Source organism: Entelurus aequoreus, linkage group LG22 (assembly GCF_033978785.1).
Source record: "Entelurus aequoreus isolate RoL-2023_Sb linkage group LG22, RoL_Eaeq_v1.1, whole genome shotgun sequence".
NCBI lineage: Eukaryota > Metazoa > Chordata > Actinopteri > Syngnathiformes > Syngnathidae > Entelurus > Entelurus aequoreus.
Window position 1 is genome coordinate 16232343 of NC_084752.1, and position 144179 is coordinate 16376521.

General features: G+C 39.9%; 1 protein-coding gene across 1 annotated transcript; it reads left to right on the plus strand.

Annotated features, from left to right (window-relative positions):
- The first annotated feature begins 13762 nt into the window (after positions 1–13762).
- LOC133639179 (B-cell lymphoma/leukemia 11A-like) lies at positions 13763–87127 on the plus strand. Its single transcript, XM_062032269.1, has 3 exons — positions 13763–14099; positions 16493–16879; positions 82098–87127. The coding sequence occupies exons 1-3, from the start codon at positions 14045–14047 to the stop codon at positions 84077–84079; spliced, it is 2424 nt and encodes an 807-aa protein (XP_061888253.1). The 5' UTR covers positions 13763–14044; the 3' UTR covers positions 84080–87127.
- Positions 87128–144179: the final 57052 nt, after the last annotated feature.

The window sequence follows — 144179 nt, forward strand, 5'->3', positions numbered from 1 at the left end:
GAAATGCTCCGTGGGACATCACAAGAAATGACGCCACGTAGCTCAGTCATTAGGCGCAGATAGCGAAAGCAGGAAAACAATGGACGGGAAAAAGCGCTCCGAGGTGTAATAAAGTTTAAAACAAAAGCTATAATCCATCGAATAACTTTACTAAGAGATTTTAGCAGGGTAAAACACATGACGAACACTTTTACGACCAACCGGAAACATAGCAACCAGGCTAGCAACGCACCTCCTTTACGGCAGCTGTCGCAACGTTCTTAAAACAACCGCAGCACATACATAAATATACAACATATCTCCCTTTTTTAACTTTTGTTTTTCTTTCCTTGTAAACAAAACAAAATCACACTGTAGATGTGTTGTTTGTCTAATTATAAATAATGCAGACGAGGCGTGTTGGCTGAGATCTTGACGTTTACTTTCACAGCGTGGCAACATGCAACACTTTTCGGGGCTACCGCGCATGCTCGTAACTCCCGTTGCATGCTGGGTAGTGTAGTTGTTATATTCTCTAGCTCATAACATTTTTCCCCCTATAAATAAATAATGTTAACTCAATAAAGTGTATTTCTTTTTTTAGCTTTAACTTTTCATTTGTTAGCATTGTAACCACATTTGCAAAGAACTTTTCTCTTCATAGAATTTTCTTTCAATAAAGAAATAAAGTGCAAAAATGTCAAAGCATCATAACAAACAGTTATGTCAAATAGCAGCAGAAGTGCACTTTTTGGAGAGCTGTATTATTTTCAGTTTTGTGCCCAAGGGACTGATTTTATTTAACACTATATTATTATTTATACACCTATAGTGATCACAGAGACAGGTTGTTTTTGTGTTACTGTATATATTTGTTTCTCTGAAAAATCCCACTTAATATACTTTGGGTAACAACAGTCAATATTTATTTATTTTATGTAATTTTTTTAGGTAGGTAACAGTCAATATTTATTTATTTATTAGATTTTATTTTTTTTATTATATAATAAAAGTGAGCTTTTGTTAAACCAAATATTGTGTGTTTTTTTCCATATACAACAACCTATCTGGACTCGATAAGAGAATCGATAAGGAATCGGTTCGATAAGAGGATTCGATAATAGGCTCGAACTTGATAATTCCTTATCAAACATCATCCCTACTCCTCACTCATCATCTTTGCCTTGACATATGCTTTGAACTGATCACTGGCCGAATTACAACCTTAAATTGCGTGATTAATTTGCGTATATGCACAATTAACGCAATCATTTTTTGTGATTAATCACATATGTTTACTTGTTACATTTTAACAGCCCTAATATATATGTAAATATATATATATATATATATATATATATATATATATATATATATATATATAAATATATATATATATATATATATATATATATATATATATATATATATATATATATATATATATATATATATATATATATATATATATGTGTGTAATTTTTTTCCCCCAATAGCTGGGTTGCAATCACGTGACCGAGAGGCACATCAGGGCACTTCCGGGTTTCAGGCGATGGTCTAGAGTTCCATTAGGCTACTGTTTATTTACCAAAACAGTGCATATTTGGGCATATTTTGAAAGTTTTAGAGACAAATATATAAGCGATCTTGAAAACAATATTTAAAAAGGGATGGGGTGGATTTGTTTAGTCTTAAGACAAATATTTTTTGTAATGATTTAATTAATTTATCATCACCAAGACTCTCGCTACAACCTCACTTCATATGAAGTGAGGTTGTAGCGAGAGTCATTTGACACTCAAGGTATTAAGAGAAGAAAAGATTGGAGGCACATCATGTCTTTACATCTGGAGGGGTCCACAAATTAAGCATTAAAGACAATGTTGGACTTATTCGTGCATCGCTAAGTGACGTATTTGATTTACATAACGAGTGGCGTGCTGCTGTGATCGTGACGCTAATGGGAAAAAGGATACGTTTGTTTGCAGTTGATTTCCTGCTACAAATATTAATCTTATCTACAATTCATGTGTGCAGTTGTTTTTATGGTGTAAAGTTCATATTTTGTTTCATTAGTTCACTATAATTGTCCCTGTTGTCCAGCAATGATTCCTCGCATTATCAACATTCGGTATATGTTGAGCCTCCCAGAGATTTATTCATCTAGTTTATTAATACTATTAAGGATATTTTCTCGATGCTAACAAATATCACCAAATACGCTATAATGTGGTCATCCGTGTCGAATAAAGCCCTTGGCTTTCCTGCACAACAACAACAACAACTAAGCTTTTCGTTCCTGTTATGAAAGTCAACAACTAAAATACGGTGAATTGGACCAACAATCCCAATATTTATTAGGATTAGATTTATTAGGACTTAGGAGCTTTGTAAGGCTGAAATCATCTGTATCCCAGCACCATATAAAGCAGGGGTCCCCAAACTCCGGACCGCCAGCGTCCAAAATTCGGCCCGCGGAAAGTCCCAAGTTTAAAAAAAATAAAAAAATAAATTTTTTATTTTTTAAATATTATTCTTTTAAATTAGTCCTTTTTAATCCATTGTCTAAAAAAAATCTTTTTTTTAACCGATAACATGACACCAAGTGCGCACTCTTTCAGTCAATTAGTGCACAAGGAATTTATATATACAGTACATATATATATAAATATATATATATATATATATATATATATATATATATATATATATATATATATATATATATATATATATATATATATATATATATATATATATATATATATATATATATATATATATATATATATATATATCCATTTTCTACCGGCTTGTCCCGTTCGGCGTTGCGGGGGTTGCTGGAGCCTATCTCAGCTGCATTCGGGCGGAAGGCAGGGTACACCCTGGACAAGTCGCCACCTCATCACAGGGCCAACACAGATAGACAGATAACATTCACACTCACATTCACACACTAACGACAATTTAGTGTTGCCAATCAACCTATCCCCAGGTGCATGTGGGGAGGAAGCCGGAGTACCCGGAGAGAACCCATGTAGTCAGATATATATATATATATATATATATATATATATATATATATATATATATATATATATATATATATATATATATATATATATATATATATATATATACACTACCGTTCAAAAGTTTGGGGTCACATTAAAATGTCCTTATTTTTCAATGAAGATAACTTTAAACTAGTCTTAACTTTAAAGAAGTACACTCTATACATTGCTAATGTGGTAAATGACTATTCTAGCTGCAAATGTCTGGTTTTTGGTGCAATATTTACATAGGTGTATAGAGGCCCATTTCCAGCAACTATCACTCCAGTGTTCTAATGGTACAATGTGTTTGCTCATTGGCTCAGAAGGCTAATTGATGATTAGAAAACCCTTGTGCAATCATGTTCACACATCTGAAAACAGTTTAGCTCGTTACAGAAGCTACAAAACTGACCTTCCTTTGAGCAGATTGAGTTTCTGGAGCATCACATTTGTGGGGTCAATTAAACGCTCAAAATGGCCAGAAAAAGAGAACTTTCATCTGAAACTCGACAGTATATTCTTGTTCTTAGAAATGACGGCTATTCCACAAAATTGTTTGGGTGACCCCAAACTTTTGAACGGTAGTGTATATATATATATATATACTGTATATATATATATACTGTATATATATATATATGTATATATATATATATATATATATATATATATATATATATATATATATATATATATATATATATATATATATATACATATATATATATATATATATATATATATATATATATATATATATATATATATATATATATATATATATATATATATATACAGCTCGGCCCACGGCCAAAATGTTTTAACCCAATGCGGCCCCCGAGTCAAAAAGTTTGGGGACCCCTGCTATAAAGAATATTACCTTGAGCAACAAAATGACTTTCCAGAATAACAAAAACTTTCAGTTGAGGTTGAACTATAACGTGTTACATTATCTAACATCTGATCTGACAATCAGCATGATGTTGTAACTGTCGACGTTTTTATTAATATGCTGACATTTTGCATATTAAACAATTTTAACATAATTAAAACATAAATTCTATCCTAGTTTCAACTACGACCCCCCCCCCACAGATCACAAAGACCTAGGTACAGCTAAGTTTAGGGCGGGCGGGCTTGATCTCTGTGAACAGACCCTGGCTGACATAACAACTGTATTTTCCCAACAGCGTTTTACATCAATTTCATTCAGATGAAACCAAAATTAGGTACGTCAGTATAATTTCATCTTAATGTTATGTTGACACCACATTTCGGATGGGATGATGTTTATAGTAAAAGTGGATGTCATTGTGTTACGTTGCTGGAGTTGCAGCCGGCAGTCCATGACCAAAGATGGATATTGTGAGAAGATGATCGCATGGTGCAGTACAGGCTTGATACAGTGCAGCACGCATGATGTCCTACACAAAGTACATTTTGCATCAGTCATATCATCTTCTTTTTGTCACTTAAAAAAATATGACCTCTGTGTCCTCAATGGTAGTTATGGCCATGATAGAGACCCCAAAAGAACACAAACTAATGCGATCCCTTGTCCTTTTCTTACTTTTTATTCTGCCATCAAACACTACTAGAAGAGAATAAACTCGATTGCATCACAGAAAGTTTCCCAAACACATTAAATGTTTCAACAAACATTTTACAAAGTGATCACTGCAGACACAAGCGGTCCGATTGTATTCCTCAAGATGATGAAAGGGATATTTCGACGCGCTTTCGTTTTTTCCATGACTTTATGACCTTTATGAACCACTTATTTCGGGACTTTATGAAAGTTATTTCCTATTTGTCTCTGTTTAATCGACTTGAACAGAACAGCAATATGGCATTTTCTGCTTAAACTCTACACTCTCACTTGTTGTAATGCCACGCTCAAGCTGCTTGACCATTGTGTGAATTAAGCCCAAAGAAGAAAAACAGCTATGACGTCATATGCAACCCAGCAACCATTATATTCTATTATTCTGGATACTGCATGCAAGTATCCTCCAATAAGCCACTTTACACTAGACTTAATATAATAACAGTATATTGTGCATTAACCATATATGCAATAGACATAAACATCATGTATTTTTATTCAACACCAAGCTCATTCGTAGTGAATTTGCGTAATAACGTGCAATAGTCTACACAGCACGGATGTCAAACTCAAGGCCCGCCACATCATTTTATTGTGGACCACAAATTCATTTTCTTGTGGCCCGTCCCATAATTTTAATTTCATTTAAAGTGGACCGTCTCTTCATCTTATTGTGGCCCGTCACATCCTTTTATTTAGTCCACCACATCATTTATGTGGTCTGCGAAAGGTTGGAAATAATCAAGCACTTTCTGGCTGAATGTATTTGCGCTTTCAATTCAGACAGGAAATTGTTGCAGATGTTCTACACTATAATATTATATGATGCTCCAAGCAATTTTTGGGTTATCAAAACTAAACACTTAAATATGTTGACTTACAATTTCAAAGTAAGTTGTCTATCAATCTGTAAAAAATATAATCATCAAAAGCAGTTGCTTGTGCAAATTTGGTGAGAAGGCTATTGTACGTTTATATTCATACATTTACACGGTTAAATCACTTCATATTTTTTACTGCTCGCTAGTGTTACCATATCTGAGTTACTGTTTTGTGTAGAAATATGGGGGAAACAACTACAAATGTGTGCTTCATTCAATCACTGTGTTACAAAAAAGATCAATTAGAATAATAAATAATGTTGGATATAGAAAACATTCAAACCTTTTATTTTTTAAAAATCACAAATATTGAAATTCAACGATTTGCTGCACTTGCAAACATCTAAAATGATGTACAAAGCAAACTATAACCTGCTACCCAAGAATGTACAACAACTCTTCTTGAGGAGAAATATAACCTTAGAGGAAAATCTAATTTAAAACATTTACATGCTCGTACAACACTTTAGTATATCTGTATCTGGAATTAAATTATGGAATGGATTAAGCAAATAAATGAAACAAAGCACCAATATGATTCAGTTTAAGAGACTGTTGAAACTACAAGTCTTCACAAAGTACACAGAACGAGAATTATCATGAACATCTTGAACCCTTTTTTTTTCATTGAGACAAACATTATTTATGTATTTAATATTTGTTTACTTACTATGGTATATTTTTTATTTATTATTTATTTGTTCACTGTTCTGTTACAGAAAACAAGGAAATGTGGATAAAATTGCAATGGTATGAAAAGGGGTAGGATTAAACAAGCTCTGCTTCTTCCTACTCCTTTTCGGACGTGCTGTAATAAAACGTGATGAATCACATTGTATCGTATGCATGTTCCAAATAAACTGAAACTGAACATGTGGCCCTCTGATGGCAGCCATATTTTGAGACGTGGCCCCCCCATCACAAATGATTTGTACGCCCCTCATTTTCAGTACGTATGCAAGGCTTCGCACACAATCACAACATGTATTTTTTTTTTTACTATAATTAACTCTCTCCTCTCTAAGGCCATGTCCACACGAACACGGATACTTATTAAACACATACTTATCTCTGCGTTTAGGCCTCTTGTCCACATGCAGACCCATACTTTTGTCTTTAAAAACGCAGACTTTTGCAAACGCTGACCAAAGTGTAGAGTTCCAAAGCTTAGCGTATGCGTGTACACTGCACAAACGGAGACTTGTGATGACGTCACGGTTGTGCGCTGTCCTTTTCAAAGCTCAACAACACTACCTTGCTGGCTTTAAACACACTATAAGATGATTTAAAGCAGTGTTTTTCAACCACTGGGCCGTGAGATACAGTAACTAATTTCACCTATTTGGGTTAAAAATATTTTTTGCAAACCAGTAATTATAGTCTGGAAATTATGTGTTGTTGTTGAGTGTCTGTGCTGTTCAGAGCTCGGCAGAGTAACCGTGTAATACTCTTCCATATCAGTAGGTGGCAGCAGGTAGCTATTTGCTTTGTAGATGTCGGGACCATGGTTTGTCGTGATCACAATATGCAGACAACAGCGGGAGACAGCGTGCAGGTAAAAAGGTATCTAATGCTTAAATAAAAAATAAACAAAAGGCGAGTGCCGCTAAGAAAATGCATTGAAGCTTAGGGAAGGCTATGCAAAACGAAACTAAAACTGAACTGGCTGCAAAGTAAACAAAAACAGAATGCTGGACAACAGCAAAGACTTACAGCGTGTGGAGCAGCAGACGGCGTCCACAAAGTACATCCGTACATGACATGACAATCAACAACAAAATAGGAGCGCAAGACAAGAACTAAAACACTACACAAGGAAAACACAAAAAAACTCAAAATAAATCACGGTCTGATGTCACAGGTCGTGACAGTACACCTACTTTGAGACAAGAGCTATAGTGATCCATGGTTGGTTATGGTTTGAATTTATATCCAACAATTGCTTGAACGACTTTTTACTGTCAAAACCTCAGCTTAGCTGCTGAGTTTAATTTTTTTTTAAATATTTTCTGCTAGTGGTGTGCCTCAATGAAAACAATGTGCCTTGGCTCAGAAAAGGTTGAAAAACACTGGTCTACTGCTCACTAGTGTTACCATATCTGAGTTATTGTGTTTAAATACGGGGAAAGAACTACAAAAGTAAACTTCATTCATTAACAGTGTTACAAAGAAGATCAGTTAGAATAATACATAAAGTTGGATATAGAGAACATGCAAACCCCTTATTTATTGAATCAAAAATACTGAAATTCCACGACATAGTGAATTTGCAAACAGCTAAAATTATACACAAAGCAAACTATAATCTGCTACCCAAGAATATACAACAATTCTTCTCAACAAAAGAGGAGACATATAATCTTAGAGAAACATTTCATTTAAAACATTTGTACGCACGTACAACACTTAAGACCTTCAGTATATCAGTATGTGGAATTCAATTATGGAATGGATTAAGCAAAACATCAAACAATGTACTAATATGATTCACTTCAAGAAACTTTTCAAACTTAAAGTGTTTACAAAGTATAAAGAAGAAGAACCATGATAAACATTCTGAATTTATCTCATCCATCCATTCATTTTCAAGATAATCTTACTCATCTCACTATATGAAATATAACTAATTTACTTCACCAATTATTCTTTATTTATTTATTTATTTTTATTGTTATTACTTATGGAGTATATTGTGAATAAAGTGAGAACAGGAAGTGAACAAAAGTTTTAGCAACTGCTACGTAAAGGAAAAGGGGTAGGATTAAATACGATTTGCTTCTTCCTACTCCTTTTTGAACATGTGATTTTTTTGTATTTGTATTTATTCTTTTTTATTTTTTTATTTTATAAACCTTTATTTATAATCTGCAACATTTACAATCGAGAAATAATAAGAATCAAAACAAGTACAAACACAGTACAAAAACAGTAGAAAACAGCGCCAGGGGGTTGTAAACTCAATAAATTAACTAAAATAGAATGCTAAATATATATATATATATATATATATATATATATATATATATATATATATATATATATATATATATATATATATATATATATATATATATATATATATATATATATATAACAAAAAGTAAAGCCATAGGCTCTCACACAAGTTCTGTAAATCATTTAAATTTGGAACACAGCTTCATAGTTTTCACAGCTTTTTGGTTGTTAGAGGTAGAGAGTGTTTTCAAGTAGTGAAGTGAAGTGAATTATATTTTATATAGCGCTTTTCTCGAAGTGACTCAAAGTGCTTTACATAGTGAACCCCATTATCTAAGTTACATATAAACCAGTGTAGAATTTTAATTCTTTTTTAAAGGCACAAAAAACAGGTCGGGTATTGAGAAACTTACATTTATGAATATAAAACTTAGCCAATAGTATAATGAGGTTGCAAAGGCCTTTTCGAACATATTGAATAGAGAAACTGGAAATTGTGATGCATCATGTTGTATGCAATTTATGCATACATGTTCCAAATAAACTCAAACTCTACTCAACTCAACTCAAATATGTTTTTAAAACTCTCCGTGTTCGTGTGGACATGGCCTAAGTCCCGCCCCCTCCGTTCTCTGTGCACTACTGTGACATCCGGGTGCCCCCACCCCAATTCCAATAGGTAGCCTATAGTAGATAATCTTACTCATCTCACCATATGAAATATAACTAACTTACTTCACCAATTATTATTTATTTATTCATTTTTTCATTTTTGTTAAATTTTTTCGTTTATTTCAGGCAATGACATAAAAAAAAAGTACAAAGTTGACAACACATAATAATATAAATTAATATAGAACAAAAGGAAGGCCCGCAACCCCAAAGGGAATAAGCGGTAGAAAATGGATGGATAGATTGATAGGGAGTGGGAAGAAGATCATTTAATTAATCCCACTGCCAGTTCTCCATTCAGTGATTATTCCATTGAGTTTCACTGTTACTTTGTTTAAGGATTATACAAATGTTGTATCATAATGTCATGATCCGTGGTCCGGATCATGTTTTGTTTAGTTATGTTTTGTTAGTTTTGGACTCCCTTAGTTCCTGTTTTGTGCACCCTTATTTATTTTAGTTACCATGGCGACCTATTATTTTCACCTGCCTTTTACGCTCACCTGTTGCTCATCAGAGACTCTATTTAAGCATGCCTTTTCCGGTCATTCGTCGTGGCTTCATTGTTTGCATACGCAACAGGTTACGTTGGTATTTCTTGGCTCCTAGTTTTGATTCCTGCGCTAAGTGATTATCTTAGCTTCACGTGTTTTAGGCACGCTTGCCTTTTTGTTGTTTTGCCTGTAGGTTGGTAGTTTGGATGATTTGCAAAGATTAAATCATATCCTACCTTCACACGGTTGTCCGGAGCCATCGGTATTGCATTCCAGGAGAACGAACCGCAGCAAGCTACACCCCCGATCGCAACACATAGTGGCATTACCACAGGTAACAATAATTATTACACTGTAACAATAATTTGTATCAACAATGTAGGAAGAATGAATATACCAACAATGGTAATAGATAAAATACCAACAATGGTAATAGACAACATAGTAATAATGGTAAGGAAACATTAACATTTACTTTTATTGTTATTACTTATGGATTATATTGTGAATACATTGAGAACAGCAATTGAACAAAAGTTTTCGCAATTGCTATGTAAAGGAAAAGTGGTAGGATTAAATAAGCTCCTCTTCTTCCTACTCCTTTTCGAACATGTTGAATACAGAAACTGGAAATTGTGATGCATCATGTTGTATGCATGCATGGTCCAAATAAACTGAAACTCAACTCAACTCAACTCAAATATGTTTTTGAAACCCTCCGTGTTCGTGTGGACATGGCCTAAGTCCCGCCCCTTCCATTCTCTGTGCACTACTGTGCCATCCGGGTACCCCCTCCCCAATTCCAATAGGTAGCTTATAGTAGATTATCGTATTCATCTCCATCCATCCATCCATCCATCCATCCATCCATCCATCTTCTTCCGCTTATCCGAGGTCGGGTCGCGGGGGCAGCAGCCTAAGCAGGAAATCCCAGACTTCCCTCTCCCCAGCCACTTCGTCCAGCTCTTCCCGGGGGATCCCGAGGCGTTCCCAGGCCAGCCGGGAGACATAGTCTCCCCAATGTGTCCTGGGTCTTCCCCGTGGCCTCCTAACTTACTTCACCAATTATTATTTATTTTTAATGTTATTACTTATGGAGTATATTGTGAACAAATTGAGAACAGGAAGTGAACAAAAGTTTTCGCAACTGCTATGTAAAGGAAAAGTGGTAGGATTAAATAAGCTCCGCTTCTTCCTACTCCTTTTCGAACATGTTGAATAGAGGAACTGGAAATTGTGATCCATCATGTTGTATGCATGCATGTTCCAAATAAACTCAAACTCAACTCAACTCAAATATGTTTTTGAAACTCTCCGTGTTCGTGTGGACATGGCCTAAGTCCCGCACCTTCCATTCTCTGTGCACTACCGTGCCATCCGGGTGCCCCCCACCCCAATTCCAATAGTTAGCCTATAGTAGATAATCTTACTCATCTCACCATATGAAATCTAACTAACTTACTTCACCAATTATTATTTATCTATTTATGTATTTTTATTGTTATTACTTAGGGAGTATATTGTGAATAAATTGAGAACAGGAAGTGAACACAAGTTTTAGCAACTGCTATGTAAAAGAAAAGGGGTAGGATTAAATAAGCTCTGCTTCTTCCTACTCCTTTTCGAACCTGTTGAATAGAGGAACTGGAAATTGTGATGCATCATGTTGTATGCATGCATGGTCCAAATAAACTCAAACTCAACTCAACTCAAATATGTTTTTGAAACTCTCCGTGTTCGTGTGGACATGGCCTAAGTCCTGCACCTTCCATTCTCTGTGCACTACCGTGCCATCCGGTTGCCCCCCACCCCAATTCCAATAGTTAGCCTACAGTAGATAATCTTACTCATCTCACCATATGAAATCTAACTAACTTACTTCACCAATTATTATTTATCTATTTATGTATTTTTATTGTTATTACTTAGGGAGTATATTGTGAATAAATTGAGAACAGGAAGTGAACACAAGTTTTAGCAACTGCTATGTAAAATAAAAGGGGTAGGATTAAATAAGCTCTGCTTCTTCCTACTCCTTTTCGAACATGTTGAATAGAGGAACTGGAAATTGTGATGCATCATGTTGTATGCATGCATGTTCCAAATAAACTCAAACTCAACTCAACTCAAATATGTTTTTGAAACTCTCCATGTTCGTGTGGACATGGCCTAAGTCCCGCACCTTCCATTCTCTGTGTACTACTGTGCCATCCGGGTGCCCCCCACCCCAATTCCAATAGTTAGCCTACAGTAGATAATCTTACTCATCTCACCATATGAAATCTAACTAACTTACTTCACCAATTATTATTTATCTTATTATGTATTTTTATTGTTATTACTTAGGGAGTATATTGTGAATAAATTGAGAACAGGAAGTGAACACAAGTTTTAGCAACTGCTATGTAAAAGAAAAGGGGTAGGATTAAATAAGCTCTGCTTCTTCCTACTCCTTTTCGAACATGTTGAATAGAGGAACTGGAAATTGTGATGCATCATGTTGTATGCATGCATGGTCCAAATAAACTCAAACTCAACTCAACTCAACTCAAATATGTTTTTGAAACTCTCTGTGTTCGTGTGGACATGGCCTAAGTCCCGCACCTTCCATTCTCTGTGCACTACCGTGCCATCCGGGTGCCCCCCACCCCAATTCCAATAGTTAGCCTATAGTAGATAATCTTATTCATCTCACCATATGAAATCTAACTAACTTACTTCACCAATTATTATTTATCTTATTATGTATTTTTATTGTTATTACTTAGGGAGTATATTGTGAATAAATTGAGAACAGGAAGTGAACACAAGTTTTAGCAACTGCTATGTAAAAGAAAAGGGGTAGGATTAAATAAGCTCTGCTTCTTCCTACTCCTTTTCGAACATGTTGAATAGAGGAACTGGAAATTGTGATGCATCATGTTGTATGCATGCATGGTCCAAATAAACTCAAACTCAACTCAACTCAACTCAAATATGTTTTTGAAACTCTCCGTGTTCGTGTGGACATGGCCTAAGTCCCGCACCTTCCATTCTCTGTGCACTACCGTGCCATCCGGGTGCCCCCCACCCCAATTCCAATAGTTAGCCTATAGTAGATAATCTTACTCATCTCACCATATGAAATCTAACTAACTTACTTCACCAATTATTATTTATCTTATTATGTATTTTTATTGTTATTACTTAGGGAGTATATTGTGAATAAATTGAGAACAGGAAGTGAACACAAGTTTTAGCAACTGCTATGTAAAAGAAAAGGGGTAGGATTAAATAAGCTCTGCTTCTTCCTACTCCTTTTCGAACATGTTGAATAGAGGAACTGGAAATTGTGATGCATCATGTTGTATGCATGCATGGTCCAAATAAACTCAAACTCAACTCAACTCAAATATGTTTTTGAAACTCTCCGTGTTCGTGTGGACATGGCCTAAGTCCCGCACCTTCCATTCTCTGTGCACTACCGTGCCATCCGGGTGCCCCCCACCCCAATTCCAATAGTTAGCCTATAGTAGATAATCTTATTCATCTCACCATATGAAATCTAACTAACTTACTTCACCAATTATTATTTATCTATTTATGTATTTTTATTGTTATTACTTAGGGAGTATATTGTGAATAAATTGAGAACAGGAAGTGAACACAAGTTTAGCAACTGCTATGTAAAAGAAAAGGGGTAGGATTAAATAAGCTCTGCTTCTTCCTACTCCTTTTCGAACATGTTGAATAGAGGAACTGGAAATTGTGATGCATCATGTTGTATGCATGCATGGTCCAAATAAACTCAAACTCATCTCAACTCAACTCAAATATGTTTTTGAAACTCTCTGTGTTCGTGTGGACAAGGCCTAAGTCCCGCCCCCTCCGTTCTCTATGCACTACTGTGCCATCCGGGTACTCCCTCCCCAACTCCAATAGGTAGCCTATAGTCAATGTCCATTGGTGCATGCTTTGGCCGTTCCCGCCCACCGACCGCCTCGGCCACGCCCACATTCCCCCCCTCAAGTCTCACTTTTGCCCATCTCCTGACGTTCAAGTTCGCGGGAACGTGACGTCCGCACTTGAACTTGCAGCTCGGGGGTTTGGAGAGGGGAGGAGGTGAAGGAGGTAGGACGAGGGCGGAGGAGGGGGTCTTCTCTCACTGAAACCCCCCATCATCATCATCACCATCATCATCACCAACCAGTCTCTCCGTGCGCAAAAAGTCATGAGGATCTCCTCCACGCAGCCCGCCGCGCGCTACTCCGCCTCGGCCGTGTTCGGTGCGTGATAGAGCCGCCGCCGCTTCGTGTTCCTGCCGCCGGACCCCGCCGGACGCGTCCATGAGGAGCTTTTCACTTGGAGTCTACCTGGATTTCCCGATGTGATATCCGCCGAGAAGCCGCCACTTGATCCAACATGTCTCGCCGCAAGCAAGGCAAACCGCAGCACTTGAGCAAACGGGACTTTTCGCGTAAGTGTTTTATTTGTTGTTGTTTTTTTTACTGCTTTATTTTAGCAGCGAAAGAGAGAGAAAGAGAGAGAGGGTGGGGGGGGGCCGGGGTGGTACTTTCTTCAGACATGTTTTTTTTAATGCGTGAAATAACTCTTATCCAAAGTGTCAAGACAACGTGACAACTTTCATTTAGTTCACATGGATTGTGTTTTAAAAGATGAATGAACAGGTTGTAACGTTTATTCGGCACAAACGCAGCGGTGTCACAATTATTCCTGTTTCGTTCGCTGTTTGGAACCAGGAAGTACACAACGCGGTACTTACAACTATATGACGCCTTTTAGACGTCACAAAGTCCACGTGTTGACCTTTTCTTTTTACGTCGGAAAAGAAGTTAACATTTATTATTGTTTTTTATTTTAATGGTCACGCCATGTAGTGTTTCGGTGATTGAGTGTTGACACCGCGCATGTGCAAGTAAACACATATCATACGTTCACTTAATGTGACATTTTGCAAATATACATTTATAATTATATAGATTTTTTCCTCTTAAATGTTTTTGACATACATGTGCCCCCGTTCCTTCCGGGTCGGCTGAAACCAATTATGCTTTTGCAGAGCGAATGCTTTCATTTGGGAAGTGGCCGTCACTGTTTTGGCCAGTAGGGGGCGCGCTATGCTTGCAGCTCTTGCAGAAGCTTCTATGAACTTGAACTTGATCCACTTTTTTTTCTCTCCTATATTGTCTTACTAAACCGATGCAGATGACCATTTGTATAGGGAAGCCATATGTTTTGTTTGTAGAGATATGGGGATAATAATAGGGGATCATATAGTAAACAAGAGAGGTACATTTTCATTTCATTTGATGTATTTTACACAAGCATAACGTGAATAAAGATAATCATCCTCTCCATAAATAGGATTACTTCAGTTTGCATATTGGATTAAATGAAATTCAGGAAATCATGTTGACACTGTTAACTTATTTGTGCACTCCCTGGTTAAATTACTAACCGAGAGCCTTACTTTGAATTTATTTTACATTGTTATATTTATATTTTGCACAGCAAGGGTGCCTCTATATATTAATAAATACATCAAAGGCTAGAAGAACTAATTATATATTAAAGTAGCATGGGCATTATTTTTGTTTATCCATCCGTCCATCCATTTTCTTCCGCTTATCCGAGGTCGGGTCGCGGGGACAGCAGCCTAAGCAGAGATGCCCAGACTTCCCTCTCCCCAGCCACTTTGTCCAGCTCCTCCCGGGGGATCCCGAGGCGTTCCCAGGCCAGCCGGGAGACATAGTCTTCCCAACGTGTCCTGGGTCTTCCCCGTGCCCTAAACACCTCCCTAGGGGGGCGTTCGGGTGGCATCCTGACCAGATGCCCAAACCGCCTCATCTGGCTCCTTTCGATGTGAAGGAGCAGCGGCTTTACTTTGAGCTCCTCCCGGATGACGGAGCTTCTCATCCTATCTAGAGCCCCGCCACCCGGCGGAAGAAAACTCATTTCGGCCGCTTGTATCCGTGATCTTGTCCTTTCGGTCATAACCCAAAGCTCATGACCATAGGTGAGGATGGGAACGTAAATAGACCAGTAAATTAGGAGGTTTGCGTTAAACACTATTCAAAACCACTTTCAATTCCGGCCTTGAAAATAAACAATACATTTTAGTGTTCAAACGTATTCACATCACTCCGGCTTTCCATCAAAAATGTGATTATTTGGTTTTGAAGGAAATCGTTCTCCTTAACCCAACCTCACACACCTCGCTGATGTCCGTGGCGTAAGCTGGTTAAGATAAGCTTCAGCAAAAGCGTGGCAAATTCCCTCATCTTTAATGCAGCTGAACATACAGGTAGCAGGCCCTATCTTGCATAGTCCCCCAACACCTTCTCGTCTGACCTGACATGGAATTAAAGTTTGAACCGGTGGCAAGAATTCATCACATCTTATCTCAACATCCCAGTTGGCGGGTCCAATGTCATTTACCATGTGGCTAGATGAATTTTCTCTCTCTCTACTCTCTGTTGGTACTTCAGGGACCTACTCTACATCCAACCCTGAATGTCTAACCATGGTTCACAGGATCCCAGCACTTTCCACAAAATGGGGTCCAATCATCCTGAACTCAAATTAGAATCTATTTTTTGATTCTCTGAGGTGTTAGGTTCATTAAAACGTGAGATTGGCAGCACAATAAAGAGGGTCAAGCGTCTTAATCGCTTGCTGAGCATGTCAGCCCTTATCGAAGTTCTTTCTTTTCTTTTTGTCCTCTTTCTCAGCAGTGTTCGTACGTGCTACTCTCAGCGGTCTGTGTAGACCATGTAATTTACACATTTGTTTACAACTCCCTGCACAGCATCTCACATTCTGTTTACTTGTTTGCCCCCCTCCTTCCAGCTGAGCCACTATCAGGCGTTGTTCCAGAAGACAACTGTCAGGACTCCCCCAGACTGGGAGTTGCTCAGGGCGAGCCCCTAAAAGGGGACCAGGACCTGCTGACCTGTGGCCAGTGCCAGTCCCGCTTCCCCTTGGCTGACATCCTGCTGTTCATTGAACACAAACGGAGGCAGTGCCATGGGAGCCTTTGCATGGACAAACCTCTAGACAGACCGCCGTCCTCGCCGCTCTCCTCGCCCCTCTCCACGTCATCCACGCACTCAAGAACCCACTACCCACGAAGGGTGTGTCACCCTGTCGAGGTGGCCGTTCAGGTCTCGCCGCAGGACGAGGATTGTTTATCTGCACCCTTGCAAGGAATAATCCCCAAGCAGGAGAATATCACAGGTAAACACGTCTTGGAAGAGTTAAACACGGAAGGTTTGGGCTATTGGTTAGAAGTGTTTAAGGCCGTTGAATGTCCTTCAGCTTGAGCCCTGAACTCACTTAAAGAGCAGCCATCCCGACAATTATTGTGAGGAACGGAAACATTTTCAGTGAGAAACGACAGTCAGAGAAAGAAACAGATTATGTGAAGAAAGAATGGATTACAGATGTGCATAGATCCTGTGTCCTCATGTGGTGCAGAGACATGCATCTCTCCCTGCCAGCATTATTCCACTGTCTTGTCTCCTGTTCCATAAAACATATGCAGACAAAAAACTTACCAGTACAAAACATAAACAGAATTGTGGAAATGGTGGCATTTTCGGATCTCATATTGCCTTGTGACCTGAGTAATTAAGGGCTTGTTAATGCTGCTATTTGGTTTATTGGCGGTCTACCGGGACTCAATCGGCCTGTAGTGATAACAAGCGTGGGTGTCTTATGGCAGGTTTTACATGCCAGGGTTTGATTTTGCTCAGCAAAGCCTATTCAGATGTTTATTCATTTCCTTACCATGTGCCAGTTTGGCCTGGTTGACTTGGATGAGGTGGTTTAATTTGAAGCCAATTCAGGCTAAATGCGCAGAGAGCAGCACTCAACAATGTGCACTACTGTCCTGCATTAGTGAGGGCCGCAGTTCCGCAGATGGTAAGGCTGTTAGCAGTTGTTAGCTAGTTAGCTCTCTGCCGCGCTGAATGACCACTGTTCATTAGTGTGCAGTTTGCTAAACATCTGCCCTCTGTGTGAGTGCACACGGGCACACACACACACACACAAACACACATACAGACACATCCTCATATAGCCCACTTGCCTCTTGGCCTTGTCAGCTGCTTGAACATGCTTTTCTTTGCTCATTTAGATCCTCATGCAACAAAATTCACATGATGTCGTAGGGTCAGGAGCTCGCATTGGGGGCAGAGATTTATTTATAGGCCTCATGGAGCTGGATATTGTGAAATAGAGACACCGCTTGGTTGGATAATGGATAGTTCTATTAGGTCCAGGCTGTGTCCTGTTAAATAGAAGCATGTTTGTAAGATGGGAAATATCATACATTAAAAAGAAGATGCAGTCATGGTGTGAGTCGTGTGCAGTTAAACCCGTCTCCTCCCACCTCTGTTGTGCTGCTTCCGAGATAATGGATCCTGACTGGCAGTGCCAGTGCGCCACCTCGAACCACATATGGTCGCTGCCATGTTCTCTCTCCCTGCTCTGCTAGAGCATCACACAGATATGAGACATTTCTATGCACTCTCTCCCCACTCAATTCCAGTGGATTGTGTTATATGTACAGGCCACTGTATCTTCAGGTGATGCAAATAATACTCTGTTATAGGAGCGATTGGAATTAGTGAAGAGAATGCTTGAAGTTGGGAGGGGTAAGAGGGGGACGGTCCAAAAGACCCAGCCCTAGAGCTGAAGCTGTGCCTCAATGGGACAGCTGAGGCTGTCTGGGAAGTCTCATGGATGCAGCTGGGGCTGCGGTCTGCAGTCTGGAGCCCTGGGCCGTTAGGAGAGGGCAGCGCAGCCTGCGTGCCATCATTTGCATGATAAACAATTTAAGATATGCATAGGGACAACATAGCTTGTCTCCAGATTATGGATGGCCCAGAAACCGAGCAGATGACCGTTTCTCACACACAACTACATTGCTACAGTTTCGTGCAAAACGGGATTCTATTACACGCAACGCAATCCAGAAGAAACTGGCATTTTTGTTTTTCCAATTATGTAAATGCTTATTGTCGTGAATTAATAAACACGACCACACAATAGCAGATTTAGTCACATAACAGTCTAAGCCAGAGGTTGGCAATCTTGACTATTAAAAGAGCTGTTTTTTTTTACCACCTAATGAAAAATAATATGGAGATTATACGCTTTTTTAAATTTCACCTGAATTTACGGCAGAATTAGGCTATTCGTCCCCCTCGGTCATCAATGACGCAAATATGTCGACTTACGAGCCTTGCAAGGGGGAAAGATGGCAGCCAAAGCGAGCCTTTTGAGTGGGAAAAAGGTCATAGTCGACTAGTGTCATAATCATAGAACAAAAACACACAAACCAACATGTTGCTCTCTGTGCAAATTATAAATGGCCTTTTACAGCAGCAATGTCTGAGCACTTAAAAAGGGGCCATTCTCCTGGATAAGAGAGGAAGTGAAGCAACATGCATTTGAAGTTTCTAGACATTTTATTCAGTCATAGAATTTGAATGACAGTTTGAAACAATAGGACATTTAATACACATACATTGATTAATATAATAAATATTCTGTAGAGTCATTGTTTAAGGAATCATTTTTATGGGTGACCTTAAACGGAAATCAAAAAATGCAGTGTGCATGTTAGGCCTGCTTTGAAATAAATGACTACTTTTCAGAAACTGCTGAGTGCTTGAAAATGTTACATAATTTCTTGTCGCTAATTACAAGCGCACAGTTAAAAAGCCAGCGTCGTTGGCAGTGAAGATAAAGGAATCTGTCTATGCAGAATTAAACTCTCTATCTTTCTTTTTTGGGGACATATTCATGGTTAGCTCACCGCGAGCGTCGCACGTTCAAGAAGCTGACATCTCTCTCACAGTACACACACACACCCACACCCACACACTCATCCAATCACCTGTCAGGTTCATGTACATATTCACGGCCTCACAGACGATCAGAAACTATAGGACTCTTTTTAAAAATGCTCAGCTGTTTACAGTCAGTTTCTTCATTCTTTCTACCGGTTCCCAAGTTTATCAAGGCCACATTGCTCATGTCAAAATGCATTTATCCACACTGACACTGCTTGCATCCTCACTAGTGTGTTAATGAGGACAAGGGAGCCCAATCGAACAACTTCTGCATCCTTCCATTATTGAAACCTTGACTTTCAATCAATACGAAGTTAATTATGGCTGTCCTTGTTTTTCTACTGTGCTGAGGAAGACCGCACTCCTTGCAACATCTCTCTGAGGCTGTCGTGTGTCTTCATGCGGCAGCTTGCCTGTCCTGTTTGTTGTCGAGACAAAGGTATTTAGCAGGGTCAAAATTGGCACCGTGCCACTTTTCTCCAAACCACCAGTCCCCCTGTCCTTCACCAGCGTACACATATACTCAATGGGTGTCTGTCAGGGGGCCGGGGGGTGAGTAATATGTAGTGTTTGTGTGTGTGTGTGTGTGTGTGTGTGTGTGTGTGTGTGTGTGTGTGTGTGTGTGTGTGTGGGCGTGTGTGTGTTTGTGTGTGTGTGTGTGTGTGTTTGTGAGAGAGTGGTGGGACGTCTTTTGCCTGTGGCCTATGTGTGTGCATATGGTTCGCTTTGTAAGTTCACATACAGTGCTTTGTTTGGGTGATCACTTTAATTGATACTGAAAAGACCCAGATGCACACTATTTTAATTACTGGACACCAGCTAATATTTTCAGCATACACACTCCATTGTCTGCAAAAAATGACTGTAATTGGATCCTACAGTTGCTCTGAGCTCTGATAAATTTGGTTCTATTTTTAGCTGTGGGCTCTTACAATTTTTAATAAAGGTAAACAGCAGGGGCGGCGAGAGGCACAAATCTTGGGAGAGGGGCTAATTACAGCAGGATGAAGAGGGCTTTTCTTAGAATTAAACGAAGAAAATGATGGCACAATTATCTGCAAGTTACAACATGCAAGGAGATTTCTGAAAGTATTTTCACTTTCAACAAGCTGTGTAATCCAGCAGTTTATATGATGTGTGGTCTTTTCAGACCTATGTTTTTATATTTAAAATGTGTTGTAATTGTATGCTTACACTATTTTTAAAGGGGCTCACACAACGTTATGATTGAATAAATACATTGAAGCTGTATAATTAATCTATACATACTGTAAAGCGATAATAACAACATAGATCCTGTTGTTTTTAATACTAGGGAAATGCATGAGTGCAGTTAAGATATCATTATGACAATCATTGGTACTTTTAACTTTATTTCTTTAAAGTGTTTGTTTACCTGGAGAACACTACTTTCTAACATGCTTCCAACTTGATATCCTACTTGTTGGCGTATCACCCATACACACACTGGAGATCAGTGAGAATATAACATTATGCTACAAAAGAATAGTTTGGAAAAGCGTATGATTTTACTCAGCAATATAGCAACCATAGCAAGCGTTTTTAAATCTTTCTGTGTGGAGTTATCATGTTCTCCCTGTGACTGCGTGGGTTCCCTCCGGGTACTCCGGCTTCCCACACCTCCAAAGACATGCACCTGGGGATATGTTGATTGGCAACACTAAATTGGCCCTAGTGTGTGAATGTGAGTGTGAATGTTGTCTGTCTATCTGTGTTGGCCCTGCGATGAGGTGGCGACTTGTCCAGGGTGTACCCCGCCTTCCGCCCATGTGCAGCTGAGATAGGCTCCAGCAACCCCCGCGACCCCGAACGGGACAAGCGGTAGAAAATGGATGGATGGATGGATGATTAATCACAATTAATTATTGTTTCTCAGCTGTTTTTAAATGTTGCAGTTTATAAATAAAGGTTTAAAAAAAAAAAGTAGCCTCTGCGCATGCGCATAGCATAGATCCAACGAATCGATGACTAAATTAATCGCCAACTATTTTTATAATCGATTTTAATCGATTTAATTGATTAGTTGTTGCAGCCCTACTTGCAACTTTACCATAAGAAATGTGTGTGTGTGTGTGTGTGTGTGTTCTTGTATTTCTACCCTTCTTGAGATAATCAACAAGGAAAAGTACCTTCCATATAAGGACCGGTGAACAAGTTAGGACATAAATCATGGTCCCAATACGGAAAACCATTGCATCTAATAGAGAATGTATCATTTGCACCCCTGGTGGTGAAATCTATCACACTTAGGGTGGTCCCAAAAAGGAGGGATTTTTCATATTGACTGTGTGTCGGTTTTAAAAGTGCTCCCCCTCTGGGCAACATATGAAATAACAAGTGTGTGTAAAAATTTGAAGTCCCTTAGGCGAAAATTGATAAAATAAATATGTATATAGAGACATATTGTAATAACTTGAAGAAAATATTGAAGAATAAAAACCGATTACAAACAAAAAATTCAAACAAAAGATAAATGAACTAAAAGCAGTCTTTTTACCACAATGTATCGGCTTTTTTCTTATAAAATTGGGAACAATTTCTCATATTCTTTCTGTTTCTGTAATATTGCAATATTTTCTCATAAAATTATTACTTTTTAATGTAAAATTATTACTTTTTAATACAAAATGGTGACATTTATCATATAAAATTCTGACTTTTATCACAACATTGCCAAATTTTTTGTTGTTCTTGTAAAATAGTGACATTTGAGTAAAATTTGAGTTTTGTCATCATTTTGCCAAGTAACATTCCGATTGTTATTATATTATTGCCAACATTTTAAAGTTTTCTTAAAAAATTGTGACTTTTGTCGAGTAAAATTACAACGCTTTTCATAAAATTGCCAACATTTTAAGATTTTCTTCTAAAATTGTGACTGTTATTGAGTAAAATTCCTACTTTTATCATAATATTGCACAAATATTCAGTTTTTCTTCTAAAAATGTGACTTGCATTGAGTTAAATAAACATTTTTTTTATAATACTGCCACAATTCTTCTTTTTTTTTTGTGGAAATTGTGACCTTTTTCTTGTGAAATTCCAAATATTTTTTCACAACAAGCTTTTTTATATATGCATCATTTGTATATATTATTAATGTTGTGAATACAAATCTTTATATATCTAGAAAGGGTGGTCCGAAAGAGGTAGGCATTTTTCGGAGTTGTCAAGAAGGTAAAAAAATACAAGAATGTGTGCGTGTGTGTGTGTGTGTGTGTGTGTGTATGTGTGTGTGTGTGTGTTTGTGTGAGACAAGAATAATACATTTGACTTCAGCTATAAAATTATTGTAATGGCACATAAATTTGACCTCAGCCATTGCCCACCATAGTTTGCGTTGCATCAAGTTTTAGCAGCTTTGGCTGCATGCGAGTGCCAATGTGAAGTGTATGTTAACATCTTGGGTGTGAATCTGCTGTCTTAATAAAACTTGTGCATATGTGTGCAAGTTTGTGTGCAAGTGCGGTTTTGACCACTTAAACTGTTTATAGCTCTGTGTGCATGTGTGTGAGGGCTGTTTGTTAAAGCTTTACTACCCTGAGCATGCAGGCTGAACATGAAAGGGTCTTTGACTTGGCAAGCTGTGCCTGAGGACACCCCTCTGTGGACCATGCCAGCCCAGACTTGGCACAGAGCACCGGTCCTGAGGGACGGGCCGGGCCTAAATACTTGCGTGCGAGAAGGAGGGGAGAGAAGGTGTGTGCGCGCGTGTTTAAGTGATGTTTTGTGGGCTTAGGAAGCAGAACCTATGGTGAGATGGCAGGTGTGTGTGTGTGTGGCAGACAACGGGAGAGTGCGTGGTAGGTATGCAATAATGTGTGTGTGTGTGTGTGTGTGTGTTGTCCTCAGGGCTGCTGGCTTGGGCTTCCTGTGTCTCTGTTTGTCTTCTGACAACCTTAGTACCACAGCCTCAGGCCATTCAGGTGGAGGCTAGTTGAAGTATGCACTCACTCACACACACACGTGCAGGGCATGCACACTAAAAAGCTCAAATACATGCATTTACCAATGAACGTGCACGGACACACACCTGTTTTATAGGCGTAACAATGCTCCCTTCTCCTGGAAAGATGTCACACACACCTAGGGCTGAATCTGGCCTTTTATTAATATCTCAATATTTTTGGGCCATGTCACGATACACAATATACAGTATATATCTTGATATTTTGCCTTAACCTTGAATTAACACTTGATGCATATTATCACACCAGTATGATAATTCTATGTGTCTACATTAAAATATTCTTGTTCACACTGCATTAATATATGCTAATTTTAAACGTTCATGTAGAGAGGGAAATCACAACTAAGTCAATTTACCAAAACTGTATTTATTAAACAGTTATTAAGCAGTGGCACAAACATTCATGTCATTTCAAAACAGAAAGTGCAACATTGTCAGACATTTGAAAACAAGCTATTAGTGCACTTTTGTGCATGATGTCACTAAGACGTCATATCAAAACAACACTAAATTAAAGTGCACTTTTTGTGCAGAACGCCTCTACAATAGTTTAAAACAAAGTGCACGTTTGTGCATGATGTCACACAAGATATTTCAAAAATTGTAAAATAAAAATTAGCTGCATAATGGGAAATCAAATTGTGTATGTCCTTCGCTATGTGGTAGTTTACTGTGGATGTTATCTCCTTCTGATTTTGACTAGTTTTTGTTGATGTGGAAATGGAAGACGCCAGGCTCAATCGGGTCAGTGCTGGTTGCTTGGGCATTTTGTTAGGTGTGGCACCGGCCAGAGATGTTGACATGCAGAGTTTCAAGCACTCTTCATTCTCTAGTGGGTGACTTTTCAAATGAGTAGTGCCGCTACTTTTTGTAGCAACACTTTTGCCGCATACTTGACATATTACGGTTGTCTGTTCAACATCTTCCCGCTTGAAGCCAAACCACCACCAGATGATGGACCCCGTGTTGTTTTTCTTGGGAATTCATTATTCTTCCTCCATTTGTTACCAGATTAGCACCGTCTCTCTCTCATATTACCACTCGCACAGCTCCGCTTGCACCACCTGCCACCGCTAACTTTACCCATACGGCAAGGGCGTATGACGTTGCACGCGCGACTGTATGTGACGTATGTAAGAAGGTGCGCTTGTTTTATGTCTCTGTGAGAAGGAGAGACAAGAAAGAGTGAGAAAAGCCTGTAGTGTAATGCCCGCAGCTAAAAGCAACTGCGTGAGAATGTATTCTTGAATACTCATGATATAGTCATTTTCTACATTGCACAGAGACAAACCCACGATATATCGAGCATATTCGATATATCGCCCTGTCCTACACACACCACACACAATGTAAACCCCCTTCTGTGAAGCAGTGTTTTGTCAGTAATAAATGCGTTGTGGCAGAGGCCCCATGATGTGTAGTGAGTTGATAAGATCTGTCAGAAACATATGATCCTTATTTCAACCGTCTTACTCTCTTCTCCCTCCCTCGCGCTTTTTCTGTTCACTCGCTCTCTTTCTCTTGTTTTAAAGGACTGCAAGCTGTTGAAGATTGTGTTACGTTAGCATGTCTGCACTTCCTTAAAACATCCAACTTCAACTCTCGAGCTCATTAACACTGCAGCAGATTTGGCAAAGGCACACACGTGCATGTCTTCTGCACAGTCATCTTGTCCATCGAGTGTCAAACAAAGGTATACAACAAAACCCTCCCGTGTTGGATGACAGTCGTGTCACACGGGATAAAAATGTATCCTTAGAAAAAGCCCTGTCCTTCGTCTGTCCTGTCAATAGCGTGGCAGACATCTCAAGGTCGGGGGTCATCTGACAGCGTCAGGGCCTGTCACGCCAGCCGCCAACTTCTCCACCTGCAGGTTAATTACTTTATTTTTAGATGGAACAGAAAAAGAACACTAACACACAAAAAAAAAGACTTAGATACAGCTCTACCTCCGGAAGTGGCAGGTGAAAGCAAAAAAGGAAGTGGTGGGTTTCGCTTTACCGTTCGAGAAAGAAACAGACTTTGTCGAAATAATTGTCAACATGATCATTCGAGGTAGACATGGCAAAACTTGTTGTTTTAGTGTGCCTCGCAGCATGTCAGGTCATCCTCTTCCGTTCCTATTGTGACATGTCACGTTTAATGCTTTAAGGCTAAGGCACCCTTTGCTTTGTCTTCCTTTGTCGCCATGATGATAATGAAAGTCACACACACCAGGGCGTTGTGATAATGTGAACCCGCTGATCCTGGTCACTATTGGCCTTTAGTCTTTCTTCCACCACTATCTTCTTCACGGCAAGTCCCAGGGCGAGGTTTGGCCTGTGACTGTATTTGAATGGGTGGTCGTCTGTACAGCTGTGTCTTGCCACTCTTATCGCACACAGATATGAGACATAGAGGGCCCCTGCCTGTGTCTGACTTTACACTTGTGAAAACTCACAGCCCCCTCTCTAAATGTGTGCATTAAAGCAGTGTTTTTCAACCACTGTGCCGCGGCACAATAGTGTGCCGTGAGATACAGTCTGGTGTGCCGTGGGAGATTATCTAATTTTACCTATTTGGATTAAACATATTTTTTGCAAACCAGTAATTATACTCTGAAAATTATTTGTTGTTGTTGAGTGTCCATGCTTTCTAGAGCTCGGCAGAGTAACCGTATAGTACTCTTCCATATCAGTAGGTGGCAGCAGAGAGCTAACTGATTTGTAGATGTTGGAAAAAGCTGGATGCAGTGTGCAGGTAAAAAGGTGTCTAAAGGTGTCTAATGTTTAAACCAAAAATAAACAAAAGGTCAGTGCCCCTAAGGAAAGGCATTGAAGCTTAGGGAAGGCTATGCAGAAGGAAACTAAAACTGAACTGGTTACAAAGTAAACAAAAACAGAATGCTGGACGACAGCAAAGACTTACTGTGGAGCAAAGACGGCGTCCACAATGTACATCCAAACATGACATGACATTCAACAATGTCCCCACAAAGAAGGGTAAAAACATCTGAAATATTCGTGATTGCTATAACAAAGTACATGCGGTAAATATCGCTCAAAGGAAGACATGAAAAAAAGAGAAAAAGCCACCAAAATAGGAGTGCAAGACAATAACTAAAACACTACACTCAGGAAAAGAGCAAATAACTCAAAATAAGTCACGGCGTGATGTGACAGGTCGTGACAGTACACCTACTTTGAGACAAGATCTATAGTGATGCATGCTTGGTTATGGTTTAAAGTCATATCCAACAATTGAGAGAATTACTTTTTACTGTCAACTGAGTTTAGTTTTTTAATGATTTTTGCTGGTGGTGTGCTTCCGGATTTTTTCAACGCAAAAAATGTGCCTTGGCTCAAAAAAGGTTGAAAAACACTACATTAGAGACCCCAAAGTGTGTGCGCTGCTGCACGTATACTAATAGTTGCTCTTTTCATCGGGGAAGGTTGTGTTCAGAAGTTTTGTAACAACTTAAAGGGGTAATTGTATGTTTATGGTGGTGGTTTAGTCATAATTTTGCATAGATTTTGTTTTAGAGACCATCTTCAAGCCACTTTCTGAATGTTTCTTCAAAATGCTCAGTTTTGCGGACGGTCTTATTTAGGTGCCAAAGCCCTCTCCTCCAGGCCAAACCCCCTTAGACTGTGTGTCCACCCCGTCAGCTTGTGTTAGTTTCCTATATAGAGTGTAGTGTTGTCCCGATACCAATATTTTAGTACCGGTACCAAAATATTTTTCAATACTTTTTGGTACTTTTCTAAATAAGGGGAACCACAAAAAATGGCATTATTGGCTTTATTTTAACAAAAAAATGTTACGGTACATTGAACATATGTTTCTTATTGCGATCGAAGAACAATTTTGTCCTTAAATAAAATAGTGAACGTACTAGACAACTTGTCTTTTAGTATTAAGTAAGCAAAGAAAGGTTCCTAATTAGTTTGCTGACATATGCAGTAACATATTGTGTAATTTCTCATTTTATTATTTTGTCAACATTATGAGGGACAAGCTGTAAAAATTGATTATTAATCCACTTGTTCATTTACTGTTAAGATCTGCTTACTTTCTCTTTTAACATGTTCTATCTACACTTCTTTTAAAATGTAATAATCTTACACTTCTTCTGCTGTTTGATACTTTACATTAGTTTTGGATGATACCACACATTTCGGTATTGATCCGATACCAAGTTGTTACAAGATCATACATTGATCATATTCAAAGTCCTCATGTGTCCAGGGATTTATTTCCTGAGTTTATAAACATAATATGAATTTTTAAAAAAGGAAAAAAGATTTTGCGGCGATAAAAAATATCAATGTAACTAGATACACTATTGTTCTTGGTATCATTATATTGGATGTCAGGTGTAGATCCACCCATGCATTTGTTTACATTCAGGGTGCTAGCTTGCTGTTAGCGGTGAGCTATCGTATCCTCCTAGGGTGTGTAGTGAAGCATGTTTAGCTATTTCTCGTCCTGCAGGGATGCTACTTGTAAGAAACGTACTTTATTTGTTGCCATGGAGTTGAGGATTAGTGATTTAGAAGTAACTAAAACACTGCCAACTGCTAATGGACGTTAGCCATGTCTTAAAGCACCTCTTCCTGAGGGCGTTTCAGTGTTACAGTACATCTTCACATTTATCTTTAGTTTTTAGGCCATCATACGTCCGTTCTCCCTTTTCTGTCTACACACTGTGTCTGCTTGTAAGTACTCCGTGATTGTGCGCTGCCGAACATGCTCCTCTGCTCTCAAAACCAACAATGTCACGACGTGACGACGCACCGTCATGCCCCGGAACCGGTACTTTTCAAATAGAGTATCGTACTGTTTTTGATTCATTAGTATCGGGATACTACACCAGTACCGGTATACCGTACAACCCTAATAGAGTGTACTGACAGCTATGAGTTAGAACTGTTTGCTACTTTTTACTACAAATGGCAACAGCAGACGATTTTTAAGGTGCATGTGCATGTAAGAGTCAGTCTGCCCCACAACAAGAGGATAGAGAAAAACAAGGAACTTATTGACTACAACTTTGGCCTACAACTGAATAAAAATGGCGGAGTCGCACAAAGCTCTTCAGGTAAACCTCTACCATACATGGAGATATTTGCTGACGTAACTAAGGTCAAAATAGATCATTAGAGTCTCAAATTCCAAAGGGCTCATTCTGAGCATGTAGGCCTAGGCAATATATCTGTTTTATTGATTAATATGAGTTTTTTGTTGCAGACGATTAAAAACTAAAAAATCGATGGTTTTCCTCTCTTGTTCCGGCATATTTTCTGCCCCTATGAGCTTCCGTAGTTCTCGCCCACCCCTTTACTTCCTTAGCGAAATTTCCACAAGCCAAGCAAAAATGCCTAAGGCTAATGCTAACAAGATCGAGACGTTTGTTCCAAAGAAAAGAAAAGTGTTGTCAGTGTTTTAGGCTTGCGGCAACAGGCGTGGAACAAATGACTGAACACTGCAAAGTTTCTTTAAAAAAGGCAGCAGCACAACAAACTTTTTCCAGCATCTGAAAGAGCATTGAGCCACTAAAGCTGTCGCTCTGCACATCAAAACCGGACAGATCATACACGCTATACTGCTGCAAAACTTTAGTGAAATTATAACACATTTATTAATTAATATAAGGATGTATTACATGTACAATGAAGTGTACATAATCTTTAACATCAGTACACACTGACAATAAGTGCAGGATTTCTCAGGGAAAAGCCTGTGTTTATCCACTTACTAAAACTATATAGTTATCTCAATGTTTTACGTGATTATTTATTTGCATACAATGAACAATACTACATTTACATAATTATTTTATTGATTTTATACTACTTAATGATTATTGGTATCTTTATTGATTTCTTATAGTTTATTAATTTGCATGCAATGTGCAATGCAACATTTTTATTTACAGAAGTATTTTCTTCAAGACAGAAGTTTTGAATTTGCACTTTATTAATCTCAATATTGGAGATTATTATTTATTCGCATGCAATGTACAATGCTACATTTTGTTTACATACATATTTTATTCAAGCAAAAGTATTGCCTTCCAGAAGAAACTCTCAATATAGTTCTTTGAAAATTATTGCATAAAAGTATAATGTATATTTGGTCTAAAAATAACATTATACTAATTTGAGTTTTGTTAAGAGCAAGATGCACTGTATGCAGTGTCATTTCAAACGACTATTTTCTATCAAATAAAAGCAAAAATTGTTTTGAATTACCCGTCGTTGGTTTCTTTAAAAAGTAGGGAAATAATACATTGTTTTTAGGCCATAGGCCAGGCCTATGAGCATGTTTTGAAGAAGGCAAGATTGTTTTATAAATATCTCCCCCATGTCTCCATGGTTTGATTTCACATTTTCGGGACTTATGGGGATCCCAAATACACAAAAACAGGTAACAACATGGTAAGAAACGTTGGTTTTGCATAATAGGACTTAGAGGTGGGAATCTTTGGGCACCTCACAATTCAATTACGACTCAGGAGCTACAGTTAAATTATATATCGATTATTTTTACCTTTTTAATGATCATATTAGACATTATTATGTACAATAATGATATATTAATATCTAAATGTGTTACATTTAATAACTAATAATGTTTATATGTCCACCATGTTCCTCCAGTGGCTACTAACATGCAGATAAATACATGTTCCGAATCTTCGATTTAATTTGTGTGCCTTGTAAAACCACATAATGTTTAGACATTTTGCCCCCAGTCGCTAAAAACTTGCGTCCCAAAAAACATCTGTCATCTAGTCATTTATATCTACGGCTAAAAAGGTTGTAGACCAGCGACTGCAAATCTTGCCTGATTTATTATTCTGCTTGCTAATTTCCCGTTTTTTTAGCTGGTTACTCTCTGCAGTAACACGGTCCTTTTTTTTTGAAGTGTCCAAAGCATTTATTCTTTTCCTGTTTAACTACTTCTCTTTCAAGGTAGTTTAGCACCACGGCTAACATAGCTTGTCCTCTCCTCCCTCCTCCGTGTGTCCATGTTAACCCAGCTAACACATAACGTTAAAAGAATGCTATCCATTAGCAACATTAAATTGGCCCTAGTGTGTGAATATGAGTGTGAATGTTGTCTGTATAGGCAAAGACTATAAAATGGGACCCGTTTCCCTCCCTGCTTGGCACTCAGCATCAAGGGTTGGAGTTGGGGTTAAATCACCAAAATGATTCCCGGGCGCGGCGCCGCTGCTGCCCACTGCTCCCCAAGGGGATGGGTCAAATGCAGAGGACAAATTTCACCACATCTAGTGTGTGTGTGACAATCATTGGTACTTTAATCTTTAATCTTTAAACAATATTTAGACATTTGTCTACCGATTCATGAATCATTCACGTTTTCTTCGTGATCCATCGGAGAATCGAGCATTTTTCCCACCTCTTATAGGATTACGTTTAAGTTAGCATCTTTTAAAGACTTGTTTTGTCGAAATTTGTATTTCATTCACAATTCTTATGTGAGACAAGCACAAACATGTTTTTTTTAATGCATTCTAACTCATAAATAAATGCTAGCAAGTCAACTACAGAGATAATAGCGACTACTTTGGGACAAATAAAGATCCAGAACATTATATTTTTTCATCCTGAATATAAGGAGGGTGAGCTACAATGTTTAGAAGCTGAGTGGTACGCAGATCCAGCAAGTAGCACTATTGCTAAGTGCTAAACAAACTACGAACATAATGAAACAATCACTTACTGTACAGTGTCTGCTCTGACTGCTATGCCGACTAATGGGATGTTCATATCTTCTTCATTTAATTAATCTGAATTAGGGATGTCCGATAATGGCTTTTTGCCGATATCCGATATTCCGATATTGTCCAACTCTTAATTACCGATACCGATATCAACCGATACCGATATCAACCGATACCGCTATACATACAGTCCTGTAATTAACACATTATTATGCCTAATTTGGACAACCAGGTATGGTGAAGATAAGATCCTTTTTTTTTAAATTAATAAAATAAAATAAGATAAATAAATTAAAAACATTTTCTTGAATAAAAAAGAAAGTAAAACAATATAAAAACAGTTACATAAAACTAGTAATTAATGAAAATGAGTAAAATTAACTGTTAAAGGTTAGTACTATTAGTGGACCAGCAGCACGCACAATCATGTGTGCTTACGGACTGTATCCCTCGCAGACTGTATTGATATACATTGATATATAATGTAGGAACCAGAATATTAATAACAGAAAGAAACAACCCTTTTGTGTGAATGAGTGTAGATGGGGGAGGGAGGTTTTTTGGGTTGGTGTACTAATTGTAAGTGTATCTTGTGTTTTTTATGTTGATTTAATTTTAAAAAAACAACAAAAAAAAACGATACCGATAATAAAAAAAACGATACCGATAATTTACGATATTACATTATAAAGCATTTATCGGTCGATAATATCGACAGGCCGATATTATCGGACATCTCTAATCTGAATCATAATCCTCACATAAAAAGTTTGGCACGAAAGAGTGTCTTTTAATGTCTTCCTCTCGATCTCTGGGTCTAAATCAAATGTCAAAGTTGACCATTTTCTCGGTTTATGGCCACAGCCTTCCTCACAATCGAGAGGCATTATTTATACGGTAACTTTCACCAACTCAGAGTCGATGCAACGTTAGCGCTTATATTAACAATATCGCTAATGTGTTTCCCCGGCGCCACAGTCCAGGATAAGCATCGACTTCAGCGCATCGTACGTGCTGCTGAGAAGGTGATTGGCTGCAAGCTCCCATCCCTCCAGGACCTGTTCTCCTCCAGGACCAGGAGGCGTGTGGGTCGAATCACAGCTGACTCTTCTCACCCTGGACACAAACTATTCTCCCCTCTCCCCTCAGGCAGGACACTACGGTCCATCCAGACCCACACCTCCCGCCACCTGAATAGTTTCTTCCCCTCCGCCATCAGGCACATGAACAATAACTCCTAACAGTAGCTCCTTTGAATTCCTTCTAAGTCTATAACAAGATCTGATAGCTCAGTTACAGCTCTTGTTATTACCAAATCTGTGTTATGTGTTTTTATGTTGCACGATTGCACCAAGAAAAATTCCTAGTTTGTGAACCCGTTCTCAAACAATGGCAATAAAACTATTCTGATTCTGATTGTGATATGCAGGTCACGACATGTACATGGAGTATTGTTGGCGTTTAGGGCTTTATGGGCACAGGAGATGACTCCCATTAGCTTCATTGTTAGCCGCCTCATCCTTCCCGTATATTACAAATTAGAATGCATAAAAAATTAAAGACATATGTGTTCTTGTCTTGCACAAGGATTGTGAATGATTGGCAACATAAAAAGTGCATTTCCATATATTTTAAATTAGAATGCATAAAAAATTTAAGACATGTGTTCTTGTCTTACACAATGATGGGGAATCATTGGCAACATTTAAAAAAAAAAGTGCAGTTCCCCGTTAAATGGTCATCACAAGACTGTGCTCGTATTGATTTAGGAGTGTAATATATTTTTCAGTGTCAACGTTTTGGCTATTCGATTTCTATCCTTGCAAAGATGTATGTAGGCACGAACACGCTCGTACTTAAACGTCCACCACATCACCGAGCTCACTATGATCCCCGACCTTTGTTGCACACTGACACACAAACGCTCATAAATGCACACTCCTGTCCTAGGCACCCTTTACTTTAGCAGGCTGAATCTCACTGATAACATGCTGGTGCCCTCATTTAAATTTGAAGCGCTTCTTTAATCTTCAAAGGCCTGATTGCTTTATGAATATGCATGGGCTGAGCTGACTCTCAGTTCATTACCTTGTTGTAAATTCTAATGACCATTAGGGCCCTGCGCGGTAATTGCCAATTGTTTTGCATTTTTGATTAGGCCATTACTGGAGCGCATTCTGAACATGTCTGCCCTGCCAGCCTGTCAGGCCACGTAGAGGCTGAGATGAGTTGAAAAGAAAAGTGCACGGGGTACTGGCAGCCCGCGAAACAAAGTTAGGTGCATTAACGTTTTTAGAAGCTTTGCTTAAATTTAAGGTATGTTTTGCAGGGTAACATTGATGACGGATGAGAGACACAAGACAAGAAATGTTGGCCTTTAAGTTCTCTAAATAAGCTTCACCCTGCTTGTTTCTGCAGCACTTAAGTGGAAGAACGTGTACCTGTCCGCATTTATGTCAGCATGTGCAATTGTTGATTGTGTGCAAGGATGCCGGTCCGACTGTGCGTACATATCTAAGTTTGCGTGCAAGCGGGCGAGTTGAGCGGGGTCGCTGGTGTGCTGGGAAGTTCTGGTGGTATATCCCAATGCTCGGCGTGCCTGGGACTTATGAAAGATTGATGCATCCTAGCAGAATGGCACGGCCCTGCTACAACTTGATAACATCTAATGGATAATTTAACGCTCTAAAACCGGCAGGCTGGTCCCCTTCTCCGGCGGGATGGAGCGGGCAGCAGCTGCTGGGCTTTTGGGGGAGATGCTGCTTTGACTGTGGTGTCAGAGGGAGATTTGAGGACAAGCAGAAAGGGGGGAAAAGAGAGGGAGCGAAGGAAATGTGTGTCCATGGCGTGACTGGAAACCCCACTCATGTGCCCAGAGTGAGCTTAAGTTCATAGTGTCAAGAGTTGATTAGGCAGCTCTTGTCACAGTTGTTAAGCTGCCAAAAAAATATTTTACTCTTTAACTTAAATGCACTCCAACCTAAAATATTATGCATTTTTCCTTCCTGACATTACGACATTGGTGATGTTTCATGGTATACAATACATTACCATACATGCACCATTATTAGTGTACTGTTCATCTAATACGATGCTCTCATTATCTTCATCATTTGATGTTGAACAATCAAAGAGTCGCTCTTGTCTTCTAAGGAGTGTTAGGGAGTGTGCATAATTATGGTTAGCATCCAGAATACTTTTCATTTTGCCGGACAATAACCCCTTTTAAATCTGTCTTAAGGGGTTTGTGGCACACTGAGACTTGAAAGTCGTCAGTGTTGGTTATGTTTCAGCCATCTTCGAGAGTGTCCGCCCTGAGATCGGTAGGTTGTGAGTTCAAACCCCGGCCGAGTCATACCAAAGACTGTAAAAATGGGACCCATTACCTCCCTGCTTGGCACTCAGCATCAAGGGTTGGAATTGGGGGTTAAATCACCAAAAATGATTCCCGGGCGCGGCCACCGCTGCTGCCCACTGCTCCCCTCACCTCCCGGGAGGTGATCAAGGGTGATGGGTCAAATGCAGAGAATAATTTCAAATGCAGAGAATAATTTCGCCACACCTAGTGTGTGTTTGACAATCATTGGTACTTTAACCTTTAACTTGAACTTTACCAGGTCTTTCAGCACTTGGCATTTTGGACTTATGGGCACTTGGTGAACCTTTGCAGTAAATACAGAAAATTATTGACACTGAACTATATTTGGAGTTCCTGGTAGCTTATGTTTAATATATTTCAAATATTTTGCGGTCATTTTGTATCTTTTACTGCCTTGTTAATTGCAAGGATCGTCTCTAAATTGTCTAAATGCATTGAAACCTCGACATATGAACTCGATTAGTTCTTGAACAGGGTTTGTAAATAGAAAAGTTTGTACATTGAAGCAAATTTCTCCATAAGAAACAATGTGAACATGGATAATGTGTTAATGATTGTCACACACACACTAAGTGTGGTGAAATTTGTCCTCTGCATTTGATCCATCCCCTTGTTCACTCCCTGGAAGGTGAGGGGAGCAGTGAGCAGCAGCGGTGATTTTGGTGATTTAACCCCCAATTCCAACCCTTGGTGCTGAGTGCCAAGCATTGAGGTAATGGGTCCCATTTTTAGAGTCGTGGGTATGACTCGGCCGGGGATTGATCTCACGACCTACCGATCTCCGGGCGGACACTCTAACCACAAGGCCAGTCCATATTTTATTAAAAGTTTTTACACTTTCAACACAATATAAAACTCTATCCAGTGCTGTATATCAAACAAACACAACAATGGGGGTAATGGATCAACTTTCTATTTAATAACAAAGCCATAATATCAAGGTGAACGGTCCTGTTCGTATGCAGCCACCCTGTCAACACGCACACACACAATCACTAGTACTGTGGTGCACTCACAGTTTGAAATCAAAAAACCTCTTAACCCGCTACAATCAGAAGGAATAAAAAATAGAATCCACTTTATTGGCGCGCAGCAAAAGGGAGAAAGGTTTTGACAATGCTGTGAATAGTTCCTCGAATGTTTCAAACCACACATCACTTGTCCATTGCTTTCTTTGGACTCATATTAAGCTAGGAAAACTAGAAGAAATGTTGTAAAAAGGCTAAAAAAGCACACAACTAATGAGAGGTTGGAATCTTTGGGCACTTCAAGATTCAATTACAATTACGATTCAGGGGCTACGATTCGATTATAACAAAATCATCTATACATCAATAATTAACATATTGTATATTATTATTACCGTATATTGTTCAGTGTGAGTATACTGTATATTATTATTATATATTCTAAACTAAACATATTACATTTAATTATTAATTATATTATTAATAAGTCTACAAGGCTCCTTTGGCTACTGATATATATTTTTATATATATACGCAATAATAACACGTTAACTATACATTTCAATAACGGCAGGGGCAATTAACGTGAACACTTCCCTTCCATGTCGTAGCGGGGGAACAAGGCTGCAGTTCACTTGCTACTGATAAACCACAAGCGAGCAGAAATGGACAAAAGAAAGTGTACCTTATGGAAATATCAGTTTGAAAGTCATTGCAAGACAAGAAAGGACTATTTTTCGCCGCAAGAACAATTACCTGCTGCGCGCGTCCAAAGAGGTGGGTGGTGCTTCACTTCCGTGTTCAGATTCCTATTACGGTGCAGTACTAACTTAACATTTAGATTGTTGCTGTGACTGCTTTAGAAAGTGAACGTGGGTGTGAAAGTGTGTGTGAATGGGTAAATGTGGAAAAAGTGTCAAAGCGCTTTGAGTACCTTGAAGGTGGAAAAGCGCTATAAAAGTATAACCCATTTAAGATGACATAACAGCTCAACATAAATGAAAGACAGTCTGCAGGATATCAAAAGGAGACTTTTTTTTATTGCAAACAGTCGAACCGACATTGAATCATGTTAAGACACTTTCTCCAAACAATGTTTGCTGAAAATATTGTGTAAATGATTTTGTTCTGGTCAAGTACTGAATTACAGAATGATTAGCAGGCTCAGTATTACATTGTATTTATTAATAGAGAATAGATGAAGACCATTAACTTGTACAACATGTAATGTACAGAATATCAGAAGCCTTTATTCAGGTAGAAATATCACAGATTACAACTAGGATAGAAAATTATCTGTCTAGGGTACACTTATTAATGATGAAAAATTATACTTATCCGCGATATTGTGATTAAATGTGAGTTAACTATGAACAAAATGCGTTTAATCGCCATTAAATATTTTAATTGTTTGACAGCCCTTATATATATATATATATATATATATATATATATATATATATATATATATATATATATATATATATATATATATATATATATATATATATATATGTATATATAGTTGAAGCAGAGTTCTTTATAAGAATCAATGTAAACATGAATAATTTGTTTTAGTCTCGACAAAAGTCCCTACTTTAGTAAAAAACTGCTCTGAAGACAGTATAATATATATATATATATATATATATATATATATATATATATATATATATATATATATATATATATATATATATATATATATATATATATATATACTGTATATATATTAGAGATGTCGGCCTGCCGATATTATCGGCCGATATATGCGTTAAAATGTAATATCGGAAATTATCGGTATCGTTTTTTTTTGGTTTTTTTAATTAAATCAACATAAAAAACACAAGATACACTTACAATTAGTGCACCAACCCAAACAACCTCCCTCCCCCATTTACACTCATTCACACAAAAGGGTTGTTTCTTTCTGTTATTAATATTCTGGTTCCTACATTATATATCAATATATATCAATACAGTCTGCAAGGGATACAGTCCGTAAGCACACATGATTGTGCGTGCTGCTGGTCCACTAATAGTACTAACCTTTAACAGTTAATTTGACTAATTTTCATTCATTACTAGTTTCTATGTAACTGTTTTTATATTGTTGTACTTTCTTTTTTATTCAAGAAAATGTTTTTAATTTATTTATCTTATTTTACTAATTTTTAAAAAAAGTACCTTATCTTCACCATACCTGGTTGTCCAAATTAGGCATAATAATGTGTTAATTCCACGACTGCATATATCGGTTGACATCGGTATCGGTTGATATCGGTATCGGCAATTAAAGAGTTGGACAATATCGGATATCGGCAAAAAGCCATTATCGGACGTCCCTAATATATATATATATATATATATATATATATATATATATATATATATATATATATATATATATATATATATATATATATATATATATATATATATATATATACTGTATTGTATAGATATAGCAAACCAACATAACAAGGGGGTAATGCCTCAACAATCAATTTTTTATCCAAACAACATTACAGTAAGCTGAAATGTCAACACACACACACGCACAAACGCACACACACACACACACAAAACAAAGGAAAATCATTTTACCTTGTGTCTGGGAATATTTGTAGCACTGTTGAACACTCTGGGAGTTTTGGAATGATAAACGAGCAGTGGCTTCAAGTATTCGCCGCTAGCGTTAGCACATACGTATTAGCAGTGTGAGGTGATCCTTCACTGGCTTGTGCCTTCTCCTTCAATGCAACAAAAGTCTGCTCCTTTTATGTCTAATCACAATTTTAAGAGTTATTAGCTGATATTAGCGAGTTCTTCTCCGATGTTAGTTTGAACCAAACCTAGTACTAACGTTTGGAGAATATTAGCATTATTGCCGCATTTTAGAACCGTCTGTATTACTTTATTTAATAATCAATGTTTGGACATTTGTTCATCGATTCATGAATCACCCACGTTTTAATCGTGATGCATTAGAAAATCAATCATCTTTCCCCACCTCTAGTTGACATCATTACTATATGTATAGGACTTTCTATATATTTTTGGGAAGACTATAACGCTGCACAAAATAAGATATATTGTACAGCTGGTTAGTTGGTTGATTAAGTAAAGCTTGAAGGTTCAAGTTTATCATTTTACACTGTTTTTTGTTAATAATCCGTTCCAAAATCTTTGACGAAAATGCAGTCTTACAGAAACTGAAGCAATTAGTCTGTTCCTAACAACTAAAAGTATTAACACAAAACAGAGAGAAAAAAAGTAGTGAAGAGCCACACAGACACCACTTTTATGCCTTTCTATGAGTTCTTTCTTGAATTCAAGAGTGTTCCTTACCTTTTATGACAAAGTGCTGGCACTCACAACTTTTTTTTGGCCTCATGGTACCTTATTTTGCAGTCATACTCATTAAAAAAAAACACAGACTGAGTCACAAACACGTTTTTCGAGACTACACAAAGATGAGTGGCCTTAAATTATTGGAAAAGTGAGGCATTAGTTTAATCTGTAACGGTGATTGACTACATTTTTTGGTAGTCCCAAGTTCGAAACCTTAACAATGCCAAAGTTATCTAGATTGATTGGTCCGTGCACTGTATGATACAGGTGCTTTTTGTTAGGGTCTATTCTTCCCTCTCTCCTTCTGTCCCATTCTCTTATGTAGGTTTCATAATCTCTGCTGTGTGTATACGCAGCTCCATGGTCTTCAGTTCGTCTCTTATTCCCAGACTATTAAACCGTTGACAGTTTGGTTAATCGGCCCGCAGTTGGACTTGAGGGGGGATTGCAAAGGGGTCAGCAGAGTCTTTTTCAGAGGTGCGGTGAGAAAGTGGCAACATAAAACCAGGTACTGTACTGTTCTTTGTTCAATGGTATACTTCAAGAAGGCAAATTTGGTCTTGGTTTAACAGCTCTGATGATATACAGGAGGTATGCGCTGTCTGTCTTTTCTCTGGTCGTAGGGAGGGCAGAAAAAAGTAGGACATTTTTACAAATAAGGAACTCCCTAAGCAAGTAGCAGGCCGGGGCGGCTGGACTATGTCTGTCTGTGTCCGGCCTGCTTGTGCCCCCGTTCGCAATGGCTCAGAGAGGAAGGTAGCAGGGTCTGCTTTAAGGCGTCTCATGAAGACAGCATGATAGATGGCTTTGTTATAGGGTCCCAGGGTGTCCCCTGAACTTGAAGCACTGTGTTTATCTTGAATAGGAGACGCACAGAGAGTTGGGGGGCAGTGAGCAGGAGGAGAAAGGGAATGATATAGCTTTCAGGGGAAAGGAGAGAAAGGGAGTGGAGGAGGAGGGTGAAGAACGGTCTGTATCTGGGCAGCCCTGGCTGAGGGGGTTGGGGAGGTTAAGGGGAGGGTCGTGAGCAGCCATGGCTCCAGGAGGGTAGGGCAGCTTTCCTGTAGCTGTCCATTAACAGATGAACTTGGCAATGGTCCAGGCCTCAAAGGTCTTGAGAGACAGGCGTACACACATTCACATGGATGCACACTTCCCTGGTACCTGCCGACTCAGGCCGGAATGCCACCGGAGTTCTTTTTTGTCCACGTCTCCGGTTCACCTATGTCGAAACCAGTTCAGACCGGTTAGCTAGCTCAGTCCGAAAGAAAGCAGACGGACAGGCCTGGTCGCCCTGCCCTTCTCTCGTTCTTCTTTCCATACTCATCTGCTCTGTTTTTTAGACCCGAAGGAGTAAACCGAGAGACCCTCTAACCTGAGGCCACAGGATAATGCAGAGGGGAGAGGAAAAGAAACGAGGGAGCGTGAGAACAAAGTGAGAAAGGAACGGACCCGGTTATAAACAGGGTGGGGAGAGGGGTTGAGTTGTTTGCGCCTCTTGATGGGGCAACAACACAACTTCTGCTGTTGTGTACTGAAAACATTGCAGCAAAAGTGTGTGTGGGGTAGTTTGGATGGTGATTGAGAATTCCTATCGAGGGAAGAATTAATTGTAGGGTTAATGTTTTATTTACAGCATCTATCTCTTTTCCTTATTTCCTTATTCATGTCTGTGTTTGTGCTCGCCATACAATATAGATGTAGCTCTGCTGCTAATTACAACTTGAACGTGTCCCATGAGTTTTGAGTGCAGGCTGTTTACCATTCCACTTCAAATGCTTTCAGCTCACACACAACACAAATGCGACCTTAAGATGTCAGATCACAAAGCCCCGACAAGCCATCAACGTCCACGGAATTCAAGGAACGGAAAACTTACTGCTTATAATATGGAGTTAACGTCCGTGTGTAAGCACTTTGGTATGGAATTGTATGGATATTTTTTTTGTTTGAAAAGGAAGAAGGACAGCGTGTGTGATCCTACCCCTTCTTCTCCATGTTTATTACTAAATATACTTTTACATGTTGACACAGATGATATATTTATATATACAATTTAATTTGTCATTTAAAGTTTTTTCACTTTCTGTTTTTAAATTGTTACCATTTTTCCAATCAAAGAGAAACGAATAGAGAATGTGTAGGAATGGAAAGTGTGTGAAATGAAATAAAATACTAATAAGCTAATACTGTATGAGTAAAACATATTTTTTAAACTGACCGTTAATATTAACATTAAAAGTAAATAACATAAGAATAACATTGTGATAATGTAATGTTTCAATTGTAAATGATCTTAGTGTTTGTGTACTAAATATTTTTGTCAGTACAGTGGTAATTTTTTTTTTTTACAGGATTTGGTTTTTGGTGAAGCTTTTCACCAAAAATTTGTCCTGGCTTTTGTAATTGTCTCGGGTATTGCACGACCAAACATTGTGCATATCAAACTAGTAGGTCTTTTCATTTATCATTCCGTAAAATTGGACTGCCCAAACAAATAATCCCATGCTTTGGTTACTCAGTTTCTGTGCTTTTTTTAATTGAATATGACGGCAAAATAAGCCACCATGGGGTCAAAGAGAGTTGCGAGTACCAGCACTTTGATTAAGAAGGTGACAAACACAATTGAATTCAAGAAATAACTCATATCCCAGCACAACAGTAGAGATAACAAGTCCGGCTGTCAAATTATTAAAATATTTAATTGTGATTAATTACATTTTGTCCATAGTTAACTCGAAATTAATCGCACAAATATATACATTTTTAATTAGTGTACCATAGACAGATACAACTATCACCGGGCAATTTGTTTGCTTTAATGGGATGTGTATTAAACATGTTTTAAAAGAAATTACATTTACCCATACCGATCACATTTGTTAAAAGGGCTGCTTAGATGGTGCTAACTTTTTGAAAGTTGTGTCAGCATAATGTCCTGCCCTCTTCTGGCTTTAAGCACGTATCTACACCCCATGTGAACACACTCACACACATTAGTTATGTGTGTTGTCAGCTAATGATAGAGGTGTATCAAAGTGTAGCTACTAACGTTAGCTATCATTGAATGCATAGCCTATCAATAATATAACTGCAAATTGTTAGTTGCTTCTCTTTGACTGTGTTTGTGTATGTTAGTAAGTTTACTAAGTACCTACTAGGGGTCAATCGATTATTGGCCAGGCTGCTTATCTGTCCTTATATTTGGTATCATGACTGATATCGGCCTTTTTTTAATGGTACCAGCTTTTTTTTAATTGATGAAAATATTAATATTTACTTCTAATTGCCTCTATTATCACCATTATTAGCATTTTAAATATAAAAATAATGGAACAAGCGTCTGCCTTTTTAAATGCGCCGGGCCTATTTAAAACTGGTTATTTGCTCCATCTGGTTACACAAACCATGCACGAGTAAGAGGCAGAGCCAATCAGAAACCGGGGTCTTTTTGCAGAGAGAAATGTGTAGACAGAATGGTGGGTGTACGGATTTGTCGAAGGTATAAGTCAACAAAGAAAACTCTCTTCAAAATTGTAATAAACATCCCAGTTTGGTACATGTCACAACTAGTAATGTTACTATGAGCAGAATACCCTAAAAACATAATAATTATAATAAAAATCTGTTTTTTTTAAGCACCTACTGTAAAAAAGCTACTGACAATCTACAGTATATGACAGCTTTATGAATCTGATGCAAAATGTTAGTCTTTTCCAAGTTTTTATGTTTTTTGTCTTTATCAGCTTTTGTGATCGGTATTGAAAGTTATTAATCGTCATTAACCTGTCAAATACTTTTTCACGGAAATTGTCCAATACTGAATTTTGGGTGTCTCAATTGTATTAATTATATTTACATTACTTCTTATGGAACATTGCTTTGGGTTTAACAAGATTTGGTTTTTGTCCAACCTTTGGAATGGTACAGTAAAACATGATGGTACAGTATGATGAAAATCAGGCATCACCAGAAACCTACTTTGCCCAATCAGATTGATGATGTCGTCTAGGGCTGCAACTAACAACTAATTTGATAATCGATTAATCTGTTGATTATTACTTCGATTAATCGATTAATAATCGGATAAAAGAGACAAACTACATTTCTATCCTTTCCAGTATTTTATTGGAAAAAAAACCCAGCATACTGGCACCATGTTCTTTCAACTTGCCAAATAAATGGACATTGGTGTTGCAGCATACACCAATAATAACACAGAAATGTAACTCATCAGATCAGTACTGAATCAGATATTGTATACGTTTCTGTTGTGAATAATAAATGATTCATTTTAGGCTGCCTCTGAATAATAGCATGAAGTATTCCAGCACCTACATAACGTTTAGTTATACTAAAGCGTCACTCAAATCTAAATATATTTATATAGCTTTATCGGGCCTGGCTACATTGATCTATTATGAAACCAACCTGAGATATTTCTGTCCATTACGTTTATTTCGAAATTGGTAACCGTGCGTTTTCTCTCTCAAAACGGAGTCAAATGTTCCGGAGACACATTATCAGCCCCGTGTTGCAACAATGGGATAACGTTAACATTACTCACAAAAAAGATGAACTCATGAATGCCTGTTGCGACTCAAAACAACACAGAAAATGCACTCTCCAAGAAGTTCCTAACGCTCTGAAAGTTAATACACAACAGTTGCTGCTTCGCTTCCTTAAAAAAATCTCCTCGTTAACAAAATATTAAAAACACAGAAAGACGGACACAACGGATCAATGTACCCGGACTATAGACTTAAAAAGTTACGTACCGTGAGTTCTTCCCTTCATCCATGGCTCCAACATGATTCCTCTTCAGGTGCTCCAGAAGCACGGTTGTACTTCTGTGCCATTTTGCAGGAAACTGTCTTCTTTGAAGTCTTTAAAGTAAAGTGTTCCCACACTTTTGACGACTTAGGTCGTACACTTTTCTCCATTGAAGCAATAACCTCAAGATGTTTCTCCGCTGAACTGTTTTCCTCCGCCATTTTTCGAATGTTTAGGCAAAGGAGACGGCGTCGTCACGTGAGCTGCACATGACACATCATTGGCTGGCTTACTGGCACCTCATGAGACGTAGCCTCAGCGCCACCTTGTCGCTGTTTTGTACTGTTTTTGTACTTATTTTGATTATTGTTTTTATAGCTGCTTGTAAATGTTGCAGTTTATAAATAAAGGTTTATAAAAACAAAAAAAACATAGCCTCAGCGCATGCGCATAGCATAGATCCAACGAATCGATGACTAAATTAATCGCCAACTATTTTTATAATCGATTTTAATCGATTTAATCGATTAGTTGTTGCAGCCCTAATGTCGTCCCTGTTTCTCAATGGGCAGTTGCTACCTGGTTGGTATCAGAGAATTGCTATGATCATTTTTGAACTACAGTATTAAGCATCTGTATAGTTTGCAATTCATGCGTTAAAATAATTTAATGGACTTTTCAGCTCAGCGACAACATCTCTCATTGACTTTAAAATCCTTGACTGACATGTATCGGCATTATTATCTCACAATTGTTGTAAATTTTCCATTGAAATGCTTGGTCAGGATTTTTTTTTTTTAAACAATTCATTGTGTGCCGGGACGTTTACCTGCCGTGTCGGTCTGGATTGAAACACATGTGCATTATCGTGCTTGTTGTCCAAGAACGCCTCCTGCTTCCATGCCATGCAGAATCCAAAGGCTGCAAGGGGGTGTCAAAAGCCACCACTGACTGATGGAGCGAGTCCTTATGAATTCATCATAGGCACGCTGTAGGGCTTACATCGATGATGTATGTTTGCGTGTCTGTTTGCGCATGTGTTTACGTGTTCTCATGTAAATGCATGCAAGCTCATTTGCATGTATTTCACAAACGCTCACATTTAATTCGTTATATATAAATAAGGCTTTCCCTTTCATCTCCGCTCTTCTCGCTCTTTTTGTGCGGCCTTTCTCTATTTGTCGGAAACATGTTGGCTTGTACTAAAATCTCGGCGCCGAAGCAGACAAATTTTTTTGCTTCTGTGAGTGCAGGGCAGTTTTTTGTTTTTTTAATTTCCCCTGTAAATTTGCATATGTATATGTGCAGATTGTATGAGAAGGGCTCTCACACTTAAAGCAGTTGGAGAGGGAGGGCAATGGGGGATGTTGCAAGGCCAAGCCAGTGTGTATAGTTTATGTGTGTGTGTTGAAGGGGGGGTCGTATTGGCACTTTGAGACCCCCCCCCCCAGACAAAGCCAGCCACCACTCCCAGATGGTAGTCTGCTCTCTTCGGCCATGTGTCTGGTGTGTATGTGGGGGTGTGTTTATGGACAGGGACAGCTACAAAGCCGGAGAGAATGAGAGAGAAATTTGCAAGTGAGAGTTTGTGCGGAAAAATGCAATACTGATGTGTGTGAGGACTTTAAGACGTGTGTGTACTTACAGATTGGTTTGCATATCGTGAGTAAAAGGGACCCGGTGTGGTTTGCCATGTTGTATGCGCCTTGTTCCAGATGCATTAGAATACATAATGCAAGACAGAGGGACAAAGGGTGCAGATAGAGAGCGACATTGGCAGAGAAGTGGTGTGTGTGTGAGTGTGAGTGTGTGTGTGTGTGTGTGTGCGGCGGTAGGTTACAGTTTTTACAGTTTAATATTGGACATTATTTGCCTTTGTGCTAATGACCTAAAGACGGCCATGGATGTCTGGCTAATGGGGTCAGTGTTAAAGGGTGCGCATTGGGATTATGTCTATGCCAACTGCTTGCTGGACACTGGCATGAAAAATTGGGTTATATTAATGATATTATAATGTATGTAAAATAAACTTTAAGTGCAAAGATGGACACAATGCTGATCTTCCAGGCAGTGGCTTTTTAGCAATCTGTAGAAATTAACTAATAAGTTTTCTTATAGATGTACGGTAAGGTAAAACGTCTCCATCCGGGTAGGTAAAGATCTAATAAGGATCCAATAAAAAAACTGCCTGGAGTCCTGTCTAAATCCTGTTGTTCCCCCTGGGGCTGTTTGTTGAAACAGGCCTGCAGCTCTGTAAGAAGGCGCTATCTATCGCTTGGAACGACTCCAGCTTCTCTGACCTTGATGTTTGTTTTCCTTGTATCTGCAGACATAAACATAGCTCACACATTCAGACACAGCAAGAAAGGATGTTATCCTCGCTCGTGTCTTACTTACTTCTCGCTCCTCTGTAAATACCGCATTGATATATGGGATTTTGACGTGGTCTGTGTGATAGATGTTTTTTTCCTCCTGTACCTCCCTTGCTTGCCCTTCCCTTCTCCCATACCTGTTAGACTGGTTCTCTCTGTCTTTCATAGGACCAAAGCAGCCTGCCTTTTCTTTACCAGGTAGTATTTTGTTATCAGGCAGGAAACCAGACTCCCCTATGACAACACTTTACCCCGTAGTTCAAAGTGCCAAGATAACAATCCTCTAGTTATACCTTTATTGAGGCTAGCCCTTCTCTGCCAATAAGCAGTCTGGCAGAGAGTTTGCTCCATGCTGGACATGCCCTGCTCTCCCCAGGCTCTGGTACTGCTCTGGTCTGCCAAGTTGCAGGGCCAGATTGCCTGTAATAGGTCTGCCATTTCCCTCTCATCATCTGTCAGCACTTTGGATTCAACTGCATGGTCTAAAGAAGGCGACCACTCTCCAATTAAAAAGGTTAATTTGCCCTCGCCTACCCCCCACCAGTAGTTTGCAATGTCTTCATTAGAACTCATTTGAATCCCTGTACGGTTCCTCTTTCTGTTTATTTTTCCATTTAGTATCTTTGATAAACAGAGTAGACAACTGCTGTTTATATTAAGTGACATTTCCTCGCTAACATTACAGTGTCTCAATGAATTGTTGGCAGTGTTGCCAGCTTGAAACAATTCATTTTATTTTTGTTACACAAATAAAACTGATGAGATTTGAACTATGTTGCCAATGTTCCAAATGAAATAGGAGTACCCAGAGCATTTACTGCAAATATTTGTTTAAAAGGGTTGTTTGCAACTTTCACGCTTACCTTACCTTACTAATGTGTTTTAAGTTGTCCGGTCAAATTAATCAAAATAAAAAATCTGATAAATCTCACTTTTGAATTAGGAATAGGGCTGCAACTAACGATTAATTTGATAATCGATTAATCTGTCGATTATTACTTTGATTAATCGATTAATAATCGGATAAAAGAGACAAACTACATTTCTATCCTATCCAGTATTTTATTGAAAAAAAAACAGCATACTGGCACCATACTTATTTTGATTATTGTTTCTCAACTGTTTGTAAATGTTGCAGTTTATAAATAAAGGTTTATCAAAAAAAAATAAAATAAAAAAAAATAAAACATTTTTAAAAAACTGCGCATAGCTTAGATCCAACGAATCGATGACTAAATTAATCGGCAACTATTTTAATAATCGATTTTAATCGATTAGTTGTTGCAGCCCTAATTAGGAATAATCATGATTAATACCAGGTTGTTACTTACTCGCATAATTTAAATTAACTTAAAAAAGACCACAAACGTATATTCAGAATGTCGTAAAGAACATTTTTTTAAATGTTTTACTGTTTTGTTAACAGTTTTATCTGAAGTCCAGTGAGGTAAAAAAACCCCACCTACGGAGTCTTCTCACTCATCTTTGCACAGGCGTTTACTTTGATCTAATCACTGCCACCTCTTAGGTAACCATCCATGGTAAAGGTAAAGGGACATGTACTATCAAAATAAATTGCGTGTTAATCTGCGCACATACTGTACATTATGTTTTTGTGATTATTCAGGAGTTAACTCACTATTTTTGGGAGCCCTATTTTTAAGCATTATATTTGTTCCACACAGTAGTTCAGTTACAAAGGATGGAAAGTAGGGCTGGGCGAGATAGCCTTTTATTAATATCTCAATATTTTTAGGCCATGTCACGATACACGATATATATCTCGATATTTTGCCTTAGCCTTGAATTAACACTTGATGCATATAATCACACCAGTGTGATGATTCTATGTGTCTACATTAAAACGTTCTTGTTCATACTGCATTAATATATGCTAATTTCACACAAGATATTTAAAAAACTGTAAAATAATATTTAGCTGCATAATAGGAAATCAAATTCTGTATGTCCTTCGCTATGTGGTAGGTTCCTGCGGACGTTATCTCCTGTTTTTGACTATTTTTTTCATACGGTGTTGATGTGGAAATGGAAGACGCCAGGCCGGAGATGTTCACATGCTGAGTTTCAAGCACTCCTTATTCTCTGGCGGGTGACTTTTCAAATGATGCTACAAATGAGTAGTGCTGCTACTTTTTGTAGCAACACTTTTGCTGCATACTTGACATATTACGGTTGTCTGTTCAACATCTTCCCGCTTGAAGCCGGACGATGGACCCTGTGCTGTTTTTCTTGGGAATTAATAATTCTTCCTCCATTTGTTACCAGATTCGCACTTTCTCTCTCTCTCTCGTATTACCACTCGCACGGCTCCGTTTGCACCACCTGCCACAGCTAACTTTACCCATGCCGCTACCTCTCTGCTCGGCGAGGGCGTATGACGTTGCACGCGCGACAGTATGTGACGTATGTAAGAAGGTGCGCTTGTTTTATCTCTCTGTGAGAAGGAGAGACAAGAAAGAGTGAGAAAAGCATGAAGTGTAATGCCCGCAGCTAAAAGCAACTGCGTGAGAACGTATACTCGAATACTCACGAAATAGTCATTTTCTACATTGCACAGAGACAAACCCACGATATATCGAGTATATTCGATATATAGCCCAGCCCTAATAGAAAGGATAATGCAGGTATAAAGAAGACATTTTTTTTTACCATAGCATATATATATATATATGCATATTTACATATATTGTATATAATTTGACACAGCGCTAATGTGCCTAATCACAACACAACAAAAAAAAGTAAGGCATATGATTTCCGCGTTGATGTAATCACGGACCGAATCACATAATTAGCCAATAAAACGGAATCCGCTGGTAAATGCAGAAAATCTGGGAAATTCACATAAATGTGAATGAAATGTGGTTATTTTGAGGAGAAGGAACATTTGTTTTGGAAAATAATGTGTCCAGTACCGCTCATTTATCCCCGACACACTCAGCTGCCCCGGTGAACTAAACAATGTGGACACGGCCACTTGATACAGCGACTAATCTATGAGGCTAAAGTTAGCAAGAACAATCCATACACCCACAACACATCTCACCTGCTTGTGTTGTTGTGAACGACATCATCGATGTAACAACAATGTACAAACAAGACGACAGTTGCAACTTTAGAGGCGCTCTCTTTTTTTTTAACCGGCCTCAAGTCGTCTCTTCACTCGTCAAGCTGAGAACAGCAGCACGTTTCACAATAAAGCGCTGTGCAACACATCCGGTCTGACTGAGCTAACAACATTAAGGTTTAAAAAAAGTACCTTACTACCCGCGAACAGGTTTTATCCGGCCCCCGGGATGAGCTTGCTAAGTATAAAAATCAGCCAACATCTTTGAATGAAAGAAACTGCTGTTCTAAAAGTGTCCACTAGATGTCGCAAAATCAATTCTTTGTATATTTGTAGATTATGCGACATACAGTATGTAAAAAAAAACAAACAATATGATGTTAGTGCACCAGTCCAGGAAAATGAGCAAACTACATAAATAAGATCCTGTAATTTGATTTTGATATAATTTTTTTATCTTGATGGATTGAAAAAGAACACCAATATACTGATGACTGTTGACTGATGAACATTATCACATAATTTATTCAGAAAGTATAAATAACGACAAATAAAGACCGGATACTATTAACCGCAACATGTAGATGTAAAAAAACAAAACAATAACATTATGATTTGTACATTTTCAAAATGTGCTTGTTCTGTTTTTAAACAAAGAGAACAATCTGAAGTTGTCTTTATTTTTAAGTTATGCCAGCCCACTTGGGAGTAGATTTTTCTCTATGTAGCCCCCGATCTAAAATGAGTTTGACACCCCTGCTCTATGGTGATAAAATTAGTGTAAAAGATAAAAAACGGAATTAAAATGGGAAAACTGAATTGTATTGTTTTTTATATTGCTATTGTTATTTTAATTTATTGTTGGTACTATTATTATTTTACTTGTTGTGGTTTATTTGTTACTAATTTATACCAGTTTTTAAAAACTATGTTTAAGGTTGAGTTTTGGTGGTACAATAAATACTATTTTTTCCAAATAAATTAATAATCCTGTTATTAATTGTAATTACGAGATCAGTCAAAATAATCGTGATTATTACTTTTTCCGTAATCGTTCAGCCTTACTTTGAAATAATATATACTGTATGTTCTGTCAAACCACTAATGGTAACATAAGCTGGCAGGTGGGGTTTTGGTTATATCTTTTGGTTTAAAAAATGTAAATGAGCAATTTGCAAACAGGCAGAAAAGAGGCAGTTTGCAGCAGGCTCAAATTTAAAATATTTAATGCCAAAAACCATAAGAACAGCACCAATTATCATCATATGTTACCAATTGGGCGTATAAGAGAACATATAACTAATGTATGAATACATTTGACACCATTACAAGTTAAAATTTGTAAAAATTGGTTTTCCGAACACTGCTTTTGTATAATAAAGATATATTTTTGTTACGTGCATGTGTACTAGTGTGGGGTAGCTGACACAGTCGGACCAAGAATAGGACAGGTCTGCAGCTCGTTGGAACTTGCACACTGCTGCAAACAGCACCTTTGAGTGTGGAGTCGTACTGGCTGCAACTCAGATGTAGTAAATAGATCAGTTACACTAAGTCTGCATTTATTAATGCCTACCGATGCACTTGCCTTTTATTTGCCTATACGGTTAATACATGTTTTATGATGCAGGTGACAGTGTGAACTGTGAATAAATGCATTCACTCTACATGTAATATAGTATGGAAAAAAATATGTTCACATTCCAACTACTTGGTAGGCTAGATAACCATAACTGCTATGGACTCTTCTGCTTTTCACGCTACATACATACATACATACATACCATTCTCCGAGTACCGGAGAGGTCGATGGAAAGAGGCCTTGCGCGTTTCCTGCTCTTCTTCCTCTTTCATTCAGCTGTGGCGGTGGCATCACCCGGCAATATAGCCCCATCTCCCCCTTCACTGCAGCATTTTCCTCCCACTTTATCTGAATAAAATGTGTGTGGTGTCTTTGTGCACCCAAAGCTGCCAGTGCTGACATAACTCCTGGCCAGCAGAGCCAGCTAAATTTAAGCTTTATTCGTATTTACTTGAAGGCATCTTGACTGTAACCAGCAGGATATGGAAAGTGTTATTGCCATTGTACACCGATTTTCTTTTCTTTTTGATGCATATTGTTATTGTGTCCCGAGTTTGTAAAGTGGCAGAGGATCTGGATAAATGTGCAGATTTTAAAAATTTCAGTGCAAAATACATGAATCATAGTAGTTTTAACCTTTCTGCTTAATATATGCCTGTCCTCTTCTGATAATCCCAATTGATCGTCATAAATTGATGGTAAAAATGATGACATTCATTTGCTGTACCGCTTGTGCTCATTTGGACCACATATTAATAGGTCCGGAAAAACAAACAAACACAGGTCTGGCTATAAGAATAACAAAATCGCATAATATATTGATTGTTAAGAATTCAGAGTGGCTGATGATTAATTGCATCATGTACCAAATTAGAGTACGAAACCTTCAGACGGAGATATTATCATAGCCCGGGGGTCAGCAACCCGCGCGCATGCGGCTCTTTAGCTGCGCCCTAGTGGCTCAAAAATGGAAAAAGATGGGGGAAAAATATATTTGTTGTTTTAATAATGTTTCTATAGGAGGACAAACAACACAAACCTTCCTAATTGCTAGAAAGCCCAATGTTTAATATGTTTATGATTCACTGATGACAGTATTTGACCAGCGCCGTTTTGTCCTGCTAATTTTGTCAGTCCTTGAACTCACCGTAGTTGGTTTACGTGTACAACTTTCTCCGTCGCTGCCACAAAAAGACGTGTTTTATGCCACTCCTTCTTTGTCTCATTTAGTACACCAAAAAGTTTTATGCTGTGCATCAATGCACAAAGGTGAGCTTTGTTGATGTTATTGACTTGCGTGGAGTGCTAATAATCCATGTTTAATATGTTTATTAAACTAGGCTAGCTGTGTGTGCATATTGCATCATTATGTCTCGTTAGTAGAGATATATTTGAGTTAATTTAATTTCCTTTACTTATGTCCTGTGTGTATTTAATTTATATTTGTGTCTCATGACACATTATCTGTATGTAATATTGGCTGCATTTCTGATCGTGTGCCATGTTGTTCCAGACCACAACAAACGTTACCATGGTGTTCCAGACCACAGCAAACGTTACACAGCTTGCAAATATTGTAATAAATCCATTAGACGAAGACAGCCTGTCCTTTCCTTTAACTTGGGCACACACATCTATACCTTTGACAGTTTTAAGCCAGTAATTTCCGTGAGTTATCTAACCCTCTGAGACATTAACTTAATGTGTTGCCTTCATTATAACACTTACTTTGTAACTTTTTGCGGCTCCGGACAGATTTGTTTTTTGTATTTTTGGTCCAATATGGCTCTTTCAATATGTTGGGTTGCCGACCCCTGTCCTAGCCCCTAAAATAATACTGTTTAAAAATATCAATAAAATTATTCATTTAATATTATCAATTAAAGACATTTTGCCAAATGCCATTTCCTTGTCCAAACAAATGTAGTTTGATTTATATTCAAGATATTTTATAATTAAAAGTGTTTCAAGTAGGGAATGTTACAATATGAAAATTTACATCACGGTTATTGTGACTAAAGTTATCACGGTTACCATTATTATCACAATATCACTAGCTAGCCTAAATGCTAATATAAATATTAACATCTTTCTGTATTAAGAAAAAATATACCCTAATCTAAACTAAACTAAGCTATTCAATTGTGCATATTGAACATAGAGGTTGTGCTCTCTTAGAACAGAGTGATTGACATACGCGCAGGTATACGACACAGTCAGAGGGGTCTATATATAACAGGAAATAAATTTGCGTGACGTCACATGAACAGGAACCGTTTGCCTTTATCATTAAAAAAAACTCAGGACAACTAATATGGCTATTAAAGTTAAAGTTAAAGTACCACTGATAGTCACACACACACTAGGTGTGGTGAAATTACCCTTTGCATTTGACCCATCCCCTTGTTCCACCCCCTGGGAGGTGAGGGGAGCAGTGAGCAGCAGCGGTGGCCGCGCTCGGGAATCATTTTGGTGATTTAACCCCCAGTTCCAACCCTTGATGCTGAGTGCCAAGCAGGGAGGCAATGGGTCCCATTTTTATAGTCTTTGGTATGACTCGGCTGGGGTTTGAACTCACAACCTACCGATTTCAGGGCGGACACTCTAACCACAAAATTATTATTACAAAATTATTTAAAAAAAGAACAATATTTATTGTTTCTTCTGTGTCTATTTATTTGATTATTTGTTTAAATACAACTTAGTTAAAATATTTTTAGTGCATGTATAAGTATTTTTGAGCACATTCAGCGATTCTGCAATAATATTGATGAACGTGATCATTTTTGGTCACAATTAGCGTGATATGGAATGTTCATACCTACGCACAGTTAAATACCTTAGTTGCTCAAAAAGCAATGTATTTATGCAAGTTTTGATTGGGCTATGACGTTTGTAACGGGAAGGATGTCAAGGTATCTTGTAGGGCTGGGCGATATGGACGAAAAAGTGTATCTCGATATAATTTTACTTAAACTCGATATTCGATATATATCGCGATATATTTTTCGGTGAAAGTATACATATGAAGATATTCATTTTTGAGCGATACTCACTGAAATTGAAGTGAATGACAACTGTACTGTCAACAGTCAGTGGCACTTTTATTAACCCAGCTAGTCAAGATGGGTATTAACAGCACAGAAAATAAACTGTTTAAATAGCACAGAATGACTTAACATAGATAAAATAGAGAAATATAATACAAAATGTATCAAACTCAGATAAAAAAATACATTTGCAGGCAGGCACTTTGTGATTTCCCTTCCTGGTTCCCTTCTTGCTTCTGATTGGCCTGTCCCTAACCAATCGTGACTCATCATTATAAACAACCAACCAATCATGGATATTTTTCTACGTGCAAGCACGTCTTGGAAGGAGGAAGGGGAGGGGTTTAGTAGCCCATGGAGGGGGAGCGGGGGAGAGCAAGGAAAACAACAATTTTACGTTAATTTTAACGTGAAATAAATTATATCGATATTACGATATTTTCTTACTTCATATCTTGTTTAAAAATATAGCGATACATCTTACAAACTCGATATATCGCCCAGCCCTAGTGCCTTGTATACATGTTAGCATTTAGGCTAGCTACTGATTAGCGCGCTTGATGTTCCTCCAGAATATGATTAGGATCACAGTGAGTTTGTCAATTACAATTTTACGATAGCCGAAATTTGAAATGGTAATACTCACCGGACAGTTTCAGAATTATTGCTTTCAGCAACATGCACGACATGTATTTTAGTGTACATTGTCTGAAAAAGTGAAATTAAACGATGTAAACAAGCCAATGGTAGCATATGCGTCATCGTCTGGTGTTAAGTACAATGGCTTACTAAAGAAAAATTGAGGGGTCACTCTTGGTTGTTTTGGTGATTAACATAATCTAATGACTTGGAAAGATGAACAGGAGGTGGAGATAAAGGGGGGAAGGAGACGTTGTCTATTAAGGCCCTGCCTGTGGACGGGGTGAATAGGCCAGTTTCCCATGCACCGGCGGCACAGACAAGCCCTCTCTGGTTACACAAAATGTCTGCCTGTACGGCCACGCCGAGCGATATTATCATGATTTTTGCCTTAGTTATCGGAGAGCATTGTGCTTTTAGGCACCCTGTTTGAGTGCCTGGCAGACACTTGAGTTTCTGCAGCAGATTAAAGGACATTTTAGCAGCTTTTTCTTGGGGCCAGGCCATAAAAGAACACAAAGGGAGCAGCTGCCACTAATGTAATCTACAATAGGCTGCTGCAATGTAAAGCTGTCCACTACTTCTTTGTTTTGAATTTTTATGCCATTATTGACACCCTCTATCACCCATTCCTCTTTATATTTGAATTCCTCGTCCAGACCTAGCTCTGCACTGAAAAGGTGATTACTACCAAGGGCAGCTTGGCCGTACGTTCTAAAGGTTTTCTCTTTCGGTATATCTCTGCTTTACTGTTTAAAGGTACTCGGTTGGGCCTGCTTCTACAGTGTCAGCTGCATATGTGTGGAATGAGCATAGCGTGACCTTGCTCTATACAGTTCATTTCTCCGAATGCAACTCAAGCTGTCCACTGGGGTGGACGCTACGATAACCCCTGGGTCAGTCAGGGGTTGGTTTTGTCAGCTCGACAGGCTTGATATGGAGAACCTGAGTTCACGGTATAGTATGTACATACAGTACATAGCTGTCAGAACTGTCACTAAAGACTGAAACAAGAGAGATACACAAAAATGACTAATAATGAAATGAATTATGCCCATAAAACACTCGTTGCCGGACAGATTTTGTGTTTGTAAAAATCAAAACAACAGAATTATTTTTTTCCCCAGAAAAAAAACACCACCAAACTTTGGCAAAACGGTTGCGTCAATCATAATTGCAATTTCTCGCACACAACATGTTGCTGAGGTTTTACATTGAGAAGCAGCAATTTCCGACTGTAAATTAAGTTTTATAGTACATCAGAGAAGCAATGGTATAAACATCTGGACCATAAATCTCAGGTGCTGGTGCTGTAACAGCGTAGCTGAAGTTTGCTCCATACTCATCCCCTGATTAGCCATTTATTCCAAATCTATCCACAGACTTATTTGTGTAGTGTTCGTTGGCCGGAGTGCATCTGTGACATGTTCTTGAAACTCCATTACAGATGCATTTTTGAGATTGTAACTTTATTGTCCTTTTAAGTCCTATCCTAGATGCATTGTAAACTGCGATTATATGTACACATTTGTCATACTTAGCCATTGGCTACATCTATACTGTATGTGTGTCATGTCGCTGCCTGTTTAGGAATGTCTAAGTTCACTGGCCCTTTCCGTGCAGAAAGGATGGATTCTAGGTGGACAGCCAACCATCGAGCAATCCATCTGCACATGCGTGTGTCCCCACTTGCAGCTGGCCGCAAATAAATCCTTCTGTCACCATAAGCACCCAGGCTTTCTGCACATATCCTACTCATTAACTCCTCCCATGCTGGAAATAATTCTCTCTGACATGTACCAACGTATGTCTCCTCGCTGATGATTCCTTGATTATCCCTCATCCACATGGAAACTTGCTGCTTGTTGCTAGAAGTTCCTGTAATAACGTCTTCCTAGCGAGTCTGTATTGTGTTGTTCCGCTGTTCCTTTGTCTTAGCACATTTGCACACATGCAACACACATACTCCCACGGCAACACCACATATGTTTGCTTAAACCTGATGACCCAATAGAAATAGCCCTTGCCCCCCCCTCCTCTCTGTCGCCCTCCTTTTCTGCTCCTGCACTCCCCCCGGGGGTAGGTTACTATACCCCCCTTATAAACATAGAGACCTATAGGAGCCCAAGACCCAGACAGGTTCTTGGCAAGATTGTACAGGTAGTACTCCAGCCCGGTTTGAGATCTTAAGGTTCTAGCCTCGTTAAAAGCCTGATTTATGCTCTACAGCTGGGCACAAAGGAACTTACAGGTTGGATACCTAATTAATATCACGCTTGCTACTGCGTAGATGCGTTTTCCTGACAAACCTCTGGGGAGGATAAGCGGAAGGGTCCACGTGATGTATTTTAACAGGGCAGCAATGTGGATATACATAGGGTGTAACTAAATAGGGACAGGTAAGCGCGTCATTCGCCACGACAGGCATGATTGTACTCCTCCCTATCGTTTCAACTCAGGCGTTGACTCTTACTTGCACTATGGGCGACGTTGTCCACCGTTTACGTGCATTTGCGGCTGATCATGCCACATGTCTTCAATTAGTGCGGAGGAATCTATTACGGTGAGCCTCCACCCTGAAGAATGGTGTGGCGCGCGGTCTGCCATTGCCAAACATATGGCTCATCCATCTAATGGTGAGTTATTGATGGTAAACATTACTCGGAGGTAATCACTGGCTGCCTGCCTCTCTTCTGAGGGGAGAACGCTGTAGCCAATAACAAATCATGCAAATATAGTCCAAGTAGATTCCATTAACATTTTTTGAGGAAATTTGTCCTACTTTGTGTCCAGCCTTTGGACTTACTCGTTTACAGTAGCAGAGAACTGAACCAGTCATTTGTATGTCTCTATGTGACATGTGACCCATGCCTCCTCCTGCAAAGTCCCTTCCTGTGTCCATCAGAATGTCTTTAAGGGGCTGAACAGGAGGCAAATTTGCAATTTTAATCAGGATTTGCAATGCAACTGGGTTAGGAAGTGGCACAACAATGCTTTCTCCCCAATTAATTAATAATAAGGAAGGGACTTGGAGGGGGAATGACTGATGGTTGTTTAGGCCATTTAGGTGTCTTTGTGTTATGGGTTTTCGCCATTTGTTATGCTTATGACAGTGCTACGTCACCGATAATCCATACACAGAGATATACACTTCCCGTTTTGGTGGAAAATAGATTTTGAAGCTACATCTGACCCTGTGCTACCATTTGATCAGAAGCGTCAGGCTATTGCCTCTTCCTTAACCACTCGACCATCGTGTGCTCAGTCACACACACCAGATGGGACGCGTGTTAAGACCTCCCTGTCCACAGCTCTGGGCCACGGGATACACCGACACACTGGCCCTCTTGTTTTAAACTTCCATGCCTCACCACAATGCCTCAAGGCTGGGCTGCATAACGAGCTGCGACGGTTGGCCCAAGCTCACATGCCCTGGTCCTCTCACCCTGCGGTGCTAGGACATGATTGAAAAATAACTGCATGTTCAAACCGCTCTTGTTCACTTGTATTTCAGTGATTGCCTATATGCTTCAGAGCTTCCGGGGCTACTTCAAGTGTGTTCGGGAGGATACAAATCCCTTCCACATTAGTGTTAATTATGCATTACTTCAGTTTCACCTCCGTCAGCATAAATATGTGATATGTACTGTGGTTCATCTCGGTTATGTTTTTTGTATGTATGTGTCACTGGATATTGGGAGATATATTGTAAATAATCAAATATGTATATTGAGATCCACTAAAATGTATCTACGTGCTTTAATGAAAACACGTGAGGAGATGGCAATATGCATGGAGAAGCAAAACGGGGGGTAATTGTAGCAAAATGAGTGTATGTTTGGGGGTATATCTGGACTTCCATTAGCTCAAAGATACTTCAGCTACAGATCTGCTAATGCAGAAAGTCTCAATGTTAATGTGTTCTTCACTCACTTTATTTCATCGTCATTATTGGGATTTTTGGTCATTCATTCACTTACAAAGACATGGTCATTGCCTTGCGAGTTTATTTTTAGTGTTCATCACCTTCTGCATTAAGCCACTTATTTATGATACATCTGATACATATGATACCTACTCAGTGGCCTGGTCGTTAGAGTGTCCGCCCTGAGATCGGTAGGTTGTGAGTTTAAACCCCCGGCCGAGTCATACCAAAGACTAAAAATGGGACTCATTACCTCCCTGCTTGGCACTCAGCATCAAGGGTTGGAATTGGGGGTTGAATCACCAAAAATGATTCCCGGGCGCGGCCACTGCTGCTGCTCACTGCTCCCCTCACCTCCCAGGGGGTGAACAAGGGGATGGGTCAAATGCATAGGACAAATTTGTGTGTGTGACAATCATTGGTACTTGAACTTTAACTGAATCATGTTTGTGTTACTTAAAAAGAATACTGACTTACACATGCTGCACACGATCCTGGAATATAAATTTAAGATTGGGCATACTGCTTCCCCAAGGGGATTTAATCTGAGTTTTTCAAGGAAGTGGCAGCAGGTGAAGTTTGTCCATATCTTAAGAATGACATACACTACCGTTCAAAAGTTTGGGGTCACATTGAAATGTCCTTATTTTTGAAGGAAAAGCACTGTACTTTTCAATGAAGATAACTTTAAACTAGTCTTAACTTTAAAGAAATACACTCTATACATTGCTAATGTGGTAAATGACTATTCTAGCTGCAAATGTCTGGTTTTTGGTGCAATATCTACATAGGTGTATAGAGGCCCATTTCCAGCAACTATCACTCCAGAGTTCTAATGGTACAATGTGTTTGCTCTTTGGCTCAGAAGGCAAATTGATGATTAGAAAACCCTTGTGCAATCATGTTCACACATCTGAAAACAGTTTAGCTCGTTACAGAAGCTACAAAACTGACCTTCCTTTGAGCAGATTGAGTTTCTGGAGCATCACATTTGTGGGGTCAATTAAACGCTCAAAATGGCCAGAAAAAGAGAACTTTCATCTGAAACTCGACAGTCTATTCTTGTTCTTAGAAATGAAGGCTATTCCACAAAATTGTTTGGGTGACCCCAAACTTTTGAACGGTAGTGTACTCTAATCAAATAATAACAAAATGTCACGACGAAGGTTTCTTTACCTCCCCTTGTAGATGTTCCGATTAAAGGTGCAGTTTGCCGGTTTTTGTTTTTTTTAAACCAAGAAACACAAGAACACCACCTAATTAGCATGTTACTACCATTACTGGTTTGACGGAACATATTGGACAAAACAGTTTTATTTATCAGAATTACAAATTTAATTTAATACAAATTGTTGTAGCCTTGGAGCGTGTGCACATACACAAAGGCAGTCCCAGAGAATCGATTAGTTTGCAGTTAATCCGTTGTCATGATACAGTGGGCTACTGTATACATAATAATGTCAGAACAGTGGCAAAATCTACACGCATAAAAAAAACTGTCCCTCGGTTGTCCCAGACGAAAAGTGAGCTGCAGCGAGCATGACGCCATACATGCTTCGTGCTGCTGCTCCAGTTGGACTTTTTTCTCCTTAATAGTCGCCGTCCTGTTAATATTTGCAAATTTTGTAGATCGCTGTCCACGGGATACATTAAAGTTACGTCCACATCACAGACATGCTGACTACACTCCAGACAATTGTGTACATCTTGTTTACTTCATCATAACATCCGGTTTCAGCAGCACTGTTTTTGGTGATCCAAGTCATTTTTTGGCGGTCGAACTTTCGGTGCATCACTAGTCAGCTGTGCGCAAATAATAGGCTATATGCTGTATATCCATTCATACCGTAACAACCTGCAGGTGGTAATGTTTTATGTTCGTGTGGTTTTGATTTGTTTTTTCCTATGATCTCAAACACACAGTCTGTGCCCGAAAGCGGATTGGCAAAAAATTAGGAAATGTTGTTGTGTGTCTGGGGAAGCAAGGAGACGGAAGTGTGTGCACTGGACGTAAAACCGTTGATTGGCAATAAAAGTTAAAATAGCGTCAGAATTTGTGTGACTTTGTCTGGAAGCTACAATACATTATATTACTTAAATTTGGTTTCACGTAAAAAAAAATTGTTTTTATATTTATATATATATTTATATATTATATAATATATATTTATATATTTTCAAGCTGTGGCGGCTATGATTTTGCTAGAGCAGTGTGCCACATTTGCCACATGGTGACCAAATTCATCACAGTTATTATATTTTCATGATATTGTTAAATGTGCTCAATAAGTACTTATACACAAACTGAAATATTTTAACTACCGTATTTTCCGGGCTAGCGAGCGCACGGGTATTCAAGCCGCACTCACCAAATTTAAGCAGAAATAAATATGTATAGCGTTGGAATATAAGCTGCAGATATATACAGGTAAGATATATTTTATAAATGTTTATTCACATACCTTAATTGTTTCCAAACAGTACCTGTTACACAGCAGTAAAACAGCTGATCAAACAAAACATAAGTCATCGCCATGGACCCATAAGCTGCAAAAGCAAGCTCTCCAACCAGCAGACTCAATAACTCCACAGTGACGTTTTGGTGAATTTACAGAACCTAAACAATACAAAACAAATGCCATTGTAAGTTAATAACACTAACATAGACATTTGTAAATGTCTAAGCATATTCCCTAATGCTAATGCTAGTTTGATTACATTATGATAGCACGTACAAATATGCATGGAAACACTCCTACAGACATCACACATGGGATGGTCTAGAACAGGGGTCACCAACGTGGTGCCCGCGGGCACCAGGTAGCCCGTAAGGACCAGATGAGTAGCCCGCTGGCCTGTTCTAAAAATAGCTCAAATAGCAGCACTTACCAGTGAGCCGCCTCTATTTTTTAAATTTTATTTATTTACTAGCAAGCTGGTCTCGCTTTGCCCGACATTTTAATTCTAAGAGAGACAAAACTCAAATAGAATTTGAAAATCCAAGAAAATATTTTAAAGATTTGGTCTTCACTTGTTTAAATAATTTCATTAATTTTTTTACTTTGCTTCTTATAACTTTCAGAAAGACAATTTTAGAGAAAAAAATACAACTTTAAAAATGATTTTAGGATTTTTAAACACATATACCTTTTTACCTTTTATATTCCTTCCTCTTCTTTCCTGACAATTTAAATCAATGTTCAAGTAAATTTATTTTTTTTATTGTAAAGAATAATACATAAATTTTAATTTAATTCTTCATTTTAGCTTCTGTTTTTTCAACGAAGAATATTTGTGAAATATTTCTTCAAACTTGTTATGATTAAAATTCAAAAAAATTATTCTGGCATATCTAGAAAATCTGTAGAATCAACTTTAAATCTTATTTCAAAGTCTTTTGAATTTCTTTAAAACATTTTGTTCTGGAAAATCTAGAAGAAATAATGATTTGTCTTTGTTAGAAATATAGCTTGGTCCAATTTGTTATATATTCTTACAAAGTGCAGATTGGATTTTAACCTATTTAAAACATGTATTAAAATTCTAAAATTAATCTTAATCAGGAAAAATTACTAATGATGTTCCATAAAAAATGTTTTTTAATTTTTTCAAAAACATTCGAATTAGCTAGTTTTTCTCTTCTTTTTTTTCGGTTGAATTTTGAATTTTAAAGAGTCGAAATTGAAGATAAACTATGTTTCAAAATTTAATTGTCATTTTGTTCGTGTTTTCTCCTCTTTTAAACCGTTCAATTAAGTGTAAATATCATTAATTATTAATAATAACAGAGTTAAAAGTAAATTGAGCAAATTGGCTATTTCTGGCAATTTATTTAAGTGTGTATCAAACTGGTAGCCCTTCGCATTAATCAGTACCCAAGAAGTAGCTCTTGGTTTCAAAAAGGTTGGTGACCCCTGGTCTAGAAAGTATGATGTGATGATCCGTCACTTCACTTCTGGTGGGGGTTCCTTGTTTGGTGTTTTCCTGTCGGCGCTCTTAATTTTGTTCCATTTCCTGCATGTCTCCCTGAGCGCTCGTTTCCCTCACCTGTCCCTGATTGGCAGCCTGGCACACCTGGTTGCAGTTGCCAATCAGGCGGCTATTTACGCCTGCCTCGCCTGTTCTTCAGTGCTCGAGGATTGACGATGTTAGGGACCTTATGCTGGATGCGTGACTTCTCTTCCTTGTTTAAGTATAATAACAACTCTAACATGCACATTGTTCTCCTGTTTCCTGCATCTTGGGGTCACAACTACCGCAGCCATGCGAGTTCCCGACATATGAATTGTTTTAGTTATATTGTAAAACGTACAAACATTGCTTGGAGTGATGAATGAAGAATAATTTTGAGCAAAAACGCTAGGACGACTACTGCCAATTCAAGGAACAAAAATTGGAAGTGCAGTGAGCGAACTTGTCCAAAAGATGGCACCATAGCACAAATGATAATACACCTTTTCAGTGTCTCTGTGGGTGTTCTATGAAAACTATTTTTTGAATACAAAACATTTTGCCCCCTTGTGAAGCCGTAGGGTTAAAAGCGTGGGAAAAAATATTGGCTTTTACTCCGGAAAATACAGTAGGTTTTATTTCTAAAATGTTACATGTGTCTTGTATTCGTGTAAGCCTTTAAGTGAGCAAGCGATTATTAGTGTGTTAGTGAACTGAAGTACCTAACTTTTTCAACATGTGGTAATCAATAAGTTTTATGATGATTACATTTTGAAATAGTAATACCAACCATCGGGAATTTTACAATGGTTTATCATTATACCGGTAATTAATAAATCATTTTTGCTTACATAGACGTACACTACTCTTACCAGCTAAAATGACGTGTAGGTACCTGCCTTTGCAAAGAAAATAATACTCCATTTTAGGCCTGGGCGATATAGCAATTTCACCGATAAATTTGAGTTTTTGTTGCAGACGTTTTCAAAAATAAAAAAATGATGGTTTTCTCCTCTTGTTTCAGCATATTTCTGTGCCCTCATGAGCTGCCACAGTCGTCACCTGCCCTCTTACTTCCTTAGCGGACATCCACAAGCCTAGCAAAACATGTCTAATGCAAACGAGAGCGAGACATTTGTTCCTAAAGAAAAGAAAAGTGTTGTCAGTGCTTTAGATTTGAAGCAACATGCGTAAAAGAAGGGACTGCACGCTGCAAAGTTTCTTTAAAAAAAGCAGCAGCGCAACAAACTTATTCCAGCATCTGAAACAGCATCGAGCCGAGTGGGGGAAATTCAACTCTTTACAATGCGAGCAAGACCGCAACAACAACACAAGGTATATACCATGTACAGTGTGGACAACAATGCACAGAGCGATAACAAAAGCAGATCGCTCTGCACATCCAAACCGGACAGCTAGTTCTGTGCTGCTGCTCTCGTGGAATTATAACACATGTAATCATCAATGTAGTGATATATTACATGTGCAATGAAGTGTACATTGTCTTTAACACCAGTACACACTGACAATATAGCCTGCGTTCATCCACCTTCTAAATTTGGCACTTTTTTGATTTGATTGATTTTTATTACTATTTATTGGTTATTGTTATATTTATTGATTTATTTGAGTGTATTCATTTGCATGTAATTACAATGCTATTTTAATTCAAATAATATTTTTTTTTCAAGACAGAAGTTTTCAGTTTGCACTTTATCAATCTCAATGTTCGATATTATTATTTGTTTGAGTGCAATGTACAATGCTACATTTTTGTTTACAAAATAATTTTATTCAAGCAGAAGTATGACCTCCCAGAGGAACCTCTTAATATAGTTATTTTAAAATGATTGTATAAAAAGTTAAATTTATATATGGTCTAATTATAACTTACAGATTACAATTTTGCCAAGAGTATTGCAGTGTATGCAGTGTCATTTAAAAATTCTAGTTTATTTATTTATTTTATTTTTTTTGTCCTGTCCAGCTACTCAGGCAAATCATATTGTTGATGTAGATGCCCATATCCGCTGGAGAAATTTACTTTACAAAAAAGAAGTGTGGGATACTTCTCTTGTTGCCTTATTTGTATTTGACTTTATTAAATAGATTTATATTATTATTTGGTGCAGCCGGATCAAAGTAGGAGGGGATAGAAAGAGAAAAAAAGGAAGACAGAGGGGGAAATTGCAGGAACAAGGGGGTATAAGACATAGAGACAGCAGCAACAGCAAACACAACAATAACAATAACAATAACAACAACAACATCAGCTAATAGGATATGTACGCATACGATGGTAAAAGTGATAGCAAAGAAGCTGTTAGTGAAATTAATATTAATAATACAAAAATGACAATGAGCATTATTACACTACAAATGGACCAGTACAAATACCAATAGAAATATCACTATTGATAATGAATACTAACAATAATTACCTCTAATATCAACAATACAATTGTTTCAAATGCAACTATACATATATGTAATGATGATAACTTGAAATGCAAAAGAAAGCAGATGAATGGAGGGGATCTGTATTAACCTTGTAGATTGTTATAGTAGCAATAGGTTAAGTTTTGTCCGTGTGCCATGTGTTACCCAGTTTCTCCTAGGGCAACAACGTTAATATATGTTTGATAAAATGTGATTATATGCATGAGTGTATGTACTTGTATATGTACAGTATGTGTATATGTAAAATACTAAAAGAAAACAAAAACAACTCTGTTGTATTCCTTGGTTTCTTTAAAAAGTAGGGGAATAAAATCGCAAAAAATCATAAATAAAATGTTTTGTGAAAAAATATATTTTTTTTAAGCCATATCGCCCAGGCCTACCCTATTTTTAGAAATAAAGTAACAATTTAACAATTATTATAGAGTATCTATTTGGTTTGCAATGGCCTTGCACAATATTGTGGCAGGTGAGATCTTACAGTATGTGAAATATTTTCGGTGTTGTTACAGTTTCTAATACCGCAGGTATGTTATCTTGCCATTGCTTTCTTTAACACAACTAAATCATCTGCCCAGGACAGCTTTAACATAACGAGATGCAACACACTCGCTTTAGCTTGTCGTTTAAAATGTGCTGTCTTTATTGCTCTGTCCATCTCCCCCTGCATGTCAGTGAAGACAGAGGAGGGCTAAAGCCGGGAGGTCAGATATAGAGCCCTCTATGCTCCGGTGAAGCTGAATTGCGTACCGGCAAATGGTATGCAGGCTCATAACGTGCTCTACTCGTACAATAGCGAGAGACGAAACAGTTTTGACAGTGTCGAATGCCCTGCCCGGGGGGCCTTATCATCCTCCGCTGCTTGCTTGCCTCCCTCCTCTGTTTCTTCCCCCCTGATGCTATCTGTCTGGAGATTTATGCAGAAATGTGCAGCAAGCCGACCTCCTGGTCCCCCTCCATCCTTTCTGCAGGGACGCCGGCCTGTCATAAGCAGAGCGATGCAGGGATAGTGAAGCTGAGGCTGCTGGCCTCGTGTCTGACGGAGGCTATCTTGCCTGTGCTCTCCTAACCTGAATGATGCTTCCCAGCAAAGACATACTTTTATCTCTAATGTTGCATTGTCTTATAGTCTTATTCCGTCTGCGTTGGACTTTTTAAATCTGTTTTTAAGTTACAATTGTTCAGGTAAATCTTTATATGATACCTCACATTACCCTTCTTACACTCCTTCTCAATCTTGGATGTTTCCCAAAATACTCCCTCTTGATTAAGCCTTCTCATGTACCTGCATCGGTGTGTTCAAACTCCCAATTGGCATTTTTTTTCTTCAAAGCTTTCCTTTATTTAATTCCTACTCCGCAAAAGGTTGCCTCATCTGACAGTGGTTTGATCCCGTGAAGCGCATCCCAATTCAATAAAAAAATCAGTGCAGATGCTCGCATAAGTGACGGTCCATTTAATTAGACTAGTTAAGCCTAGAAGCCCAGAGGCCTTTTTCAATGTACCATTAGCGTTACAATGAGAAAGTACAGCATCCAGCCTCCCACTGTTGTTAGTAAGCAGAGAACAAATAATGAGACACGGCTGGCCCAGATTTATAACAAGGTCTGCCAGACCAAGTGGTACCCAAACATGAGGCTGCCCAGCTGAGCTTAGTTTGAATGGATGGATGAACGGAAGAGGGATGGATGGATGGGTGAATGTGGGTGGATGGTCAGTTCGCACACGGTTCAATGGACTGAAAAGATCAAACACAATAAGGTTACTCATGGAAAAAAGTCAATGTGGTGCTTATTTTAAAATGATCGCGGGGAGTGTGTTACACACCTTATGTACCGACATAGGCCTGGGCCAATAGTCAATAAATCGATTGATTAGATTTTTTAGATTTGTATTAAGGATCCCCATTAGCTGGTTGCCACAACAACCCACTAGTCTTCCTGTGGTCCACAAACTCAATACAATTACCAATTATAACTACACAATACAGTAACAAATAAAAATCATCAACAAGCAAACAAACAAACAAATTACAGTCTCAGAATATTAGTTACCATTAGTTACCAATTGAATGATAAATGATAATGAACTTGATCATTTTGTCATCAATCAATCAAAGTTAATTTATATAGCCCTAAATCACAGGTGTCTCAAAGGGCTGCACAAGCCACAACGGCATCCTCGGCTCAGATCCCACATCAGGGCAAGAAAAAACTCAACCCAATGGGATACAATGAGAAACCTTGGAGGGGACTGCAGATGTAGGGACTCATCACATATCATGATTACATCAGAGCTTGGTTTGGTCTGAAAAAAATGCTGTTAATAAAAACATTTGTGGGACAATATATTGTAAAATGTATACCATATTTTTCGGACTATAAGTCTCAGTGTTTTTCATAGTTTGGCCGGGGGTGCGACTTATACTCAGGAGCGACTTATGTGTGAAATTATTAACACATTACCGTAAAATATCAAATAATATTATTTAGCTCATTCACGTAAGAGACTAGACCAGGGGTCGGCAACCTTTACCACTCAAAGAGCCATTTTGACCCGTTTCACAAATTCAAGAAAACAATGGGAGCCTCAAAACTCTTTTGAAATTTAAAATGAAATAACACTGTATACATAGTTGTTTTTTTTTGCTTTGTGCTATGTATAAACCAGACACGCGGCCCACACCTTAATATGAAAATTTAATGTTAGTGCGGCCCGCAAGTTTTATATGAATGGCGCTTGACAGCGTCATACTTGCCAACCCTCCCGATTTTTCCGGGAGACTCCCGAAATTCAGGGCAGCTATTCTATCGGATGTCTGCTGATTTTCACCCAAACAACAATAATAGGGGCGTGCTGTGATGGCACTGTCTTTAGCGCCCTCTACAACCTGTACTTACAGCGTGCCAGCCCAGTCACATGTTGTATGAGACTTCTGCAGACACACACGAGTGACTGCAAGGCATACTTGGTCAACAGCCATACAGGTTACACTGAGGGTAGCCGTATAAAATAACTTTAACACTGTTACAAATATGCGCCACACTGTGAACCCACACCAAAAAAGAATGACAAACACATTTCGGGAGAACATCCGCACCGTAACACATCATAAACACAACAGAACAAATACCCAGAATCCCATGCATCCCTAACTCTTCCGGGCTACATTATACACCCCTGCTACCACCAACCCCCCCCCCCCCCCAACTCTGCCCCCCCACACATCAACCCCCCCCCCCCCCCCCCCTCTCCGTGCGTCGGTTGAGATGAGCGGGGTTGGGGGGGGCGGGGTTTGATGGTAGCGGGTGTGTATAATGTAGCCCGGAAGAGTTAGGGATGCATGGGTTTCTGGGTATTTGTTCTGTTATGTTTATGTTGTGTTACGGTGCGGATGTTCTCCCGAAATGTGTTTGTCATTCTTGTTTGGTGTGGGTTCACAGTGTGGCGTATATTTCTAACAGTGTTAAAGTTGTTTTATACGGCTACCCTCAGTGTGAACTGTATGGCTGTTGACTAAGTATGCCTTGCAGTCACTTACGTGTGTAGGGCACAGCCCGCATACAACACGTGACTGGGCCAGCACGCAGATAGTGTGAAATCGGACGCTAAAGGCACGCCATCAGTATTGTTGCCCCGGGAGATTTTCGGGAGAGGCACTGATATTCGGAAGTCTCCCGGAAAAATTGGGAGGGTCAGCAAGTATGCAGCTGAGCCGCATCAGAGTGATCAAAGAGCCACATGCGGCTCCGGAGCCGCGGGTTGCCGACCCCTGGACTAGACGTATAAGATTTCATGGGATTTAGCGATTAGGAGTGACAGATTGTTTGGTAAACGTATAGCATGTTCTATATGTTATAGTTATTTGAATGACTCTTACCATGTTACGTTAACATACCAGGCATGTTCTCAGTTGGTTATTTATGCGTCATATAACGTACACTTATTCAGCCTGTTGTTCACTTTTATTTATTTATTTTGATTTGCCTTTTAAATGTCTATTCTTGGTGTTGGGTTTTATCAAATACATTTCCCCCAAAAATGCGACTTATACTCCAGTGCGACTTATATATTGTTTTTTTCCTTCTTTATTATGCATTTTCGGCCGGTGCGACTTATACTCCGGAGCGACTTATACTCCGAAAAATACGGTAATCACAATTATATTTCAGTACCTATCTTCACCTGCACTTTATCTCATTTTACACTATGTTAGAATCCTAAACATTGTATTACAGATTTACAGTTGTCGTACCCAAAACACAAAACAATTATGCTGAAAATGAGAAAACCCCTGCCCATTAAAATTCTCACATGCGTACGAAAGCACGCAAACAATATGCGCCCCCAGCACACTTGCACACAAATTGCTGTGCGTGCATTCATGCGTTCTTGTGTGGGTGCCATCTGTGTCTAATGGTTTCTTCATGGCCGGGACGCCGCTGTTCCAGTGTTGCTCCTTTTAACTTTCAGAAGAAAGAGAAGGCTATAGGTAAGGAGTGTGAATGTCTGATTAGAGAGAGAAACCGGCAGCCAGCATATGACTTTACATTAGGCACAAGCCCTTAAAAACCACCATGCATATTTTATCTGAAGATTTGTCCTTTCCAGCATAACTTTTCCTACCCTTCTTCATTCCCTCTCGTTTGGAAACTTGGGTCTCCGCTCTTCTATGTGTGTGGCGTGCGTAGTGGTTCGTGGTCAGCTTCTCTGAAATCCGTAGTGTGTGTGACCTCTAACAACCGCCAGCATTGCTTCAGACTCGTACAAGATCGAGTTTTAGGCCCGCTGTGTTGGCTGGCTGGCTTTCTGTTTAGTAAACAGCATTCCCTGCATCCGGCTTTGTCTTAGAAACAAGTGTTGGTCAAACAAACCTTTTGTCTGCGGCCACTAGGCTCAGCGCACCGCACCAAGTTTGGTCCGGTGACAAAGAAGTGAGTGTTTGAGCACGTGTGTGTGTGTGTCTGTGCAGTGGTGTCAGAGAAACACAGTTTGTTGGAGGGAAAAAAGGAGTTACAAAGCCACTCAGAGGCTCTACTAGATGTTTTCTCACTCCAATTAGACCCTGTTTACATTAAGCCGGATAACTCATTAAACGAAAAAGCCCCGTTTCGGCCACACTAAATCATTGTTTAAAGTCCCCCTCCTTGGATAATTTTTTACACGGGTAAGTGCGCCGTGTATTTCTTGAATCTCTGGCTCTTACCTTTGTATGGACTCATTGATCGTTTACAAACTGAGTTCGGAGAGGAAGTGACGCCAGAAAGACCGCGCCCCACACAGGAAGTGACGTCAGAAAGAACGCGCCACAGCCAGCTTCATAATAAAGCGGTTTCGTAACTCGGAGCTAACCACTGGAAATATGTCGAATCATCCAGACATGCCCGTGTTTTTCCTTCTTCTACATGTACAGACGCTTGTGGAAATCACACATGAGAAAGCGATTGCAGCTATTTGGGATACAACACTTCTCAGACGGCAAGAGAACTTTCCAATGTCCAGGTCAGCCGTGATTCTACTTACCGAAAAACTTTGTCCATTTGTCGAAGGGGAGACAACGAGAATGCGGGCTCCCATGGATGTGATAAAAAAAAAAGGTAGTGTGTGCTTTGTATTACCTGGCCATCGAGGGACGACTACGGAAAACGGCGAATGCTTTTTGACTGGCAGAGCAGATTATCAGTTATTGTCCGCCATGTATGTCGCGGACTCAACGTCTAGGTCCAGAGTATATAAAGTCACTAAAAACTAATGGACAATGAAGGTGAGGGCAAAAGAGTGAGGAGTGTCCTGACCAGATATCTAGATCCCCAGATGGATTGATGTAAAATGTTCCTTATCACAATGTTTACTTTCACTTGTCCATTAAAGATTTCATGAATTTAGGATGGGTCAAGTGTGATTTACTACTACACTGGATTCCAGTTAATTGAAATAGCACAACACTGGATATAGTTCAGATAAGTTACATTTAATTTAAGAACTTGCACATTAGGTTGCGTTGCGCCGGCGGACAGAGAGAGGGAGAGGGTCTTAAACGACCATTGTGTGTGTGTGGACAAGGGTAAGGTAAGTTAGGATTCACCCTGGATAACCTTAGCCGGCTTAGTGTAGAAGGGGCCTTAATGTATTATAGAAGTAATTATAGTTCATGTGTCCACTTTTTACATCCAGTCTCGGTTTGGGTATCGTTTGAGTTCAGACGATTCCAGTTCCCAATTTTTTAAGGAGTGTCAACAATTTAGTATGCATTTCTCACAGGGCTATTCTCAAGAAGTATATAAATATCAATCTTTTGAACTTGAATATAAGTGTTTCTTTCCACAGGAGTACACTTTCACAAAAGTTTCTTTTTTTTTTTTAATTCCTCATAAAAAACATTTACTGTACAATATTCTGTTGTTCATGTGTAATTGGTATAATGTGTTCGATCAGGGTTTAATGTTGCCTATACTTATACTGAAATTGACAGATACCGATCACGTTTATTCATGGTGAGTGCTATTGACAGTGTAACAATATAATTTATATTAATTATTTAAAATAGTTCCTTTTGTTTGTTTTATTATATACATTTGTTTGATCAAAAAAGTCAATAGTGCACAACTAACTAACTAACTAAACAAAAGCAAAAACTATTTATTACTAATTTAAATCCTTTGGTTTTTATCCTAAAGTCATCCTGTGTCCAGTGAATTATTCCTTAAGCTTGTAAAGATGGACAAAAACGACAAAAAAAAACATATATATAAAAATATAGATCAAATCCCTCTAGTTTCTACATATAGTGATGCTACCCTTGATATCATCACTACCGATTTATGAATCGATCCATCTTCCGCTTACGTTTGTGTGTCAACAGGGGAGCCTGACAGTTATAGTATCCTCTCCAGGGTTTCCCTCAGATTGTGGGGGTGGGCGCGTGGCGAGGGGCTGCGGTGGAGAAAGTACATCAATATACACAAAGTGCACATACATGTATGAATCATGTAGAATTGAAAATACAGTTTGGAATAAACTGAAAAAAGCAATACAATAAGACAGGAGTAAGGTGGGCTCTAATGCCGCTAGCTTAATGCCAACGTATAATGGACCAGCTCATTGACAGGCTAACGAAAGTTAGCAGGGGCCAATCGCAAGGCACATACATAAAAAACAAAACAATCATTCACTCTCACATTCATACCTATGGACAATTTACAGGCTCCAATTAACCGAACATGCATAATTCTGTAATGGGGAGATCATGCAAATTCCACACACAGATTTCCAGGTTCGAAGACACACACGTCGTAAAGTTAGATGTTAGTGTCGATAGTAATGTCAAGATTAGGGTAGTTTTTACAGGTATGACCAAGAAATGCATTAATTACCTTGAAATACTTTTCTACTGAACTTGTTTCCCCTCCCTTTTACCGAGTGCCAACTACGGTGCGCGATCAGCTGTAGCGCTTATGCTGAGACGTGATTCAGATGCACATTTTTCAAAGAACATTTTAATGCTATTTGAAATGTTTTTCAAAGTAATTATGGCCAATATTGTTTAGACAAATGAATATATATAGTATACCCATTAAATAAATATATGACTTGAATTTTTTTTCATGTAAGAAACCCACATTTGTAAGGTGTGGCGGCTTTTATTCTGCCGTGGCGGTGCATATAGGGGAAACCCTGTTCTCTCTTGACTCTTACTCATTTATTTGTTAATTTCCTGTTAATAGCTGCTTACATTCTGCTGCAACATCGTTCCATCTACACTTCATAAAATTGACTAGGCACTTACTTACTTATTATGTTGTTTCAAGCTGGTTTAGCGGCTAGCATAGAAGTTAGCTTTGTGATTAGCTTTCTCCTGCTTACTCTTACTCAGTGTGTAACATGTTTAGACTCGTCCTCCAGGGATGATAATATTTGTAAGAACTGTAGCTTATTTGCCACAATAAAGCATTGCTGACTTAGGGAAGCGGCTCCACACGGTGTATGGAGATAGACGGTTCACTGTGGCAGCTTCTTCCTCTTGGCTGACTAAGCATCAAAAATAGGAATCAACGTTTAACAATGTGGATACTTCCGGGAGAATTGGAACACATTCCCGGTTCTCAGTGGTGTCCGATGCTCGATGTTTAACTTTTATTCAGGCCTTCCAAAGTCATGTGAAAGTTGTGGCAATGGAAAAGTTTGATGACTGAAAATGCAGAGTTGTAATGGCATTGTCCTTCTCTGGGCTAACATCCCTCGTCCTGGTTCACCCATCACCTCTGTCCAATCCCTGCCTGTGAATTCTTTAATGACATTAACAAAGTAGTAATCGCATTAACGCCAGTTCTGGCTGAAGCGCTCTTAAGGAGGCACTATATTGACAACCCCTCAGACTTCCCAAGGCACCGACTGCAACACCTATAAACACTTTTGAATATTGGCAAAGACCTACTATTAGCATAATCACTTTAGGGGCGTGTGAGTACTCCTAAGCCCAGGTATAACTTTGGAAAAATGCCGATAACATGTGGCGTCCCAGTCTCTTTCTATTCCTTCTCCATTTGGAAGACCTGCAAGGTAATCCTGTTAGCTCCCTCCTCCATTAGCTAAATGACCAATATCATTGAGAGCTATGTTGCCTTACCAGGACAGAAAGGTCCCAATCTGAGGTTTGGTGAAGGACGACACAAAATTTTTTAGATAAAATCCAGTTGTGTAACTTTTGGGTAATTGGCCGTAAAGTTTGAAAACTGGATGGACCGAGACGTGAAGCTGTAGTGCAATTGTATTTTTTTGTCAGTTCGTAAAACACACGTACACACATTAGCTTTGTGTGGTGTTAGTTAATGATTGCATTTGGCTTGCTAATTTTGACTATCATTGAATATTGTATATTAGGGTTGCGTGATATAAACGATATAATAATAATAATAATAATAATTAGCTTCATTGTCTCAGAGGAAACATTTGTCTTGGACATCATATAAATTATAGCAATTTGGCTGATGATAGAGTTTTTAATACTGTAAATGATAATGCATGTTGATGACACATTGTAGCTGTGTCCCGCAAATTTGGCAGCGTCAATCGAACAAACACATCCTTTATAGATCAGCAATCCTTGTCTCCTCACCGGCGAATAAACTAAGTTTCTTACAAGTATCAGTGAATGACGAGGAATAGCTAAACACACTTTACTACACACCGTGGAGGGTACAATAAGTCATGCTAACTGCTTGAAGTAAGATCCTTAAAGGTAAGCAAAGATCGGCGGAACGATAACAATTTTGACAGTAATAAAACCAAGTATGATAGCCATGTATGGTCGGTACCACAAGGAGTAGATATACATTTTTTGCTAGCAAAAACATATTTTTTTCGTTTTTGTTATTGTTTACAAACTCAGGAAATAAATCCCTGGACGTAAGGACTTTAAGGGCAGAAATCAAATGATTTAAATTAGAGCCAATAGGAAATCATTTAAATGCTTAATTGATATTGTTATACTGCCATCCTGTATTTTTGACTGATTATAATCATGATTAAAAAGTCAATGATGTTGAATATTTGAAGTATCAGTATCAACTATGGTGTGACCAAGACTTACACCTGTAACTACTTGGTATTGGATCTATACCCACATCTATAATATTGCCCAGAACTAATGTATTCAAACAACAGAGAAATAGGTGTTTCGTACATTTTAACAGACGTGTAGATAAAGCAATGTTACAGCAGAAAGTAACCAACTATATCAACAAAATTATCAAGTTGATGAATAATGATTTTGAGAAAATATTACAACTGGAAGTTATGCAACATGTTAACAGTCAGCAGCCAAATTAGGAGCCTTTGTAACCTGTTTGAAATGGTTCTCTTATCATTTTATACCAAACAATATGTCATAATATGTATTGTTATCTCAGGAGGCTGCAGTATATATTGCGATATAGATTGTAGTCCATATCGCCCATCCTTAATGTACACTGTATTGCCAAAAGTATTTGGCCACCTGCCTTGATGCATATATGAACTTGAAGTGCCATCCCATTCCTAACCCAAAGGGTTCAATATGATGTCGGTCCACCTTTTGCAGCTATTGCAGCTTCAACTCTTCTGGGAAGGCTGTCCACAAGGTTGCGGAGTGTGTTTATAGGAATCTTTGACCATTCTTCCAAAAGCGCATTGGTGAGGTCACACACTGATGTTGGTCGAGAAGACCTGGCTCTCAGTCTCTGTTCTAATTCATCCCAAAGGTGTTCTATCGGGTTCAGGACTGGACTCTGTGCAGGCCAGGCAAGTTCATTCACACCAGACTCTGTCATCCATGTCTTTATGGACCTTGTTTTGAGCACTGGTGCACAGTCATGTTGGAAGAGGAAGGGGCCCGCTCCAAACTGTTCCCACAAGGTTGGGACCATGGAATTGTCCAAAATGTTTTGGTATCCTGGAGCATTCAAAGTTCCTTTCACTGGAACTAAGGGGCCAAGCCCAACTCCTGAAAAACAACCCCACACCATAATTCCTCCTCCACCAAATTTCACACTCAGCACAATGCAGTCCGAAATGTACCGTTCTCCTGGCAACCTCTAAACCCAGACTCGTCCATCAGATTGCCAGATGGAAAAGCGTGATTCATCACTCCAGAGAACACGTCTCCACTGCTCTAGAGTCCAGTGACGACGTGCTTTGCATTGGACTTGGTGATGTATATGGCTTAGATGCAGCTGCTCGGCCATGGAAACCCCTTCCATGAAGCTCTCTGCGTACTGTACGTGGGCTAATTGGTAGGTCACATGAAGTTTAGAGCTCTGTAGCAACTGACTGTGCAGAAAGTCGGCGACCTCTTTGCACTATGCGCTTCAGCATCCGCTGACCCCTCTCTGTCAATTTACGTGGCCTACCACTTTGTGGCTGAGTTGCTGTTGTTCCCAAACTCTTCCATTTTCTTATAATAACACGCCGACAGTTAACTTTGGAACATTTAAGAGCGAGGACATTTTACGACTGGATTTGTTGCACAAGTGGCATCCTATGACAGTTCCACGCTGGAAATCACTGAGCTCCTGAAAGTGGCCCATTCTTACACAAATGTTTGTAGAAACGGTCTCCGTGCCTAAGTACTTGATTTTATACACCTGTGGCCAGGCCAAGTGATTAGGACACCTGATTTTGATCATTTGGATGGTTGGCCAAATACTTTTGGCAATATAGTGTACATTCTATCATAAAAAATAACACAACTGCAAATTGTTAGTTGCTTCTCTTGTAACATAAGCTAGTTTGGTTTGAAAAATAGTACTTTGAAGAAGTTGCCAACAGACCTTTGAGGAACATCAAGTGGTTATTTGCACAATACAACATGTCCTGAAAGGAGTGGGAAGAAGCGGATCGTGTTTGATTCTACACCTTCTCCATGTCTATTACTGATAATACTTTAAAACCATAACATTTGCTTACTTTTTGCAATTTACACTTTTAAATTATGTTCACTTCTTGTGAGAAAGGAACGAAGAAACAATAAAATACCAATAAGCAAATGGGAGTAAAAAAATGACACTTTAAAGCTTGTGTAGTGTTAAATAAAGGAATAAATAAAATGTTGAAAAAAAGGATAACAATAGGATTAAAAATGCTTGAAATAAGCAAAGCCATTGCGAATAAATATATAAATTATGGTGTACATATTTAAAAAAAAATGTGTTTAGTGGTTTAGACAAACATTTAGAAATACCAAACTCAGAATGCTTAAATCGTGTGTATTATCTGTCCAACAATATGACTGCGAATGATGCACTTTAAAAATTAGAGGCAATGGAAATGTGGTTCTTTAGAAAAATGACAGAAAATAATACTAACAAAGCAGGAAACAAAAAGTAGTTTATTGCAACCATCTCAGATTCACAATTCGCATTCCTCGGACATATCAGAAAAGACAAATAAATAAATGATAAATGGGTTATACTTGTATAGCACTTTTCTACCTTCAAGGTACTCAAAGCGCTTTGACAGTATTTCCAAATTCACCCTTTCACACACACATTCACACACTGATGGCGGGAGCTGCCCAATGCAAGGCGCTAACCAGCAGCCATCAGGAGCAAGGGTGAAGTGTCTTGCCCAAGGACACAACGGACGTGACTAGGATGGTAGAAGGTGGGGATTGAACCCCAGTAACCAGCAACCCTCCGATTGCTGGCACGGCCACTCTACCGACTTCGCCACGCCGTCCCATTTCAAAAGCATTAAAAGGTTTGTTTGCAACTTGCTCTGTCAAACCAAAATATATGACATAAAACACCACCGGCTAGCTTTTATTACCAGTAGTGGTTTAACAGAACATATATTTATGTTTTTGAAAATGTCAATATTTTTAAAATGTATATTGAGCGTGTGCACACAAAGAAAAGCAGTCCCAGAGAAGCTAGTGACTAAATTTTGTTTGTGCGTGTGTGTTACGTAAGACATAGTTTACGTCATTATGTGCTAAAAACCATAAGCAGTCCACTTACAATTTTCTGGAAAGTTAGCGCTTTCAAGGCAGACACGTCAAAGTTGCAAACAGCCCCTTTACCAGAAAAAAACTAGTTGAAGTAGACAACGAACAAGCCTAAGACATTTAATCGGAAATCTCAGTTGCATAAAACCTATTTAGAGAGCGGACGCCAGAGAAGACTGGAGAGTCCTGATCCTTGATGTCTGCGAACAAGCCTTATATTCCATGATGATGATGACACACAAATAATAACGTGATTTCTGGCCTAGAAAAAAAACACAACATTTTAGTGCTGATCCAGGAATTTCTATATTAAAGAGTATGTTTGTGACATTAGATGATGGTGGAAATTACAGCTTCCTAAAGGACAGGTGTTCAATTCAATCAATCAATCAATGTTTATTTATATAGCCCTAAATCACAAGTGTCTCAAAGGGCTGTAAATAACCATGTACTTTTTACTGATTGACTCCTCTGTGATTGTTTGGCCTACAAGAAGGAGCACAGGAGTAGATTGGTGGCATAGTGTAGGTCAATTGTTTTGGGGACCACATTTTCAGAAAGTTAAGGACTGAGGGCTGAATCTCTCCCTTCACTCTTAGTCTTAATTTGTGTATTCGGAGAAACAGCATCCTCTACAGTAGACATGTTTGCTTTTGGTCTATTTATTTTGTTAGTTACAGTAGCGCTCTGCTGTTTTTAAGGACCTTCTGCAAAATAGCTAGTCAAAGATCATCTCTATGACAGCACTCTAGTGTTTTTTAAGAACCTGCTGCAAAAATGTGAGTCTTTCACAGGTTTTCTGAACTGAACTCGCAGGCCCACCAGTTGAATGGAACCTTGAAGCTACTAGTATAACCAAGGAAGTCGAACAAATGACTACTGACAGCATCTGAAATAAGCTACAGCAACACCTTAGTTACGTAAATCACATTACGAAAAAATGTGTAACTGTCAAAAAGGAGAGGACTTTAAAGGGTTGCCTTGAGGAACACCTCAGTTATGTAAACCAGTTTGGATCCCAGTGTTCTATTTGCTAGAAAAGTTAAAATGTCAATGCAAGGATCTGCCAATGTGTTTACAGCGGTCCACGTTCCTATTTGCAAGGAGCACTCAAATGTTTTTAGGAATTTGCTGCAAAAATGTTTGTCTTATGTTTTGAACTGAACTTGTGTCATTACCGGGCCAGTGGGATAGCCCTGGTCTTGGTTGTGTGTGCATGTGTACAGTGTGTGTTTGTCTGCATTTGGGGGGTGGGTCACCAACAATAGAACAATCTGAAGTGTGCTTGCTGCCTCAGCCTCCAACTGGTTTATGTGAAAGGTCCACACAGTGGAAGAATGCTGTGAACATGGTGTAAGCAACCAATTCGCAAGACCATCTGCTCTTTAATGTGCAATTAATTCCTTGCGTCATACGTTTTTGCTCTCTGGATGGTATTATCTGCCTATTAGAAGACAACCGACTTCCATATTCAGTGCCCTCGCCTGATTAGTGTTGCAATGTGATGAAATGGCTCCGAAGGACTTGTTAAAAGCCTTTCCGCCCTTTGACTGTTCTATGTCTGTACTTTTGACTTTTAGATTCTTTTCTCGTTCCCTTTTCTCCGTCTTACTTAACCCCCTTCTTTTTTCTTTTCACTTTCCATTTAGGCTTCTTTGCCTTTACTCCGCCAAAGTCCCCTCTTTCAGCCCTTGCCATGAAATGGTGGCTACAGGGTTGTCAGTGTGGTTTCTCCTTTCGGCTGATCCTATTTCAAAGCAACCAGGAGATCCAGCATTAGCCCGAGCTCTTCTACCCTCCGTCCTCACTGGAAGCGTAGACTCAGACAAGAAGAGTGAGCTCTCCTTTATTCCATTAGAGGACAGACTCGTTTATAAGATCATTCTTCCTCCCTCATACGTCTCTCTGCTCTCCCATGGTAGGAAAAAAAAAAAAGTCTTCAAGGGCATCAAACGCCATGTAGGAATATTTTTTTTTCTTTTGAAAAACTGTCCTTCCATCCGTTTGAGGACAGCTATTAAGGACGATGGTGGGCTTATTTAGATATCTGCTCTGCTGCTGACATGGCGCTGGATTTATACTTTGATTCGGCATTTTGATGCCCATCAATGTGTCCACTGCTTGGTTGGAATAACAATTATTTGTGTTGCTTGTGGCATGAGCAGGTTGACTAATGTCCATAGATGGGTTTGTGATTGCATAGCACACGACGTGTAGTTTTTGACACATAAGAAAATGAACTCACTTGCAGCATGGAAGTACTGTGTTGTGTCCTTCACAAACGTGGCGGGTTGTCATTATGAATGTCCCCTTCACGCCACAATTCTCCCTTTCCTCTGATCCCCTCTCCCTGCTTTCTTCCTCTCCCGTCTAAGATCCTGCAGTGCTTTTCCTCCTCCGTCAATCGCAGAGTGTCCCGAAGGAGAACCACCCCCCGGCCCCGCCAAACCCCCCCACCCCGTCCATGCTTTTCTCCAATCCCTCTTTTGTCGTTTGCAATAACAGAAAAAAAATAATAATAATTTGTTTTCTTCCTCATGCATACACACCGTCTGTTGCTCACGCACGGGGCGAGGAAATATATGCAGGCTGCTAATCAAATCAAAGTGAACAGGAGATGTCAGGTTATTGCAGCTATAAACAATAAAAGCACACACTCACACACACACACAGTGTCAGGACCAGTGTATATAGCCAAAGTCAATGTTATGAGCACAATGTATTTTCGCTTGTGCAAGAAGGAGAAGAAACCTGTATGGACAAATGGCTTTTTATGATGGAAAAATTCCATAGTGGGTCAAAGCCCCATGCAGGTGGCAGCAATTAACTGTAATTTTTTCAGATTGTAATGATCCATAATTTGCCAGTATACCCCCTTCCAACTCCTTTCACAAAAAGGTTTGCATGGAGGTTTGATTGGGTGCACATTTTGTGCCATGTTTTGGTCTTTAAATAAGATTGTTCAGAGGGGGCCACTCTTGTTACGGACACACAAGATGTCACTGCTCATCCTCAACACTTTATGTTTTTCCCTAAGCAACGGTCTCCTTTTTAATGTCCCATCTTCACCTCTTTGTCTCACTGTCACAGCCAGTTTAAAATTTGCAAGCCTGTCCACCATTTTAGGGATCACGCATACACACACACACAATCTTAGGCTGTCTCGTACTTGCCAATGGCTTCCAGCAAAGAAGCATCTTTTTTTTTCTTTTTTTTTTTTGCAAATGACTTCATAAAATTGTCCCCCTGTGAAAAAAAAGAAGAAAGGATAAGGAAGGCATGAGATGAAAGACGGTGCACATTTGCAAGTGTGGATGCTTCTTATTTAGCATATCTCTCACTTCTGCTTTCCCTCCTTCTCCTTTTCTATTCACCTGAGAGGATTTAAATAAATCCATACAGCATGAGATATAAAAGCAATGCATGAAATGCATTTTGAAAAATGCCTCCCCGCCGACGCAAAAAACACAATTTTTCATTTTCGGGTGAGGATATGTCCCGTTATTTTAATTAAAAAAGCTGCTACAATTCATCGACATGTGACCTTGTATTAATATACACTGTTAATGTGCAGCATTAGCTGCATGTTGCACTTTAGCCTCGTCTATTCCAGTGTTTTTCACCACTGTGCCGCAGCACACTAGTGTACCGTGAGATGCAGTCTGGTGTGCCGTGGGAGATTATGTAATTTTACCTAATTGGGTTAAAAATATTTTTTGCAAACCAGTAATTACAATCCGCAAATCTGCCGTTGTTGAATGTCTGTGCTGTCTAGAGATTGGCAGAGTAACCATGTAATACTCTTCCATATCAGTAGGTGGCAGCAGGTAGCTAATTGCTTTGTAGATGTCCAGTACATGGTTTGTCGTGATCACAATATGCAGACGACAGCGGGGGGCAGTGTGCAGGTAAAAAGTTATCTAATGCTTAAACCAAAAATAAACAAAAGGCGAGTGCCGCTAAGAAAAGGCATTGAAGCTTAGGGATGGCTATGCAAAACGAAGCTAAAACTGAACTGACTGCAAAGTAAACACTTAACAGAATGCTGGACGACAGCAAAGACTTACAGCGTGTGGATCAGCAGACGGTGTCCACAAAGTACATCCGTACATGACAATCAACAAAAAAATAGGAGCACAAAACAAGAACTAAAACACTACACATGGGAAAACACCAAAAAACTCCAAATAAGTCACGGCGTGATGTGACAGGTCGTGACAATACACCTACTTTGAGACAAGAGTTATAGTGATGCATGCTTGGTTTTGGTTTGAATTCATATCCAAAAATCGCGAGAACGACTTTTTACTGTCAATATCGGCTGCTGAGTTTCATTTTTTTATGTTTTCTGTTGGTGGTGTGCCTCGAGATTTTTTCAATGAAAAAAATGTGCCTTGGCTCAGAAAAGGATGAACAACACTGGTCTATTCTGTAAACAAGGGCTGACGAGTGTTCAACACGATTAGGAATGCATTGTCAGTCAAACCTGTAAGGACTTTTTCAAAGAAAACATTTAATTTAACAGTTTCTAGCTTAAAACTTATTTTTCTTTATTATTTTATGCCACAGTACTTCACACACTGAACCATGATCATGTGCCTTTTTTCAGCAATTGTATAAATTCTCGGCTGTTTCAAAAAAGGTTGACCTAAAATATCATTGTTGTGCGTGCTCTGATCTACTCATAATGCAGCAGGCTGAAAATGCAAAGCAATACAAAGTATTTCAGAATGGCATTTATCTTTTTAGGTCAAATAGATAAAGTACACAAATATATATTTAAAATCACCAAATCATCCTTTTTTTCATTTTTTGGACTAACATTTTATTTTTGTGTTTTTTATAACAGATAAAGACGAGCCCAGCAGCTACACCTGTACCACGTGTAAGCAGCCCTTCACCAGCGCCTGGTTCCTTCTCCAGCATGCCCAGAACACCCACGGTTTCCGCATCTACCTGGAGAGTGAACCGGGAAGCCCGCTCACCCCTCGTGTAGGTGCTGCTCCTGGGATGGGGGGTGACTGCGCTTCGTCCCAGCCTCCACTTCATGCTGTCCACCTGGCTGATGGTAGTCCCTACAGCCTGCTGCGAATGCCGGGGTCTGGATCAGGACGGGATTCAGTATCCACTCCTCGAGAGGGTCGTTATCCTCGGACCCCGCCCCTTTTCAGTCCACCTCCGCGCCATCACCTGAGCCCAGATGACCTGGCCTTGGCAACCCACCATCCCAGCGCTTTCGACAGGGTGATGAGGCTCAACTCAGTACCACTTGAACCTCCTCCAAGCATGGACTTCTCCAGAAGGCTCCGTGAACTGGCTGGAAACGCCACAGGAGCGTCGCCGCCTCTGTCCCCCAACAGGCCCAACCCTATGCAAAGGCTTCTTCAACCATTCCAGCCAGGTTCTAAGCCTCCGTTCTCGGCAACTCCACCCCTCTCCACTTCTCAGTCGCCTTCTGGCTTGAGGTCGACCCCGAATCCAACATCCAACGCAGTTCAACCGAGCACGCCACTAAAGGCAAAGTCTTGTGAGTTCTGTGGGAAGACCTTCAAGTTCCAGAGTAACCTGATTGTTCACAGACGTAGCCACACGGGGGAAAAGCCATTCAAGTGTCACCTGTGTAACCATGCATGCACCCAGGCAAGCAAACTTAAACGACACATGAAGACACACTGTCAGAGTAAGTCCTTGGTGCTCAGTACCAAGTCTGAAGACGGCCTCTCGACAGCCAGTTCTCCCGAGCCTGGTACCAGTGAACTAATGGGCAGCGCCACAGATGCCCTTAAGTCAGTGGTGGCCAAGTTCAAGAGTGAGAACAATGGTCTGATGACTGAAAATGGAGAGGAGGAGGAAGAGGAGGAGGAGGAAGAGGAGGAAGAAGAAGAAGAGGAGGAGGAGGAAGAAGAGGAAGAGGGAGAGGAGGAGGAAATGGATGCTAAGCCTGTGGTCGGAGAGGTTGAGGAGGACAGGAATAACTATCGATTCAGCTTGAGGTTAGAAGGTGCCCGCCACCACCAGAACAGTGTGGCTCTGCACCCTCGCCGTCGGAGCATATCACAGGAGCCCGGTGATGATGACTCAGCAATGGAGTCAGACCGAGCAGACGATGGAACCACAACGACTTTAAACGGTCTTGGACCTTTATCTACTGACAGCCTTTCCAGGAAGCTGTTAAGTGGTGGCATAAGCCCCGACTCCCTCAGTCCTGTCTCCAAACGCATTAAGGTGGAAAAGGATCTAGACCCTCCCACTCCAACCATCGCAAACTCAGAAAACGTCTACTCCCAGTGGCTAGCAGGCTATGCTGCCTCACGACAACTCAAGGACCCCTTTCTCAACTTTACCGGCGGGGACTCCAGACAATCGCCCTTCGCCTCCTCATCCGAGCACTCGTCAGAGAACGGCAGCTTGCGCTTCTCTACTCCGCCCGGTGAGCTGGACGGGGAACGCGTCGCTTCGGGGCGCAGCGGCACCGGCAGCGGGGCCAGCACGCCACACGGCGGAAGCGGTAACGGCAGACCTTGCTCCAAGGACGGCCGCCGCAGCGACACCTGCGAGTATTGCGGCAAGATTTTCAAGAACTGCAGCAACTTGACAGTGCACCGACGCAGTCACACGGGAGAGCGGCCCTACAAGTGTGAGCTGTGCAGCTACGCCTGCGCCCAGAGCTCAAAGCTCACGCGCCACATGAAGACCCACGGACAGATGGGCAAGGACGTTTACAAATGTGAAATTTGCCACATGCCTTTCAGCGTCTACAGTACTCTGGAGAAACACATGAAGAAGTGGCACAGTGACCGCCCTCTGTCTAACGACATAAAGACAGAGTAGAGCAACACGCCGGACGTTCTCTCAGTCAGCTTCTTGGCTACGTAGGGGGATAGGAGTACAGGGTCACACAACCGTACGCAGTACAGCCCTGTTATCGTTCCCGACCACTGGGGCAATACTCATGTATCAAACACAAAACATTTTCGAGCCTTTCTATTGTGCAATAATTTACACATTTTGTAATTCTTTTGTAACTGGACGGCATGCTTGGTGTGTTTTTTGGCTACTTTAGAGAAAAATCAGTGGCTGGTCGATTTGGTTTTACTCGTGTCGCTGTCGATTCTTTGGATTTAGCCAACATGTTTGAACTCACGCTGCATACTCTGCATATTGTTTTACATATCATGTACAGTTTTGTTGCCAACCGTGTCACGTTGTTCAAACCTCAAGACAAGCAGGGTCACATTTGAAACTGATCTTTGTGAATACAAGATTGACGTAAAATACCTATATGTACATAAATATATATACAAGGGTCGGGCTGTCTATGGAATGCTAGGCACAAGCACCATGACCTAATTCTTTTACAAGCAACAAAATGAATAATATGGTGTAAAATGACAACAAAGAGTGCCTTGGATATTTTACCTGCATTAGTTAATCCTCCTTTTGCTGTAAGCTCGGAGTTTCAGATGTAGATGATTACAGGACATTTTTGTGCACATGTGGAATGGACAGGTCCTTGCATCAAGCACCTGTGCAACCCTGTCGTGTCGTGACTTAGGAACCAGCTGAGATGAAAGTTATCTCTGGTAAATCATTAATCTGCCTGACTCATGTATATTTTCATTCTACAGATTATGGTTTTGTTTACTGGCATGTTACATGCTCAAGAGTTTGGTTTAGTGTTTATGTTTCCCGGTACTTGCGTATCATACTGAGAGGGTACTCTGAGGAGTTGTTTTAACCAACGTGAAGCTCTTAATTTCCCAGAGTGTTTATTTTCTTTTAAAATGACATTTTGCTGTTTTTTTTGTAAGTAGCACAGTTTTTTCGGTGTCATACAGGCAGTCGGTGTAGCCAACAGTAACTTGAAGACCACGCAGTGGATTTGAGTGTTTTTCACCAGGTTTTGGCGAGGATGGGAGATGCTTTGGTTTCAGGGTGATGGGTGGGAAGCGGGTGTCTCGACAATTCAAATGTCCTCTTAGATTTTACATTTGCAAGGTTTATAGTGGAGTTTCCAAATCCCAAAATCTAAATTTGTTCATACCTCACATTTTAAAATTTTCTTTTTGAACAATTAGACCTCATCTTATTAGCAGTTCCTCTCTCCAACCCCCGCCATTGTTAATGATATAGCACTTGTCACTCTGCCTTGGAGTCTGTATCTGTCTCTCTAATCGGAGGTACAGTCGGTTGAGTATAAAACGAAGACCGGATTCCATATCCGGAACTTTTTTACGTGCACTGTTCCATTCCCCCAGTTTACAGTTGGACACTCAAGGGAAAAAAAACTTGGCTCTTTATGCTGACAAATAACTGTGGTGTCAATAGTTTGAATTTAACAGAAAAACTAAAAAAAATAAAAAAAGAATGAGCCGTGAGAGCGAAACACCAGTTTGGCTTGTTGAGGTATCAAATGCAGGAAATGCCATAGAAATGTCCTGCTTCATACTAACTTTTAGAAATGACTGAAATTGCCTATTTGTTGTTTTTTAAAGCCTTTCAAGGAGAACTTTATTTAAATTTTATTTGTAATTTTTATCGATGTTTCTCTTTCCTGTCTTGATGATATTCAGGACTCGATCACTATGTAAAGAATTGTAATGTCTCGCATCTTTTTTGCCTTTACTATACACAAGTCTTCAGGTTGAACAAAAATTTTTGCATCGGGGGAGATATATGATATATAAATATATAGAGAGAACTTAAACACATAGGAAAATGCACACTCATGTAAGTTCCTGGGTTCCAAACACATTTATGGTCGACTTTTTTCCTGTATTTAGAATGGTATTTGAAATTAATGTTCACTTAGTGTAGGCACTTATAGTATTTATGTTGGAGCCTGTATTTTTAATGGTTTTGCCTGTACTCTTTAAAGGCTTCAATGTACCCTTTTTTTTTTTTTACCGTAGTTAAAAAGAAAAAAAATCCCAACAAGCTGCCACCGTATATTTTTTTTTTAATTTGGCAGGATAATATAGTGTGAATAATTTGTACGCTTGAAAATAAGTATGTTTTTGAAAAATGTTGCGGCGTTCCTCGAGGGCGAGGGGTCATATGATGGCCTTTTCCAGGCAGTCCCGCTGGACTTCCCACAATGAGGTAAAAACAGGTGGTTGTACATATCTTTTTTTTTTTTTTGTTTGTTTTTTTTGGTTTCTCCTGCCATTTTATATGCAGTAATACAAGCTATTGTTGGGGTTCCTTGCTAGCCAACTTTTTACTGTCCGTGAACATGTACCACCTGATAACATTCCAACCGTTAATGAGAAGAAGAAAAAAAAACTTTTGTCATATGCAATCAATCCAACATGAATCTGAAAAGCCTTTTTTTGTATTTTGCAGAATATTATTTTGGTATTTTGAATTGATTTCCTGTTGTTGTTGTTATTTTTTTTGTTTTTCTTTTGCCAAACAAACCACGGTGCTTTATGATTTCCATAAGGTACATGACATACCATATGCAAGTCTTTCTCTCCAAATGACAAAATGAGAGGAAGAAAGGTTTGGTACATGTTGTCTCTGCTGAAGGTACATCAGCTTGATCTTGTCCTGTGTTCTGTATTTACTCCAAACTTATCTGCTCTCAACTGAACTTGAAGTTGACCTGCGGCATTGGTTGACATTATTTATTATGACTGTACACCCACATACGGTATACGCTCTGTTCACAGAGTCACACATCTGTTAATTTTCACCCCTCGTGAGGAATTTCTGACGGCTTTTACGTTTCTTTTGTTTGATGGCCAAAGGTCACAGACCAACATTTAAGAGTTCCTGCTGCAAATGTTTTTTTTTGTTTTTGTTTTTCAGTTACAAAAACTGCCACTCTGTTTTCAGCTGTTGCCTGCATTATTCTCTTCACTCAGCCATTTTGTCTTGGAAAAAAAATAAAATGTATTGCATACATACTGAATGTGATATTGGCGTTTTTCTTTTTATTGTAGCGCGTGATATAAAAGATTGCAGAAAAAAAAAGGTTAATGGCACTTAAGGCAGACTTTTTTTAATAAGGCTCTTTTTAGGTTTTTAATTTTTATTCTGTTATTACATATTTTATTTATTGCTATTATTACAACAGTTATTCTCATTTTGTTTTTAGTCATTTATCAATTTATTATTTAGATTTTTTTTTTTTTTACATTGTTTTTAAAATATTATTTATATTATTTTTTAAATGGCGTTGATTTTAGTTATTGTTTAGCGTGGACGCCTCAAAGGTGGCTTTGTTCCTGCCATGCCATGTTTCTGTTATTGTCAATAGTGCGTGTTTGCCATGAAAAATGCTACATTAATAACGTGTGTGTCATGAGGTGAATAGAATGGAGTAGACTCTGCAATTACAAATATATATTTTAAGAGTAATATATAACACTGTACAGTAGATACCTGCTATTTGTGGGGATTACGTTTGGAACCATTCTTAAATAGCACATAATAATACAAATAGTTATCTATATATACCAGCGGTGTCAAACTCATTTTAGATCGGGGGCCACATGGAGTAAAATCTACTCCCAAAATCATGGCATGATAACTTAAAAATAAAGACATCTTCAGATTGTTTTCTTTGTTTTGAAATAGAACAAGCACATTCTGAAAATGTACAAATCATAATGTTGTTGTTGTTGTTTCTACACTTACATGTTGCGGTTAATAGAATTTCATCTTTATTTGTCGTTATTTATATGTTCTGAATAAATTATGTGATAATGTTCATCAGTCAACTCATCGGTGTTGATTTTCAATCAAGATTGAAAAAATATCAAAATCAAATTACAACATGTTATTTATGTAGTTTAATCATTTTCCTCGACTGATACGCTAACATGTGGTTTATTTTGTACATATGTAGCAGCATCTACAAAGATACAAATAATTGCTATTGCGACATCTAGTGGACACATTTAAAATAGCAGTTTCTTTCATTCAAAAATGTCAGGCTAATTTTTATACTTAGCAAACTCATCTCGCGGGCCGGATATAACCTGTTCGCGGGCCTGATCCGGCCCTCGGGCCCTACGTATGATTTATACCATACAATATTTTTCGGTATTTTTGAATTACCTGTACTGTGGTTACAGTAACTACAGTATTTTTGATGCTAAGCAAATATTTATTAGCATAAAAATAACCAGGTAGCAACATCTTGTAAATTATAAACTTCTAAACTTAAAAGATTTCACGGTGAATCCTTACATATTAAACAAAACTATTCAGTAAAGTACAAAACCCAAAATCAGTGAAGTTGACACGTTGTGTAAATGGGAAATAAAAAGAGAATACAATGATTTGCAAATCCTTTTCAACCTATATTCAATTGAATAGACTGCAAAGACAAGCTACTTAACGTTCGAACTGGAAAACTTTATTTTTTGCAAATATTAGCTCATTTGAAATTTGATGTCTGCAACATGTTTCAAAAAAGCTGGCACAAGTGGCAAAAAAGACTGAGAAAGTTGAGGAATGCTCATCAAACACTTATTTGGAACATCCCACAGTTGAACAGGCTAATAGGGAACAGGTGGGTGCCATGATTGGGTATAAAAGCAGCTTCCATGAAATGCTCAGTCATTCACAAACAAGGATGGGGCGAGGGTCACCACTTTGTGAAGAAATGCGTGAGCAAATTGTCCAACAGTTTAAGAACAACATTTCTCAACCAGCTATTGCAAGGAATTCAGGGATTTCACCATCTACGGTCCGTAATATCATCAAAAGGTTCAGAGAATCTGGAGAAATCACTGCACGTAAGCGATGATATTACGGACCTTCGATCCCTCAGGCGGTACTGCATCAAAAAGCGACATCAGTGTGTAAAGGATATCACCACATGGGCTCAGGAACACTTCAAAAAACCACTGTCGATAACTACAGTTTGTCACTACATCTGTAAGTGCAAGTTAAAACTCTACTATGCAATGCAGAAGCCATTTATCAACAACACCCAGAAACGCTGCCGGCTTTGCTGGGTCCAAGCTCATCTAAGATGAACTGATGCAAAGTCGAAAAGTTTTCTGTGGTCTAACGAGTCCACATTTCAAATTGTTTTTGGACCAAAGAGGAAAACAACTAAATAACCAGTTGAAAAGGATTTGCAAATCATTGTGTTCTGTTTTTATTTGCGACTTACACAACGTGCCAACTCCAATAGTTTTGGGTTTTGTACAACAATTATTCTCACTCTTTTGTTTTTATTCATTCATCAATTTATTATTTAGATTTTTTTTTTTTACATACACTTAAAATCTGATGTTATTTTTCAAATAGCGTTGATTTTAGTTATTGCCCAGCGTGGACGCCTCAAAGGTGGCATTGTTCCTGCCATGCCATGTTTCTGTTATTGTCAATAGTGCTGTGTGTGCTTGCAGCACGCCTGTGTGTGTGTTTTCTTTTTTTTTACTGGAGTAAAGTACTTTGTGTTGCAACTTGCATGAAAAATGCTACATTAATAACATGTGTGTCAGGAGGTGAATAGAATGGAGTGGACTGTGCAATTAAAAGTATATATTTTAAGAGTAATATGTAACACTGTTATGTTTTGAGACCATTCTTAAATAGCAAATATTAATAATACAAATAATTATCTATATATACCATACCATGTTTTTTCGGTATTTTTGACTTACCTGTACTGTGGTTACAGTAACTACAGTATTTTGATGCTAAGCAGAAAAAACAACCAGGTAGCAGATTGTAAATTATACATTTTAAACATATAGATTTCAGGGTGAATCCTTACATATTAAACAATGCTATTCAGTAAAGTACAAACCCCAAAATCAGTGAAGTTGGCACGTTGTGTAAATGGTAAATAAAAACAGAATACAATGATTTTCAAATCCTTTTCAACCTATATTCAATTGAATAGACTGCAAAGACAAGATACTTAACGTTCGAACTGGAAAATGTTTTTTTTCAAATATTATCTCATTTGGAATTTGATGCCTGCAACATGTTTCAAAAAAGCAGGTACAAGTTGCAAAAAAGACTGAGAAAGTTGAGGAATGCTCATCAAACACTTATTTGGAACATCCCACAGGTGAACAGGCTAATTGGGAACAGGTGGGTGCCATGATTGGGTATAAAAGCAGCTTCCATGAAATGCTCAGTCATTCACAAACAAGGATGGGGCGAGGGTCACCACTTTGTGAACAAATGCGTGAGCAAATTGTCCAACAGTTTAAGAACAACATTTCTCAACCAGCTATTGCAAAGAATTTAAGGATTTCACCATCTACGGTCCGTAATATCATCAAAAGGTTCAGAGACTGCACGTAAGCAATGATATTATGGACTTTCGATCCCTCAGGCGGTACTGCATCAAAAAGTGACATCAGTGTGTAAAGGATATCACCACATGGGCTCAGGAACACTGTCAGTAACTACAGTTTGTCGCTACATCTGTAAGTGCAAGTTAAAACTCTAATATGCAACGCAAAAGCCATTTAATCAACAACACCCAGAAACGCTGCCGGCTTCGCTAGCTCATCTAAGATGGACTGACGCAAAGTGTAAAAGTGTTCTGTGGTCTGACGAGTCCACATTTCAAATTGTTTTTGGAAACTGTGGACGTCGTGTCCTCCGGAACAAAGAGGAAAAGAACCATCCGCATTGTTCTAGGCGCAAAGTTGAAAAGCCAGCATCTGTGATGGTATGGGGGTGTATTAGTGCTCAAGGCATGGATAACTTACACATCTGTAAAGGCACCATTAATGCTGAAAGGTACATATAGGTTTTGGAGCAACATATAATGCCATCCAAGCAACGTTACCATGGACGCCCCTGCTTATTTCAGCAAGACAATGCCAAGCCACGTGTTACATCAACGTGGCTTCATAGTAAAAGAGTGCGGGTACTAGACTGGCCTGCCTGTAGTCCAGACGGGTCTCCCATTGGAAATGTGTGGCGCATTATGAACAAGTAAAGGCCATGTATCACAGTGGTAAAAATGCCCCTTTGCCAACTTTTTTTTTTTGCAATGTGTTGCTGCCTTTAAATTCTAAGTTGATGATTATTTGCAAATACAAATTAATTTTCTCAGTTCGAACATTAAATATCTTGTCTTTGCAGTCTATTCAATTGAATATAGGTTGAAAAGGATTTGCAAATCATTGTATTCTGTTTTTATTTACGAATTACACAGCGTGCCAACTTCACTGGTTTTGGGTTTTGTAAAAAAAAAATAATTCAGTTTTTCACTGAGAAACACCCCTACTCAAATTAAACAGACATGAGGAAAATGGGACATGTCACAGATGGGAGGAGCTCGTCCTCTTCCTGACATCCTTGTCTGCCTCTCAAGGTGGTTGGGCCAATCTGGAGAGAGAAAAAAAACCACACACCTGCACCAATGCTGCTGCATTGAAGCGTCACTGTACGCTACGCTGGCTCGCGCCTCCCCCTCCAAACCCTCCTGCTAGCCTGGTATTAAGACTTTTCTCCCAATTTGTTGATCAACACTTGCAATAAAAGTGACTTTTGTAATTTTTAGGTTAGATTCCCTAGTGTGTGAATGTGAGTGTGAATGTTGTCTGTCTATCTGTGTTGGCCCTGTGATGAGCTGGCGACTTGTCCAGGGTGTACCCCGCCTTCCGCCCGAATGCAGCTGAGATAGGCTCCAGCACCCCCCGCGACCCCAAAAGGGACAAGCGGTAGAAAATGAATGAATGGATTCAGCTCTCGAACCCTCCCTATCTCTCTTTCATTGCCATTGTTTACTCGCAACATAATCCAGGTTTAAGACCTAAACATGCCTCACATACTTTTTAATTAAACTATTTTAAATGACAAAAGCCAAAACCAGTGAAGTTGGCACGTTGTGTAAACGGGAAATAAAAACAGAATACAATGATTTGCAAATCCTTTTCAACCTATATTCAATTGAATAGACTGCAAAGACAAGATATTTTTAATGTTCAAACTGAGAAACTTAATTGGTTTTGGCAAATATTAGCTCATTTGGAATTTGATGCCTGCAACATGTTTCAAAAAAGCTGGCACAAGTGGCAAAAAAGACTGAGAAAGTTGAGGAATGCTCATCCAACACTTTATTATTTATTATTTATTGCCCAGCGTGGACCCCTCATTGTTACTGCCATGCCATATTTTTGTTATTGTCAATTGTGCAAGTGTGTAAATATCTTGTCTTTGCAGTCTATTCAATTCAATATAAGTTGAAAATGATTTGCAAATCATTGTATTCTGTTTTTATTTATGATTTACACAACGTGCCAAATTCACTCTTTTTGGGTTTTGTATTTTTTTTGGTGTTTTTATTCATTCATCAATTTTTTACCTAGATTTTTTTTTTCTTTCTTACATACATTTAAAATCAGATTTATATTATTTTTTTAAACAGCATTGATTTTAGTTATTGCCCAGCGTGGACGCCTCAAAGGTGGCATTGTTCCTGCCATGCCATGTTTTTGTTATTGTCAATAGTGCGTGTTTGCTATGAAAAATGCTACATTAACAATGTGTGTGTCATGAGGTGAATAGAATGGAGTGGACTGTTTAATTAAAAATATATATTTTATATAATATATATAATATAATATATAGTATGATATATAATATAATATATAATATAATATATAATATATAATATTATATAATATTATATAATATTATATAATATATAATATTATATAATATTATATAATATATAATATTATATAATATATAATATTATATAATATTATATAATATATAATATTATATAATATATAATATAATATAATATATATGTACAGTAGATATCGGCTATTTGTGGGGATTACGTATCGAGACCATTCTTAAATAGCAAATAATAATGATACAAATAGTTAGCTATATATCATACAATATTTTCTTCGGTATTTTTGACTTACCTGTACTATGGTTACAGTAACTACAGTATTTTTGATGCTATGCAAATATTTATTAACATAAAAACAACCAGGTAGCAACAGATTGTAAATTATAAAATTCTAAACTTAAAGATTTCAGGGTGAATCCTTACATATTAAACAAAACTATTCAGTGAAATAAAATAAAAATAAAAACAATTTATTGCGTTTTTTGCCGAGAAACAGGAGAAAACAATATAAAGAAAATATGGATCTCACCCCTTCTCAATTTAAATGCGCCATAGTAATGTTTGTTATTTGTTACTGTCTTGAAATCCAAACAAGACATCCACTCATCCCTCCGTTTTCATAACAATCCTTAAGTTTTATTTATATTTTAACTTGTTTTGCTCAGATTTCCCAATAAACTTCAGTCTCATGCATTTTTATTAAATGATGACATGTTTGGAGGTGTTTTGATCAGATCAAGTTTGAGGTTTAAATGAGTAAAATAACTCATGTTATGCACATTTATACTAATTTACAACTGTGACATTTTTTTTTATCAAAAGGCCTTGAACAGGTTGAAAAAAACCATCACATTTTACAGTTGAGGTTGATTAAGAACTGTGAACAAGAGAAGGTAAAAAAATGTATCTAAATTGTTTTTACACCCATCAAAAACTTAGGGACTTTTATGTCCTGTTTGGCTTTGGGGTTTGTTGAATGAGGCTATACACCAGGGGTCCCCAAACTTTTTGACTCCGGGGCCGCATTGGGGTAAAACAATTTGGCTGGGGCCACGCTATATATATATATATATATATATATATATATATTTATATATATATGTGTGTGTGTGTGTGTGTGTATATATGTATATGTATATTTAAATGTGTATATATGTGTGTGTATATATGTATATGTATATGTCCATGTACAAATATATGTATATGTGTATATATGTATATATGTCTATGTGTGTATATATATATATATATATATATATATATATATATATATATATATATATATATATATATATGTATTCATACATATATATTCCTCGCGCACTAATTGACTTAAAGAGCGCACTTGCTGCATGTCACGTTATCGATGGTAAAATGCATTTTTAGACAATATGATTTGCCTGAGTGGCTAGGAGACGGTAGAAAAAGGACTAGTAAGGACACATTTTAAAATAATAATAACAACAACAACAACAAAAAAATATATATATTTTTTTAACTTGGGACTTTCTGCGGGCCGGATTTTGGACGCTGGGGGGCCGTATCCGGCCCGCGGTCCGTAGTTTGGGGACCCCTGCTATACACAAACCTGTGAAAAAAAATTCATGTAAAATGGAGAAACACAACAAAGATTAGGATAATAATAATAATAATGATAATAATACTAGTAATAATACTAATAATAATAATAATAATGGATTAAAGTTAAAGTTTAAAGTTAAAGTACCACTGATAGTCACACACACACACTAGGTGTGGTGAAATTACCCTCTGCATTTGACCCATCCCCTTGTTTCACCCCCTGGGAAGTGAGGGGAGCAGTGAGCAGCAGCGGTGGCCACGGTCGGGAATAATTTTTGATGATTTAACCCCCAATTCCAACCCTTGAGGCTGAGTGCCAAGCAGGGAGGCAATGGATCACATTTTTATAGTCTTTGGTATGACTCGGCTGGTCTGAACTCACGACCTACTGATCTCAGGGCGGACACTCTAACCGCAAGGCCACTGAGCAGGCCAATAGATTTATAGAGCGCTTTTCTAGACACACAAAATGCTTCACAGAGAACTGTGGACCCATCAATAATTCACTCAACATTCACACGATAATAGTGGTAAGCTACATTTGTAGCCACAGTTGCCCTGGGGTAGACTGGCAGAAGTGTGGCTGCCAAACATTCATTCACTTTAATACACCACTGGAAGCAAGGGTGAAGTGTCTAGGATGGCGGAAGCTGGAATCGAACCTGGAATCCTCAAGTTGCCTTTATGGACAAAATACAGCAGAAATGCACTGAAAGGACAACAAGGCAGTCTTTGTCCCTTGAGGGTTAAAACATTGTATAAGGGACTTATATCAAATATTATGTGTTTTGTATTTGTATTTATCGAACACATTTTTATTTGAATAAAATATTTTCCCGATAGTAATTATCAACTAACTAGAAGCAAATCCACACAATTATTCAAAGATTGTGACAAATCAAGTCAAAATTGGGTGCATGAATATCAGTAGCGGCGTAACTATTTTTTGTGAACTTCTGGACCTTTTGGCCATGGAGACCAGCTGCTGGGTCTCTGCCACACCAGAGTCCGTTCGGAGAGACTGGAGGAGATGCGGATGAAGAGACAGGGCTGCGGAGCTGGCGCCGAGCGCCGGGATGGACTTCACAGTGTCTTGTCTGAATGAACAGGTATCCTCGCTCATCCGTGCGGACTGGACACTGGCGGAGAGTCGGTGGGCGGCCGAGGGTGGAGTCGTCTTTCTTGGTTGCTTTGTTGGGTCTGCTCCTGTCTCTGGCCATGCTCCCCCCACCCCAGCAGACGATGGCGTGGAACCCAGCAGAAGCCACCACAGTGTGTATGAGTGTTGAAATGGTGTTTTTGTTTGGTTGCTTGTATATGCATGGTGCAATCGTGTGTGTGCGCAATATATATTATTGGTTAATTTTTTGTTTTTTTGTTGTTTTACTTTTGTAGCTGTATGTAGAAATGGCTGGTTGCATCAGCTCTGCTCTTTTAATGTCTTTAATGTCCTTTGTGTTCTTCGATGTTTCCCTCTTACACAGGTTTATGTGTGCTATGGCTATGAGGTTTTTTTTTTTACCTGTTTACCTGTTTCTCACCTTTTTTGTAAGGGCCACCGGAAGTTGGCAGACCCATCAGCGATCCTGTTCTGTCTCCCTGTAATGTTTGTCTGCTCTTGAATGGGATCATGCTGAAAACCTTAATTATTAAAGTATTTCTGACTCTGACTGACTCTGATGAGCCCTGCATTTACTTGGTATCAAATTGATGCCAAAATTCCCAGTACCACGCATTTATTACGCTGTACGTATAATGTAAAAAAAATAAAAAGCTTTATTATTATGAATTTTTTCCTTTTTTTCCGACTTTGGGTAATATTGGATGATAATAGATGTTTTTTTTAAATGACTCATTTCTTTTTTTTTTTTTTTTTTTTTTTGTCCTGTCCAGCTTCTCTGGCAACTCATATAGTTGATGTAGATGCCCATATCGGCTGTTCAGATTTACTTTACAAAAGAGAAGTGTAGGATACTTCTCTTGTTGCCTTATTTGTATTTGACTTTATTAAATGTATTACATTTAATGAGTAATTTCTACCAACCCACCCTCATATTAACAATTTAAAAAAAAATTATTGTTTGACCATAAAATCCGTAAATATGTGGGAATCGGTTGTATACATCCCACAATTTGCATTAAAGTTCACGTTTATAGAAACAATTCAGTTATGAGGTTATTATAAATATTTGTTTACCAACCAATTCCAATTGAATGTGTTTCTTCCCTGCAGCTCTAACGTCTTTTGTCCTTTCCCCCGTTACCTGATATTGTGTCTCCGCCTACATTCTTTGATATTGCGCATTCAACTTTATATGTATCTTTCTGTGTCCAAATCCCTCTTTTCTTCCAATCTTTCCTCCCCTTCCCTGCCGGGGGACCAGAGGGCAATGTGACAGAGTAATCACTCTGCTTGTCCGAGCCATGGTACTGTTTGCCTAGCAGGGCCAGATTAAAGTTCACAGATAGAAAGAGGTTCCTGCTTAGGCCAGGTGTTGACAGTTAAGATAAAGCAGAGTTGTAAGGAAGTGGGGCTGGCTGGGTGGGTGTTGGTAGAGGAATTGTAAGCCTGAATGTGTGTGTGTGTGTGTGTGTGTGTGTGTGTGTGTGTGTGTGTGTGTTTTACCCCCACTCCCTCCCTTATATTCCAAGTTCAATGTCAAGAGACCAACAATGTCCTGGCTAACAAATCCTATAACAGAGCGGACATAATTGTACCATGGTAGACTTTTGGATCTTGTTTACAATCCTCATGTGGACATACATATAAAATTGGACCGAATAAAGTTTTTAACCCCACTTTATCTTTTTTTTTGGTGGTTTTTTTGGTTTTTTTTGGGACTGTGCGACAATGGGTGGCACTTTTGTGACTTCTGCTGTGCTTTTTTTTTATGAACTTCTGGATCTCCCAACCCGGGAGCCTTTTGGCCATGGAGACCAGCTGCTGGGTCTCTGCCACACCAGAGTCCGTTTGGAGAGACTGGAGGAGATGCGGATGAAGAGACAGGGCTGAATGAGCGTGTATCGGACACTTCGGTCTCCTTGGACTCACCCATGTGGACTGGACACTGGCGGAGAGTTGGTGGGCGGCCGAGGGTGGAGTCGGCTCTCTTGGTTGCTTTGTTGGGTCTGCTCCTGTCTCTGGCCATGCTCCCCCCACCCCAGCAGACGATGGCGTGGAACACCGCAGAGGCGACCAATATATATGTTTTTGTTGTTGTTGTTGTTGTTTTACTTTTGTAGCTGTATGTAGAAGTGTCTTTAATGCCCTTTGTATTCTTTGATGTTTCCTCACACATCATACTTGCCAACCCTCCCGTTTTTAGCGGGAGAATCCCGGTATTCAGCGCCTCTCCCGACAACCTCCCGGCATAGATTTTCTCCCGACAAACTCCCGGTATTCAGCCGGAGCTGGAGGCCACGCCCCCTCCAGCTCAATGCGGACCTGAGACTGAGTGGGGACAGCCTGTTCTTACGTCCGCTTTCCCACAATATAAACAGCTTGCCTGCCCAATGACGTCATAACATCTAGGGCTTTTAGAGAGTAGAGTGCACAACTGCGCACACAACAAGGAGACGAAGCAGAAGAACGAGGAAATTACAGACATGGCGACGCCGTCGACGAGCAAGATGAAGAAATACGCTTGCAAGTTCCAAAACGAATGGAAACAATAATTTCAGTTCATCCAGGACAGTTTGAAGTGGAAGGTGTATGTTGCCTGTAAATTTTGTAGAACAGACTTCTCCATTGAACACGGTGGCCGAAGTGATATACTCATCATGAACAGAGAAGTTAAACAGGACAATACTGCCATCTAATGGATAGCCACCGGAACACTGAAATTCAAGTATTTTTTTTTTTTTCTATGTAAATAAAATAAATATATATGTATAGCTAGAATTTACTGAAAGTCAACAATTTCATACATATATATATATATATATATATATATATATATATTTCTCTCCTCTTCTCCCCTGTCCCAGACCCACTCGACATCCATTGCTTTCGGTCTCCCCTAGAGGGGGGGGGGGGGGGGGGTTACCCACATATGCGGTCCTCTCCAAGGTTTCTCATAGTCATTCACCGACGTCCCACTGGGGTGAGTTTTCCTTGCCCGTATGTGGGCTCTGTACCGAGGATGTCGTTGTGGCTTGTACAGCCCTTTGAGACACTTGTGATTTATATATATATAATATATATATATATATATATATATATATATATATATATATATATATATATATATATATATATATATATATATATATACATATATGAAATATATATGAAATACTCGAGTTGGTGAATTCTAGCTGTAAATAACCACGCCCCCAACCACGACCAAGCCCCCCCCCCCCCCCCCCCCCCCCACCTCCCGATATTGGAGGTCTCAAGGTTGGCAAGTATGCCACACATGTTAATGTGTGCTATGTCTATGAGTTTTTTCCCCCCTTGGCTTCAGTCTGGACCCCCTCTCCAGGGGCCCAGGCTTAGACTGAATTTTTTTTTTTCTCAACATGTCCTTTAAAAAGTAAAAACTAACTTTTAGATACTCAGTTCACCTATATAATATACCGTATTTTTCGGAGTATAAGTCGCACCGGAGTATAAGTCGCACCTGCCGAAAATGCATAATAAAGAAGGAAAAAAACATATATAAGTCGCACTGGAGTATAAGTCGCAATTTTTGGGGAAATTTATTTGATAAAACCCAACACCAAGAATAGACATTTGAAAGGCAATTTAAAATAAATAAAGAATAGTGAACAACAGGCTGAATAAGTGTACGTTATATGACGCATAAATAACCAACTGAGAACGTGCCTGGTATGTTAACGTAACATATTAGGGTAAGAGTCATTCAAATAACTATAACATATAGAACATGCTATACGTTTAATAAACAATCTGTCTCTCCTAATCGCTAAATCCCATGAAATCTTATACGTCTAGTCTCTTACGTGAATGAGCTAAATAATATTATTTGATATTTTACGGTAATGTGTTAATAATTTCACACATAAGTCGCTCCTGAGTATAAGTCGCACCCCCGGCCAAACTATGAAAAAAACTGTGACTTATAGTCCGAAAAATACGGTATTCATCTGAGAAAAACAATAGTAATAGTACAAAAATCTAAATACAAACTAAGAAACAGTGTGTGTCTAAAAAGGAGCAGAAGAAATGAGATCTTAATCATCAATACATGATCACCTGATACTTGACAGTTTCAAGTACATTAATCAGTGGTGTGCCGTCAGGGCCACTAATGCCTCCTCTGCTGGCCTAACGTAACCAGAAATCATGATCATAATTAAAGATAAAAGTAATTTTTGATTTACTTTCCCTAAATATCTAAAATTAATCATATTCTCTTCATGTCATATTATGCTCCTTCCAGTGCTGTTGTTTTTAGTTTTACTTTGTAACCAATCAGAATTCAGCTATCTTATGTTGCCATGTTGTACGAAATCTGGCCGGGGCTTCAGAATCAACAATGCGGGCGTCCGTGCACTGTAAGTGAACGGGGACATACAGTTGATAGACAGTTGCGATAGCCAATCAGATCACGAGTTGTTGTCAGTAAGGTCTTCTAGCTGGCCTCACGTTGAACGTGACATTTACACGTCCTGTTATTAGATACTCACCAGGACCGTTAGCGGATTAATTTGAGAACACATAGAGTTGATAGACAGTTGTGATAGCCAATCAGATCACAAGTTGTTGACAGTAGCCTATCCAAGTACTTTGATGTTAACGAGACTGTGATTGGATACTCACTTGTCATTCCAAAGTAAGTATCCAATCAGAAGTTGCAACCTAGCAGGAAGCAGGAAGTGTTGACCCACAAAGAAGAAGAACAAAATGTTGATTACGTGGCAGATATATATTGTGATGTTATGAGCTAGGTAACATAAGGAATTCCATTACCCAGAATGCCACAGTAGTGAAGGGCATGCGCAGTAGCCCCGTTTAGGTTGTTGAATGTAGCCATGCCGGCAGCGGGATGTTTTTGAGGAGCACGCTGTGGAGTAAACTTTAAGAACTCATCCAACACGCCTCGTCTGCATCTTTTATGATTAGACAAGACAACACATATATTTGCAAGGCCATTTTCAAGAAGGATATTTAAAGAGAAACTACATCTTGTGAGACGATGTTGGCCAACCCCGGAAGCTAGCTCAGCTGTCCCGGCGATGAAATGCCTCCCACTTCCACTCGAATCAACCGATACGAACGGCCCCACTGGCTTATACGGCATCGAATGGGTACTACAAACTGTGAGTTCAAATATTTTATTTCTTTATTTTTTTCCACGTTTAATATGTTTTTTGCAATGTGCCAAATAATAACCCGTTTTGTACACTGTTGATGTGATTTAATACTCAGTAGTGCGTAAATGTGTTTCTGTATGGTATTTTTTCAGCAATGATCATCCATCCATCCATCCATTTCTACCGCTTGTCCCATTCGGGGTCGCGGGGGGTGCTGGAGCCTATCTCAGCTGCATTCGGGCGGAAGGCGAGGTACACCCTGGACAAGTCGCCACCTCATCACAGGGCCAACACAGATAAACAGACAACATTCACACTCACATTCACACACTAGGGCCAATTTAGTGTTGCCAATCAACCTATCCCCAGGTGCATGTCTTTGGAGGTGGGAGGAAGCCAGAGTACCCGGAGGGAACCCACACAGTCACGGGGAGAACATGCAAACTCCACACAGAAAGATCCCGAGCCCGGGATTGAACCCAGGACTACTCAGAACCTTCGTATTGTGAGGCACATGCACTAACCCCTGTTCCACCGTGCTGCCATGTGGTGACAAAAATGATGGTATTTTGAGAGGTAATCATTGAAGTCGGACATCACTGAAGGCCTACGTGGGAAACGCACAGCCCACCACTGACATTAATACATATCACACTTGATTTATTGCACATATAATCACAATAATAACCCCACTCATCATTTCATCAAATGTAGTTTGTAAAAATACATACATAATGATTGCATCCTTAAGATTAGTTGGTTTTCTCCTCTTTGTTGTACCCATGTTCGTAATATTGTGGGAAAACAAGTAGAACAGTGGTTCTCAATTGTGTTTCACCAAGTACCACCTCAGAGAACACTTGGCTCTCCAAGTACCCCTGAATGACCAACTTTATAATACAGTAGCATAGTAGGCCCAAATATTCATTAAAAACAAGGCAGAGGTTTTATTTAGCAAGTATATTCAGTATCTTTGACCACTATAACATTACACACAGTTTGAACAGTTACACTGTGTTTAAGTGATTATTTGGTGTACCACTAGATGGCGCCCACGTTCCACTAGTTAGACAATCACTGCACCAGAATGTACTCAAAACAACTAAAGTATGAAGTAATGTAATAACAATATACAGTATTTGCCTTGGAGAGGGGACCTCAAAGGTTTCTCCTTCCAGATGCTTCTCCGTCAAACACACTATCAGCAGCTTTTCCATATGTTCATGGATAAATGTCTGCGTTTAGATAATATTTTAACATTCTTAGCTGCCCAAGCAGTCTATATGTGCTTTGTGGACTTGGAGAAGGCATTCGACCGTGTCCCTCTGGAAGTCCTGTGGGGAGTGCTCAGAGAGTATGGGGTATCGGACTGTCTGATTGTGGCGGTCTGCTCCCTGTATGATCGGTGTCAGAGCTTGGTCCGCATTGCCGGCAGTAAGTCGGACCCGTTTCCAGTGAGGGTTGGACTCCGCCAAGGCTGCCCTTTGTCACCGATTCTGTTCATAACTTTTATGGACAACATTTCTAGGCGCAGTCAAGGCATTGAGGGGATCCGGTTTGGTGGCTGCAGGATTAGGTCTCTGCTTTTTGCAGATGATGTGATCCTGATGGCTTTATCTGCCCAGGATCTTCAGCTCTCACTGGATCGGTTCACAGTCGAGTGTGAAGCGACTGGGATGACAATCGGCACCTCCAAGTCCGAGTCCATGGTTCTCGCCCGGAAAAACTTCCGGGTTTGGCGAAGAGATATTGCCCCATGTGGAGGAGTTCAAGTACCTCAGAGTCTTCAGTAATTCCGACCCTGTATCGATCCGTTGTGGTGAAGAAGGAGCTGAGCCGGAAGGCAAAGCTCTCAATTTACCGGTCGATCTACGTTCCCATCCTCACCTATGGTCATGAGCTTTGGAATATGACCGAAAGGACAAGATCACGGGTACAAGCGGCCGAAATGAGTTTCCTCCGCCGGGTGGTGGGGCTCTCCCTTAGAGATAGGGTGAGAAGCTCTGTCGTCCGGGAGGAGCTCAAAGTAAAGCCGCTGCTCCTCCACATCGAGAGGAGCCAGATGAGGTGGTTCGGGCATCTGGTCAGAATGCCACCCGAACGCCTCCTTAGGAAGGTGTTTAGGGCACGTCCAACACATTGGGAAGACTATGTCTCCGGCTGGCCTGGGAACGCCTCAGGATCCCCCGGGGAAGAGCTGGACAACGTAGCTGGGGAGAGGGAAGTCTGGGCTTCTCTGCTTAGGCTGCTGCCAGACACGACCCGACCTCGGAAAAGCGGAATAAGATGGATGGATGGATAGCTGGCAATAGACTCATTCTGCTTCAGGATGGCGCAGACTCACAGTGATACGCTCCAATTGCTTCACTAAGTAGACTACGCTCTGTCATGTTTTTGAAGATTTCTTTAATTAATTCTATAAATATCATCCAATTTGTGTGTCCGTCACGCTCATTTTACTCCATTCCATTTATAAGCTAATGCTAGTAAGACCAGATATTTTGGGTGGTTCTTACAGGGTTCACTGGGACATTTGCTACACCAAGTAAACGCGGGACTGCTCGTAACTCAAATGTTTGCTTGCAACTTTAAGCGTAACAATTAGCCGAGGGACAACTCTTGGAGTTCAAGTACCTCAGAGCCTTGTTCACGAATGAGAGAAGAGTGGATCGTGAGATCAACAGGCGGATCTGTGCGGCGTCTTCAGTAATGCGGACGCTGTATCGATCCGTTGTGGTGAAGAAGGAGCTGAGCCGGAAGGCAAAGCTCTCGATTTACCGGTCGATCTACGTTCCCATCCTCACCTATGGTCATGAGCTTTTGATTATGACCAAAAGGACAAGATCACGGGTACAGGCGGCCAAAATGAGTTTCCTCCGCCGGGTGGCGTGGCTCTCCCTTAGAGATAGGGTGAGAAGCTCTGTCATCCGGTAGGATCTCAAAGTAAAGCCGCTGCTCCTCCACATCGAGAGGAGCCAGATAAGTTGGTTCGGGCATCTGGTCAGAATGCCACCCGAACTCTTCCCTGGGGAGGTGTTTAGGGCACGTCCAACACGTTGGGAGGACTATGTCTCCCGGCTGGCCTGGGAATGCCTCGGGATCCCCCGGGGAGGAGCTGGACGAAGTAGCTGGGGAGAGGGAAGTCTGGGCTTCCCTGCTTAGGCTGCTGCCCCCGCGACCCGACCTTGTATAAGCAGAAGAAGATGTTTGGATGGATGGCGATAGACTCATTCTGCTTCAGGATGGCGCAGACTCGCAGTGATACGCTCCGAACGCTCCACTAAGTAGACCACACTCTGTCATGTTTTTGAACATTTTTTAAATTAATTCCATGACTATTATCCACTTTGTGTGTCCGTCACGCTCGTTATACTCCATTCCATTTATAAGCTAATACTAGTAAGACCAGGTTTTTTTTGGACGGTTCTTACAGGGTTCACTGGGACATTTGCTACACCAACTAATTGTTGCTTGCAACTTTAAGCCTGACAATTAGCCGAGGGACAACTCTTATCTCAGAAACACTCTTAAGTTGAGGCACCACCAGTAGTTCGTTAAGCTAATTGAAGGTTGTTGACAAACATTCTTGAAGAGACACCGACCCCCTTTTTTTCCTCCCTCTTTTCCTCTCCCATCCTTTCCTATTTCTGTGTCCTGACTTGCCTGTGTGTGTGTTTCGAGTCACGGAGGCCTCCCAGGCATAGCTGGGGAAATCCTGTCCAGGAGAAACTCTGCTTGTTTGAATCCCCCTCTCTAACCCCTCGTGCTTATTTGCTGCTCTGCTCTTTGGCTCCATTCTTCTCGACCGTGTTCAGGGCTTGCTTTTTTTATTTTTTTATTTTTTTTTTGGGTGCATGGGGGGGTGGTGTCCATCTTATGAGTGCCAATGAGAAAAGGAAGGCTGAAGAGCAGCCATGGAGAGGCAGACCGCAGCTGTGCGGTCGAGCAGTGAAGAGGGGGCCTCGTCCGGACTCCTCGAAACAATATAGAAGCACTAATCACCCAGGACAGCTGACACCCAGTGCCACACACACACACACACACACACACACACACACACACACACACACACACACACACACACACACACACACACACACACACACACACACACACACACACACACACACACACACACACACACACACACACACACACACACATTGAAGACTGCAGGACGGTGGAAGGAGAGGAGCTTTGCCCAGACAAGACTTCCAGGTCTGGCGGAGCAAGAAAACAAAGTCTGTGTTTTGTCTATAGGCAGCAACGATTCAGGGCTGAAAGACATCACACACACACACACACACACACACACACACACACACACACACACACACACACACACACACACACACACACACACACACACACACACACACACACACACACACACACACACACACACACACACACACCTTCTTGAGAACTCCGAAAAATACCTACCTCTTTAGGACCACCCTTTCTAGATATATATAAACATTTGTATTTACAACATTAATAATATATACATACTATGCAAATATAAAAAAGGTAAGCTATTAGTTTTTTTTTGTATTTTTTTTTTCTTTGTTAATTGGTTTTTAATCTTTATTATTTACTTCAAGTTGTTACAGTATGTCTCTATATACATGTATTTTTAATTTTTAAAAATTAATTTTGGCCATTTCAATTTCTTACACACAATTGTTATTACATATGTTGACCAAAGGGGGGAACACTTCAAATTATTACACACAGCTCCGCTGCTCCCAGTCTTTGGAACGCTCTCCCTGACCACCTGAGGGCACCTCAGACTGTGGATGCTTTTAAGTTAAAGTTAAAGTTAAAGTTAAAGTACCAATGACTGTCACACACACACTAGGTGTGGTGAAATGTGTCCTCTGCATTTGACCCATCCCCTTGTTCACCCCCTGGGAGGTGAGGGGAGCAGTGGGCAGCAGCAGTGCCGCGCCCGGGAATCATTTTTGGTGATTTAACCCCCAATTCCAACCCTTTTAAAAAAGGCTTAAAAACCCATCTTTTTAAAAAAGCCTTTTTATAGATTTTTATAGATATACATGCTGGTTCTAGCTGTTGGGCTGTTTCTGTTTTTATATTTTATTAGTTTTTATTATCTTTTATTATTATTATTATTATTACTTTTTTTTTTTTTTACACTGTGGCACTTTGAGGTTGTTTGCTCAACGTAAAGTGCTTTTTACAAATAAAATCTATTATTATTATTATTATTATTACACTTGTTATTTCATATGTTGACCAGAGGGGGAGCACTTTTAAAACCGACACACAGTCAATTTGAAAAATCCCTCCTTTTTGGGACCATCTTAATTTTGATAGATTTCACCACCAGAGGTCCAAATAAGATCTCTATTTTTTGTTTTTTGTAATGTGCTTAAGGCCGATGACAAACGAGTCACGCACCATAGGATGGCCCCTCTGCCGCACTTTGAACAACCCAGCTGTGGAAGCTAACTGTTAATGGCCACTATAGTCTTAGTACCGTAGTGTATTTGTTCATCCTACGGTCACATATGGGACGTGGGTTGTCTTACGTCAGCACCGGAAGTCGTAAAATCAGCTGTTCACCTGGCGGGTTTTTGAGTTTGAGTTGATTTCAAACATGCATGCATACAACATGATACATCACAATTTCCAGTTTCTCTATTCAACATGTTCGAAAAGGAGTAGGAAGAAGCAGAGCTTATTTAATCCTACCCCTTTTCCTTTACATAGCAGTTGCTAAAACTTTTGGTCACTACTTGTTCTCAATTTATTCACAATATACTCCATAAGTAAGAACAATACAAATAAATAAATACATAAATAATAATTAGTGAAGTAAGTTATATTTACTATAATCTTATTTATTCCACCATATTTCATATGGTGGAATAAATAATATTATCTAGAAAATGAATGGACGAATGATATAAATTCAGAGTGTTTATCATGGTTCTTCTTCTTTGTACTTTGTAAACACTTTAAATTTGGAGAGTTTCTTTTTCGGGGATGAATAGGGAAGTCCTTCTTTAGCTGCCGTCTTGTTTTATCATATATTGCTGCCTTTGCACCTGTCAATGTTTACTTTTGCAAGCACATTAAATCGACCAAAAAAAAATCCCGACTTTGGTGCAATGTTCACGGACTCTAGTATTTGCCTCTCTATTAGATGCAATGGTTTTTCCCGTATTGGGACCATGATTTCGGTCCTAACTTGTTCACCGGTACTTTTCCTCGTTGATGGCTCAAGAAGGGTAGCAATGCAAGAACACACACACACACACACACACACATACGCACACACACACGTGCTTGGAAAAACTTGCGTTTTTAAAAGTTTTTTTATTGGCGAGCTATTGCAACATTAAAATAACGAGGTGATCAAATCATATGTCCTTTCATGAAGGCAAAAACAGAATGAAGCACACTTGTTCAAAATGGACTCACACACACACACACACACACACACACATACACACGTGCATACACAAAAAGTGTCCTCGGGAATGTGACCTTTCCCCAAAAAGCCTCCCTTTCCTGCCCTGGCTCCCCTCCCCCTTTGGCTGTGTGAAGACTGAGGGGGTCAAGGGTCAGGTTTTGGGGGGCTGGAGATTAGGTTTCACATGACTGAGCACCTTTGTTGGAGCGGGCCGGCAGAAAGGAAACGTCCAGGAGGGTTGCTGTGTCTGTCTGAGGAGAGCGAGGGGGCGGGGAGGAGTCGAAGACGAGACAGAGGGATGGCTGAAGTTGAAGTTTGTCCAAGTTGAAGTGCACGGACGAAGAGACGGAGAAGAACGAGGTAGCAAAGATGGAGAACCGGAATAACATTTCTCGCCACCTCTAAGTCCTTTTATGCTTGCTTGGCGACGCGGCTTCTGTGTCCTCGCAGCGGTGATCTCCCACGCGACCACACAGCGAGAAGAAAGCCTCAGCCAAAATACGAAACTTGGATCACAGAAAAAAAAAAAAAAAAAAAAAAAAAAAAAAAAATCCCCCTCCCCCAACATTTGAGTAGTGGGCTGCCCCCTGAGACAATAAGTGCAACAAAAAAAAAAAATCTTGGCCGGAGACCTGGATTACCTTGCTTGTGAAGCATCACTCAAACGTGTTTTTCCAACACGCTGTGAGAAGTTGAGGATCTGAGCTAAATGAGTCACAGAGGTGGGACTGGTACCGCTGATGGCTTCCAGATAAGGTGAACACTTTGACCCCGCGGTGAGAGACTAGGACAGGGGTGAAGGTAGCGGGGGGGGGAGGAGGGGAGGAATGTCTTCAATACGCACCGGCCGTAAATGACGGGACAATTTTAGTTTCATGTGCAATCAAAAGTCTGCCGTAGGGTGTTCATGATAATGCTGATTTCCTGCGGTATGTTACAGGCATCAAAAAGTCCGGATGGTTTATGGCAGGGATATTCAACTAACTTGTTTTTGGTACCACATTTCCCGAAAGCTCAGGACCGGTGGGCCAGACTTCCACCCTCATTATTAGTCTTACAAACCCCAAAACCAGTGGAGTTGGCACGTCGTGTAAATGGTAAATAAAAACAGAATACAATGATTTGCAAATCCGTTTCAACCTATATTCAATTGAATAGACTGCAAAGACAAGATACTTAAAGTTCGAACTGGAAAACTTTGTTATTTTTTGCAAATATTTCCTCATTTGGAATTTGATGCCTGCAACATGTTTCAAAAAAGTGGCAAAAAAGACTGACATAGTTGAGGAATGCTCATCAAACACTTATTTGGGACATCCCACAGGTGAACAGGCTAATTGGGAACAGGTGGGTGCCATGATTGGGTATAAAAGCAGCTTCCATGAAATGCTCAGTCATTCACAAACAAGGATGGGGCGAGGGTCACCACTTTGTGAACAAATGCGTGAGCAAATGGTCCAACAGTTGGAGAACAGCATTTCTCAACCAGCTATTGCAAGGAATTTAGGGATTTCACCATCTACGCTCCGTAATATCATCAAAAGGTTCAGAGAATCTGGAGAAATCACTGCACGTAAGCGATGATATTACTGACCTTCGATCCCTCAGGTTGTACTGCATCAAAAAGTGACATCAGTGTGTAAAGGATATCACCGCATGGGCTCAGGAACACTTTAGAAAAAAACACTGTCAGTAACTACAGCTGGTCGCTACATCTGTAAGTGCAAGGTAAAACTCTACTATGCAAAGCAAAAGCCATTTATCAACAACACCCAGAAAAGCTAAGATGAACTGATGCAAAGTGGAAAAGTGTTCTGTGGTCTGACGAGTCCATATTTCTAATGGTTTTTGGAAACTGTGGACGTTGTGTCCTCCGGACCAAAGAGGAAAGTAACAAAAGCAAGCATCTGTGATGGTATGGGAGTGTATTAGTGCCCAAGGCATAGGTAACTTACACATCTGTGAAGGCGCCATTAATGCTAAAAGGTACATACAGGTTTTGGAGCAACATATGCTGCCATCCAAGTAACGTTATCATGGACGCCCCTGCTTATTTCAGCAATACAATGCCAAGCCACGTGTTACAACAGCGTGGCTTTATAGTAAAATAGTGCGGGTACTAGACTGGCCTGCCTGTAGTCCAGACCTGTCTCCCATTGAAAATGTGTGGTGCATTATGAAGACTAAAACACCACAACGGAGACCCCGGACTGTTGAACAACTTAAGCTGTACATCAAGCAGGAATGGGAAATAATTCCACCTAAATAGCTTAAAAAATTGGTCTCCTCAGTTTACTGAGTGTTGTTAAAAGGAAAGGCCATGTAACACAGTGGTAAAAATGTCCCTGTGCCAACTTTTTTGCAATGTGCCAATTAAATTCTAAATTAATGATTATTTGCAAAAAAAAATTAAGTTTCTCAGTTCAAACATTAAATATCTTGTCTTTGTAGTCTATTCAATTGAATATAAGTTGAAAAGGATTAGCAAATCATTGTATTCTGTTTTTATTTACAAATTACACAATGTGCCAACTTCACTGGATTTGGGTTTCGTATTTTGTAAATTCCAGGAGAACTGCATTAAATGTTTGATTTTGGTCTATTTATTTTGTCAGATATACAGGAAGGCTCTGCTGAAGAAACTTCTGCAACAAATCTAGTCAAAGATCACCTCAATGCCAGCACTCTCGTGTTTTTAGGAATCTGCTGCAAAAATGTGAGTTTCTCACAAATATTTTTAACTGAGCCACCAGCCCTTCTGATGAAAAAGAGAGAATCTAGAATGGAACTTAGAGGAACAGTACGAGTATAACTAAAGAAGTTGAACAAATGACGACTCACAGCATCTGAAGTAAACAAGCTCCAATAACACCTTAGTTGAGTAAATCACATAATGGTGAAAATGTATACCTGCCAAAAAGGTACACTAAGCCGGCTAACCTTATCCGTGTCCACACACAACAATGCCACCGTTTAAGACCCCCTGACCCCTCCGTCCGCCGACGCAAGGCAACCTAGTACGCATACGTGGAAAATTTGCACGTCATAGTCACCTCCAGTGTTGCTTTGTGTGCAAGTTCTTTAATTAAATTTAACTTATCTGAACAATATCCAGTGTTGTGGTACTTCAATTAACTGGAATCCAGTGTGCTGTGGGGCCATATTGTAGTGAATCACACCTGAGACATCATACATTAATATAATCTTTAATGGACACGTGAAAGTAAACAATGTGATGAAGAACATTTGACATCAATCAATCTAGGGATCTAGATATCTGGTCAGGACACTCCTCACTCTTTTGCCTTCACCTTCATTGTCCATTCGTTTTTGGTGACTTTATATACTCTGGACCTAGACGTTGAGTCCGCGACATCCATGGCGGACAATAACTGATACAGTCTGCTTTGCCAATCCAAAGGCATTCAATGTTTTCCGCAGTCTTCCCTCGTCGGCCAGGTAATACAAAGCACATGCTACCATTTTTATCACATTCAAGGGTGCCCGCATTCTCGTTGTCTTCCCTTCGACAAATGGACGAAGTTTTTCGGTAAGTAGAATCACAGCTGACCTGGACACTCGAAAGTTCTCCTGCCGTCTGAGAAGTGTTGTATCCCAAATAGCTGCAATCGCTTTCTCTTAATGATAAATGATAAATGGGTTATACTTGTATAGCGCTTTTCTACCTTCAAGGTACTCAAAGCACTTTGACAGTATTTCCACATTCACCCATTCACACACACATTCACACACTGATGGCGGGAGCTGCCATGCAAGGCGCTAACCAGCAGCCATCAGGAGCAAGGGTGAAGTGTCTTGCCCAAGGACACAACAGACATGACTAGGATGGTAGAAGGTGGGAATTGAACCCCAGTAACCAGCAACCCTCCGATTGCTGGCACGGCCACTCTACCAACTTCGCCACGCCGCCCCAGGTATTAAGGCATTCATGTGTGATTTCCACAAGCGTCTGTACATGTAGAAGAAGGAGAAACACGGGCATGTCTGGATGACTCGCCTCCATATTTCCAGTGGTTAGCTCCGAGTTACGAAACCGCTTTATTATGAAGCTGGCTGTGGCGCGTTCTTTCTGACGTCACTTCCTGTGTGGGCAAGGTCTTTCTGGCGTCATTTCCTCTCCGAACTCAGTTTGGAAAATATCAATGAGTCCATACAAAGCTAAGTGCCGGAGATTCAAGAAATACACGGCGGACTTACCCGTGTAAAAAAATTATCCAAGGAGGAGAACCTTAAACGATGGTTCAGTGTGACTGAAACGGGGCTTAGGCTAAATCATTATTTAATTAAGTTATCCGGCTTAATATAGACAGGGCCTAAAGGGGTGCCCTGAGGAACGCCTCAGTTATCTAAATCACAGCTTTGGACTCCAGTGTTCCAAGTTCGCTTGCAAGGTTAAAGGGGTCTGCCAATATGTTTACAGTGATTTAAATTCCTCTATACAAACTGACTGTTGCTGCAAATTCCATCCTGTTTAAATGCCTTGTACATTCTTCTTCTATGCCACATCAATATGGAATGCACTCCCAGCAGGTGTAAAAGAAAGGGCATCTCTATCCTCCTTCAAAACCGCACTAAAACAACACCTCCAGGCAACTTCAACCCTAAACTAACACCCTCCCTTCCACAACCCACCTCCCCCGATTGTAAATAATCAATTGTACCGGTAGATACTTATGCTTTCTGTTCTCTCTATGTCCACTACTTGCTGTACATATCCTACCAAGTCAGTCCTACACTGTTTCAATGTACATTTCTCTGATGATGCAATTGTTGATGACTGAAGTGTTGATATCAACCAACCAGCCCCGCCCCCCAAACCCCCTCCATATCCCACAGCCTGGATTGTAAATAATGTAAATAATTCAATGTATTTACTCTGATAATTATCTTGTGTGATGACTGTATTATGATGATAGTATATATCTGATAGTATATAGCTGTATCATGAATCAATTTAAGTGGACCCCGACTTAAACAAGTTGAAAAACTTTTTCGGGTGTTACCATTTAGTGGTCAATTGTATGGAATATGTACTGTATTCTGGTTTTGCTTACCGACCTCGAAGCAATTTTATTTGGTACCTGGTGTAATGATGATTGTGACCAGTAGATGGCAGTCAAACATAAGAGATATGTGTAGACTGCAATATGATGGCAATAAGTAAACAACACCAACATTTTATAATAATAATACAAGTATTATTATGGTGTGTGTATAAGGTAAGACATATTATCTGGCGATTTGTTTTACAATATTATGCAAAAGTAACTTTTCTTACTTTCTGGTACCTGCTGATCTGTATTTGGGATCTGCATAAATCCTGAAAAATTGTGCGCGTCTGCCTTTGTAGTCCGTGGTGACACCGTAGTCGATAAGCTTCTTCTTTTTCTCTATCTTCTTGTTATGTGACATTCATCCTCGGCTGTTGCCATTTCTAATATAAAGTAGTGTAAAGTTCCTACTTATATCTGTCAGTAAACTCGCCATGAAAGCGCTAAAACATACCGGTGTAGTGAGTTAACATTATTCACCCAGTAAATTTTAGTTATTAAAGAGTTACGGTCGGACGGTTTTTCACGGTACACATTTCCGGCCTTGTTGTTGTTTTCGGATGAGGAGATGCTGCTCCGTTATTGATTGAAGTAAAGTCTGAATGTCATTAAAACAGTTAGCTCCATCTTTTGACACTTCTGCCACTCCCGTCCTTGCACGCTACACCGCTACAACAAAGATGACGGGGAGAAGACGCTGCCGAAGGTGAGCCACGTAAATAAGACCGCCCACAAAACTCTGCATCCTGAAACGACTGTCAGAAAGCGGCTTGGATATGATCTGTAAAACATAATCTATGCAATATTTTGACCAAAGAACCACCATCACATGTTATGTAGACCACAAGGAAGTGTTTTACATTTAGTAAAAAAATCATAATATGACTCCTTTAATGCGCCTTATAATCCGGTGCGCCTTATATATAGAAACAAATCAAAGATATACCACTTATCGGCAGTGCGCCTTAAAGTCCGGTGCGCCCTATGGTCCGGAAAATCCGGTACTTGCCTTTAGATCCAATGGATTTCTATGGCTTTCTATTTCTATGGATTTCGATTTCTTATAGTTCATGTTTTACGCAATATTTCATACATGGATACACTTATGTATGGTTTTTGGTGCAGTTTTCATCTGGGTTATGTGCACTAACACTTTAACTTACTAGGCCAATGGATTTGTGTATTTTCTTCCTCCAGCACACATATTAAATGCAACAATTTAGCACGCTTGCACTTTAGCACAAAGGCACTTCTCCATCTGCCTTAAGCACTCTAACTACAATGCTGACTTTATTCCTGATTTGTCCTGAACTGAGGTCATGCAGCAACTTACTGTTTTATATCGGTCTCCAATTTGTTTGTATTAATATATCTGGGTCTGTGTATTTTATTGTACAGTTTATGTCTAATGTTGGTGCTACCTAATTTAACGGTACATGGACCTTTTTACCATCAGCCTGCCAGGGACTGCAGATGGAAATTGGCCTTTGGCTGCATACATTTATTATGTTCATTAATGTGCATTGTCCCATGTACCAAAGATAAAACTGATATCACAAGTGACGACTTGTATTATACATCTATAAACAAACTTATTGGTGTGTCAAGAGGGACAGGGAAAATTTAAGTGGGAGAAAATGCGTGTTTATTGTTTCTGTGCAGCCCAGTTGCAAACGCGTCACTGACCTATGTCAGTGGGGGTTCATGGGTCAGGAAAGAACCCGTTATAGTGTAGCCCAGGACCAGGGCTGCAGTTTGTGGCAACTGTTATAATCCGCTTGCATTGGGGCCAAGTAGGGGCAGTGATGGAGCGTTGTAAATAAGCTTGCTTTATGTCGGGTAGTGAAAAATGCATGTAGGAGATATTTGTTAGCAGGGCCAGTCGATGCAATTATTTGACTCCATCTTAGATGCCTGTTTTGGAATGATAAGAATATAGGGACAAAACAAATAGAGCAAAAAAAAAAACAACAAACAATAAAATATATAAATGTCTTTGTTATGCCCGGTGCAACTACTACCAGAGATGGACAGCAGTGCATTACCAGGGCCTGATAAACAAAACAAAAAAATAATTCTGACCTATTATTATTCTTTTACTGTGGAAAGAGCAACAAATAGCTGGAAAAAAAAGTTTGCAGCAAAATTTGATATAAAGCTCCCAGTCATTTATTACTTCTACTTTCAATTGTCATGAAAATATGGGCCGTGGGACACCAAATAGACGATAACACAAAATACACTATATTGCCAAAAGTGTTTGGCCACCTGCCTTGACTCACATATGAACTTGGAGTGCCATCCCATTCCTAACCCACAGGGTTCAATATGACGTCGGTTCACCTTTTGCAGCTATTACAGCTTCAACTCTTCTGGGAAGGCTGTCCACAAGGTTGCGGAGTGTGTTTGTAGGAATTTTCGACCATTCTTCCAAAAGCGCATTGGTGAGGTCACACACTGATGTTGGTGGAGAAGGCCTGGCTCTCAGTCTCCATTTTAATTCATCCCAAAGGTGTTCTATCGCAGTGGTCACCAACCACCGGGCCGCGGACCGATTGGTACCGGGCTGCGGCCGCACAAGAAAAATAAAAAAAATAAAAAAATATATATATTTTTTAAATTAAATCAACATAAAAAACACAATATATACATTATATATCAATATAAATCAATACAGTCTGCAGGGATACAGTCCGTAAGCACACATGATTGTATTTCTTTATGACAAAAAAATAAATAAATATATATATAATTTTTTTTACTACCCCCCCCCCCCTCCGGTCCGTGGGACAAATTTTCAAGCATTGACCGGTCCGCAAGTACAAAAAGGTTGGGGACCACTGTTCTATCGGGTTCAGGTCAGGACTCTGTGCAGGCCAGTCAAGTTCATCCACACCAGACTCTGTCATCCATGTCTTTATAGACTGGATTTGTCGCATAGGTGGCATCCTATGACAGTTTCACGCTGGAAACCACTGAGCTCATGAGAGCGGCCCATTCTTTCAGGAATGTTTGTAAAAACAGTCTCCGTGCATAAGTACTTGAGTTTATACACCTGTGGCCGGGCCAAGTTATTAGGACACCTGATGCTGATCATTTTGGATGGTTGGCCAAATACTTTTGGCAATATAGTGTATGTCTGCCAAGTTTGTTATGCCAGAAAGTCATTTACTGGGATGAATTGTGATTCATCAAAATTGAACTGCAATAATTCAGATTTAAAAAAAAAAAAAAAAATATATATATATATATATATATATAGATAGTGTACACTTGCCCATGGTTTATCGCTGTTAATTGGTTCTGAACATGACCGTAATGATTGGTAATAATGTAAAGAATTGGGTTGGGTTTTTTCTTGCCCTGATGTGGTATCATCACAGGACCAAGACTGATAGACAGACAACATTCACACACTAATGTAATACATTGAACACGTTTGAGGGATTATAATAATCACTATAATAACTTGAACATCAAAACAAACAAAAACAATTTGAGTGTGTTTAGTGGTGAAATAAGTGAACCTTATTGGATTCCAGAGATTGTTTGATGTGACCCTAAAACCGCCGTGTGTGTGTGCGTGCACCTCGGAGCGCTCCAACTGCCAAAAAGCCGTAGAGCGCCACCGTCACGGCTAAAACCAGCGAGTTGATGCGTGCGTCATGATCTGTAACATGTGGACAGGCTGCAACGGCGGATGCATTTTACTCGCAGTGATATTTGCATGGAGGCGTGCATGTTCTCCAGGTGCAGCACTTAGGGAAGCAATTACATGACCAGAAAAATGTTGTCTCTAAACTCTCCGACTCTCGTAGAAATGTTCTATACGCATATTTACTGTCCTGTAAATAAGGAGGCAAAGTTCGTTTTAAGGTCACTAGCTCTACTGTGCGTTGTGGTGTATCGCCAGCTACTGCTGGACGGTAATTTAGCAAACACTTTTATATGGCGTGCAAATATGTCGCTGAGTCAGGAATCTGTCCGACGGAAATATAAAACGTTGTGGTCAGCACCATGAACACGAATGTCGTGGCCGCTCTATGACATCTTTGAACTTCTTTTTATGGTGGCGTAAAGGTTGTAGAACGTACAATTTACTAGGAACCCGTTTAAAGCAGGGATTTGTTGCTACTTTATTGTTTGTGTACTGCACAATAACTACACACTATCTGGAGTTATACAATTGGTAGCAAAACTTGGGTATGATTGTAGTGATGGGGAAACGTGACCCCAGGGATGTAGAGACGGCAGTCGGAATGTAAGTAGAAGAGTATTTAATCAACAAAAGAAGGCGAGTGCAGTCAGGGAGTGCACAAGACGTGAAACTGCTTTAGAATTGCGAATACGTTCTTGGCAGAAAACAACCATGGAAAATGTAATTTTAAACATTTGTATGCTCGTACAACATTTAAAACCTTTAGTATAACAGTATGTGGAATTAAATTATGGAATGGATTAAATAAAGAAATAAAACCAAGCACCAATATGATTCAGTTTAAGAGACCGTTCAAACTACAAGTGTTCACAAAGTACACAGAACAAGAACTATGATGAACACCTTGAACCCTTTTTTGTTTTTATTGAGACAAAGTTTATTTATAGGGATGTTCGATAATAACGCCTTCACCAGTGCTTAATTCCTCCGGGGTTGTGGGGGCTGAGTAGCGCTTTAATAGCGGCAGCCGGCCTCCAGGGTCCCAACTCCCCCCTCCTCTGTTGCGAGTTGTTGTGATTACATGTACCATGTTTATGTGTGCCATGCTATGTGAGGTTTTTTCCTCGGACTCAGTCTGGACCACTCCTGAGGGTCCAGCCTCAGACTGATATTTTTTTTACTCTTCCCCCTTTCCCAATGTCACCTTTTTCCCACCTTTTTAAGGAGTGCTGTAAGTGGCTGATCCGTTGGCGGTCCCGTCTTGTCCCCCTGTAACGTATGTCTGCTCTTAGCGGGATTGTGCCGAAAATGTAATTTCAGTTCTTATGTGTCTTGTACATGTTAAGAATGGACAAAATAAAGCTGCTGTCTGTCTGTCTGTCTGTAATGGCTTTTTGCCGATATCCGATATTCCGATATTATCCAACTCTTTAACTACCGATAGCGAGATCAACCGATAGCGAGATCAACCGATAGCGATATCAACCGATACCGATATATACAGTCGTGGAATTAACACATTATTATGCCTAATTTGGACAACCAGGTATGGTGAAGATAAGGTCCTTTTAAAAAAAAATTAAAAATAAAATAAGATAAATAAATTAAAAACATTTTCTTGAATAAAAAAGAAAGTAAAACAATATAAAAACAGTTACATAGAAACTAGTAATTAATGACAATGAGTACAATTAACTGTTAAAGGTTAGTACTATTAGTGGACCAGCAGCACGCACAATCATGCGTGCTTACGGACTGTATCCCTTGCAGACTCTATTGATATATATTGATATATAATGTAGGAACCAGAATATTAATAACAGAAAGAAACAACCCTTTTGTGTGAATGAGTGTAAATGGGGGAGGGAGGTTTTTTGGGTTGGTGCACTAATTGTAAGTGTATCTTGTGTTTTTTATGTTGATTTAATAAAAAAACAAACAAAAAAAACGATACCGATAACAAAAAAACCCAGATACCGATAATTTCCGATATTACATTTTAAAGCATTTATCGGCCGATATTATGGGCCGATAAATGCTTTAAAATGTCTAATTCTCTAATTATTTATGTATTCAATATTTGTATGCTTACTATGGTATATTATTTATTTATTATTTATTTTTTCACTGTTTTGTTACAGACAATAAGGAAATTGGATAGAATTGCTATGGAATGAAAAGGGGTATAGGATTAAATAAGTTTTGCTTCTTCCTACTCCTTTTCAGACGTGCTGTAATGAAACAACTGGAAATGTGTGATGTAATAAATTCTGAATGTTTCTGAAACTTGTCTTTTAGTAGTAAGTAAACAAACAAAGGTTCCTAATTTAGCTGTTGACATATGCAGTAATATATTGTGTCATTTATCATTCTATTATTTTGTCAACATTATTAAGGACAAGTGGTAGAAAATGAATTATTAATCTACTTGTTCATTTACTGTTAATATCTGCTTACTTTCTCTTTTAACATGTTCTATCTACACTTCTGTTAAAATGTAATAATCACTTATTCTTCTGTTGTTTGGATACTTTAAATTAATAATTAATTTTGGATGATACCACAAATTTGGGTATCCATCCGATACCAAGTCATTACAGGATCATACATTGATCATATTCAAAGTCCTCATGTGTCCAGGGACATATTTCCTGACTTTATAAACATAATATGAATTTGAAAAGAACAATGTAATCAACTAGATACGCTCCTGTACTTGGTATCATTACAGTGGATGTTAAGTGTAGATACACCAATGGCGTTTGTTTACATTCAGGTACGGCGTCAATAGCGGTGACTTTTTAGAGGCGGTATAGTACCGAATATGATTCATTAGTATCGCGATACTATACTAATACCGGTATACCGTACGACTCTAATCTCAATTTTGTCGTTGGTGCGTACGCAAACTTGTTCCATGAGGCCCCAGATGTTTAGGTCGGATCTAACAGGGTTCACTGCGACATTTGCTACACAAACTAATGACGTTTGCTTGCGACTTAAAGCCGAGTGACGGCTCCAATCTCAAAACATTCTTAAGTTGTGGTACCTCTGTGTAACTTTGTTCAACTCCACACTGGCCAATTAAGCACAAAGTTGTTCTTGCTTTAAGCAGCATCTTCCTTTGACACTTTTGACACTGCATTGCCTGGGAGGGTTGGCGTTCCTCTTCGACATGCATTATGCTCTGCTAGATGTTTGTGTGCATTAAAGGTGTATGTGGCTTTAGTTGGCCTCCCTGGGGCCAGCACAGCCCTTTGAGCCACTCCAGCTGTTGCAGGGGTGACAGAGGCTAAGACCAGGCGGGGTTGAGGGGTGAGAGGGCTTTGGAAGTTTCTGAGAATTGCCCTACCACTCCTGGTTCATTCCTGAGGCCCAGGGGTCAGGGAGAGCAGGGTGGGGGTAGGGCGGACGTGGGGTAGGAAGAGGGGCTGCAGGGCCATGGTCACATGCTTGACCTGCTGGACTGACCTTGTTACTCTCTGCACACACTTCCTTCTCGTGCTCTCTTCTGCACAGGCATGTTTTCCTCGTGCTAAGAGCGTGCTGAGGAGTACTTTCTGCTCGCCAGGCTTTTTGAACATACCATTTTTATTTTTGGTCTATTTTTTGTTAAGAGGAACACAAAAAAAAGCCCTGTTACGTAAAACACAAATGTCCATTGCTAGGGTCTCTGATTCCCATGTTATTCAAAACTTCCTCTCTGCAATTTACGTTTTAAGGGGGATTTTGTCCTTTTTGACTTATAAATATCGTCAAATTGTAGTGGTGTCCCGATACCAATATTTTGGTACGGGTACCAAAATTATTTCCATACTTTTCGGTACATTTCTAAATAAAAACGACCACGAAAAATTGCATTATTGGCTTTATTTGAACAAAAAATCTTACGGTACATTAAACATATGTTTCTTATTGCAAGTTTGTCCTTAAAAAAAATAGTGAACATACAAGACAACTTGTCTTTTATTAGTAAGTAAGCAAACAAAGGCTCCTAATTTAGTCTGCTGACATATGCAGTAACATATTGTGTCATTTATCATTCTATTATTTTGTCAAAATTATTAAGGACAAGTGGTAGAAAAGGAATTATTAATCTACTTGTTCATTTACTGTTAATATCTGCTTACTCTCTCTTTTAACATGTTCTATCTACACTTCTGTTAAAATGTAATAATCATTTATTCTTCTGTTGTTTGATACTTTACATTAGTTTTGGAAAATACCACAAATTTGGGTATCAATCAAATACCAAGTAGTTACAGGATCATACATTGATCATATTCAAAGTCCTCATGTGTCCAGGAACATATTTCCTGAGTTTATAAACATAATATGAATTTGAAAAGAACAATGTAATCAACTAGATACGCTCCTGTACTTGGCATCATTACAAGTCGTTACAGGATTTGGGGGACTTGGGGGCATACTTGCCAACCTTGAGACCTCCGAATTCGGGAGATGGGGGGGGATTTGGTGGTAGCGGGGGTGTATATTGTAGCCCGGAAGAGTTAGGGCTGCAAGGGATTCCGGGTATTTGTTCTGCTGTGTTTATGTTGTGTTACAGTGCGGATGTTCTCCCGAAATGTGTTTGTCATTCTTGTTTGGTGTGGGTTCACAGTGTGGCGCATATTTGCAACAGTGTTAAAGTTGTTTATACGGTCACCCTCAGTGGGACCTGTATGGCTGTTGATCAAGTATGCCTTGCAGTCACTTACGTGAGTTTATAGAAGCCGCATACAACATGTGACTGGGCCGGCACGCTGTTTGTATGGAGAAAAAGCGGACGCGACAACAGGTTGTTGAGGACGCTAAAGGCAGTGCCATCACGGCACGCCCTCAATATTGTCATCCGGGTGAAAATCGGGAGAAATTCGGGGGAATAGTTACCCCGGGAGATTTTCGGGAGGGGTACTGGAATTCGGGAGTCTCCCAAAAAATCGGGAGGGTTGGCAAGTATGCTTGGGGGGGTGGACCGGTACTTTTCAGATGCGGTATATTACTAAATATGATTCATTGGTATCGCGGTATACCGTACAACCATATTACATTGTTGGATACTCGTGTTAAATAATGGCAACACATCAAATCATAAGGTTCATGCATATTAAGTGAGAGTTTCTGATGCCTCTGCCCATGGGGTTTTGGTATTTTTCTAAAGATTGGATAAGTTGTGTCATCACGGTACCCTCTGATGTCTATGAAATACTACTTCCCTTTGTCTTTAAAGGGGCCCTAATATGCAAAACAACATGAGCGTAAAGTTCTTACTTATATCTGTCAGTGGACTAACTATCAAAGCGCTAAAAACTGTAGTGGGTTTACATTATTCACCCAAGGAACTTTAGTTATTAGAGTTCCGGTCAGACGGATTTTCACGGGACACATTTCCGGCATTGTTGTTGTATTATTGAGCACGGATGAGGAGATGCTGCTCCGTTTTTTATTCGAAGTAAAGTCTGAATGTCATTAAAACAGTTAGCTCCATCTTTTGACACTTCTTCCACCCCCGTCCGTCCTTGCACACTACACCGCTACAACAAAGATGACGGGGAGAAGACGCTGCTGAAGGTGAGCCACGTAAATAAGACCGCCCACAAAGCGGCTTGAAGATGAAACATAATCCATGCAACATTTTGACCAAAGAACCACCATTACATGCTTTGTAGACCACAAGATAGTGTTTTAAATTTACAAAAAAATCATATTATAACCCCTTTAATGCGCCCTATAATCCGGTGCACCTTTGTATGAACAAATACCTAAATAGACCATTCGTCCACAGTGTGCCTTTTAATCCGGTGCGCCCTATGGTCCAGAAAATACGGTATGTGTAGTATATTGAAGTTAAAGTTAAAGTACCAATGAATGTCACACACACACTAGGTGTGGTGAAATTTGTCCTCCCATCCCCTTGTTCACCCCCTGGGAGGTGAGGGGAGCAGTGAGCAGCAGCGATGGCAGTGCCCTGGAATAATTTTTTGTGATTTAATTCCAGATTCCAAGCAGGGAGGTAATGGGTCCCATTATTATAGTCTTTGGTATGACTCGGCCTGGGGTTTAAACTCACAAACTACAGATCTCAGAGCTGACGGGTTTTAAATGTCGATCAAAATCATTGTAGGTCCTCTTTAAGTTTCTAAATGAACACGTAGCTCGGTTGGTAGAGGGGCCGTGCCAGCAACCGGAGGGTTCTAGGTTCGATCCCGGCTTCTGCCATCCTAGTCACAGCTGTTGTGTCCTTGGGCAAGACACTTCAGCCACTTGCTCCCAGTGCCACCCACACTGGTTTAAAAAAATGTAACTTAGATAATGGGTTGCATCATGTAAAGCGCATTGAGTCACTAGAGAAAAAGTGCTATATAAATATAATTCACTTCACAAACGCCCGTGTAAATATTGAATGTGTCTGCGACTTATAGACTTGTGCAGCCAATATATGTAAAAAACAATGTAATGAGGTGTGCTTTACAGTATAGCCTGGAAAGGATGGCAATATCTAGACCACAATAAAGTGTTGAGATCTCTTTACAGTTTTCCTCGCCGTACGAGCATCCTGGAGGATGGAGTTGACTTGCAAAGGATCCCGTTGTTGTCTCTACCCAAGCCAGGCATCCTGTAATATTGCGGTCTTCATGGGGCCAACCGGTGGTCTTTGCTGGGGACACATTCATTGTGGGCCTCTGTCCGACAAAGCACTTGTCAGTCATTGTGGCCAACTTGTGTTCTAGGCGGCGTTCGAGCAGCCCAGCTGTCGTCAAAAGAATCCAAGGCTACTCCACACTCGCCTGAAAGAAACAAACAAACAAAGCCGTAAAACAAGAAAATGAAGGACAAAAAAACGGGTCGCAAATAATGAGTGTACAAAAACCGTCCTGTCGAATTCCACCTTGGGAGCCTGGCTTTGGGGAGGAAGGCAAAGAAGCTTCTGAGCGGACCGGGGCCACAAAGGGACTTGGCCCCTCCTGTGTTACTGTTAGACAAACCCTTTGGATGAACTTGTCTCCATTCAGCTGGCGCTCTTATGCACAGGTGTGTCCTTGTGTGTGTGTGTGTGTGTGTGTGTAAGTATGTGTGTGTGTGTGTGCACGGCGCTGACATCTCTTTGGCCCCAAGTGCTCTATTGAAAATAAGACGGAGAGCGGAGCGAATGAAAAGAGATAAAGTGCAAAACAAGGATGGAAGGAAGAATAAAAGAAGAGTGGCTTCCTTGCCTTTCAGGACAAGGACAATGTTCTGGCTTTACTCCCACGCTCTGCACACCCGTGGTCTTGGTAGTGACCACGCCGTCATCCATAGTTCACCTCATTGAAAAGCCTTCGGAAATTAATTAATGAACAACTTTTAGCCACACTAGGTGTGGATAACGCGTTAATAATCATCAGTTTAATGATACGGATGACACCAGTTCTCCACCAAGTAGGCTGACGCCGCATTACATAATGATTTGATAAATCTGTCGATATTTTTCTAATATCGCGATGACGGGATATATATCTCTCGGGCCGCAGCAGCCGCCTAGACAGGCGAGTGAATGGCTCCATGCCAAGGCCAATTGAGAGGTGCTGCTGTGGTGGAGAGCCAGAGGGGAGATGGTCATCCATTATTCATCACTAAGCCAAATAATCCCCCACAGAATTGGTCTGGTCTTGTCTGGCCTAACGGTTGAGGAATGGATGGGATGGTCCGGGGGCAAAAGGGGAGGGTTTTTGGGGCGGGGGGGGGGGGGGGGGGGGGGGGGGGGGGGGGACGTGGCAGATTTGAAGGTTTTTTAGTCGAAGTTTAGTTGGTTCTTTTTGGGGGGCTTAAAAGGGGGTGGCAGGCTCTCTGTATGAGGGGTCTTTGAGGATTAGATGCAAATATGTCTTTGATAGCTTTCACAGTCTGGGAGTCCTATTCTGTTTATGGATATTCATATTAAGTCTAATCTTTGGAAACAATCCTTGGCATGGAGGACTGGGAGGCTGTTGGGATCAGGATGCAGCGCCGAAGCAGCAGGGGGTTCTCGGGGGGCTATGGAATGGACCTGAATGGGGTCTCTCTGACCCAGATCTGGGGCAAGACTGGCAGTGGGTGGCTTGTGTTCGAACCACCCTGTGGGCCAAAATGCCAAGTGAGCCGCAACCCTCGGTCCCCCCTGCTGACAACAGTAACGTGTAGCTATGTAAACATAAACATTCTTACACACATTGTGCATACATGTGCATACACAGACCAATATTACTAAAGGGACTGGTACCAAATGTAGTACTTTGGTATGACGTCGGTATGACCGGTTACCCATTCACGTCAAATCAAATGGTGCCATATTTGGATACCTGTTGCATGTGACGTCACGTCCGGTTGCAGTCTCAAGGTGACTCAAGCACTTGGCAGGGAAACAAGCAGACAAGCACTCAGAGCAGACTTAGGCCCTGTCTACATTAAGCCGGATAACTCCTTAAACCAGGGGGGTCCAAAGTGCGGCCCGGGGGCCATTTGCGGCCCGCAGGTAAATTTTTAACGGCCCCGCAGCACATTCTAAAAATACGATTAAAAAAATAAAAAACATAAAAAGTGGTATAAAAGAGCAAACAGGTGAAATGTAACAAGAACATGTTGCAATGTTTACTCTAATAACACAAAGATGCCATGTTTCTTTCGTTAAAAAATAATAATGAATCAAAATCAATGTCATTATGAATTATTGACCTATTCAAAGCTCCAATTACGTCACATTAAATATTCCACTTTGGAATATTTTTTGCATGTTGCATATTTTGTGTCTGCCATATAAAAAACTAAGCTGTTTTGTTTAAAGAAGGGCCTAAAACGAACAAACAAAAAACATAAACAACAATAAAAGTTATAATTGACGGATAGATCTGAAGTTGATCTTGAGACTATTGTGTTAAAAGTAAAAAAAAAAAAAAAGTATGATTTATTTTTTAATGCTTTACTGAGCAGGACCCTTTTGGATCCCCAATAATTTTAGTGGGACTTATTTTTTTTAAAGTGTCATTGCTCAAAAAATAATAATGACTTAATGTTGTTATGAGTTATGCTATGAGCTCCAATTATTAGATCATCTCAAATATTCCACTTTAAAATGTTATTGGGGGAAAATATTGCATATTTTGTTTTTTTTCCATAAAAAAACTGGGTTTTCTTTGACAAAAAGAGCATACAACTTAAATCTTGAAAAAAACACTTTATATTGACAGCTAGACCTAATGTTGATCTGGAGATTTAGACCTTGAATAATAATAATAATACTAAATAATGACACATTTTTTATATATTTTTTACCTAAACCCTTTGGGGTCCCCAGGATCAAGCCTGATTGGAGGCCTAAATGTATATTTTTTTATACATATATTGTATTGGTTTTTAAAATAAACAATATCAAAATGGCCCCCACTTACTTTGATATTTCAGTGTGCGGCCCTCAGTGGAAAAAGTTTGGACACCCCTGCCTTAAACAAATAATTATTTAGCCTAAGCACCGTGTCAGCCACACTAAACCATCGTTTAAGGCCCCATCCTTGGATCATTTTTTACACGGGTAAGTGCGCCGTCTATTTCTTGAATCTCCTAGCTCTTAGCTTTGTATGGACTCATTGATCGTTTACAAACTTAGTTCGGAGAGGAAGTGATGCCAGAAAGACCGCGCCCCACACAGGAAGTGATGTCAGAAAGAAGGCGCCACAGCCAGCTTCATAATAAAGCGGTTTCGTAACTCGTAGCTAACCACTGGAAATATGGAGGCGAGTCATCCAGACATGCCCGTGTTTCTCCGTCTTCTACATGTACAGACGCTTGTGGAAATCACACATGAATACCTTAAGAGGAAGCGATTGCAGCTATTTGGGATACAACACTTCTCAGACGGCAAGATAACTTTCCAATGTCCGGGTCAGCTGTTATTGTACTTAGCGAAAAACTTCGTCCATTTGTCGAAGGGGAGACAACGAGAATGCGGGCTACCGTGGATGTGATTAAAAAAAGGTAGCGCGTACTTTGTATTACCTGGCCGTCGAGGGAAGACTACGGAAAACGGCGAATGCTCTTTGACTGGAAAAGCAGACTGTATCAGTTATTGTCCGCCATGTATGTCGCGGACTCAACGTCTAGGTCCAAAGTCACCAAAAACGAATGGACAATGAAGGTGAAGGCAAAATAGTGAGGAGTGTCCAGACCAGATATCTAGAACCCTAGAAGGAGCCTTAGCCAGACTGCCACGAGTTAGTGTTACAATTTTGTAGGGTGCTCATCAAACCGGAGATTTAACCACTTATCACACACAGACACATTGTGAGAGAGTTAATACTTGTTGGGGCCCCTACGCAGAGCGGGTGTGTTGTAAGAATACTTTGATTGTGTTCATCATCATGTCTTTTTTTAAATATTAGTAAAAAAGTCTTGTGTGCAGACAAACAGTTCTTAGAAAGTAAGAAATACATATTTGTTTTCCGCCGTCACTTCAGACTTCCTGATGTGACGTCACGTCTATAAAATCATGTTTTGGCTTGATACATACAATCTATTTGTCTGCACATTCAACTACGAAACTAAGAATGGTGTTGGGAGGATGTTTCTACATGGCGGACACGCGTTGATGTCAGACACTGACCTCGCCTTGCCTCTGGTTGGCCGACTCCTCCCATTGGTCCCAGTGAAAAATGCTGGAAATTGGACACGGCACAGGCGCCAGGGTGCATCACCTCTCCCCGTAGGTGTAACTTTCCTTTTGAAAAAGCTAAATATCCTTCTGCTTGTTCACATACAGAAAACTTTGTCACGGCTTTTACTTCCTCTACTTAGTCAAGTTGTATGTCCTCCGCAGACTGGGGTTTAGCCTTACTTTTTTGGGGTGGAAAAAATGGCAAATGAGATCTTTGTTTTAGTTCAACTTAAATACCTTTAATTAACTTTTGAATATTCAAGTACAGTGTTAGAGCACATCAATGAGACATTACGGAGACCGAGTGACCAGTCAGTATATATGACTACACATCGCAATCTGTTATTTTGCATCGAAAAAACTCCAGAAATTTGACTGATTGTCCACCACAGGTGGGTAGTAACGCGCTACGTTTACTCCGTTACATTCTACTTGAGTAACTTTTGGGATAAATTGTACTTCTAAGAGTAGTTTTAATGCAGCATACTTTTACTTTTACTTGAGTATATTTATAGAGAAGAAACGCTACTTTTGCACCGCTCCATTTATCTACATTCAGCTCGCTACTCACTACTGATTTTTATCGATCTGTTAATGCACACTTTGTTTGTTTTGGTTTGTCAGACAGACCTTCAATGTAGGATCTATCGCATGCCTGCGTTCACCAATCAAATACAGTCACTGGAGATGTCTGACTCCGTTTCACCAATCGCATGCAGTCACTGGTGACGTTTGACTCCGTTTCACCAATCCTTTGCAGTCACTGGTGACGTTTGACTCTGTTTCACCAATCACATGCAGTCACTGGTGACGTTTGACTCCGTTTCACCAATCATATGCAGTCACTGGTGACGTTTGACTCCGTTTCACCATCATATGCAGTCAATGGTGACGTTTGACTCCGTTTCACCAATCAAATGCAGTCACTGGTGACGTTTGACTCCGTTTTCACCAATCGCATGCAGTCACTGGTGACGTTTGACTCCATTTCATCAATCGCATGCAGTCACTGGTGACGTTTGACTCCGTTTCACCAATCATATGCAGTCACTGGTGAAGTTTGACTCCGTTTCACCAATCATATGCAGTCAATGGTGACGTTTGACTCCGTTTCACCAATCATATGCAGTCAATGGTGACGTTTGACTCCGTTTCACCAATCAAATGCAGTCACTGGTGACGTTTGACTCCGTTTCACCAATCGCATGCAGTCACTGGTGACGTTTGACTCCATTTCATCAATCGCATGCAGTCACTGGTGACGTTTGACTCCGTTTCACCAATCATATGCAGTCACTGGTGAAGTTTGACTCCGTTTCACCAATCATATGCAGTCATAGGCGGTCACATGATTAAAAAGCTTAAGCTTACATGAACTCAACAAAGCACATTGCGGTAAGTAACGTTAGTACTTGTAGATATTTTGGCTGTCACCGTAGGCTGATGTTAGCTTCCCTGCTATGAATCACTGTCAAATGTACATCGTGTGGGGACATTTATTAACGCACTGCAGCCTCATAGACACACACACACACACACACACACACACACACACACACACACACACACACACACACACACACACACACACACACACACACACACACACACACACACACACACACACACACACACACACACACACACACACACACACAAGCACAGTCGCACACACACACGCATGCATAGAAACACCAATCAGTGTGTTCCCAGGTGCAGCCCACACCCATCAGTTTATGGTTTGCGTAAAGGCTAACTTGTTATTTTCCTTTGTAATCTCTGCCTACTGAGCCTATGGTGCAGTTAAGTTATTGTGACTCAATTTGCCTTAATTTTTTTAATGTTAATGTATTACTATTTAATATATATTATTGTTTGCTCTTGAACGCATCATAATTATCCCCTCAACTCCCCCCAAAATGGATTAACTCGCCTGAATAAAAAAGACAATATAACATACATCCATAAACGCGGATGCATATGAAAAAGTGCAATATATTTATCTGTACAGTAACCTATTTATTTATTTATATCTGCACCTTATTGCTTTTTTATCCTGCACTACCATGAGCTAATGCAACACAATTTTGTTCTTATCTGTACTGTAAAGTTCAAATTTGAATGACAATAAAATAGAAGTCTAAGTCTAAGTCTAAGTCTAAATTTTAGTTGCTTAAGAGATATTCCTGGCTCTTATATTGCTCATTGCTATTTTTATGTTTTTGTGCATTATTTGTTGCCGTCATCATTAAACGAACAGGTTACTCATCAGTTACTCAGTACTTGAGTAGTTTTTTCACAAAATACTTTTTACTTTTACTCAAGTAAATATTTGGGTGACTACTCCTTACTTTTACTTGAGTAATAAATCTCTAAAGTAACAGTACTCTTACTTGAGTACAATTTCTGGCTACCTCTGTTGTCCACCATGGGCAAAATGGAACACTCCCTGGTTCCCCGACCCCTGCTTGGACACGGACCTCGTTGCTTCTCTCCAGCCCCCGACCGCTTGCCTGCCCGCGGACTACCTCTCTGCCTCGCCCCTTTGGACTGACGAAGGATTCATCCAACACGCACACACAACAACCTCTGGTCACATTAACATTATTAATTCTACACATCGCCTTGCACCATTCACTTAGAGTAGCATACACATCCCACACATTCATCAAGTTCAAAAAACCTATTGAACTTATTCCTGCCGTGGTGTCGTCTCATTCCCCCGCCGTACAGCAGCTTTTAACACGGTCTCAATGTAGATGATTAAAAAGCATTCTGAAGATCCAACAGCTCAGCGCTTGCACTGCAATAGCGCACACAACATTTTGAAACATGCATCATGGAAGTAATGTTGGTCTGAGTACATTTTTTTAACGACTTATTTGCACTCAATGTAGGCGATCATATGCATGACAACTGTCTGCGTGGAACATGTTAATATAAAACTAAGGGAAAATGCAGAACCTCTCCAGGCATATTGTTGTATACAGCGTCGTTATAACCGACGTTCTTCCACAGCTCACTGTTGTTATGGTGCTTTTGCCTCCTGACACGGATGATATAAATGATTGACCTGCTTTCAGTCGACGATAAATTGTACACGCACAATAATGTTAGTGCATCTGGCTGCATCATAATAATTGCAGGGAGAGAGCGGATGTGAGCGATAGTCCTACTGGTGCCAGGATATGTCGCCAAAGCCCTCATGAGGGTCAAAGAGCTTTTTTAAACGTAGGAACATACCGGATATGATTTTTTCCCAAAATGTGCCTAAACTGCAGGGGCTTGTTAATGATCCCATCAGAGCCGTCTTCCAGAAGAACAATTGCAGAGAAAAACCACAGGTAATGGATTGACATACAGGTTCCACCTGCTCGAGAAGAATGCACTGAATAGACCCATGTGACATTTGCCAATTAACACCCCAATGACTCAGAGAAAATCTGGGAGAATTTGATGTGGTTCCAGGAAACCAAATGTGAGCTCCTTGGCGTTAACCTGACTTTTGTGCGTGAAGGCAGAGAAATGCTGAATATGAACCCACTAAATTTGTTCTATAACGGCACCGGTGCTGTGTAAACGGTGAGAATCTAGTTAAAATGCTCAGGCCAAAGCTTGTACAGTCATACCTTGCCACATTGTGCTTAAAATATTTCCACATTATACATATATACACTACCGTTCAAAAGTTTGGGGTCACTCAAACAATTTTGTGGAATAGCCTTCATTTCTAAGAACAAGGATAGACTGTCGAGTTCCAGATGAAAGTTCTCTTTTTCTGGCCATTTTGAGCGTTTAATTGACCCCACAAATGTGATGCTCCAGAAACTCAATCTGCTCAAAGGAAGGTCAGTTTTGTAGCTTCTGTAATGAGCTAAACTGTTTTCAGATGTGTGAACATGATTGCACAAGGGTTTTCTAATCATCAATTAGCCTTCTGAGCCAATGAGCAAACACATTGTACCATTAGAACACTGGCGTGATAGTTGCTGGAAATGGGCCTCTATACACCTATGTAGATATTGCACCAAAAACCAGACATTTGCAGCTAGAATAGTCATTTACCACGTTAGCAATGTATAGAGTGTATTTCTTTAAAGTTAAGACTAGTTTAAAGTTATCTTCATTGAAAAGTACAGTGCTTTTCCTTCAAAAATAAGGACATTTCAATGTGACCCCAAACTTTTGAACGGTAGTGTATATATATATATATATATATATATATATATATATATATATATATATATATATATATATATATATATATATATATATATATACATATATATATATATATATATATATATACGGTACAGGCCAAAAGTTTGGACACACCTTCTCATTCAATGCGTTTTCTTTATTTTCATGACTATTTACATTGTAGACGGAGGGGACGGCGTGGCGCTCTTGGGAGAGTGGCCGTGCCAGCAACCTGAGGGTTCCTGGTTCGATCCCCACCATCTACCAACTTCGTGACGTCTGTTGTGTCCTTGAGCAAGACACTTCGCCCTTGCTCCTGATGGGTCGTGGTTAGGGCCTTGCATGGCAGCTCCCGCCATCAGTGTGTGAATGTGTGTGTTATTTTAGATTCTGATTTACATTTCGACAGTCACATCAAATCAGTAACAAAATCGGCCTACGATCACCTCAAAAATGTAACAAGACTTAGAGGGCTCATGTCAGCTCAAGACTTAGAAAAACTTGTACATGCCTTTATTACAAGTAGGCTAGACTATTGTAATGGTCTCCTTGCAGGTCTTCCCAAAAAAACTGTCAGGCAGCTACAGCTTGTTCAGAACGCTGCTGTTAGAGTTCTAACAAAGACCAAAAAATGTGAGCACATTACACCGATTCTTAAATCCTTACATTGGCTGCCTGTACATCAGAGAATTGATTTCAAAATCCTCCTGCTCACATATAAATCACTACATGGTCTAGGGCCCAAGTATATCACTGATATGCTCCCACTATATAAGCCCTCTAGATCACTAAGATCTTCTGAGACCAATCTGTTCCAAGAGTAAACTCAAATCAAGGGAGAGCATCATTCAGTCACTATGCAATAAATAGCTGGAATAAACTTCCTGAAGATGTCAGACTTTCCCCAACTCTGACTACTTTTAAAACGACTGAAAACTTTTATGTTCACCTTAGCTTTCAGCTAAATCTTTTAATCTTTTAACGTCCGCACTGTTTTTTATTTTTATTGTCTGCATTTTAATTTTGCTTTTATTTTCTTTCATTTCACTTTGTTGTCTGTGAAGCACTTTGAGTCTGCCTTGTGTATGACAAGTGCTATACAAATAAAGTTGCCTTGCCTTGCCTTGCCATGGGTGAATGTGGAAATAGTGTCAAAGCGCTTTGAGTACCTTGAAGGTAGAAAAGCACTATAGTATAACCCATTTATTATTTATTTATTTATTTAGATTGTCACTGAAGGCATCAAAACTATAACTGAACGCATGTGGAGTTATGTACTTAACAAAAAAAGGTGAAATAACTGAAAACATGTTTTATATTCCAGTTTCTTCAAAATAACCACCCTTTGCTTTGAAGACTGTTTTGCACACTCTTGGCATTCTCTCGATGAGCTTCAAGAGGTAGTCACCCGAAAGGGTTTTCACTTCATAAGTGTTAATCAATCAATCAATCAATGTTTATTTATATAGCCCTAAATCACAAAAGTCTCAAAGGGCTGCACAAGCCACACCGAGATCCTCGGCACAGAGCCCACACAAGGGACGTCGATGTGAATGACTATGAGAAACCTTGGAGAGGTAACCCCCCCCCCCTCTAAGTACAGTCCCTAGTGGATCCAACATAACAGTGAGAGTCCTGTCCATAGTGGGGCCAGCAGGAGACCATCCCGAGCGGAGACAGGTCAGTAGCGCAGAGACGTCCCCAACCGATGCACAGGCGACAGCCAGCACCTCATCCATGGTCACCGGAACCGGAATAACCCGGCGAGGGGGCAAAGGAGAAAAGAAAACGGCAGATCAACTGGTCTAAAAAAGGGGGTCTATTTAAAGGTTAGAGTATACAAATGAGTTTCAAGATGGGACTTAAATGCTTCTACTGAGGTAGCATCTCTAACTTTTTACTTTTTCTATGCCACATTAATGTGGAATGCGCTCCCAACAGGTATAAAAGAAAGGGCATCTCTATCCTCCTTCAAAACCGCAATAAAAGTTCACCTCCAGGCAGCTACAACCCTAAACTAACACCCTCCCCGGATTGCTAATAATCAAATGTAAAAAATTAAATGCAGATACTTTTTCTTATGCCTTCTGATCTCTCTCTCTCTCTCTCTCTCTCTCTCTCTCTCTCTCTCTCTCTCTGTCTGTCTGTCTCTCTCTCTCTCTCTCTCTCTCTCTCTCTCTCTCTATGTCCACTACTTGCTGTCCATATCCTACCCCCCCTCCCCCCTCCACACCCCTGATTGTAAATAATGTAAATAATTCAATGTGATTATCTTGTGTGATGACTGTATTATGATGATAGTATATATGATAGTATATATCTGTATCATGAATCAATTTAAGTGGACCCCGACTTAAACAAGTTGAAAAACGTATTCGGGTGTTACCATTTAGTGGTCAATTGTACGGAATATGTACTTCACTGTGCAACCTACTAATAAAAGTCTCAATCAATCAATCAATACCGGGAGGGCATTCCATAGTACTGGAGCCCGAACAGAAAACGCTCTATAGCCCGCAGACTTTTTTTGTGCTCTGGGAATTACTAATAAGCCGGAGTTCTTTGAACGCAGATTTCTTGCCGGGACATATGGTACAATACAGTCAGCAAGATAGGATGTCATAGTTTTGATGCCTTCAGTGACAATCCTCCGGCTTATAGAACGGTGCAGGTGATTTATTGATTTTTCCTCGCTAACAGCCATTATGTTTTGTAATCAACAAATAGTTTTCATAGAACACCGACAGAGACACTGAAAAGGTGTGTTGTTGTTTGCGCTATCGCAGCATCTTTTGGATGGAATGAGCGTGTATCGGACAACTCGGTCTCCTTGGACGTATCCTCGCTCACCCATGTGGACTGGACACTGGCCGAGAGTTGGTGGGCGGCCAAGGGTGGAGTCGGCTCTCTTGGTTGCTTTGTTGGGTCTGCTCCTGACTCTGGCCATGCTCCCCCCACCCCAGCAGACGATGGCGTGGAACACCGCAAAGTCCACCACAGTGTATATGTTTTTGTTTTTTTTGTTGTTGTTTTACTTTTGTAGCTGTATGTGCTCTGCTCTTGTAATGTCTTTAAATGTCCTTTGTGTTCTTTGATGTTTCCCTCTTACACCCATGTTAATGTGTGCTATGGATATGAGGGTTTTTTTCCTCCCTTGGCCTCAGTCTGGACCCCCTTTCCAGGGGCCCAGGCTTAGACTGAATTTGGTTTTCTCAACCCCCCTCCCCAGCGTTTACCTGTGTCTCACCTTTCTTGTAAGGGATTGCCGGAAGTTGGCAGACCCGTCAGCGATCCTGTCCTGTCTCCCTGTAATGTTTGTCTGCTCTTGAATGGGATTTCGCAGGCAGGCCAGTCTAGTACCCGCACTCTTTTACTATGAAGCCACGTTGATGTAACACGTGGCTTGGCATTGTCTTGCTGAAATAAGCAGGGGCGTCCATGGTAACGTTGCTTGGATGGCAACATATGTTGCTCCAAAACCTGTATGTATCTTTCAGCATTAATGGCGCCTTCACAGATGTGTAAAGTTACTCATGTCTTGGGCACTAATACACACTCATACCATCACATGGCTTTTCAACTTTGCGCCTATAACAATCCGGATGGTTCTTTTCCCCTTTGGTCCGGAGGACACGACGTCCACAGTTTCGAAAAACAATTTGAAATGTGGACTCGTCAGACCACAGAACACTTTTCCATTTTGTATCAGTCCATCTTAGATGAGCTCAGGCCCAGCGAAGCCGACAGCGTTTCTGGGTGTTGTTGATAAACGGTTTTCTGATTCTGATTCTGATTCTCCATCTCCAATTGTGGAAACACCCTTGATAACATTGTTAAGTTAATTCCAATAAATCTTAACAATGCGAACCAAAGATTGTTCATGCAAGTTCACATCCATGAGGTGGTCCAGACATGATCAGTCGCCCCCCTATCCCTCCTTGCAGCAGGTCAAGGAGCAGAGGGTGAGGTGAGGGGATAAAAAGGAAGGCGCGGGGGTCCTATTTTCCTCCCCCCACCCCAGCTGGGCCCGCGGTCTCTCCGCCGCTGCGCGCAACCGTCCTTCCGTCACCTCCCCCCCCCCCCCCATTTACCTTTCAACCCTGGTAGGCTGCACCCGGTCTCCAGGTCAGGAGGTTCATGGAGGATGCAGAGTGTTTCCCTGGCTTTCTGAGACAACCGCGTGTGTGTCTTCAGCCCTGTGATCATTGCCTGCATTTGTACGTACACAAGTCCATGTCTCAGGGCCATGATCTGGAAGCACAACAGACCAATCCTCCTGCACAATTAAATGTCTACATATAGGCTACTTCATTTTCTTAAAAAATGCCAAAACTTGAATTTAACTCAGGTAAGCGAGCAACAGGAAGTGTGTTGCTACAATTGCACGGCTCTGTTTGCAGGCCAGTGCAGCTATTTACATCACGAGGAGACAAAACATTGCTCACAATGGACTATGTTTTCCATTTGAATGTGCTCGCCCTCTTCTTTCATGAAGGTCCAGGGGTGGGGTTTGGGGCGTTGGGAGGGGGGGGGGGTGTCGGCGAGTGGAGGTTGTCTGGAACCAGACGCTGACCAGCATCGATGTATTGATTAGTTTTGCCATAACTAAATACACTTTGCACACTTTGGCTGTGTTTTGTCTTGGACTGCTACTTAATTAAGGTGTTCCATATTTACATATGTGTTTGTGTGTGTGTGTGTGTGTGTGTGTGTGTGATGACTGGAAGGGTTTGGAGACATGGGACCCCCTTTCCCAGACATGCAGTGACCTTTCCAACCAGACAGGGATAAAGGGACAAGGAGGGAGGGCTGAGGGCACAAGGGCACTGGTGTGTGGACATGTGTGTGTGTGTGTGTGTGTGTGTGTGTGTGTGCATGCATGCCTATTTTCATGTGCGTGTAAGCAGGTCCATGGCAACGTCCATGTGATTGTCTCGCAGCTAATAATGCGGATCCCTAAAACCGAGCGCTTCCAGTAAACACACCTAGCGCCCTTTTGTTGCGAGTTATTGGGTGATCTTTGTGCAAGAAAATGGCGAGGCGCTAAAGTTCCCCAAGTCTGGACCCTTGCAAATCAATTTGGCCACGGAAGGGCTGAGGGCAAGGAGGGAGGATGGGAAGGGGTGGTGGAGCCCCTATGGAGAATGACACTGACCGTGTCTGGGGGGGGAGCTGGGGGGTATGCAACTTTTAAAAATATGCTGACTATAATTTTCTCAACTCTCCCTTTGCAAAGGATGTTTAAATAAAATAAAGTCAGTTGAAACACTAATCAAGACAAATGAGTTGTTATGGGTTATACTTGTATAGCGCTTTTCTACCTTCAAGGTACTCAAAGCGCTTTGACACCATTTCCACATTCACCCATTCACACACACATTCATACACTGATGGCGGGAGCTGCCATGCAAGGCCCTAACCACGACCCATCAGGAGCAAGGGTGAAGTGTCTTGCTCAAGGACAAAACGGACGTGACTAGGTTGATAGAAGGTGGGGATCGAACCAGGAACCCTCAGGTTGCTGGCACGGCCACTCTCCCAACAGCGCCACGCCGTCCCCTAAGGCATATGGAACTTTACACCCTTTTCTCATCATTGTGTTGTCCTATAGTGGTACCTCGATTCCAAAAAATCCAACGGAAACCAACTCACAAAGTAAATCAGGTAAATCCACCGAAAATACGGTATTTACATGAAACACATTTTATAAAGGATATATTGATCTTTTATAACACCTGCTGCTTAGTTGGTAGTCTACTTCCTGCATGGTTTATAATGTTAATATATTGTCAGAATCAGAAATACTTTAATTATCCCCGAGGGGAAATTAAGATTTTCAGCACAATCCCATTCAAGATCAGACAAACATTACAGGGAGACAGAACAAGATCGCTGACGGGTCTGCCAACTTCCGGCGCCCCTTACAAAAAAGGTGAGAAACAGGTAAACGCTGGGGAGAGGGTAGTGAGAAAAAAAAAAAATCAGTCCAAGCCTTGTCCAAACTGAGGCCATGGAGAAAAAAACAACAACCTCATAGCCATAGCACACATAAACATGTGTGTAAAAGGGACACATCAAAGAACACAAAGGTGATGCAACCAGCCATTTCTACATACAGCTACAAAAGTATAACAACAACAACAACAACAAAAACATATACACTGTGGTGGCCTCTGCGGTGTTCCACGCCATAGTCTGCTGGGGTGGGGGGAGGAGCATGGCCAGAGACAGGAGCAGACCCAACAAAGCAACCAAGAGAGCCGACTCAACCCTCGGCCGCCCACCAACTCTCGGCCAGTGTCCAGTCTGCATGGATGAGCAAGGATACGTCCAAGGAGACCAAATTGTCCGATACCTGCTCATTCAGCCAAGACACTGCGAAGCTTGTCCGTCCATCTCCTCCAGTCTCTCCAAACGGACTCTGGTGTGGCAGAGATCCAACAGCTCGTCTCCATGGCCAAAAGGCTCCGGGAGGCAGATCCAGAAGTCACAAAAGTGCCACCCCTTGTTGCACAGTCCCAAAGGGTCCCCAACCAAAAGGCCAAAACAAGAGGGACACATCAGGAACACAAAAGGATGACACAAGAGCACAGAGCTCCTGCCACCAGCAGCCATTAGAGCGGCGCCATCTTGGGGAAAAAAAAAGAGGGCCAAGGGCTTTTGTACAGTACAAGAAGTGATAAATTGCGCCCTGATACGTTTTTATGTAGTGACTGACAGACATTTTTCTTTGCTGTTGTCAAGCAGAACAAAAGTAAATCTACATTGACCCAGCCGAGAGGTGGATCAAACATCGATTGCGGTCGTCTCTCTCTCTCCCTCTCCTTGGATTCAGACAAGAGGGTCCCTGAAGCATGCAGGCTTCACAGGGTCTTTGCTTGCCTGGAACAACAATGATCAATACCTGTCACTTCTGTCTCGTATGACCAGAGCCCTGCTCCCCTGCCCCCCCCCCGCCCCAGCACACAAAGGCGCAAATAGCTAAATATGAAGAGGACATATTCTATGCACACAGACGTCCGCAGATAAGTGTGTATATACTAGGGTTGTACGGTATTAGTATAGTACCGCGATACTAATGAATCATATTCGGTACTATACCGCCTCTGAAAAGTACCGGTCACCCACCCACCCCGCACCCCCGTCGTGTCATTGTTGGTTTACGAGCAGACGAGCATGTTCGGCAGCGCACAATCACAGAGTACTTACAAGCAGACACAGTGTGTAGACAGAAAAGGGAGAACGGGCGCGTTTTGGCTTAAAAACTAACAATAAAGGTGAAGTTATAACACTGAAACGCCCTCAGGAAGAGGTGCTTTATGACATGGCTAGCTAACTAGCTAGCTAGCGGCTACAGTCCAGCCGCAGTCGACAGTGTTTTAGCTACTTCTAAATCACTAATCCTCGCCTCCATGGCGACAAATAAAGTACGTTTCTTACAAGTATCATTATCACTGCAGGACGAGGAATAGCTAAACATGCTTCACTACACACCGTAGCTCCCCGGCGTCAAAATGTAAACAAACGTCATAGGTGGATCTACACCTTACATCCACTGTAATGATACCAAGTACAGAAGCGTATATAGTCGATACTACTGTGATTACGTCAATATTTTTTGGCATCACATCTTCTTTCGTTTAAAAAACAAAATGATATTATGTTCGTAAACTCAGGAAATATGTCCCTGGACACATGAGGACTTTGAATATGACCAATGTATGATCCTGTAACTACTTGTATCGGATTGATACCCAAATTTGTGATATCATCTAAAACTAATGTAAAGTATCAAACAACAGAAGAATAAGTGATTATTAAATTTTAACAGAAGTGTAGATAGAACATGTTAAAAGAGAAAGTAAGCAGATATAAACAGCAAATTAACAAGTAGATTAATAATTAATTTTATACCACTTGTCCTTAATAATGTTGACAAAATAATAGAATGGAAAATGACACAATATGTTACTGCATATGTAAGCAGACTAAATTAGGAGCCTTTGTTTGCTTACTTACTAATAAAAGACAAGTTATCCTGTATGTTCACTATTTTATTTAAGGACAAACTTGCAATAAGAAAAATATGTTTAATGTACCCTAAGATTTTTTGTTAAAATAAAGCCAATAATGCAATTTTTTGTGTGGTCCCCTTTGTTGAGAAAAGTACCGAAAAGTATCGACATAATTAAAATATTGGTATCGGGACAACACTAGTCTATACCCACACACGCGATCCAAGACAATATGCATAGTATACTAAATAGAGATGCACACAATGCATGGGTAGAACCCCCACCTCACACACACACACACACACACACACACACACACACACACACACACACACACACACACACACACACACACACACACACACACACACACACACACACACACACACACACACACACACACACATAGGCAAGCGTCAGCGAGGTCAGACAGGGCATTGAGACCCAGACACCAGTCTCTTCTCCGGGGTCAGACCACAAGGCCAAGGTCTGCTCCCTAACCCCAATGGCTCTTAGCACACATACGGACACACACGCACACACACACTGACCAAGGAGGGGTGATATGGGAATGATAAAGTGAAGTGGGGGGGAGGGGGGATGTAAAGGCTTGAATATATGCATGCACACTCGGGTGCAAATAGACATAAGGTGTAACAACAACCTTAACTTTAATACGAATCAACAAATAAAAAGCCCGCTCTTCTACTTTTGTTCTCACTGTCTTCTTACTCAAGAGACCCTTGCTCCACCAGACCAGAGAGATAAGGAAGTGCAGGGGCCGAGTTTGCCTCGGCAGATAAGCTGTAATTGCAGGGTAATAAAGCGACTGACAAAAAGAAAATGGAGAGAGGAGAGGAAGCGAGCGTGGACACAAAGGGGTGAAGTGAGTAGCCGGAGAAATGATTGATTTAACCGGTGACACAGTGGTTCACTGACGGTTATCAGCGAGGGCAACCTTTTGCTCACAACAGTCGTCACCGTGCAGCCGGAGGGCCGGCGGCTGCACTCAAACAATAACCATCAGCCTTGACCTGTCTGATAAACAGCAACTGCAAGCTAAACAATCGCTCGTCTGTTCTGCAAAACTGCACTGATATTGTGGAAGCACTGGTATCAGACGCTGATATCGTGCTCCGTCCTACGTACAAACTACTGTTTTGTCATTGGGTGCAATATCTGCTGTCGTCGTAATCGTGTTGGTTACGCCAGTGTTTTTCTACCACTGTGCCGTGAGATACAGTCTGGTGTGCCGTGGGAGATTATCCAATTTCACCTATTTGGGTTAAAAATATTTTTTGCACACCAGTAATTATAGTCTGCAAATGATGTGTTGTTGTTGAGTGTCGGTGCTGTCTAGAGCTCGGCAGAGTAACCCTGTATTACTCTTCCATATCAGTAGGTGGCAGCCGGTAGCTAATTGCTTTGTAGATGTCGGAAACAGCGGGAGGCAGTGTGCAGGTAAAAAAAGGTGTCTAATGCTAAAACCAAAAATAAACAAAAGGTGAGTGCCCCTAAGAAAAGGCATTGAAAGTTAGGGAAGGCTATGCAGAATGAAACTAAAAGTGAACTGGCTATAAAGTAAACAAAAACGGAATGCTGGACGACAGCAAAGACTTACTGTGAAGCAGAGACAGCGTTCACAAAGTACATCCGAACATGACATGACAATCAACAATGTCCCCACAAAGAAGGATAAAAACAACTGAAGACTTAAAACTAATTTGCATACTCTAGCCTTTAAATCAGTGGTTCTTAACCTGGGTTCGATTGAACCCTAGGGGTTCGGTGAGTCGGGCTCAGGGGTTCGGCGGAGGTCAAGACACACCCGACTCATCGTGTAAATAAAAACTTCTCCCTATCGGCGTATTATGGATACGTCAACAGCAGAAGTCACACGGATTTGCAGGTGTGTAATTTGTTGTGAGTTTATGCACTGTTTTGGTTTTGTTGTTCGAACAAGGTGATGTTCATGCACGGTTCATTTTGTGCACCAGTAAAAAAACATGGTAACACTTTAGTATGGGGAACATATTCACCATTAATTAGTTGCTTATTAACATGCAAATTAGTAACATATTGGCTCTTAACTAGTCATTATTAAGTACTTATTAATGCCTTATTCGGCATGGCCTTATTATAACCCTAACCCTCTAACCTCGGCCCTAACCCGCTAACCCTAACCCTAACCAAATAACTCTAAATTAAGTCTTTGTTACTTAGAATATGTTCCCCTAGTGTCCAAAAAACTCTAAATTAAGTCCTTGTTACTTAGAATATGTTCCCCATACTAAAGTGTTACCAAAAACATAACTTTGTCTTGAATTTGAAAAAAAACAACATTTTATTTTTCACTAAAGAAGGGTTCGGTGAATACGCATATGAAACTGGTGGGGTTCGGTACCTCCAACAAGGTTAAGAACCACTGCTTTAAATAGACCCCCCTTTTAGACCAGTTGATCTGCCGTTTATTTTCTGCTCTGCCCCCTTCTCCTTCGTGGAGGGAGGGGCACAGGTTCGGTGGCCACGGACGAAGCGCTGGCTGTCCAGGGTCGGGACCCAGGGTGGACCACTCGTCTGTGCATCGGTTGGGGACGTCTCTGCGCTGCTGACCTGTCTCCGCTTGGGATGGTCTCCTGCTGGTCCCACTATGGACTAGACTCTCACAACATTATGCTAGATCCACTCGACGTCCATTGCACCGATCACCCAGGCTGTGGCTTGTGCAGCCCTTTGAGACACTTGTGATTTAGGGCTATATAAGTAAACATTGATTGATTGATTGATTGAAATATTCTTGATTGCTAAAACAAAGTAGATGCGGGAAATATCGCTCAAAGGAAGACATGAAACTGCTACAGGAAAATACCAAGAAAACAGGAAAAGCCACTAAAATAGGAGCGCAAGACAAGAACTAAAACACTACACACAGGAAAACAGCAAAAAACTCCAAATAAGTCACGGCGTGATGTGACAGGTGGTGACAGTACACCTACTTTGAGACAAGAGCTATAGTGATGCATGCTTGGTTATGGTTTAAAGTCATAGCCAACAATTGTGAGAACGTCTTTTTACTGTCAACTGAGTTTCGTTTTTTAATGATTTCTGCTGGTGGTGTGCCTCCGGATTTTTTCAACGCAAAAAATGTGCCTTGGCTCAAAAAAGGTTGAAAAACACTGGGTTACGCGGTATTCAAAAGGTTTTATCTGTGGAAATGAGCAAAGTCAGCTCGACCACTCATTAAAGCAAATAAAAACATTTCATAACTTACAAAAGCGCTGTGTATTGCCATGTTTGTATGGCCATGGACCGATTCTGAAAGTTTGATGAAAATATATTTGTTTTCAGTAATGGTCATTATTATAACTTTAGGAGTTCTGACATTTCTGGATCTGACATTAATAGTGTCACGGCCTGGGCGCACCCCTAGTGCGCATGCATCTATGCGCTGAGCTGGGCGCACCTCCAAGCACGCTCCTGCACACGTCACTCCTGCGGCAGCAAGCAGCTGCTTTCCATTGGCACTCAACACTCCTGACACTAATGAGAGGACCTGCCTTCATAAGCCTGCACAACCTGCTATCCCGCGCCAGAACGTCGCGACCTGTCCTGTACAATAAGCCAAACCTAGCAAGCTCTATGCAAGTATTTCTCTCCGTGTTTTCTCATCCGTCGTGTTCAGTCGTCTCGTGTCCTCCTTGTCGGCCCTTCCTGCAGCGTACCTCCGTTTCCACTTCACAAGTTGTGTGTCTCGTCTTTCCACATTCCCTCTGCTTCCCTGGCTGCCTCTTGGATCTCGACCTCCCGCCTGGACACGGACCTCTGACGTCTCGCTAACGCCCGACTACCTGCTTGTCTCACGGACCTTCAAGCCTGCTTTTCCCCCTTTGGACTTCCGCCTCTCTCGCTCAACACTCACGGTAACACTCAGCAGTTAATTCCCACACATAGTCACACACCTTGGATTTGGTCACACGCCATTCTCTATTTTATTGATATTATTGTTTGTTATTTATACAGTATATATATATATATATATATATATATATATATATATATATATATATATATATATATATATATATATATATATATATATATATATATATATATATATATATTAATGACAAAACAGAGCTAAATACTACGCCCCTGTTGTCTGTGCCGTCTCCTTCCTCCTGTACAACACAACAAATAGATCATATACCAACGGGTGTAAGGACAGCAACATCATGTTTTAAACCACAAATCCACTTCTTTAATTAATTATTAATTTTTTAAATTTTTTATTTATTTGTTTGAATATTTGCAGTGTATCTATTTATTTTATTAAATGTATATTTATTTGTATTTGTATTAATTATTAATTTATTAATGTATCTAAATCCATTTAAAGGGTCCGCGTACCAAACAAAAGTTGGACAATTATTTTATGACACTTTTTTTAAACGACAAAGATGAACAAATATGTTATCGTTATGCTAACAACATGCTAAATGCAAAGGAAAAGCTAATATACGGCGTCCGGTTCAATTAGTCATCACACAGATAACCGCGAATTTTTTGCATTTTGGATACATTTTTTGTCCATTTTTGTGTTTATCTGGAAACATTAAAAGCCATAAAAGGAAAACAGCACAAAATCAAATTTTATGGCAATTTTTTAAATGAAAATCAACCCTTTTTTGTTTGTTTTAAAATCTGCCATATTTAATAAAAATCGAAAAACGGCCATAATTTTATTTTTTGACTTGCGTTTCAGAATTGGAACTAGAATGCACGGAAGGTACACGAACATTGAAGGACACATTAAAACAAATATTTGAAAACATACTTTACTTAAGGAATAAGTTGAGCAACACAGTCGTCCATCGTTTATCACTGTTAATTGGTTCCAAACCGAGCACGATAAGTGAATTTCCGCAAAGTAGGATTTCTTATTTAAAAATGGAATGTTTTCATAGTTAGAGCATAAACAAGGGCATATAAATATGTTGTATTTATATTATTAGAGCCCTCTAGACATGATCTAACACTCATATAATCACCTTTATACTAAATTCACCCAATATAGTAGACACAATGATATTAAATAAGACTTATAAGACTCCTTATAAGACCTCTTAGCTTCAGTCTGTGAGGAAACTGCTACGTCGAGGTTACATGGTGATGCGCGGATCGTACTCCCAAGATGCAGATGGAACCCCGGATGCAGTGTTCAGGTAACAAAATTATTTAATCTCCACAAGACAGTCCATAAATCATAATACAAAACAAAAGAAGAGCATGCCTGTAACACAAGAAGCTAACGGAATAGCAAACAAGAACGCATAAGGCAAAGCTTAGCTCAGGGATAAAAAGGGTAATCAACATTGCATGTCAGCAAACAAAAGCACCAGACCGAATGAGTCAAGAGGATGGAATAAATAGCTCTCTGATTAGGG

Coding starts and splice junctions, on each gene's coding strand:
- LOC133639179 (XM_062032269.1), top strand. CDS start 14,045: ATGTCTCGCCGCAAGCAAGGCAAACCGCAGCACTTGAGCAAACGGGAC. Junction 14,100..16,492: donor GAGCAAACGGGACTTTTCGC/GTAAGTGTTTTA, acceptor CCCTCCTTCCAG/CTGAGCCACTATCAGGCGTT. Junction 16,880..82,097: donor CAAGCAGGAGAATATCACAG/GTAAACACGTCT, acceptor TTTTTATAACAG/ATAAAGACGAGCCCAGCAGC.